Genomic DNA, 135354 nt, shown 5'->3' on the forward strand with positions numbered 1-135354 from the left:
ATGCAGCAGACGCTCCGTGTAAGCCAACACCAATTTCGCTTTCTCGTACTGACCACTGCAGTACATCATGGATGCCAACTTCAATCTGCTAGAGGTGAGATCTGAATCCAGAGAGGCCTCGTACAGGCGGTAAATGTCTGGTGATATTGGCTGGTTCCGTTGAAGACACGTAGATGCTGCCATGGAGGCAAGGTATTGGTATAGCCACTTTTCTGCATGTTGTAATACTGCCAATATATCGGATTCAAAAATTATCTCCCGAACTTTTATGATAATGTCCCTTGTTTTGAAAATGTTATTCTCTCCAGTCGTTGACATGAAATAAATACCGAATATTTTCAACATATCAGATCCAAAGCATATCCTCACTGTAGCTAGTGTGTTCTGATATCTTGTACTGACTGTTCTTGGTCTGTCAACGATCCTCTCTCCTATCTGTTCCATTTGTATCTGGGAAACAAAGTCCATGATGTTGTCTATCATGTCAGACAGAACTGCTAAAAGGAGAGGAAACTCCCATCTTCTCAATTTCCCCACGAACAGGTCCACTCCCGAGATCGTGTAATGTGGACAGTGTCGAAGGTTGAACCAACGTTGAAGAGTTTTCAGGCAGCATATAACACACCGCATCAGGTTACGTTCTTGCCAGATTTCAGGAGGATATGCCTCCAGAGTAAACAAAAGAGCGGTTTTAAAATGAAACGTGCTTAGTCTATCACCAACTAACGGTTTGAAAAAAGTAATTCGTAAGATTTTTATAAATGTGTAAACCTGTATTTGCAAAATATTGAGATCAAACATTAGCAGCCTTTCAATTAGTGGCGTGCCGAATCTCCATTCCAGTTCTGACTGATCACTCTCGGCGTGACCTTGTGGGACGAGGAAAGTGTCACTCTGACGTGCCTTTGTGAGTATTTCAGATCTCGGCCAGTGACCAGGCTTTGGTCTTGTGAAAAGGAAATTGCATTCGAAGAGCAGACCGCTGTACCTAAACGCTATAATTATATCTATAGATTTGTGACCACTTCTCGATGGCCCTCGTTTTATCAATTGTCGACCTAATAACAGTTGTATTGCACCATCCATCCAAGTGTTTTTCAGCAGCACCCTGTTGTCAACGTCTTTTTCCACATCCATTAATGCTGGCAACATATCCAGTGTTGCAGGCATTGGGCAGTCGTATTTAAGTACCTGTAGACGGCAGTGCTGGGGCGGAGTATGTTCGTTCTTCAATAGAAGAAAGCATAATTTCTCTGGGTCCCAGTCTGCCCAGTCCAGTATCACACGACACACTTTTATGGATTGCAAACCATCTAAGTCTGAATTCATGTCTAGGGTTGTTGTACCTTCTGATTGACTACCGAAGACAAAAGTGTCACAATATCTTTTATTGCTGATAGTGTCGACAGCATTTAGAATTCCCTCGAAAACTAGAAATGACCTCCTCCTCCGGGAGACCATCTGTTTGGTGACGCCGATGTCACTTAGAACTCTGGACAGTCTCAGTGACATCACATGCCGGCCTTCAGGGTCACGGTCCATGGTCTGAAAGTATCCGAAAGTAAAGTGTTTAATAACTTATGTTTGCGAGTTACAAGTCAACCTTTTTCGAGGATCGTTCTTAATTTTGTAACCACCAAAACAACGTTCATAGTAGACACGAAATGATAGTCTGGCGTTTCTGTTGTTAAGCCAAAATCTTAAATGACATGTCTATTAACATTGAAGATAGACCTTCTTTTTTCGGAAGGTAGGAATCTTATTGAGTTTTTGCAAGGAAGACAACTTATAATGGTTGCTATTAGTATCATACTGAGATATCAAAGCTTGATCATAACTTCCATCCCAGCCACCATCTAGCTTCCGGGTAACCAAGATAGTACCGTTCTAAGAAGATTGTTATAGTAATTTGTGTCTCAGGTGTAATTTTGTCACTTTCAATCAAATTTTAATCAAACATCTCAAAATTAGAAGGTGTGTCGCTCTTTACATTTGTGCTCCTACCGATATCTTCAAGGTCACACTAAGTGGCCTATTACTGCATGCTGCATTTTTTTATGAGATTTTGTTTGTAAAAGGTTTTTTTCCTAGGACAGTTGTAGTCTGTTGACCATTGTTCATGAAAAAATAAGTCTAAAGTTGCACACAATAAAAGTGGTCTTTGTTCTAGAAGTTTTAGGTAGAAGTTCCAGTGAAGACGAGTTTGCTCTTAGCATTAAAAAATAAGCCAGTGATGATGCTTTCCCACAATAGAGCTCGGGAGTTTTTTGTAACAGCTTAAAGTTTCAGATCGAGAGTGCTTTGTAACATCTTACTGCTTACAGTTTAATTTCGAGAGTGATTTGAGTCAGCTTAGAGCGACAGCTCTAGAGTGATTTGTATGGGCTTACCACGAGAGCTCGAGAGTGTTTTTACAGCTTACAGGGATATCTCGGGTGTGTTTTGTATCTGCTTACATTTTGAGATCGAAAGTGATATGTAGTAGCTAAGAGCAGGAGCTCGAGAGTGATTTGTATCACCTTTCAGCTAGAGCTCGAGAGTGATAAACCCGTCAACAATTTGCGTACTACATTAGCTTTGAGACAGCTTCACACAAATGCCTTGTTATTTTTTCTCGATTTAGATTTCCGATTCTGTTTATTTCCTATAAATTTACTAGCGCGATCGGTCATACAGGTTATACTACTAGCTTGTTCAAAAAGGTAAAAGTGTTCCTGCCTTTGGTAAAAGAAGCCGGAGTTAATATTTGGGTTATTCTCAACTAATTTAAGGGCTAAATTAGGACTATTCCAAATGTTTATGGCTTAAATAATACGTTAAACTCTGAATAGTTGAGACAAAATCAATCAAGATATATGATATGTCATAGTTTTTCTACCATTCATCAATATTAATTGTCTTCAGCAGGCCTTGAATGTAAACTCAAAATAGTATAACCGTTCAAAAAAGAACACTAAAACAAAGATATTGATCAATTTATAAATTTTATGAAAAGCCATAATGTATTCAACAACTAGAACAATATGTTACAGCAGTTTAGATCTGGCTGGGTTTATATAAATAATGGTGTGACATTTAAAAAAAAGGTTTTTAGAAAAGAATAGTATTTCTATTATAGTCAACACATATTGCATTTCATGAACGTCTTGTATTTCTGTGATATGTATCATTTATTTTTATGCTAGTACCTGACAGTTTTATTCCCTGTTATACTCAAGAAAAGCATGTTACTTTGGAAATAATTCAGTTACTGAGGCGATTCATCACACAATAAAACTTGACCGAAATAATATGGCTACAATCCTGTCAAAAAGTTATATTATGACTGAGTAAAAAAACAAGTAATTTTCGGCACCACATATAAATCTTCAACTTTGATGAAAAAGAACATAACGTTGAGGTTATTTTTATGTTATTTACACTTTTGTCGAACTGGACTCAGTCATTATGCCCACGAATACTGTCACCAAATTTCATCATGGTAGAATTATGAATACTTACGTATTTTTTATTTTTGTCTGCACAAGTTTTGCAAACGCAACTGACGCCAAAAGTAATACATAATTGTCGCCTTTTCAGAAAAAAAAATGCACACATACAATTTTTTCACATAGTGTGTATACATATTTTGAAACAAATCGACGTTCCTGGACGTTGTGCACCTAGTGTTTTTAAATGGTTAGTGTTGGATTAAATAACTAGTGTGTGATTTTTTTAATAACGATTATTATGACGTAATAAGGTGCAAGACCGTGTGTGTTTAAAAGGCAGTTTTGAAGACGTTACAAGACGGTAAGTGTGTATTTATGTACCAATTTTGAAGACGTTACAAAACGGTTAGTGTGTGTTTTAATAACTGTTCTGAAGACGTTACAAAACGGTAAGTGTGTGTTTAAATAACGGTTTTGAAGACGTTACAAAACGGTAAGTGTGTGTTTTAATAACGGTTTTGAAGACGTTACAAAACAGTAAGTGTGTGTTTTGATAACGGTATTGAAGACGTTACAACAGGGTTAGTGTGTTTTTTTTAATAACTGTTCTGAATACGTTACAAAACGGTGTGTGTTTTAATAACGGTTTTGAAGACGTTACAAGACGGTAAGTGTGTGTTTTAATAACGATTTTGAAGACGTAACAGGGCGGTTAAGACTTTACAAGACAGTTTATTTGTGAATAACGATTCTTAAGACGTGTGAACTTCAAATCCGTACTTGTGACGTTTCTGTTTATTGTTTGTTGTCATAGAACATTAAAAATAGGTTAGCTTTTAATAAATGTTTAAATTTTAATAACGTATAGTTTTTTTTCAAATAACCCTTGCATTGAATTAAATTATTTGGCAAAAATACAAACTTACCTGGCCAAAAATGTTTTATGATAATCTTTACCAATCCTTGTAATTTACTTAACACTGAGAAACTCAACCAAAAGAACGCCTTTGGAATTTCTTTATATCTATTTTCAGCTTGACAGGTAATGGTTGGAGACGATTTGTTTACAATCAATACGTATACATGGGCGTTAAATTCTAATTAGCTGAAATCTTGATGAAATAATTTATACATTTTGTTTTAAAAATTTCAACATGATAAGTTGAAACATGAAATTAAGTTCATAAACATATTCATAAAATGGAAAATATATATATATATATATATATATATATATATATATATATATATATATATATATATATATATATATATATAAAATGCGAAGATGGCAGGCATCGACTTCACTTATAACGTTCACTTATATAACATCTTAAGGATTGGTTACCTGTGTACGTGTATATAGAATCTTAAGGACGAGCCAATCCAGTACGTTCACCTGTGTCTATATAACCTAAGAATAAGTCAATTCGGTACATTCACTTGGTATGTTCGCATCTAGCATGAAACTAGAGAAACAAAGGTCGACACGGAAATGAGTCAATTAAACAGTGCATATTTGTTGTTGGCCAACTTGATTGAGACGATTAAACTTGACTTAATAAATCCAGTACGTTCACCTGTTTGTATATAGAATCTTAACGACGTATCATTCCAGTTCCTTCACCTGTATGTATATAACATGTTAAGGACGTGTCAATACAGTACTTTCACTGGTCTAAACTGAATGTGTCAATTTAACATTGCATATCTCTTGCTGGACAATTAAACTTGGCTATATATAAATAACACTAACCCTATATTTATCGACAATGTAATACAATATATTAAACAAATTGTAGGCTAGCATGTTAAACAATAGATAATATTACGAAATCGAAAAGGATCTGAAGATCTTGAAACATGATATTTGAAAGCGTTTCAGTTCACGAAGTTTAACACACTAGAATAATGCTAAAAGCTGCACTTAAACTGATTGACCTTTTTGACAACTTCTTTTTACTTTTTTGTCTTTGAATGAGCTTATCGTTGCATACATGTCTAGAAACCATTGACATATGACTCTTTACAAAACAAAAGTTTGCAGTTTTTCATATTTTTCATAAATGCTATTTTATGGCTAAAAGCTTTACTAACTTAAGGATCGGTTCCATTGTCAGACATCTCATACGACTAAAATAAGGCATTGATGCCAAAATCAGCTGATACTGGAAAAAAAAAAAAAAAAAAAGTCAAAACTGGCAATCTGTGAGAGTGTAGCTTTAAACATAAACTGTTTATTCCATTCGTTTCATTAAATCAGGACTACACATGCAATTTAAATATGTCTGTGAATTCGTACTTTTCAACCATAGACGTCCAGTCCAAAACTGAAAAATGATATCAATGAGGATTTCCTATCGTTTTTCCTGATTTTATTTTGATTGAGTGCACAAGCTTCAAGCATTTCTCAAAATGAAATATATCATTTAACACCTTCTAGTCTTCTACTACCACTCACGCATGCCTAATGATTTGAACGATATGTCATTCGGCTGTTATTTTTATGCGAGTATGTTGTTTTCCAATTCCAAGCCGGATCATGACTGTTAAAGGAGTCTCATCATAAGTCATTTGGCTGCGTTGTTGTGGGAAGAGTTTTTCCAATGATTTATGTAGCATGCGAAGGTCACATCATCAATAACCCAGTTAATATCTGTAACAAAGTACATGTAGGGCGTCTCTATATGCGACGCCCTCTATTCCCTACATTAATATGGTTTGCTTACTCGTCTAGAGCTTCTATTCCTCTTTTTTTTCCTCCAGCTTTCTGATTTTTAGATATTGCAGGTAAAACAGGATGGGTTTGGACTCAATGACTGCGAGGTCCATCCATTCGTCTTAGTGTTCTGTATACATGTGTATCTTATATAGAAGGCACGCGGACATTCAACGTATTTTGGATGAATAAAAAACAACGCTACATGAAACCTGTCATTATATCACTTCCATTACAGTAAGTAAATATTTCGCAGAAAACTTCAAGTGGGCACATTTTCTGCATTTCCAACACATTGACTCCACGGTCATATATTGCCATGCAATTAACCCTCGGTGATAACTGACTAATAACATCAATCGTACACTCCCGTACTAACCAATGAAGTGCATCATGCATGTCAATTTTAATCTGCTGCAGGTCAGGTCAGAGTCAAGGGAGGTCTTTTACTGACGGTATATTCTTGGTTGGGTGAGCGGGTTTACTGTGCAGACACGTGGATGCCATGGTGGCCAAATGTTGGTATAGAATTTAATTTCATACACTGAATTTAACGACAATATTAGAAATAAAACCACTCCACACAGTAGCTGTAGCTGGCACTGACTGTCCTTCATTCATCTTCTATCCTATCTGATCCGCTTCTATCTGGAAAACATAGCCACGATGTTGTCTTTCATGTCAGACAAAACTGCTGACAGGGGAGGAAATTCCCATCATCTCAGGTTTCCCACAGGTCCATTCCCGATATCTATAAACTGAACAATAGCGCTGATTTGAAATTAAACGTGCACATTCCGTCACCAACTTAAGGCTTAAAGATATTTTTCCGGCACACCGTCAATGTCCTCTTTCAAACTCCAGTGTGTTTCAGCATCAACCTGCCGTCAATGTCCTCTTTCAAACTCAAGTGTGTTTCAGCATCAACCTGCCGTCAATATTTTCTCGCATACCGGTGTGCTTCTGCATCAGCCTGCCGACAATGTCCTCTCGCATTCCAGTGTTCTTCTGCATCAACCTGCCGTCAATGCCCTCTTTCGTATTCCAGTGTGCTTCTGCATCAACCTGCCCACAATGTCCTCTTTCGCATTCCAGTGTGCTTCTGCATCAACCTGCCGTCATTGTCCTCTTTTGCATTCCAACCTGCCGTCAATGTCCTTTCGCATTCCAGTGTGCTACTGCATCAACCTGTCGTTAATGTCCTTTCGAATTCCAGTGTGCTTCAGTATCAACCTCCCGTCAATATCCTCTTCCGCATTCTAGTGTGCTTCTGCATCAACTTGGTGTCATTGTCCTCTTCCGCTTTCCAGTGTGTTTCTTCATCAACCAGTCGTCAATGTCCTCTTCCGCATTCCAGTGTGTTTCTTCATTAACCAGCCGTCAATGTCCTCTTCCGCATTCCAGTGTGCTTCTGCATCAACCTGCCGTTAATGTCCTCTTCCGCATTCCAGTGTGCTTCTGCATCAACCTGCCGTCATTGTCCTCTTATCCAGTGTGCTTCTGCATCTAACTGCCGTCAATGTCCTGCATTCCAGTGTGCTTCTGCATCAACCTGCCGTCAATGTCCTGTATTCCAGTGTGTTTCTGCATCAACCTGCCGGCAATGTCTTCTTTCGCATCACAATGTTCTTTAGCATCAACCTGCCTTCAATGTCCTCTTTCGCATTCCATTCAGCTAGCATTGTATCAAATGTGTCAGGTAGTGGGTAGTCATGTCTAATTATCTGTATGCAGCATTGCATGACTGGAGATCTCTCGTTCTTTATCTGAAGCAAACTTACATTTCCTGGCACGCAGTCTTCCAGTCCATTATCAAACGGACACTGTTGTAACAAGATAAAGAGTTGGTGTCCCTTTTGATTAATAGCTAGCGAAGTAACACTTGCTATATTTATTTTTGATATTATGTTGCCGGCTGCAGCGTCAATTTTTTTCCTCATTGATAATGTCCTCTTCTCAAAATGGTCATTTGTCTAGTGACACCGATGTACCTCATAATTTTGAGCAGTATTTAGGACATTATCTGCAGATCTTCAAGGACACGGGCCGAGTTTTGAAAACGCAAAAGCAGCAAATTTCATCAAGGAGTTCTATGACTATAAACCCCTTTAAAACGATACATTATACAAAAAATATACTATAGGTACAAGCTCAGCAGCCGAACAAAAGTATTTAGTATTTTTAAAAAACCTTATATAAAGGGATCTCATCACGAGTCTTATGCAAGTATGGTACACAGGTTGTTTTTGGAGGTTGGTAATGAGGGATCACACCACCAGACATAAGCCTGAATGCTACACTGTTATTTTTGTAAGTTGGTAAAAATGGATCACTCCACCAGACGTATGCAAGTATAGTACACAGGTTGTTTTTGGAAGTTGCTAAAGAAGGATCACGTCACCAGAAGTATGCATGTATGGTACATAGGTTGTTTTGAAAGTTGGTAAAAAGGGATCACGCCACAAGACGTATGCAAGTATGGTACACATGTTGTTTTTGAAAGTTGGTAAAGAGGGATCACTCCACCAGACATAGGCGTGAATGCTACACAGTTATTTTTGGAAGTTGGTAAAAAGGGATCATGCCATCAGTTGTATACATGTATGATACACGGGTTGTTTTGCAAAGTGGTTAAAAGGGGTCACACCTCCAGATGTATGCAATGATGGTACACAGTTATTTTTTGGAAGTTGATGAAAAGGGAGCACATCACCAGACGTATAAAGATATGGTACAGCGGTTGTTTTTGGAAATCCGTAAAAGGGATCACATCACCAGACGTATGCATATATGGTACACAGGTTGTATTAGGAAGTTCTTAAAAAGATATCACATTACCAGATGTAGGCATGTATAGTGCACATGTTTTTAGGAAGTTAGTAATAGGGATCTCATTACCAGACGTTTGCAAGTATGGTAGACATGTTGTTTTTGAAAGTTGGTTAAGAGGGATCACGCCACACATGTTGTTTTTGTATGTTCGTAAAAATGGTTACATTGCCAGACCTGAACAACGCTTTCTTTCTTCTCATTATTACATCTTACATCTTACTACATAAATTTTTGATTTAATGTTTCAGATAGTATTTTGGGTGAACATACCTGGGCACAGCACAGCATGCAGCTCTTACACATCCTGTTGCAGTTATCATGTCATGGAACACGGGTTGTTTTGGAGATTGGTAAAAAGGGAGCACCCCACCAGACGTATGCAAGTATGGTTTACAGGTTGTTTTTGGAACTTTGTAAAAAGGAAGCACCCTACCAGACTTATGCAAGTATGGTACACTGGTTTTTTCTTGAACTTGGTAAAAAGGGGTCACGCAACCAGACGTATGCAAGTATGGTATACAGGTTGTTTCTCGAAGTCGGTAAAGGGGAGTCACATCGCCAGACGTATGCATGTATGGTTCACAGAATGTTTTGGATGCTGCTAAAGAGGGACCACCCCCATCAAATTTTTGCAAGTATTGTACACGCCATCAGACGAAGTCATGGATGGTACACAGGTTGTTTTTGGAAGATGGTAACAAGGGACCAGCCCACCATACGTAGGCATGTACGGTACACAGGTTGTTTTTTGAAGTTAATGAAAAGGTATCACCCCACCAGACGTAGGCATGTATGGTACACAGGTTATTTTTGGAAGTTGGTTAAAAGGGATCACGCCACCAACAGTTTAAATGCTTGTATTTATTATTTATACGCTTAAGTATTTTCATCGACAAGTTTGGCATAGGTTTGATAATTCATGCTTAAATAGAAGTTTTCGTCGTGATTTCGTAGCATTGATTGGGTCTCTCCATTCTAAGAATGGATAACATACAGATCTCATCAAAATCTTCAAATGTTTGATTTTATTGGATCAAGTACACGAGTATTGTTTTTCATAATACCTAGAAGCCAGTCTGCTAAATCAGATCAAAGGCGATATCGCCACGATATATATATATTAATAAACAGGTCGATATTTCATAATTTTAACCAGACAAGAGTGTACAATAGCAGATTTAAAATTCAATACGTTGCAAAGTACGCAGAGGGGAAATACCGACGAAAAGGGTGAATGGGTTTTTCCGTTGCTTCAAATTTAGCTCTATATTAAGAAGTACTATGTTATTACATGTTAAATATTCAAGGTGACAACTAAATTCAGCGCTGCACGCGACATGTGATTGTATCAGTTCTAGCTCACGCCATATGTATAACCTCTGTTTAATTTTGGCTGTTCCAGATGTAAATTGCCTTTATGTTTTTATCAACTAACTAAGTATCTTTTTGAAGACCGAAGTCGCACGACAAAGTATGTCGACAATGTGAAAACTGGAAGGTTACGTTTTACAACGAATTTGCGTGTTAAATCTTAAAGATGACAATCACATGACCCTTCAAATAAATAATACAATGGCATTAAACAGATATTTATTAAACTAAAATCAGCGCTGCACGCGACACAGATCATATCAGTTCTAGCTCACGCAATGTGTATAACTTCTACCTAATTTTTGCCCATTCCTAAATTTCCTTTATGTTTATTTCAGCTGATGAAGTATGATTGTGAAGACCGAACACGCACGGTAAAGTATGTCGACAATTTTAAACTGGACTTGGACGGTTACGTTTTACAACGAATTTGCGTGTTAAATTTTCAAGACAATGACCCTTCAAATAGATTATACAATGGCATTAAACAGATATAACACGCAGCATGTGATCGTATCAGTTCTAGGCTTCTAGCTCATGCGATTAATCTAACATATACCTAATTTTTGCCTGTTCCATATGTAAATTTGATCATGTTTAAACTGGATTAACGTTTTTAACAGAATTGCGTGTTAAATTATCAAAGTTAAACTCGTACGACCCTTCAAAAGACAAAATGATGGCATTAAACAGATACCTATTGAACTAAATTCAGCGCTGCATGCAACACGTGATGAACTTATTTCTAGTTGACGCAATTTGTTAAACATCCTTTTCTTGATGTAAATTGTCTTTGTGAATGAGTCTGTCGACAATGTATAAACTGGACTTGAACGGTTAACATTTTTGCAACTAAAAAAAACAACATACAAAACACTACACTTTAATATCGATCATATTTTTAAAGGAAAAAAATACCAAAATTGTCTAAACTTTAAACAGATAGCATATCATACTAGCAAACTGGCTGAAACTAAATCATATAGCAATAGTATACCAACTAGCAAACTGGCTGAAACTAAAACACATAGCATATGAATGAATCTGCATGAAATTAAAACATCATAAAAGCATATAAGATAACTAGCAAATTGGCGGAAACTAATACAGTTATTTACATTAATTATCCGTTAAGTATAAATTTTGTTTCCAACTATCATTCAAAAGGCAAAATTGATAAATAATTAGCACGTCAAGGTCAAATCATGCCTACTGAAATTATATCAAAATATGCCTCCTGGCTGTGCTCATGTGTGAAAGGAGGAATTCCATGGAGGATCTACGGCCACAGCAAGCTGCGTTGGTGTGAGTATAGAGTTTCAGTGAGTTTCTGTAGCACACCAGGCCACATCATGCCTACTGAAGGAGTCTCGTAATGTGCCATCTAGCTGCGTTGTTGTTAGGGAAGAGCTCGAGGGATTTTATGTAGCATGCCCATGCCACAACATGTCGGTTTTCCAGTTCATAGCAGTGGCCGAGTACATGCAGCGCTGTCTCTATATGACCACGGCATTCACTTTCAAAGCAAACATAGTTGTATAATTTGTTTAATGCTTTCAGTTTTCTTTCGTGTTCTCCAAGCTGTCTGTAAGTGAGGTACTGCAGATAGTACAGGAAGACAATGGGGTCGATGATGACCAAGTCCATCCATCTGCCAGTCAAGGGGTGTCTGTGTTGAACATCTTTTGGGCCAATCGTTCTATACAATTCATACACTAGAAATGCTGGCATACAGCATATCTCTAACGAATTGAAAACAACACTGAATGCAACATGTGATTTGATCACCTCAATCGCATTTAATTTAAATATAGTATCTTTAAACCTTTCGGTGGGTTCCTGTCGTGTCCTTTCCGCACATGGACACCACTGCCATACATCGGCATGCAGCAGACTCTCGGTTTGTGCCAGCATCAGTTCCGCTCTCTCATACTGACCGCTACAGTACAACATGGACGCAAACTTCAGTCTGCTAGAGGTGAGGTCTGAGTCCAGGGAGGCCTCATACAGACTATATGTGTCTAGCGATATGGGCTCGTTTAAGCGTAAGCGCGTAGAAGCTGAGATAGAGGCTAGCATTTGATACATAAACTTCATCGCGTGTATTAATTCGGCCCTTATGTCTATTTTTGCTACCATCTCCCGTACTCTCGTGATCATGTCCAGGATTTCAAAGACAGTGTCATTTTCCGTCACAGTAGTCCAACTTATGTTTGCTATAGCGAACAAACTATGATTAAAACAATTCCATGCAGTAGCTATCGTGTTTTGGTATCTTGTTTTAACTGGCACGTGTCCGTCGCCGATCCTCACCCCAATCTGGTCCATTTCTATCTGGGAGACGTAGTCCATGATGTTGTCTATCATGTCTGACAGAACTGTTGACAGCAGTGGAAACTCCCACTTTCTAAGTTTTCCCACAAACAGGTCCACTCCCGAAATCGTGTAATGTGGACAGTACCGAAGTTTGAACCAACGTTGAAGAGTTTTCAGGCAATATATAACACACTGCAGCAGGTTCCTTTCCTGCCAGATCTCTGGTGGATATGTCTCTAGGGTGAACAATAGAGCTGTTTTGAAATGAAACGTGCTAAGTCTATCACCAACTAACGGTTTGAAGAAAGTCTTGCGTAAGATTTTAAGAAATGTATAAACCTGTATTTTCAAAATGTTTAGATCAAACATGATTAGCCTTTCAATCAATAGCGTAGAAAATCTCCATTCCAGTTTTGACTGATCACTCTCAGTGTGTCCCTGTGGGACGAGGAATATTTCACACAAACGTGCCTTCGCGAGTATTTCAGGTCTGGGCCAGTGACCAGGCTTTGGTCTTGTGAATAGGAAATTGCATTCTGGCATTGGTCCACTGTAGCTAAAGGCGGTAACGGAATCTACATCGTTGTCAGCACTTCTTGATGGCCCTTTTTTCCTGAATAACCGACCACATTCCTGTTTCATTACACCATCCATCCAAGTGTTTGTCAGTAGCACCTTGCCGTCCTTGCCCTCCTCCACATCCCATTCTGCTGGCACCATGTCCATTGTTTCAGGCAGTGGACAGTCACAACTCAGTATCTGCAGACTGCAATGCTGGGGAGGAGAATCGTCGTTCTTTATCACCAGAAGACATATCTTTCCTGGTTCCCAATCTGCCCAGTCCGTTATCACAGTGAAATCATTGTCACAGTTAAGTACATCTAAATCTGAATTCATGCCGAGGGTTGTTGTCCCTTCCGATTGGCTGCCGACGACAAAAATGTTATAACGTCTATTATATCTTATAGTATTGACTACATTATCCATCTTCTCCGTCATCAGGAATGTCTCCCTCCTCCGGACCACCATCTGTCTGGTCACGCCTATATCCCTCAGAATCTCGACAGTCTAAGGGAGCGCAATTGCTGGTCATCAGGGTCACGGTCCATCGTCTAAAATTAAATGAATAAACTTTTTTTCCCAATTAATAATGAGAAACGTAGATGAAAAAAATATTTTGAAGTCCTTCGATAAATATATGCTAAAGTGATTATACAAATTATTTTTTTAATAATAATTGTGATCATTTTTGCACATCAAAACGAATCTTTACCAGTATAGCAGTAAGCTCTGGAAGTGTGCATATACGTCCTTGAACTACCTTAAGTACCTCAACAGAAAATTTTGGATTTTCTAAATTATTATTTTAAGCTTGATTTGTGATGGTGGAACACGATTAGTTAGGGCGTATTGTTACGATTAAGCATAGATGTCTGCGAGTTAACGTAGGCTTAATTGCCTTGTGTTGATAAGCTTTGTTAATTCGAATTGCTATCAGGATGTATCCTTATATATCACGTTTCGTAAAATTTGATATCTGCAGTTTAAAACCGTTTATTCAGTTAAGTCTAGGTAAAATTGTAAGCGTGTAAAGATATATTAAAATACAACCTACATTTACAGCCAATGAAATTGCAGATAGGCAATCATTAAGTCCTAGACTGAATCATTAAGAAGTTCATCTCTCGCGGGTGTATAATGGTCCGCCTTCTGTCACTCATCCGAATTACACTCCCTGCGTTAGATATTGCGTTGAATATGTATCAGCAAATGAGGTTATATTCGATGTCAGTTAGATGACCTGAATCAAAATTTTAATAATTAAGAAGTGCTCGTTCGCTACGCACACACCGCCCATTCTAAATCATTAAGTTTTTAATTCATGTCATATAACTATTACACGTTGGCTCGAACTCCAAGGGACCAGCGAAAATACATCGATCCTCGGGGAATTCGAGCCAAGCGGGAATGCTTAAGAGAAAATTGAGCCAAGCGAGTTCGAGCAAACGGGGCTCGACTGTAATTGTCAATCCTGAAAAAATATCCAGGGGTCTGTGTGTGTAAGGGGGATTCATATCCAAGCAAGGGAAGGGGCTTAGACCCCTTTTGAAACTGTTTCCAAAGTCATGTATATTCATTTCAACTGTACAATAAGCTAAGTTAAATGCTAACAATCCTGATTTCAAGAGTAATCTTGAACTTGAGATTCCCTATAGCATTCTTGTCCAAAGGCAAATTTATTGCCGCATTGAAGCATTGATTGATAAAAACTTATACGTGTCAGAATGATGTGAAAGTTCATATCCACATCTGCAGCTTGAGAGTTATTTGCATCAGCCTTAAGTTGGATATAAAGTGACATATATCAGGTTACAGCTTGAGCTCGAAAATAATGTTTAAGATAACACCTGGAGCTCGGTAGTGAATTGTATCAGCTAGCAGCTTGATCTCGAATGTGATTTGTATCAGCTTACAGTTTAAGAGTAATCCGTTTCAGATAACAGCTTGAGCGCAAGAGCGTATTGCACCAGTCAGCTGGAGCACGAAAGCGATTTGTGTGTGTGTATCAGCTTACAGCTGGAGTTCAAAAGCTTACAGTTTGATAGTAATCTGTATCAGATAACAGCTGGATCTCAAGAGAGATTTGTATCAGCCTACAGAGGAAGCTCAAAAGCTTACAGCTTGATAGTTATCTGAATCAGATAACAGCCTTGAGCTCAAAAGCGATCGAGCGTGTTTGTTATCAGCCAAAAGCTGGAGCTCGTGATTGATGACATATGCTTAAAAGCAGGATCTCTAGTGCGATATGTATCAACATACAGCTTGGGTGTTTTACATCAGTCTCAAGCAGGACCTCAAGAGTCATCCGTATCGGCCTATGATTGGAGCTAATGATTTGTATCAGCCTTAAGCTGGAGCTCGTGAGTGATTTTTATGAGCTTACAGCTGGAGCTCGAGAGTGAGTTGTATCGGCTTACAGCTGGACCTCGAGTGCGATTTGTATCAGCTTACAGATGGAGCTTGAGGGCGAATTGTATCAGCGTATAGCTGGAGCTCGTTAGTGATTTGTATCAGCTTACAGCTGGAGCTCATTAGTGATTTGTATCTGAGTACAGCTGGAGCTCGGGTGCGATTTGTATCAGCTAACAGATGGAGCTTGAGGGCGATTTGTATCAGCGTACAGCTGGAGCTCATTAGGGATCTGTATCACCTTACAGCTGGAGCTCGTTAGTGATTTGAATCAGCATACAGCTGGAGCTCGAGAGTGATTTGTATCAGCTTACAGCTGGAGCTCGAGTGTGATTTGTATCAGCTTACAGCTGAAGCTCGTGAGTGATTTGTATCAGCGTACAGCTGAAGCTCGTTAGTGATTTGTATCAGCGTACAGCTGAAGCTCGTTAGTGATTTGTATCAGCGTACACCTGAAGCTCGTTAGTGATTTGTATCAGCATACACCTGAATCTAGTTAGTGATTTGTATCAGCATACAGCTGGAGCTCGTTAGTGATTTGTATCAGCGTACACCTGAAGCTCGTGAGTGATTTGTATCAGCGTACAGCTGAAGCTCGTGAGTGATTTGTATCAGCATACAGCTGAAGCTCGTGAGTGATTTGTATCAGCGTACAGCTGAAGCTCGTTAGTGATTTGTATCAGCGTACAGCTGAAGCTCGTGAGTGATTTGTATCAGCATACAGCTGAAGCTCGTTAGTGATTTGTATCAGCATACAGCTGGAGCTCGTTAGTGATTTGTATCAGCGTACACCTGAAGCTCATAAGTGATTTGTATCAGCGTACACCTGAAGCTCGTGAGTGATTTGTATCAGCGTACACCTGAAGCTCGTTAGTGATTTGTAGCAGCGTACAGATGAAGCACATGAGTGATTTGTATCAGCGTACAGCTGAAGCTCATGAGTGATTTGTATCAGCGTACAGCTGAAGCTCAAGAGTGATTTGTATCAGCATACACCTAAAGCTCGTTAGTGATTTGTATCAGCGTACAGCTGGAGCTCGTGAGCGATTTGTATCAGCGTACAGCTGGAGCTCGTGAGTGATTTGTATCAGCATACACCTGAAGCTCGTGAGTGATTTGTATCAGCGTACAGCTGAAGCTCATAAGCGATTTGTATCAGCATACAGCTGAAGCTCGTTAGTGATTTGTATCAGCGTACAGCTGGAGCTCATGAGCGATTTGTATCAGAGTACAGCTGAAGCTCGTTAGTGATTTGTATCAGCGTACAGCTGGAGCTCATGAGTGATTTGTATCAGAGTACAGCTGGAGCTCGTTAGTGATTTGTATCAGCGTACAGCTGAAGCTCGTGAGTGATTTGTATCAGCGTACAGCTGGAGCTCGTTAGTGATTTGTATCAGCATACACCTGAAGCTCGTGAGTGATTTGTATCAGCGTACAGCTGGAGCTCGTTAGTGATTTGTATCAGCGTACAGCTGGAGCTCGTTAGTGATTTGTATCAGCGTACAGCTGAAGCTCGTTAGTGATTTGTATCAGCGTACACCTGAAGCTCGTTAGTGATTTGTATCAGCGTACACCTGAAGCTCGTTAGTGATTTGTATCAGCGTACACCTGAAGCTCGTTAGTGATTTGTATCAGCGTACACCTGAAGCTCGTTAGTGATTTGTATCAGCGTACACCTGAAGCTCGTTAGTGATTTGTATCAGCATACAGCTGGAGCTCGTTAGTGATTTGTATCAGCGTACACCTGAAGCTCGTTAGTGATTTGTATCAGCATACAGCTGGAGCTCGTTAGTGATTTGTATCAGCGTACAGCTGGAGCTCGTTAGTGATTTGTATCAGCGTACAGCTGAAGCTCGTTAGTGATTTGTATCAGCATAAAGCTGGAGCTCGTTAGTGATTTGTATCAGCGTACAGCTGGAGCTCGTTAGTGATTTGTATCAGCGTACAGCTGGAGCTCGTTAGTGATTTGTATCAGCGTACAGCTGGAGCTCGTTAGTGATTTGTATCAGTTTACACATGGAGCTCAAGGGAACTGGTATCAGCCTGATTTTGGAGCTCAAGTGATATTGATGAGCCTTAAATTGGAGCTCAAGAGTGATATGAATAACCCAACAGCCGGATCTTGATTTGTATCAGCCTTAAGTTAGAGCTCAAGATCGATATGTATAAGCTTACAGCTGGAGCACGAGAGTGGTTTGCATGGAGCTGGACAGTAATTTGTATTAACTTACAGCTTGGGTTAGGGAATGAAGTGTTGCGTCAAAAGGCTTCTTCACCAGCTTCATGTGTACCATTGTCTTTACTTCACTTACGGACCATGCTTCCTATTTAATCGAATTTTGACTTCTTGCATAGACTTCGAATTTGCAAGCTCATCAAACAATAAGTGGTCGATAAATAAAAAAGTAATTGTTGATGATTGTTCAATATATACAACAAGAATATATTTTATATTTTAATATTTTTATTTATTTTTCTTTTTCTTTGAAAAGAATGTGTAATGGATAGGCATCCCCACTTACACTATAAATATACAAACAACCAAACAAGAATGATGACTCACATACATAATTTATTTGAATTATGTGTGTTCTGTAAATAGATTCAAACACATATTGTTTCAACATGCTCCATCCTGTAATATGAAGTTAATCTAATGAATAGTTCACCTCGAGATAAAATTTGAACATGTAATACCTCAGGTTGTCAGATAACAAGTTAAGGTGTTAGCAGATTGATAAAATACGATTGAAACAATGCCTTGCCATTTGCGAAGTGTTAAAGACAAAGTAGAAATACAGCGTGTTAAAGGTTCAAAGCATCCAAAACTGTTAATTGGTAAAACTGAACACCAGCCCAGGCCCCTGAATGAAGCATGTGGAATATGCCTTTAAGCCCAGTATTTACACCAATAAGGTGGCACAATACAAAACAGTTGGAATTACTTTTAGTGTTATAGTAGATCCTGACTGTTTTGCAAAAGTCTCGATATTTAGTTCTAATTTGATTCAAAATTCCGATAATCACTGTTGTTCGGTGATATTAAGATATGTCACTATTTGTGACATTTGATTTAGCAATAATCATATTTCTATTCATGTATTATTCGTTTGTTTTATTACATTGTTATATTTATGTCTTTCTTTAAGAGTTTTTTTGGCCTTGATATGTGTGCCTTTAACATAATCTTGTGTAATTTTCGGCTACTGGGCTTATCCCTGTAATTTTACTGGATTAGCAGTCTGTCACAATACTTCTACTATCAAGCGAAATCGACTTCCAACAAAAAATACAACACAATTACCTTAAATACTAAAAATGAGAAACAGCACAGAAAATTTACACCGTAAATTGTAACAAACAGGCAAACAACAGTTTTTATAAATATGAATATAAAATTTACAAACTGTGAACACGAGAAAATGATATAAATTTAAAGCACTGATTAAACAAATACAGCGAACAGAAGAACTTGACAAATACAAAAGTATATAGACCACGCTTTGCTATAATAAGCCTCAACAATTTAAACAACATAAAAGTATTTCCATCAATCTTTAAATATATTCATTGAATCATGATCAAAAGAAGAAATAAAATAAGTTACAAATATGCTATCAATCAGAGAAAAGTAATTTGAATTTTTATCTTACCGCAATGTCAAAATTAACACAATTTATTTTAGTGAATGCAACACAGATAAAAACAACCAGAGTGGATTTTCTCTATGGCTGAAAATAAAGCTTCATTAAATGCTTATAAAAATGACCACACTTGGTCGAAATTTTCTTGAACAAGCTCAAAAACTTAATAATGAAATTGTAAGATTTCCTTGAACAAGCTCGAATACTGTGTGCTACAAAATTGCAAAATGTTCTTGAACAAACCTGAATGTATAACCATACAACAAAACCCCAAAATTTTTAACAAGCCGTATTCTTTCGGGGTTGCCGATTTGTGCTGATCTCGATTTCTACCATTGATAAAGGTCAACTTCATCAGGACCATCTGATCATCTTATTACATTTCAAAACTGAAGAAACGGGACAAAATAGTTATTTTCATGTATAAAGCAGGTTTATTAAATCATTTTACTTTTCGATCAGACAACCAGCTTTACCTCCGCATTCATTCAATACAGGTATTATATTACACGATACGAAGATGGTCTTACAGATTGATCATTCCTTTCAATTAAGATACTGCTTAATGTAGGCAAAATAAAGGACTCTTTTGGAGACCATGATAATTTATGTGGCATAACTGATATTTAAATGCACAGTGTGAAGTAATGATATATACAATGATACCTCTAAATGTAAGTGCTAGAATCTACGAATATAATGCTAACTTATTAAACAGTGCAAAAAGGTGATGTTGTTTTATTGTCTTTATTCTTGACACAAGTGCTATGAAATGAACACACAATATTAGCATGATCAGATATGGAACATGAGAATTATCACAATAATAACTAGTATGGATATGACAATATTCATGGAACGACATGGAGGTCAATACTATCAACCGAAACGTTTACATGGTAAAATGGACATGAAACATGTAAAAATTGTACAATGAATTTTGAGATACAAGTAAACAAGAGCCATGGGTTAATGCTTTCTTGGTGTTGATAAAGTTCATCAAGGTATGCTTATGTCCAGTGGTCACTTAAAACGCATTCAAATTCCAAAAGGACACAAGGTCAGCGATTTCCATCCTAAAAATTGAACAATATTGCTTCCACCGATTCAGTTTCATTTATTTACTCCCCATACTAAAACATGGACACTATGCCAATAATGCAATCTATTTTCCACATAACAAATACATGGAGATTGCAATTTTAACAAATTTTCTTTCTTAGCTTGTCCATATATTTCACTACTTCTACGCCTTCTTCTTTCTACTCAAAACCAAAACTGAGAACATGTATTTCCCTGACTCCAACTTTTTGCTTCGACTGACAATATACTGTACAAGACAGTAGTGTTTGTATTTTAACTTGCAACATCTTTTTTCGATCCCATTTTCAATAGAGATACCCATGTTTAGAACACACGTCTTCATATCTAAATCAATGTATTAACGCAGAAAGTGACACTTTCTTATCAACATGATATCCGCATATCTAGATCAATGTTTGTGAGTTTTCACAGTCACATAAGAATGATCTGGCACCTGGTTGTCAGCAGCATGGATCATAATCAATCTTCAAACTGAACCATTAGAGCACTCTGCTCGTTCATATCAATTTGGTGGACATCTGAAAGAAGAAACCAAGATACCATACAAGTCAAGGTAAGTTATTTGATGTAGAAGATATAAATAATGAAATAATTACAGGTCCAAATTTCTCAAACCTTGATGTGAAACACATTTTAAATCAAATTTCATTTAAGGCTCATTTGAATTTGCTCCTTGTGTTATTGCTCCCTGGGGTCAACACAAGTGGTCAATGGTCCCTGAGTTCAACACAAGGGGTCATTGTCCCCCCAGTTTAATATAAGGGGTAGTACAATTAATTCTTCCTTAACGTTTTTAATGATAAACAACTTAACAAAATAATTAATTAATTTATCACTAACATTTATGATACTAGAACTCTACTTCAGAGGAGCTTAGTTTCAGCCAAAAGCTCTAAAATGACAGCCCTGTGTCCCCATAAAGTTTATCATGTACTATTACTACAGCCTACTAATACATACCGCTTGTCGTCTCCTCCTCTCCTGCTCTTTCCGGCGTTCCTTCTCCCTCTCGGCCCGGTTTTTCTCTGCCTCCTTCTGTGCCTGCATGTCAGTCTGCAGTGTAGCCAGGCGAGCCTTCTCCAACGCATCCTCTTCTTCCTGTTCCCTGTAAAAAACAATAATCACAAAATTTAGCACACTTATTCAGCAGATCTTCATCTGCTAGACAGATACAATTACCACACCAACATGCCATGCCTTACTCAGCTTTTCTTCATGTTAATAGACTGATACAGTTAACACAGCAAAGCACCATGCCAAAAGTGAATGAACATTTTCAATGGCTGTTATATGTTGCTAAACATCTTGTTATCCAAACTTTATCACTTCAGTTTAAGATTCATATAATTCAAACCAACCATTGACGCATATCACTCTAGTCAACACAATTATATTTTACAGAATAAGGTTCCTTCAGTTGTCTGTTCACAATTAAATACATCAGCATATGAAATATCAAATCCTGTCATTACATGTACACCTAAACATAAGGTAATAAATGTGAGCTCACCTCTTGCGTTCATTCTCCATGCGTATCCTCTCCCTCTCCTCCTTCTCCTTCATAACCTTGCGATAATCCTCCTGTTGCTTCATAGCCTTCTCCTAAAAACAATTCAAACACTCGTATACCAGTGTTTCTTTCAGGATTGACAATGGACATGGTATAAATATTTCTTATAAGGCCAGAACAGTAACGTGAACCTTGATTCGATTCCCAGTCTGAGCTCGTGAGTTTCGTTGATAGGCGCTAAGCCGGACATGTGGATTATCACTAAGTTCTCTAGTTTCCCCCACAGCACAAGACCATACTCTTGCGCAGCATTGTGCCAACTTAGTATAAGTTCATAAGTATCTTTCTTCATAATCGTTGTAAAATAAATTAAGTTTAAACTAAGCAAAACGGTTGATACTTTCCTAAAAGGGTATTTAATTGAATACAAAACATTGCCTATTTGAAATCTTAAGATGTGTTGTTGTTTTCAAAAAGACCTATGTCTAGTTAATACCCACCCTCTCCACTCTCTCTTGTGCCTGCTTCTTGAAGAGCTCAAAGCTGTTAGCTGACATCGGCTTCTTGCTTGTTGGAGTGTTCATGTTGGCCAGACTTGCCCACGATCCAGTATTCTTTCAACTTTTACTCCTGGAAATATCAATATCTAATTTATGTATTCATATGAAAGGGCACATAACTCAATAACAAAATGTCTGTGGGTCATGAAAAATACACCAAGCACTTCCTATCATGGTGGCAATGGTCCAAAGTAAAGCAAAATAACCTTAAAACCACAAAGTAGTAATAACTCAGTGTTCTCCCTGAGAACCAACTGACGGCCAAAATGGACAATTCCAATGGCAGTTGGGTCAGTTCAAATTTGCCAAAATAAGCCAGTTTTAAGTAGAATTAGTAGAAACTGGTTCAGGGATGTGATTAACTTGGCAGCTGGAGGGCTGAAACCATTTCGGCCATGGGTTCTTGTGGCACTGTTGGGGTCAAAAGCACAATGCAGTAGAAGAAAAACTGTTTTGTTTTTCTTTTGAGGGTTCTTCTGACTTTGAATATGAAGCAAACTGGAATATCAGCTCTAACAACCAAAAGCTAAATCAGCTTAAAAAAAATATTTATTTATTTTTTATTATTTTTTTTATAGGTGGGGGGGGGGGGGTCTCTGGGGCTATTAGATCCGCTGAATCCCGCGAACAAATCACATCTCTGTGGCTAGTAACTTAAGTAACGCAGACGGCAGTCAGACAGTTACACCAAAACTTATTGAGAACATTTTAACTAATTAAATCATTTCCTTCAGGCTTGTGCAAACTAACCTTTTATTACGGGGGGGGGGGGGGGCTGAAACAAGCAAACAAATCAATGATGTGTTTGTTGTAGGCAATAACATGCATGAGTACAATACAGCCATACTCTCATATTAAGCAACTTTTGTCTAGCAGACATTTTATTAGATTACTTTTTAGCAAAACAGCCAAGTGGACCAGGGTTTTTTGTAAGGCCAAAAAAACAAAAAGGTTTGTCCTCAGTTTCCTGACTGACAGTAATATTTGCCACAGACTCATTATTTATTGACCCATACCCTCGCCCAATCCAATTATTCAGTATAAAATAAAAATCGTTGTTTCCTCCAAAACTATGGCTACTTGTTAATTCATAAAACTATATCTATTTTTGCACCAAATGGTGCATTAGTTCTTTGTTCCATAGGAAAACAAAAAATGCCCTTGACAGTAATTAAATATGCCTTATTTTAAAAAAAAAAAACTACCTTCCACCAGCCCAAATCTTCTTGGGCATGTGACCAGAAACAAAAATGTTTTATATTTAAACTTATCTCATTCCAGACTTTAAAAAGATTCTTACATCTTGATAACTTTTTACCCTGCAGTTTGATCATGTTTGCCACTTGAGTTAAATCGACATTGTTAAAAATAATCACAATGATCTTGACTGTTTAAATATGGTACATCATCTTAGAATCTATATACCTGAGAACTTCTAAAATTCATGAGATACAGACATTGCAGAAAGGTTTTAGCAAGAGGTTGATAGTTTCTGTAGCACCCTGCCCTTTTTAAAACCTGGCAAAAACCCTAATGCAGAATATACTATTTAGCGGTATACCTATTGGTTCCCGTTTTACAGGCATGTCAGCGGAGGTGACTGCGGTTCCCAGCTCTGGTTTCACTGTCACGGCCGGTGTACCTAATAGTACACCTGGAATAATATATACCATTGGAAATGCACAACTAGTTAACTAGTCATCTATGCCCTACTAGTAAATTAGTTACAACAAGATTCAATTGTTCAGAACTTTTGTTTTCAAGTTAATAACAGTGTAAAGGTCATCATCATCGTTGTCATCTTTCAAATTGTTACAGCTCTGGGAATTTAATGAATATTTGCGAACTGCTGCATTTTATTGCAATATTTCAGAAGACTGTTTCAGCTGTTTATTTTTCGTTTCTGTTCATATTAAAACATGTGATCATAACATCAAATAGTTGAAGTTTAAAATATAACAACGATGTCAGTTATCACATTAATAAAATTCTGAACTCTCGGCCCATTATCATGCAAAATGGAACTGTTCTTCATCATGTATTCTTTGAAAATCCATTCCAGCTTTAAATGAATTCAACAAAAACTATAGAACATTTTCCTGAGAGAGTACCCCAAGACCCCCATGAAAACAGTTTAAACCATTTAATTTTCGGTTGTGAAAGAGCAGCGAATGTCAAGTTGTTAGTAACACCCTCTTAACTACTTAGTGCCGCCTTGCATTACCGCGTTCTTGATTGGATCTGACATGGGAGGCAGGTTCTATATTTTAACAAATATCGGACGTGAGACGGCTTTATCGCTGTCTTTATTTGCAACACAGTTCCGAGTGCTTCCAGTAATTGGATTCTTGAAACTCCTCCTTAAATCCGTATACGAATCTCCATCATTTAGCATATGGAATTGCCCAGGGGTGGTCATACTGCACGAACGTACTTACACTAGGAATCAATATTTATTATTATGCTTTTTATAGAAACTGTATAGGCTTTGCTTTCGTTTTAATCCGTTTCGACATATTTTTTTATATATAAGTATAACATTTAATGTTTATATCTGTCTGTTTTTTATAGATGTTGAATAAAATTTGTTTAAATAAAAATAAATATACGGAAACCAATTTGAAGTTCAAAAGCAAAAGAAAGCATTGTTATCTTATTTTTATTGACATTTTCGTTAATTAACATATTTTCGTTGGTTTCACTTTAATTGTAATTTGTTTTAAACATCGACATAACAAGCAATGTAGACGAAATTGAGATTTTTTCAAAGCAAAATGTTTTTCATCAAAATGTATTTAGAGTCAAAATTATGTAAAATGTATGTTTGAGTGTGTATTTTTTTAAATTGATCACACGTAAAAGCATCACATAATTATACATAAAATGTTAAGACAAGTCAAACAATAAAGATTACCTGTTTGATTGTTAGAAAAGGACATGTCAATTCATAACATAACAAATTTGTACATATCAGTTTAAAAAGTGTCTCTTATTTCGTATTGTTTAATCGTAAATGTCTAGCCGAATTTAGTAATTGGCTATCAATTAAACATCTTGAAGTTCGGTTTATTGTCACTATGTCACCAAGTGCACTCATGTAGCAAGCATCACTTCAAACACTTGTTGAAAGTGTATATGGTTAACTTCAATATACTTGTTGAAAGTGTATATGGTTTACTTCAAATCACTTGTTGAAAGTTTATATTGTTAACTTCAAAACACTTGTTGAAATGGTATATGGTTTATTTCAAAATACTTGTTGAAAGTGTATATGGTTTACTTCAAATCACTTGTTGAAAGTGTATATGGTTACCTTCAAAATACTTGTTGAAAGTGTATATGGTTTATTTCAAAATACTTGTTGAGAGTGTATATGGTTACCTTCAAATCACTTGTTGAAAGTGTATATGGTTACCTTCAAAATACTTGTTGAAAGTGTATATGGTTTATTTCAAAATACTTGTTGAGAGTGTATATGGTTACCTTCAAATCACTTGTTGAAAATTATATGGTTTACTTCAAATCACTTGTTGAAAGTTTATATTGTTAACTTCAAACACTTGTTGAAATGGTATATGGTTTATTTTAAAACACTTGTTGAAAGTGTATATGGTTTACTTCAAAACACTTGTTGAAAGTGTATATGGTTACCTTCAAAATACTTGTTGAAAGTTTATATGGTTACCTTCAAATCACTTGTTGAAAGTTTGTATGGTTAACTTCAAAACACTTGTTGAAATGGTATATGGTTTACTTCAAAACACTTGTTGAAAGTGTATATGGTTAACTTTAAAACACTTGTTGAAATGGTATATGGTTTATTTCAAAATACTTGTTGAAAGTGTATATGGTTAACTTCAAAATACTTGTTGAAAGTGTATTTGGTTTACTTCAAATCACTTGTTGAAAGTTTATATTGTTAACTTCAAATCACTTGTTGAAAGATTGTATTGTTAACTTAAAAACACTTGTTGAAATGGTATATGGTTTACTTCAAAACACTTGTTGAAAGTTAATATGGTTACTTCAAAACACTTGTTGAAAGTGTATATGGTTTACTTCAAAACACTTGTTGAAAGTTTATATGGTTTACTTCAAAACACATCGGAAAATGGAATAGAGCCTATCGACTTACTGCTAATTGGATTATCAAAGCTATCATGTTATGGCGATAACTGTGTGCTTCATTTCTTCTGGTATTCCTCACGCCTGCTGAAGGAGTCTCATGATATGCAATCTGGCTGCGTTGTTGTAAGGGAAGTAACGGAGGGATATTCTGTACCATGCCAATGCCATATCATATCGGTTCTCCAGTTCATAGCAGTGACCAACTACATTCAATGCAGTCTCTATATGCACACATCCTCTATGCTCTACTCTAAGATAGTTCTTTAACTTGTGTAGTGCTCCCAGTCTTCTCTCTTCTTCTCCCAGTTGTCTGAATGTGAGGTATTGGAGGTAGAACATAAAGAGTTTGGAGTCAATAACTACAAGGTCCATCCATTTGTCTATTATTGAATTTCTGTGCTGAAAATCTTCAGGACTAATTGTTCTATGCATTTCGTATACTAGGAACCCAGGTACACAACATATTTCTAATGAATTAAAAACAACGCTGCATGCAACATGCCGTTTTATCACTTCCGAAACAGGAAGCTCATAAGCCTTTTGTAAAAACCTCTCGGTAGGCGCAAATTTCGTCGACCTTCCTGGACACGCACACCACTGCAAAACATCGGTATGCAGCAGACGCTCCGTGTAAGCCAACACCAATTTCGCTTTCTCGTACTGACCACTGCAGTACATCATGGATGCCAACTTCAATCTGCTAGAGGTGAGATCTGAATCCAGAGAGGCCTCGTACAGGCGGTAAATGTCTGGTGATATTGGCTGGTTCCGTTGAAGACACGTAGATGCTGCCATGGAGGCAAGGTATTGGTATAGCCACTTTTCTGCATGTTGTAATACTGCCAATATATCGGATTCAAAAATTATCTCCCGAACTTTTATGATAATGTCCCTTGTTTTGAAAATGTTATTCTCTCCAGTCGTTGACATGAAATAAATACCGAATATTTTCAACATATCAGATCCAAAGCATATCCTCACTGTAGCTAGTGTGTTCTGATATCTTGTACTGACTGTTCTTGGTCTGTCAACGATCCTCTCTCCTATCTGTTCCATTTGTATCTGGGAAACAAAGTCCATGATGTTGTCTATCATGTCAGACAGAACTGCTAAAAGAGGAAACTCCCATTTTCTCAATTTCCCCACAAACAGGTCCACTCCCGAGATTGTGTAATGTGGACAGTGTCGAAGTTTGAACCATCGCCGAAGAGTTTTCAGGCAGTATATAACACACTGCATCAGGTTACGTTCTTGCCAGATTTCAGGAGGATATGCCTCCAGAGTAAACAAAAGAGCGGTTTTAAAATGAAACGTGCTTAGTCTATCACCAACTAACGGTTTGAAAAAAGTAATTCGTAAGATTTTTATAAATGTGTAAACCTGTATTTGCAAAATATTGAGATCAAACATTAGCAGCCTTTCAATTAGTGGCGTGCCGAATCTCCATTCCAGTTCTGACTGATCACTCTCGGCGTGACCTTGTGGGACGAGGAAAGTGTCACTCTGACGTGCCTTTGTGAGTATTTCAGATCTCGGCCAGTGACCAGGCTTTGGTCTTGTGAAAAGGAAATTGCATTCGAAGAGCAGACCGCTGTACCTAAACGCTATAATTATATCTATAGATTTGTGACCACTTCTCGATGGCCCTCGTTTTATCAATTGTCGACCTAATAACAGTTGTATTGCACCATCCATCCAAGTGTTTTTCAGCAGCACCCTGTTGTCAACGTCTTTTTCCACATCCATTAATGCTGGCAACATATCCAGTGTTGCAGGCATTGGGCAGTCGTATTTAAGTACCTGTAGACGGCAGTGCTGGGGCGGAGTATGTTCGTTCTTCAATAGAAGAAAGCATAATTTCTCTGGGTCCCAGTCTGCCCAGTCCAGTATCACACGACACACTTTTATGGATTGCAAACCATCTAAGTCTGAATTCATGTCTAGGGTTGTTGTACCTTCTGATTGACTACCGAAGACAAAAGTGTCACAATATCTTTTATTGCTGATAGTGTCGACAGCATTTAGAATTCCCTCGAAAACTAGAAATGACCTCCTCCTCCGGGGACCATCTGTTTGGTGACGCCGATGTCACTTAGAACTCTGGACAGTCTCAGTGACATCACATGCCGGCCTTCAGGGTCACGGTCCATGGTCTGAAAGTATCCGAAAGTAAAGTGTTTAATAACTTATGTTTGCGAGTTACAAGTCAACCTTTTTCGAGGATCGTTCTTAATTTTGTAACCACCAAAACAACGTTCATAGTAGACACGAAATGATAGTCTGGCGTTTCTGTTGTTAAGCCAAAATCTTAAATGACATGTCTATTAACATTGAAGATAGACCTTCTTTTTTCGGAAGGTAGGAATCTTATTGAGTTTTTGCAAGGAAGACAACTTATAATGGTTGCTATTAGTATCATACTGAGATATCAAAGCTTGATCATAACTTCCATCCCAGCCACCATCTAGCTTCCGGGTAACCAAGATAGTACCGTTCTAAGAAGATTGTTATAGTAATTTGTGTCTCAGGTGTAATTTTGTCACTTTCAATCAAATTTTAATCAAACATCTCAAAATTAGAAGGTGTGTCGCTCTTTACATTTGTGCTCCTACCGATATCTTCAAGGTCACACTAAGTGGCCTATTACTGCATGCTGCATTTTTTTATGAGATTTTGTTTGTAAAAGGTTTTTTTCCTAGGACAGTTGTAGTCTGTTGACCATTGTTCATGAAAAAATAAGTCTAAAGTTGCACACAATAAAAGTGGTCTTTGTTCTAGAAGTTTTAGGTAGAAGTTCCAGTGAAGACGAGTTTGCTCTTAGCATTAAAAAATAAGCCAGTGATGATGCTTTCCCACAATAGAGCTCGGGAGTTTTTTGTAACAGCTTAAAGTTTCAGATCGAGAGTGCTTTGTAACATCTTACTGCTTACAGTTTAATTTCGAGAGTGATTTGAGTCAGCTTAGAGCGACAGCTCTAGAGTGATTTGTATGGGCTTACCACGAGAGCTCGAGAGTGTTTTTACAGCTTACAGGGATATCTGGGTGTGTTTTGTATCTGCTTACATTTTGAGATCGAAAGTGATATGTAGTAGCTAAGAGCAGGAGCTCGAGAGTGATTTGTATCACCTTTCAGCTAGAGCTCGAGAGTGATAAACCCGTCAACAATTTGCGTACTACATTAGCTTTGAGACAGCTTCACACAAATGCCTTGTTATTTTTTCTCGATTTAGATTTCCAATTCTGTTTATTTCCTATAAATTTACTAGCGCGATCGGCCATACAGGTTATACTACTAGCTTGTTCAAAAAGGTAAAAGTGTTCCTGCCTTTGGTAAAAGAAGCCGGAGTTAATATTTGGGTTATTCTCAACTAATGTAAGGGCTAAATTAGGACTATTCCAAATGTTTATGGCTTAAATAATACGTTACACTCTGAATAGTTGAGACAAAATCAATCAACATATATGATATGTCATAGTTGTTTCTACCATTCATCAATATTAATTGTCTTCAGCAGGCCTTGAATGTAAACTCAAAATAGTATAACCGTTCAAAAAAGAACACTAAAACAAAGATATTGATCAATTTATAAATTTTATGAAAAGCCATAATGTATTCAACAACTAGAACAATATGTTACAGCAGTTTAGATCTGGCTGGGTTTATATAAATAATGGTGTGACATTTAAAAAAAAGGTTTTTAGAAAAGAATAGTATTTCTATTATAGTCAACACATATTGCATTTCATGAACGTCTTGTATTTCTGTGATATGTATCATTTATTTTTATGCTAGTACCTGACAGTTTTATTCCCTGTTATACTCAAGAAAAGCATGTTACTTTGGAAATAATTCAGTTACTGAGGCGATTCATCACACAATAAAACTTGACCGAAATAATATGGCTACAATCCTGTCAAAAAGTTATATTATGACTGAGTAAAAAAACAAGTAATTTTCGGCACCACATATAAATCTTCAACTTTGATGAAAAAGAACATAACGTTGAGGTTATTTTTATGTTATTTACACTTTTGTCGAACTGGACTCAGTCATTATGCCCACGAATACTGTCACCAAATTTCATCATGGTAGAATTATGAATACTTACGTATTTTTTATTTTTGTCTGCACAAGTTTTGCAAACGCAACTGACGCCAAAAGTAATACATTGTCGCCTTTTCAGAAAAAAAAATGCACACATACAATTTTTTCACATAGTGTGTATACATATTTTGAAACAAATCGACGTTCCTGGACGTTGTGCACCTAGTTTTTTTAAATGGTTAGTGTTGGATTAAATAACTAGTGTGTGATTTTTTTAATAACGATTATTATGACGTAATAAGGTGCAAGACCGTGTGTGTTTAAAAGGCAGTTTTGAAGACGTTACAAGACGGTAAGTGTGTATTTATGTACCAATTTTGAAGACGTTACAAAACGGTTAGTGTGTGTTTTAATAACTGTTCTGAAGACGTTACAAAACGGTAAGTGTGTGTTTAAATAACGGTTTTGAAGACGTTACAAAACGGTAAGTGTGTGTTTTAATAACGGTTTTGAAGACGTTACAAAACAGTAAGTGTGTGTTTTGATAACGGTATTGAAGACGTTACAACAGGGTTAGTGTGTTTTTTTTAATAACTGTTCTGAATACGTTACAAAACGGTGTGTGTTTTAATAACGGTTTTGAAGACGTTACAAGACGGTAAGTGTGTGTTTTAATAACGATTTTGAAGACGTAACAGGGCGGTTAAGACTTTACAAGACAGTTTATTTGTGAATAACGATTCTTAAGACGTGTGAACTTCAAATCCGTACTTGTGACGTTTCTGTTTATTGTTTGTTGTCATAGAACATTAAAAATAGGTTAGCTTTTAATAAATGTTTAAATTTTAATAACGTATAGTTTTTTTTCAAATAACCCTTGCATTGAATTAAATTATTTGGCAAAAATACAAACTTACCTGGCCAAAAATGTTTTATGATAATCTTTACCAATCCTTGTAATTTACTTAACACTGAGAAACTCAACCAAAAGAACGCCTTTGGAATTTCTTTATATCTATTTTCAGCTTGACAGGTAATGGTTGGAGACGATTTGTTTACAATCAATACGTATACATGGGCGTTAAATTCTAATTAGCTGAAATCTTGATGAAATAATTTATACATTTTGTTTTAAAAATTTCAACATGATAAGTTGAAACATGAAATTAAGTTCATAAACATATTCATAAAATGGAAATATATATATATATATATTATATATATATATATATATATATATATATATATATATATATATATATATATAAAATGCGAAGATGGCAGGCATCGACTTCACTTATAACGTTCACTTATATAACATCTTAAGGATTGGTTACCTGTGTACGTGTATATAGAATCTTAAGGACGAGCCAATCCAGTACGTTCACCTGTGTCTATATAACCTAAGAATAAGTCAATTCGGTACATTCACTTGGTATGTTCGCATCTAGCATGAAACTAGAGAAACAAAGGTCGACACGGAAATGAGTCAATTAAACAGTGCATATTTGTTGTTGGCCAACTTGATTGAGACGATTAAACTTGACTTAATAAATCCAGTACGTTCACCTGTTTGTATATAGAATCTTAACGACGTATCATTCCAGTTCCTTCACCTGTATGTATATAACATGTTAAGGACGTGTCAATACAGTACTTTCACTGGTCTAAACTGAATGTGTCAATTTAACATTGCATATCTCTTGCTGGACAATTAAACTTGGCTATATATAAATAACACTAACCCTATATTTATCGACAATGTAATACAATATATTAAACAAATTGTAGGCTAGCATGTTAAACAATAGATAATATTACGAAATCGAAAAGGATCTGAAGATCTTGAAACATGATATTTGAAAGCGTTTCAGTTCACGAAGTTTAACACACTAGAATAATGCTAAAAGCTGCACTTAAACTGATTGACCTTTTTGACAACTTCTTTTTACTTTTTTGTCTTTGAATGAGCTTATCGTTGCATACATGTCTAGAAACCATTGACATATGACTCTTTACAAAACAAAAGTTTGCAGTTTTTCATATTTTTCATAAATGCTATTTTATGGCTAAAAGCTTTACTAACTTAAGGATCGGTTCCATTGTCAGACATCTCATACGACTAAAATAAGGCATTGATGCCAAAATCAGCTGATACTGGAAAAAAAAAAAAAAAAAAAGTCAAAACTGGCAATCTGTGAGAGTGTAGCTTTAAACATAAACTGTTTATTCCATTCGTTTCATTAAATCAGGACTACACATGCAATTTAAATATGTCTGTGAATTCGTACTTTTCAACCATAGACGTCCAGTCCAAAACTGAAAAATGATATCAATGAGGATTTCCTATCGTTTTTCCTGATTTTATTTTGATTGAGTGCACAAGCTTCAAGCATTTCTCAAAATGAAATATATCATTTAACACCTTCTAGTCTTCTACTACCACTCACGCATGCCTAATGATTTGAACGATATGTCATTCGGCTGTTATTTTTATGCGAGTATGTTGTTTTCCAATTCCAAGCCGGATCATGACTGTTAAAGGAGTCTCATCATAAGTCATTTGGCTGCGTTGTTGTGGGAAGAGTTTTTCCAATGATTTATGTAGCATGCGAAGGTCACATCATCAATAACCCAGTTAATATCTGTAACAAAGTACATGTAGGGCGTCTCTATATGCGACGCCCTCTATTCCCTACATTAATATGGTTTGCTTACTCGTCTAGAGCTTCTATTCCTCTTTTTTTTCCTCCAGCTTTCTGATTTTTAGATATTGCAGGTAAAACAGGATGGGTTTGGACTCAATGACTGCGAGGTCCATCCATTCGTCTTAGTGTTCTGTATACATGTGTATCTTATATAGAAGGCACGCGGACATTCAACGTATTTTGGATGAATAAAAAACAACGCTACATGAAACCTGTCATTATATCACTTCCATTACAGTAAGTAAATATTTCGCAGAAAACTTCAAGTGGGCACATTTTCTGCATTTCCAACACATTGACTCCACGGTCATATATTGCCATGCAATTAACCCTCGGTGATAACTGACTAATAACATCAATCGTACACTCCCGTACTAACCAATGAAGTGCATCATGCATGTCAATTTTAATCTGCTGCAGGTCAGGTCAGAGTCAAGGGAGGTCTTTTACTGACGGTATATTCTTGGTTGGGTGAGCGGGTTTACTGTGCAGACACGTGGATGCCATGGTGGCCAAATGTTGGTATAGAATTTAATTTCATACACTGAATTTAACGACAATATTAGAAATAAAACCACTCCACACAGTAGCTGTAGCTGGCACTGACTGTCCTTCATTCATCTTCTATCCTATCTGATCCGCTTCTATCTGGAAAACATAGCCACGATGTTGTCTTTCATGTCAGACAAAACTGCTGACAGGGGAGGAAATTCCCATCATCTCAGGTTTCCCACAGGTCCATTCCCGATATCTATAAACTGAACAATAGCGCTGATTTGAAATTAAACGTGCACATTCCGTCACCAACTTAAGGCTTAAAGATATTTTTCCGGCACACCGTCAATGTCCTCTTTCAAACTCCAGTGTGTTTCAGCATCAACCTGCCGTCAATGTCCTCTTTCAAACTCAAGTGTGTTTCAGCATCAACCTGCCGTCAATATTTTCTCGCATACCGGTGTGCTTCTGCATCAGCCTGCCGACAATGTCCTCTCGCATTCCAGTGTTCTTCTGCATCAACCTGCCGTCAATGCCCTCTTTCGTATTCCAGTGTGCTTCTGCATCAACCTGCCCACAATGTCCTCTTTCGCATTCCAGTGTGCTTCTGCATCAACCTGCCGTCATTGTCCTCTTTTGCATTCCAACCTGCCGTCAATGTCCTTTCGCATTCCAGTGTGCTACTGCATCAACCTGTCGTTAATGTCCTTTCGAATTCCAGTGTGCTTCAGTATCAACCTCCCGTCAATATCCTCTTCCGCATTCTAGTGTGCTTCTGCATCAACTTGGTGTCATTGTCCTCTTCCGCTTTCCAGTGTGTTTCTTCATCAACCAGTCGTCAATGTCCTCTTCCGCATTCCAGTGTGTTTCTTCATTAACCAGCCGTCAATGTCCTCTTCCGCATTCCAGTGTGCTTCTGCATCAACCTGCCGTTAATGTCCTCTTCCGCATTCCAGTGTGCTTCTGCATCAACCTGCCGTCATTGTCCTCTTATCCAGTGTGCTTCTGCATCTAACTGCCGTCAATGTCCTGCATTCCAGTGTGCTTCTGCATCAACCTGCCGTCAATGTCCTGTATTCCAGTGTGTTTCTGCATCAACCTGCCGGCAATGTCTTCTTTCGCATCACAATGTTCTTTAGCATCAACCTGCCTTCAATGTCCTCTTTCGCATTCCATTCAGCTAGCATTGTATCAAATGTGTCAGGTAGTGGGTAGTCATGTCTAATTATCTGTATGCAGCATTGCATGACTGGAGATCTCTCGTTCTTTATCTGAAGCAAACTTACATTTCCTGGCACGCAGTCTTCCAGTCCATTATCAAACGGACACTGTTGTAACAAGATAAAGAGTTGGTGTCCCTTTTGATTAATAGCTAGCGAAGTAACACTTGCTATATTTATTTTTGATATTATGTTGCCGGCTGCAGCGTCAATTTTTTCCTCATTGATAATGTCCTCTTCTCAAAATGGTCATTTGTCTAGTGACACCGATGTACCTCATAATTTTGAGCAGTATTTAGGACATTATCTGCAGATCTTCAAGGACACGGGCCGAGTTTTGAAAACGCAAAAGCAGCAAATTTCATCAAGGAGTTCTATGACTATAAACCCCTTTAAAACGATACATTATACAAAAAATATACTATAGGTACAAGCTCAGCAGCCGAACAAAAGTATTTAGTATTTTTAAAAAACCTTATATAAAGGGATCTCATCACGAGTCTTATGCAAGTATGGTACACAGGTTGTTTTTGGAGGTTGGTAATGAGGGATCACACCACCAGACATAAGCCTGAATGCTACACTGTTATTTTTGTAAGTTGGTAAAAATGGATCACTCCACCAGACGTATGCAAGTATAGTACACAGGTTGTTTTTGGAAGTTGCTAAAGAAGGATCACGTCACCAGAAGTATGCATGTATGGTACATAGGTTGTTTTGAAAGTTGGTAAAAAGGGATCACGCCACAAGACGTATGCAAGTATGGTACACATGTTGTTTTTGAAAGTTGGTAAAGAGGGATCACTCCACCAGACATAGGCGTGAATGCTACACAGTTATTTTTGGAAGTTGGTAAAAAGGGATCATGCCATCAGTTGTATACATGTATGATACACGGGTTGTTTTGCAAAGTGGTTAAAAGGGGTCACACCTCCAGATGTATGCAATGATGGTACACAGTTATTTTTTGGAAGTTGATGAAAAGGGAGCACATCACCAGACGTATAAAGATATGGTACAGCGGTTGTTTTTGGAAATCCGTAAAAGGGATCACATCACCAGACGTATGCATATATGGTACACAGGTTGTATTAGGAAGTTCTTAAAAAGATATCACATTACCAGATGTAGGCATGTATAGTGCACATGTTTTTAGGAAGTTAGTAATAGGGATCTCATTACCAGACGTTTGCAAGTATGGTAGACATGTTGTTTTTGAAAGTTGGTTAAGAGGGATCACGCCACACATGTTGTTTTTGTATGTTCGTAAAAATGGTTACATTGCCAGACCTGAACAACGCTTTCTTTCTTCTCATTATTACATCTTACATCTTACTACATAAATTTTTGATTTAATGTTTCAGATAGTATTTTGGGTGAACATACCTGGGCACAGCACAGCATGCAGCTCTTACACATCCTGTTGCAGTTATCATGTCATGGAACACGGGTTGTTTTGGAGATTGGTAAAAAGGGAGCACCCCACCAGACGTATGCAAGTATGGTTTACAGGTTGTTTTTGGAACTTTGTAAAAAGGAAGCACCCTACCAGACTTATGCAAGTATGGTACACTGGTTTTTTCTTGAACTTGGTAAAAAGGGGTCACGCAACCAGACGTATGCAAGTATGGTATACAGGTTGTTTCTCGAAGTCGGTAAAGGGGAGTCACATCGCCAGACGTATGCATGTATGGTTCACAGAATGTTTTGGATGCTGCTAAAGAGGGACCACCCCCATCAAATTTTTGCAAGTATTGTACACGCCATCAGACGAAGTCATGGATGGTACACAGGTTGTTTTTGGAAGATGGTAACAAGGGACCAGCCCACCATACGTAGGCATGTACGGTACACAGGTTGTTTTTTGAAGTTAATGAAAAGGTATCACCCCACCAGACGTAGGCATGTATGGTACACAGGTTATTTTTGGAAGTTGGTTAAAAGGGATCACGCCACCAACAGTTTAAATGCTTGTATTTATTATTTATACGCTTAAGTATTTTCATCGACAAGTTTGGCATAGGTTTGATAATTCATGCTTAAATAGAAGTTTTCGTCGTGATTTCGTAGCATTGATTGGGTCTCTCCATTCTAAGAATGGATAACATACAGATCTCATCAAAATCTTCAAATGTTTGATTTTATTGGATCAAGTACACGAGTATTGTTTTTCATAATACCTAGAAGCCAGTCTGCTAAATCAGATCAAAGGCGATATCGCCACGATATATATATATTAATAAACAGGTCGATATTTCATAATTTTAACCAGACAAGAGTGTACAATAGCAGATTTAAAATTCAATACGTTGCAAAGTACGCAGAGGGGAAATACCGACGAAAAGGGTGAATGGGTTTTCCGTTGCTTCAAATTTAGCTCTATATTAAGAAGTACTATGTTATTACGTGTTAAATATTCAAGGTGACAACTAAATTCAGCGCTGCACGCGACATGTGATTGTATCAGTTCTAGCTCACGCCATATGTATAACCTCTGTTTAATTTTGGCTGTTCCAGATGTAAATTGCCTTTATGTTTTTATCAACTAACTAAGTATCTTTTTGAAGACCGAAGTCGCACGACAAAGTATGTCGACAATGTGAAAACTGGAAGGTTACGTTTTACAACGAATTTGCGTGTTAAATCTTAAAGATGACAATCACATGACCCTTCAAATAAATAATACAATGGCATTAAACAGATATTTATTAAACTAAAATCAGCGCTGCACGCGACACAGATCATATCAGTTCTAGCTCACGCAATGTGTATAACTTCTACCTAATTTTTGCCCATTCCTAAATTTCCTTTATGTTTATTTCAGCTGATGAAGTATGATTGTGAAGACCGAACACGCACGGTAAAGTATGTCGACAATTTTAAACTGGACTTGGACGGTTACGTTTTACAACGAATTTGCGTGTTAAATTTTCAAGACAATGACCCTTCAAATAGATTATACAATGGCATTAAACAGATATAACACGCAGCATGTGATCGTATCAGTTCTAGGCTTCTAGCTCATGCGATTAATCTAACATATACCTAATTTTTGCCTGTTCCATATGTAAATTTGATCATGTTTAAACTGGATTAACGTTTTTAACAGAATTGCGTGTTAAATATCAAAGTTAAACTCGTACGACCCTTCAAAAGACAAAATGATGGCATTAAACAGATACCTATTGAACTAAATTCAGCGCTGCATGCAACACGTGATGAACTTATTTCTAGTTGACGCAATTTGTTAAACATCCTGTTCCTGATGTAAATTGTCTTTATGAATGAGTCTGTCGACAATGTATAAACTGGACTTGAACGGTTAACATTTTTGCAACTAAAAAAAACAACATACAAAACACTACACTTTAATATCGATCATATTTTTAAAGGAAAAAATACCAAAATTGTCTAAACTTTAAACAGATAGCATATCATACTAGCAAACTGGCTGAAACTAAATCATATAGCAATAGTATACCAACTAGCAAACTGGCTGAAACTAAAACACATAGCATATGAATGAATCTGCATGAAATTAAAACATCATAAAAGCATATAAGATAACTAGCAAATTGGCGGAAACTAATACAGTTATTTACATTAATTATCCGTTAAGTATAAATTTTGTTTCCAACTATCATTCAAAAGGCAAAATTGATAAATAATTAGCACGTCAAGGTCAAATCATGCCTACTGAAATTATATCAAAATATGCCTCCTGGCTGTGCTCATGTGTGAAAGGAGGTTCCATGGAGGATCTACGGCCACAGCAAGCTGCGTTGGTGTGAGTATAGAGTTTCAGTGAGTTTCTGTAGCACACCAGGCCACATCATGCCTGCTGAAGGAGTCTCGTAATGTGCCATCTAGCTGCGTTGTTGTTAGGGAAGAGCTCGAGGGATTTTATGTAGCATGCCCATGCCACAACATGTCGGTTTTCCAGTTCATAGCAGTGGCCGAGTACATGCAGCGCTGTCTCTATATGACCACGGCATTCACTTTCAAAGCAAACATAGTTGTATAATTTGTTTAATGCTTTCAGTTTTCTTTCGTGTTCTCCAAGCTGTCTGTAAGTGAGGTACTGCAGATAGTACAGGAAGACAATGGGGTCGATGATGACCAAGTCCATCCATCTGCCAGTCAAGGGGTGTCTGTGTTGAACATCTTTTGGGCCAATTGTTCTATACAATTCATACACTAGAAATGCTGGCATACAGCATATCTCTAACGAATTGAAAACAACACTGAATGCAACATGTGATTTGATCACCTCAATCGCATTTAATTTAAATATAGTATCTTTAAACCTTTCAGTGGGTTCCTGTCGTGTCCTTTCCGCACATGGACACCACTGCCATACATCGGCATGCAGCAGACTCTCGGTTTGTGCCAGCATCAGTTCCGCTCTCTCATACTGACCGCTACAGTACAACATGGACGCAAACTTCAGTCTGCTAGAGGTGAGGTCTGAGTCCAGGGAGGCCTCATACAGACTATATGTGTCTAGCGATATGGGCTCGTTTAAGCGTAAGCGCGTAGAAGCTGAGATAGAGGCTAGCATTTGATACATAAACTTCATCGCGTGTATTAATTCGGCCCTTATGTCACTTTTTGCTACCATCTCCCGTACTCTCGTGATCATGTCCAGGATTTCAAAGACAGTGTCATTTTCCGTCACAGTAGTCCAACTTATGTTTGCTATAGCGAACAAACTATGATTAAAACAATTCCATGCAGTAGCTATCGTGTTTTGGTATCTTGTTTTAACTGCACGTGTCCGTCGCCGATCCTCACCCCAATCTGGTCCATTTCTATCTGGGAGACGTAGTCCATGATGTTGTCTATCATGTCTGACAGAACTGTTGACAGCAGTGGAAACTCCCACTTTCTAAGTTTTCCCACAAACAGGTCCACTCCCGAAATCGTGTAATGTGGACAGTACCGAAGTTTGAACCAACGTTGAAGAGTTTTCAGGCAATATATAACACACTGCAGCAGGTTCCTTTCCTGCCAGATCTCTGGTGGATATGTCTCTAGGGTGAACAATAGAGCTGTTTTGAAATGAAACGTGCTAAGTCTATCACCAACTAACGGTTTGAAGAAAGTCTTGCGTAAGATTTTAAGAAATGTATAAACCTGTATTTTCAAAATGTTTAGATCAAACATGATTAGCCTTTCAATCAATAGCGTAGAAAATCTCCATTCCAGTTTTGACTGATCACTCTCAGCGTGTCCCTGTGGGACGAGGAATATTTCACACAAACGTGCCTTCGCGAGTATTTCAGGTCTGGGCCAGTGACCAGGCTTTGGTCTTGTGAATAGGAAATTGCATTCTGGCATTGGTCCACTGTAGCTAAAGGCGGTAACGGAATCTACATCGTTGTCAGCACTTCTTGATGGCCCTTTTTTCCTGAATAACCGACCACATTCCTGTTTCATTACACCATCCATCCAAGTGTTTGTCAGTAGCACCCTGCCGTCCTTGCCCTCCTCCACATCCCATTCTGCTGGCACCATGTCCATTGTTTCAGGCAGTGGACAGTCACAACTCAGTATCTGCAGACTGCAATGCTGGGGAGGAGAATCGTCGTTCTTTATCACCAGAAGACATATCTTTCCTGGTTCCCAATCTGCCCAGTCCGTTATCACAGTGAAATCATTGTCACAGTTAAGTACATCTAAATCTGAATTCATGCCGAGGGTTGTTGTCCCTTCCGATTGGCTGCCGACGACAAAAATGTTATAACGTCTATTATATCTTATAGTATTGACTACATTATCCATCTTCTCCGTCATCAGGAATGTCTCCCTCCTCCGGACCACCATCTGTCTGGTCACGCCTATATCCCTCAGAACTCTCGACAGTCTAAGGGAGCGCAATTGCTGGTCATCAGGGTCACGGTCCATCGTCTAAAATTAAATGAATAAACTTTTTTTCCCAATTAATAATGAGAAACGTAGATGAAAAAAATATTTTGATGTCCTTCGATAAATATATGTTAAAGTGATTATACAAATTATTTTTTTAATAATAATTGTGATCATTTTTGCACATCAAAACGAATCTTTACCAGTATAGCAGTAAGCTCTGGAAGTGTGCACATACGTCCTTGAACTACCTTAAGTACCTCAACAGAAAATTTTGGATTTTCTAAATTATTATTTTAAGCTTGATTTGTGATGGTGGAACACGATTAGTTAGGGCGTATTGTTACGATTAAGCATAGATGTCTGCGAGTTAAACGTAGGCTTAATTGCCTTGTGTTGATAAGCTTTGTTAATTCGAATTGCTATCAGGATGTATCCTTATATATCACGTTTCGTAAAATTTGATATCTGCAGTTTAAAACCGTTTATTCATTTAAGTCTAGGTAAAATTGTAAGCGTGTAAAGATATATTAAAATACAACCTACATTTACAGCCAATGAAATTGCAGATAGGCAATCATTAAGTCCTAGACTGAATCATTAAGAAGTTCATCTCTCGCGGGTGTATAATGGTCCGCCTACTGTCACTCATCCGAATTACACTCCCTGCGTTAGATATTGCGTTGAATATGTATCAGCAAATGAGGTTATATTCGATGTCAGTTAGATGACCTGAATCAAAATTTTAATAATTAAGAAGTGCTCGTTCGCTACGCACACACCGCCCATTCTAAATCATTAAGATTTTAATTCATGTCATCTAACTATTACACGTTGGCTCGAACTCCAAGGGACCAGCGAAAATACATCGATCCTCGGGGAATTCGAGCCAAGCGGGAATGCTTAAGAGAAAATTGAGCCAAGCGAGTTCGAGCAAACGGGGCTCGACTGTAATTGTCAATCCTGAAAAAATATCCAGGGGTCTGTGTGTGTAAGGGGGATTCATATCCAAGCAAGGGAAGGGGCTTAGACCCCTTTTGAAACTGTTTCCAAAGTCATGTATATTCATTTCAACTGTACAATAAGCTAAGTTAAATGCTAACAATCCTGATTTCAAGAGTAATCTTGAACTTGAGATTCCCTATAGCATTCTTGTCCAAAGGCATATTTATTGCCGCATTGAAGCATTGATTGATAAAAACTTATACGTGTCAGAATGATGTGAAAGTTCATATCCACATCTGCAGCTTGAGAGTTATTTGCATCAGCCTTAAGTTGGATATAAAGTGACATATATCAGGTTACAGCTTGAGCTCGAAATAATGTTTAAGATAACACCTGGAGCTCGGTAGTGAATTGTATCAGCTAGCAGCTTGATCTCGAATGTGATTTGTATCAGCTTACAGTTTAAGAGTAATCCGTTTCAGATAACAGCTTGAGCGCAAGAGCGTATTGCACCAGTCAGCTGAGCACGAAAGCGATTTGTGTGTGTGTATCAGCTTACAGCTGGAGTTCAAAAGCTTACAGTTTGATAGTAATCTGTATCAGATAACAGCTGGATCTCAAGAGAGATTTGTATCAGCCTACAGAGGAAGCTCAAAAGCTTACAGCTTGATAGTTATCTGAATCAGATAACAGCCTTGAGCTCAAAGCGATCGAGCGTGTTTGTTATCAGCCAAAAGCTGGAGCTCGTGATTGATGACATACGCTTAAAAGCAGGATCTCTAGTGCGATATGTATCAACATACAGCTTGGGTGTTTTACATCAGTCTCAAGCAGGACCTCAAGAGTCATCCGTATCGGCCTATGATTGGAGCTAATGATTTGTATCAGCCTTAAGCTGGAGCTCGTGAGTGATTTTTATGAGCTTACAGCTGGAGCTCGAGAGTGAGTTGTATCGGCTTACAGCTGGACCTCGAGTGCGATTTGTATCAGCTTACAGATGGAGCTTGAGGGCGAATTGTATCAGCGTATAGCTGGAGCTCGTTAGTGATTTGTATCAGCTTACAGCTGGAGCTCATTAGTGATTTGTATCTGAGTACAGCTGGAGCTCGGGTGCGATTTGTATCAGCTAACAGATGGAGCTTGAGGGCGATTTGTATCAGCGTACAGCTGGAGCTCATTAGGGATCTGTATCACCTTACAGCTGGAGCTCGTTAGTGATTTGAATCAGCATACAGCTGGAGCTCGAGAGTGATTTGTATCAGCTTACAGCTGGAGCTCGAGTGTGATTTGTATCAGCTTACAGCTGAAGCTCGTGAGTGATTTGTATCAGCGTACACCTGAAGCTCGTTAGTGATTTGTATCAGCGTACACCTGGAGCTCGTTAGTGATTTGTATCAGCGTACACCTGAAGCTCGTTAGTGATTTGTATCAGCATACACCTGAATCTAGTTAGTGATTTGTATCAGCATACAGCTGGAGCTCGTTAGTGATTTGTATCAGCGTACACCTGAAGCTCGTGAGGGATTTGTATCAGCATACAGCTGAAGCTCGTGAGTGATTTGTATCAGCATACAGCTGAAGCTCGTGAGTGATTTGTATCAGCATACAGCTGAAGCTGGTTAGTGATTTGTATCAGCATACAGCTGAAGCTCGTGAGTGATTTGTATCAGCATACACCTGAAGCTGGTTAGTGATTTGTATCAGCATACAGCTGAATCTCGTTAGTGATTTGTATCAGCGTACACCTGAAGCTCATGAGTGATTTGTATCAGCGTACACCTGAATCTCGTGAGTGATTTGTATCAGCGTACACCTGAAGCTCGTTAGTGATTTGTAGCAGCGTACAGATGAAGCACATGAGTGATTTGTATCAGCGTACAGCTGAAGCTCATGAGTGATTTGTATCAGCGTACAGCTGAAGCTCAAGAGTGATTTGTATCAGCATACACCTAAAGCTCGTTAGTGATTTGTATCAGCGTACAGCTGGAGCTCGTGAGCGATTTGTATCAGCGTACAGCTGGAGCTCGTGAGTGATTTGTATCAGCATACACCTGAAGCTCGTGAGTGATTTGTATCAGCGTACAGCTGAAGCTCATAAGCGATTTGTATCAGCATACAGCTGAAGCTCGTTAGTGATTTGTATCAGCGTACAGCTGGAGCTCATGAGCGATTTGTATCAGAGTACAGCTGAAGCTCGTTAGTGATTTGTATCAGCGTACAGCTGGAGCTCATGAGTGATTTGTATCAGAGTACAGCTGGAGCTCGTTAGTGATTTGTATCAGCATACACCTGAAGCTCGTTAGTGATTTGTATCAGCGTACAACTGGAGCTCGTGAGTGATTTGTATCAGCATACACCTGAAGCTCGTGAGTGATTTGTATCAGCGTACAGCTGGAGCTCGTTAGTGATTTGTATCAGCGTACAGCTATAGCTCGTTAGTGATTTGTATCAGCGTACAGCTGAAGCTCGTTAGTGATTTGTATCAGCGTACACCTGAAGCTCGTTAGTGATTTGTATCAGCGTACACCTGAAGCTCGTTAGTGATTTGTATCAGCGTACACCTGGAGCTCGTTAGTGATTTGTATCAGCGTACACCTGAAGCTCGTTAGTGATTTGTATCAGCGTACACCTGAAGCTAGTTAGTGATGTGTATCAGCCTACAGCTGGAGCTCGTTAGTGATTTGTATCAGCGTACAGCTGGAGCTCGTGAGTGATTTGTATCAGCGTACAGCTGGAGCTCGTTAGTGATTTGTATCAGCGTACAGCTGGAGCTCGTTAGTGATTTGTATCAGCGTACAGCTGAAGCTCGTTAGTGATTTGTATCAGCGTACAGCTGGAGCTCGTTAGTGATTTGTATCAGCGTACAGCTGAAGCTCGTTAGTGATTTGTATCAGCATACAGCTGGAGCTCGTTAGTGATTTGTATCAGCGTACAGCTGGAGCTCGTGAGTGATTTGTATCAGTTTACACATGGAGCTCAAGGGAACTGGTATCAGCCTGATTTTGGAGCTCAAGTGATATTGATGAGCCTTAAATTGGAGCTCAAGAGTGATATGAATAACCCAACAGCCGGATCTTGATTTGTATCAGCCTTAAGTTAGAGCTCAAGATCGATATGTATAAGCTTACAGCTGGAGCACGAGAGTGGTTTGCATGGAGCTGGACAGTAATTTGTATTAACTTACAGCTTGGGTTAGGGAATGAAGTGTTGCGTCAAAAGGCTTCTTCACCAGCTTCATGTGTACCATTGTCTTTACTTCACTTACGGACCATGCTTCCTATTTAATCGAATTTTGACTTCTTGCATAGACTTCGAATTTGCAAGCTCATCAAACAATAAGTGGTCGATAAATAAAAAAGTAATTGTTGATGATTGTTCAATATATACAACAAGAATATATTTTATATTTTAATATTTTTATTTATTTTTCTTTTTCTTTGAAAAGAATGTGTAATGGATAGGCATCCCCACTTACACTATAAATATACAAACAACCAAACAAGATGATGACTCACATACATAATTTATTTGAATTATGTGTGTTCTGTAAATAGATTCAAACACATATTGTTTCAACATGCTCCATCCTGTAATATGAAGTTAATCTAATGAATAGTTCACCTCGAGTAAAATTTGAACATGTAATACCTCAGGTTGTCAGATAACAAGTTAAGGTGTTAGCAGATTGATAAAATACGATTGAAACAATGCCTTGGCCATTTGCGAAGTGTTAAAGACAAAGTAGAAATACAGCGTGTTAAAGGTTCAAAGCATCCAAAACTGTTAATTGGTAAAACTGAACACCAGCCCAGGCCCCTGAATGAAGCATGTGGAATATGCCTTTAAGCCCAGTATTTACACCAATAAGGTGGCACAATACAAAACAGTTGGAATTACTTTTAGTGTTATAGTAGATCCTGACTGTTTTGCAAAAGTCTCGATATTTAGTTCTAATTTGATTCAAAATTCCGATAATCACTGTTGTTCGGTGATATTAAGATATGTCACTATTTGTGACATTTGATTTAGCAAAATCATATTTCTATTCATGTATTATTCGTTTGTTTTATTACATTGTTATATTTATGTCTTTCTTTAAAGAGTTTTTTGGCCTTGATATGTGTGCCTTTAACATGATCTTGTGTAATTTTCGGCTACTGGGCTTATCCCTGTAATTTACTGGGATTAGCAGTCTGTCACAATACTTCTACTATCAAGCGAAATCGACTTTCAAAAAAATACAACACAATTACCTTAAATACTAAAAATGAGAAACAGACAGAAAATTTACACCGTAAATTGTAACAAACAGGCAAACAACAGTTTTTATAAATATGAATATAAAATTTACAAACTGTGAACACGAGAAAATGATATAAATTTAAACACTGATTAAACAAATACAGCGAACAGAAGAACTTGACAAATACAAAAGTATATAGACCACGCTTTGCTATAATAAGCCTCAACAATTTAAACAACATAAAAGTATTTCCATCTTTCAAATATATTCATTGAATCATGATCAAAAAGAAGAAATAAAATAAGTTACAAATATGCTATCAATCAGAGAAAAGTAATTTGAATTTTATCTTACCGCAATGTCAAAATTAACACAATTTATTTTAGTGAAATGCAACACAGATAAAAACAACCAGAGTGGATTTTCTCTATGGCTGAAAATAAACCTTCATTAAATGCTTATAAAAATGACCACACTTGGTCGAAATTTTTGAACAAGCTCGAATACTTAATAATAAATTGTAAGATTTCTTGAACAAGCGATACTGTGTGCTACAAAATTGCAAAATTTTCTTGAACAAACCTGAATGTTATAACCATACAACAAAACCCCAAAAGTTTTAACAAGCGTATTCTCATTCGGGGTTGCCGATTTGTGCTGATCTCGATTTCTACCATTGATAAAGGTCAACTTCATCAGGACCATCTGATCATCTTATACATTTCAAAACTGAAGAAAAACAAAATAGTTATTTTCATGTATAAGCAGGTTTATTAAATCTTTACTTTTCGATCAGACAACCAGGTTTACCTCCGCATTCATTCAGTACAGGTATTATATTACACGATACGAAGATGGTCTTACAGATTGATCATTCCTTTCAATTAAGATACTGCTTAATGTAGGCAAAATAAAGGACTCTTTTGGAGACCATAATAATTTATGTGGCATAACTGATATTTAAATGCACAGTGTGAAGTAATGATATATACAATGATACCTCTAAATGTAAGTGCTAGAATCTACGAATATAATGCTAACTTATTAAACAGTGCAAAAAGGTGATGTTGTTTATTGTCTTTATTCTGACACAAGTGCTATGAAAATGAACACACAATATTAGCATGATCAGATATGGAACATGAGAATTATCACAATAATAACTAGTATGGATATGACAATATTCATGGAACGACATGGAGGTCAATACTATCAACCGAAACGTTTACATGGTAAAATGGACATGAACATGTAAAAATTGTACAATGAAGTTTGAGATACAAGTAAACAAGAGCACAGGGTTAATGCTTTCTTGGTGTTGATAAAGTTCATCAAGGTATGCTTATGTCCAGTGGTCACTTAAAAAGCATTCAAATTCCAAAAGGACACAAGGTCAGCGATTTCCATCCTAAAAATTGAACAATATTGCTTCCACCGATTCAGTTTCATTTATTTACTCCCCATACTAAAACATGGACACTATGCCAATAATGCAATCTATTTTCCACATAACAAATACATGGAGATTGCAATTTTAACAAATTTTCTTTCTTAGCTTGTCCATATATTTCACTACTTCTACGCCTTCTTCTTTCTACTCAAAACCAAAACTGAGAACATGTATTTCCCTGACTCCAACTTTTGCTTCGACTGACAATATACTGTACAAGACAGTAGTGTTTGTATTTTAACTTGCAACATCTTTTTTTCGATCCCATTTTCAATAGAGATACCCATGTTTAGAACACACGTCTTCATATCTAAATCAATGTATTAACGCAGAAAGTGACACTTTCTTATCAACATGATATCCGCATATCTAGATCAATGTTTGTGAGTTTTCACAGTCACATAAGAATGATCTGGCACCTGGTTGTCAGCAGCATGGATCATAATCAATCTTCAAACTGAACCATTAGAGCACTCTGCTCGTTCATATCAATTTGGTGGACATCTGAAAGAAGAAACCAAGATACCATACAAGTCAAGGTAAGTTATTTGATGTAGAAGATATAAATAATGAAATAATTACAGGTCCAAATTTCTCAAACCTTGATGTGAAACACATTTTAAATCAAATTTCATTTAAGGCTCATTTGAATTTGCTCCTTGTGTTATTGCTCCCTGGGGTCAACACAAGTGGTCAATGGTCCCTGAGTTCAACACAAGGGGTCATTGTCCCCCCAGTTTAATATAAGGGGTAGTACAATTAATTCTTCCTTAACGTTTTTAATGATAAACAACTTAACAAAATAATTAATTAATTTATCACTAACATTTATGATACTAGAACTCTACTTCAGAGGAGCTTAGTTTCAGCCAAAAGCTCTAAAATGACAGCCCTGTGTCCCCATAAAGTTTATCATGTACTATTACTACAGCCTACTAATACATACCGCTTGTCGTCTCCTCCTCTCCTGCTCTTTCCGGCGTTCCTTCTCCCTCTCGGCCCGGTTTTTCTCTGCTCCTTCTGTGCCTGCATGTCAGTCTGCAGTGTAGCCAGGCGAGCCTTCTCCAACGCATCCTCTTCTTCCTGTTCCCTGTAAAAAACAATAATCACAAAATTTAGCACACTTATTCAGCAGATCTTCATCTGCTAGACAGATACAATTACCACACCAACATGCCATGCCTTACTCAGCTTTTCTTCATGTTAATAGACTGATACAGTTAACACAGCAAAGCACCATGCCAAAAGTGAATGAACATTTTCAATGGCTGTTATATGTTGCTAAACATCTTGTTATCCAAACTTTTATCACTTCAGTTTAAGATTCATATAATTCAACCAACCATTGACGCATATCACTCTAGTCAACACAATTATATTTTACAGAATAAGGTTCCTTCAGTTGTCTGTTCACAATTAAATACATCAGCATATGAAATATCAAATCCTGTCATTACATGTACACCTAAACATAAGGTAATAAATGTGAGCTCACCTCTTGCGTTCATTCTCCATGCGTATCCTCTCCCTCTCCTCCTTCTCCTTCATAACCTTGCGATAATCCTCCTGTTGCTTCATAGCCTTCTCCTAAAAACAATTCAAACACTCGTATACCAGTGTTTCTTTCAGGATTGACAATGGACATGGTATAAATATTTCTTATAAGGCCAGAACAGTAACGTGAACCTTGATTCGATTCCCAGTCTGAGCTCGTGAGTTTCGTTGATAGGCGCTAAGCCGGACATGTGGATTATCACTAAGTTCTCTAGTTTCCCCCACAGCACAAGACCATACTCTTGCGCAGCATTGTGCCAACTTAGTATAAGTTCATAAGTATCTTTCTTCATAATCGTTGTAAAATAAATTAAGTTTAAACTAAGCAAAACGGTTGATACTTTCCTAAAAGGGTATTTAATTGAATACAAAACATTGCCTATTTGAAATCTTAAGATGTGTTGTTGTTTTCAAAAGACCTATGTCTAGTTAATACCCACCCTCTCCACTCTCTCTTGTGCCTGCTTCTTGAAGAGCTCAAAGCTGTTAGCTGACATCGGCTTCTTGCTTGTTGGAGTGTTCATGTTGGCCAGACTTGCCCACGATCCAGTATTCTTTCAACTTTTACTCCTGGAAATATCAATATCTAATTTATGTATTCATATGAAAGGGCACATAACTCAATAACAAAATGTCTGTGTCATGAAAAATACACCAAGCACTTCCTATCATGGTGGCAATGGTCCAAAGTAAAGCAAAATAACCTTAAAACCACAAAGTAGTAATAACTCAGTGCTCCCTGAGAACCAACTGACGGCCAAAATGGACAATTCCAATGGCAGTTGGGTCAGTTCAAATTTGCCAAAATAAGCCAGTTTTAAGTAGAATTAGTAGAAACTGGTTCAGGGATGTGATTAACTTGGCAGCTGGAGGGCTGAAACCATTTCGGCCATGGGTTCTTGTGGCACTGTTGGGGTCAAAAGCACAATGCAGTAGAAGAAAAACTGTTTTGTTTTTCTTTTGAGGGTTCTTCTGACTTTGAATATGAAGCAAACTGGAATATCAGCTCTAACAACCAAAAGCTAAATCAGCTTAAAAAAATATTTATTTATTTTTTATTATTTTTTTTATAGGTGGGGGGGGGGTCTCTGGGGCTATTAGATCCGCTGAATCCCGCGAACAAATCACATCTCTGTGGCTAGTAACTTAAGTAACGCAGACGGCAGTCAGACAGTTACACCAAAACTTATTGAGAACATTTTTAACTAATTAAATCATTTCCTTCAGGCTTGTGCAAACTAACCTTTTATTACGGGGGGGGGGGGGGGCTGAAACAAGCAAACAAATCAATGATGTGTTTGTTGTAGGCAATAACATGCATGAGTACAATACAGCCATACTCTCATATTAAGCAACTTTTGTCTAGCAGACATTTTATTAGATTACTTTTTAGCAAAACAGCCAAGTGGACCAGGGTTTTTTGTAAGGCCAAAAAAACAAAAAGGTTTGTCCTCAGTTTCCTGACTGACAGTAATATTTGCCACAGACTCATTATTTATTGACCCATACCCTCGCCCAATCCCAATTATTCAGTATAAAATAAAAATCGTTGTTTCCTCCAAAACTATGGCTACTTGTTAATTCATAAAACTATATCTATTTTTGCACCAAATGGTGCATTAGTTCTTTGTTCCATAGGAAAACAAAAAATGCCCTTGACAGTAATTAAATATGCCTTATTTTAAAAAAAAAACTACCTTCCACCAGCCCAAATCTTCTTGGGCATGTGACCAGAAACAAAAATGTTTTATATTTAAACTTATCTCATTCCAGACTTTAAAAAGATTCTTACATCTTGATAACTTTTTACCCTGCAGTTTGATCATGTTTGCCACTTGAGTTAAATCGACATTGTTAAAAATAATCACAATGATCTTGACTGTTTAAATATGGTACATCATCTTAGAATCTATATACCTGAGAACTTCTAAAATTCATGAGATACAGACATTGCAGAAAGGTTTTAGCAAGAGGTTGATAGTTTCTGTAGCACCCTGCCCTTTTTAAAACCTGGCAAAAACCCTAATGCAGAATATACTATTTAGCGGTATACCTATTGGTTCCCGTTTTACAGGCATGTCAGCGGAGGTGACTGCGGTTCCCAGCTCTGGTTTCACTGTCACGGCCGGTGTACCTAATAGTACACCTGGAATAATATATACCATTGGAAATGCACAACTAGTTAACTAGTCATCTATGCCCTACTAGTAAATTAGTTACAACAAGATTCAATTGTTCAGAACTTTTGTTTTCAAGTTAATAACAGTGTAAAGGTCATCATCATCGTTGTCATCTTTCAAATTGTTACAGCTCTGGGAATTTAATGAATATTTGCGAACTGCTGCATTTTATTGCAATATTTCAGAAGACTGTTTCAGCTGTTTATTTTTCGTTTCTGTTCATATTAAAACATGTGATCATAACATCAAATAGTTGAAGTTTAAAATATAACAACGATGTCAGTTATCACATTAATAAAATTCTGAACTCTCGGCCCATTATCATGCAAAATGGAACTGTTCTTCATCATGTATTCTTTGAAAATCCATTCCAGCTTTAAATGAATTCAACAAAAACTATAGAACATTTTCCTGAGAGAGTACCCCAAGACCCCATGAAAACAGTTTAAACCATTTAATTTTCGGTTGTGAAAGAGCAGCGAATGTCAAGTTGTTAGTAACACACCCTCTTAACTACTTAGTGCCGCCTTGCATTACCGCGTTCTTGATTGGATCTGACATGGGAGGCAGGTTCTATATTTTAACAAATATCGGACGTGAGACGGCTTTATCGCTGTCTTTATTTGCAACACAGTTCCGAGTGCTTCCAGTAATTGGATTCTTGAAACTCCTCCTTAAATCCGTATACGAATCTCCATCATTTAGCATATGGAATTGCCCAGGGGTGGTCATACTGCACGAACGTACTTACACTAGGAATCAATATTTATTATTATGCTTTTTATAGAAACTGTATAGGCTTTGCTTTCGTTTTAATCCGTTTCGACATATTTTTTTATATATAAGTATAACATTTAATGTTTATATCTGTCTGTTTTTTATAGATGTTGAATAAAATTTGTTTAAATAAAAATAAATATACGGAAACCAATTTGAAGTTCAAAAGCAAAAGAAAGCATTGTTATCTTATTTTTATTGACATTTTCGTTAATTACATATTTTCGTTGGTTTCACTTTAATTGTAATTTGTTTTAAACATCGACATAACAAGCAATGTAGACGAAATTGAGATTTTTTCAAAGCAAAATGTTTTTCATCAAAATGTATTTAGAGTCAAAATTATGTAAAATGTATGTTTGAGTGTGTATTTTTTTAAATTGATCACACGTAAAAGCATCACATAATTATACATAAAATGTTAAGACAAGTCAAACAATAAAGATTACCTGTTTGATTGTTAGAAAAAGGACATGTCAATTCATAACATAACAAATTTGTACATATCAGTTTAAAAAGTGTCTCTTATTTCGTATTGTTTAATCGTAAATGTCTAGCCGAATTTAGTAATTGGCTATCAATTAAACATCTTGAAGTTCGGTTTATTGTCACTATGTCACCAAGTGCACTCATGTAGCAAGCATCACTTCAAACACTTGTTGAAAGTGTATATGGTTAACTTCAATATACTTGTTGAAAGTGTATATGGTTTACTTCAAATCACTTGTTGAAAGTTTATATTGTTAACTTCAAAACACTTGTTGAAATGGTATATGGTTTATTTCAAAATACTTGTTGAAAGTGTATATGGTTTACTTCAAATCACTTGTTGAAAGTGTATATGGTTACCTTCAAAATACTTGTTGAAAGTGTATATGGTTTATTTCAAAATACTTGTTGAGAGTGTATATGGTTACCTTCAAATCACTTGTTGAAAGTGTATATGGTTACCTTCAAAATACTTGTTGAAAGTGTATATGGTTTATTTCAAAATACTTGTTGAGAGTGTATATGGTTACCTTCAAATCACTTGTTGAAAAATTATATGGTTTACTTCAAATCACTTGTTGAAAGTTTATATTGTTAACTTCAAAACACTTGTTGAAATGGTATATGGTTTATTTTAAAACACTTGTTGAAAGTGTATATGGTTTACTTCAAAACACTTGTTGAAAGTGTATATGGTTACCTTCAAAATACTTGTTGAAAGTTTATATGGTTACCTTCAAATCACTTGTTGAAAGTTTGTATGGTTAACTTCAAAACACTTGTTGAAATGGTATATGGTTTACTTCAAAACACTTGTTGAAAGTGTATATGGTTAACTTTAAAACACTTGTTGAAATGGTATATGGTTTATTTCAAAATACTTGTTGAAAGTGTATATGGTTAACTTCAAAATACTTGTTGAAAGTGTATTTGGTTTACTTCAAATCACTTGTTGAAAGTTTATATTGTTAACTTCAAATCACTTGTTGAAAGATTGTATTGTTAACTTAAAAACACTTGTTGAAATGGTATATGGTTTACTTCAAAACACTTGTTGAAAGTTAATATGGTTACTTCAAAACACTTGTTGAAAGTGTATATGGTTTACTTCAAAACACTTGTTGAAAGTTTATATGGTTTACTTCAAAACACATCGGAAAATGGAATAGAGCCTATCGACTTACTGCTAATTGGATTATCAAAGCTATCATGTTATGGCGATAACTGTGTGCTTCATTTCTTCTGGTATTCCTCACGCCTGCTGAAGGAGTCTCATGATATGCAATCTGGCTGCGTTGTTGTAAGGGAAGTAACGGAGGGATATTCTGTACCATGCCAATGCCATATCATATCGGTTCTCCAGTTCATAGCAGTGACCAACTACATTCAATGCAGTCTCTATATGCACACATCCTCTATGCTCTACTCTAAGATAGTTCTTTAACTTGTGTAGTGCTCCCAGTCTTCTCTCTTCTTCTCCCAGTTGTCTGAATGTGAGGTATTGGAGGTAGAACATAAAGAGTTTGGAGTCAATAACTACAAGGTCCATCCATTTGTCTATTATTGAATTTCTGTGCTGAAAATCTTCAGGACTAATTGTTCTATGCATTTCGTATACTAGGAACCCAGGTACACAACATATTTCTAATGAATTAAAAACAACGCTGCATGCAACATGCCGTTTTATCACTTCCGAAACAGGAAGCTCATAAGCCTTTTGTAAAAACCTCTCGGTAGGCGCAAATTTCGTCGACCTTCCTGGACACGCACACCACTGCAAAACATCGGTATGCAGCAGACGCTCCGTGTAAGCCAACACCAATTTCGCTTTCTCGTACTGACCACTGCAGTACATCATGGATGCCAACTTCAATCTGCTAGAGGTGAGATCTGAATCCAGAGAGGCCTCGTACAGGCGGTAAATGTCTGGTGATATTGGCTGGTTCCGTTGAAGACACGTAGATGCTGCCATGGAGGCAAGGTATTGGTATAGCCACTTTTCTGCATGTTGTAATACTGCCAATATATCGGATTCAAAAATTATCTCCCGAACTTTTATGATAATGTCCCTTGTTTTGAAAATGTTATTCTCTCCAGTCGTTGACATGAAATAAATACCGAATATTTTCAACATATCAGATCCAAAGCATATCCTCACTGTAGCTAGTGTGTTCTGATATCTTGTACTGACTGTTCTTGGTCTGTCAACGATCCTCTCTCCTATCTGTTCCATTTGTATCTGGGAAACAAAGTCCATGATGTTGTCTATCATGTCAGACAGAACTGCTAAAAGGAGAGGAAACTCCCATCTTCTCAATTTCCCCACGAACAGGTCCACTCCCGAGATCGTGTAATGTGGACAGTGTCGAAGTTTGAACCATCGCCGAAGAGTTTTCAGGCAGTATATAACACACTGCATCAGGTTACGTTCTTGCCAGATTTCAGGAGGATATGCCTCCAGAGTAAACAAAAGAGCGGTTTTAAAATGAAACGTGCTTAGTCTATCACCAACTAACGGTTTGAAAAAAGTAATTCGTAAGATTTTTATAAATGTGTAAACCTGTATTTGCAAAATATTGAGATCAAACATTAGCAGCCTTTCAATTAGTGGCGTGCCGAATCTCCATTCCAGTTCTGACTGATCACTCTCGGCGTGACCTTGTGGGACGAGGAAAGTGTCACTCTGACGTGCCTTTGTGAGTATTTCAGATCTCGGCCAGTGACCAGGCTTTGGTCTTGTGAAAAGGAAATTGCATTCGAAGAGCAGACCGCTGTACCTAAACGCTATAATTATATCTATAGATTTGTGACCACTTCTCGATGGCCCTCGTTTTATCAATTGTCGACCTAATAACAGTTGTATTGCACCATCCATCCAAGTGTTTTTCAGCAGCACCCTGTTGTCAACGTCTTTTTCCACATCCATTAATGCTGGCAACATATCCAGTGTTGCAGGCATTGGGCAGTCGTATTTAAGTACCTGTAGACGGCAGTGCTGGGGCGGAGTATGTTCGTTCTTCAATAGAAGAAAGCATAATTTCTCTGGGTCCCAGTCTGCCCAGTCCAGTATCACACGACACACTTTTATGGATTGCAAACCATCTAAGTCTGAATTCATGTCTAGGGTTGTTGTACCTTCTGATTGACTACCGAAGACAAAAGTGTCACAATATCTTTTATTGCTGATAGTGTCGACAGCATTTAGAATTCCCTCGAAAACTAGAAATGACCTCCTCCTCCGGGCGACCATCTGTTTGGTGACGCCGATGTCACTTAGAACTCTGGACAGTCTCAGTGACATCACATGCCGGCCTTCAGGGTCACGGTCCATGGTCTGAAAGTATCCGAAAGTAAAGTGTTTAATAACTTATGTTTGCGAGTTACAAGTCAACCTTTTTCGAGGATCGTTCTTAATTTTGTAACCACCAAAACAACGTTCATAGTAGACACGAAATGATAGTCTGGCGTTTCTGTTGTTAAGCCAAAATCTTAAATGACATGTCTATTAACATTGAAGATAGACCTTCTTTTTTCGGAAGGTAGGAATCTTATTGAGTTTTTGCAAGGAAGACAACTTATAATGGTTGCTATTAGTATCATACTGAGATATCAAAGCTTGATCATAACTTCCATCCCAGCCACCATCTAGCTTCCGGGTAACCAAGATAGTACCGTTCTAAGAAGATTGTTATAGTAATTTGTGTCTCAGGTGTAATTTTGTCACTTTCAATCAAATTTTAATCAAACATCTCAAAATTAGAAGGTGTGTCGCTCTTTACATTTGTGCTCCTACCGATATCTTCAAGGTCACACTAAGTGGCCTATTACTGCATGCTGCATTTTTTTATGAGATTTTGTTTGTAAAAGGTTTTTTTCCTAGGACAGTTGTAGTCTGTTGACCATTGTTCATGAAAAAATAAGTCTAAAGTTGCACACAATAAAAGTGGTCTTTGTTCTAGAAGTTTTAGGTAGAAGTTCCAGTGAAGACGAGTTTGCTCTTAGCATTAAAAAATAAGCCAGTGATGATGCTTTCCCACAATAGAGCTCGGGAGTTTTTTGTAACAGCTTAAAGTTTCAGATCGAGAGTGCTTTGTAACATCTTACTGCTTACAGTTTAATTTCGAGAGTGATTTGAGTCAGCTTAGAGCGACAGCTCTAGAGTGATTTGTATGGGCTTACCACGAGAGCTCGAGAGTGTTTTTACAGCTTACAGGGATATCTCGGGTGTGTTTTGTATCTGCTTACATTTTGAGATCGAAAGTGATATGTAGTAGCTAAGAGCAGGAGCTCGAGAGTGATTTGTATCACCTTTCAGCTAGAGCTCGAGAGTGATAAACCCGTCAACAATTTGCGTACTACATTAGCTTTGAGACAGCTTCACACAAATGCCTTGTTATTTTTTCTCGATTTAGATTTCCAATTCTGTTTATTTCCTATAAATTTACTAGCGCGATCGGCCATACAGGTTATACTACTAGCTTGTTCAAAAAGGTAAAAGTGTTCCTGCCTTTGGTAAAAGAAGCCGGAGTTAATATTTGGGTTATTCTCAACTAATGTAAGGGCTAAATTAGGACTATTCCAAATGTTTATGGCTTAAATAATACGTTACACTCTGAATAGTTGAGACAAAATCAATCAACATATATGATATGTCATAGTTGTTTCTACCATTCATCAATATTAATTGTCTTCAGCAGGCCTTGAATGTAAACTCAAAATAGTATAACCGTTCAAAAAAGAACACTAAAACAAAGATATTGATCAATTTATAAATTTTATGAAAAGCCATAATGTATTCAACAACTAGAACAATATGTTACAGCAGTTTAGATCTGGCTGGGTTTATATAAATAATGGTGTGACATTTAAAAAAAAGGTTTTTAGAAAAGAATAGTATTTCTATTATAGTCAACACATATTGCATTTCATGAACGTCTTGTATTTCTGTGATATGTATCATTTATTTTTATGCTAGTACCTGACAGTTTTATTCCCTGTTATACTCAAGAAAAGCATGTTACTTTGGAAATAATTCAGTTACTGAGGCGATTCATCACACAATAAAACTTGACCGAAATAATATGGCTACAATCCTGTCAAAAAGTTATATTATGACTGAGTAAAAAAACAAGTAATTTTCGGCACCACATATAAATCTTCAACTTTGATGAAAAAGAACATAACGTTGAGGTTATTTTTATGTTATTTACACTTTTGTCGAACTGGACTCAGTCATTATGCCCACGAATACTGTCACCAAATTTCATCATGGTAGAATTATGAATACTTACGTATTTTTTATTTTTGTCTGCACAAGTTTTGCAAACGCAACTGACGCCAAAAGTAATACATAATTGTCGCCTTTTCAGAAAAAAAAATGCACACATACAATTTTTTCACATAGTGTGTATACATATTTTGAAACAAATCGACGTTCCTGGACGTTGTGCACCTAGTGTTTTTAAATGGTTAGTGTTGGATTAAATAACTAGTGTGTGATTTTTTTAATAACGATTATTATGACGTAATAAGGTGCAAGACCGTGTGTGTTTAAAAGGCAGTTTTGAAGACGTTACAAGACGGTAAGTGTGTATTTATGTACCAATTTTGAAGACGTTACAAAACGGTTAGTGTGTGTTTTAATAACTGTTCTGAAGACGTTACAAAACGGTAAGTGTGTGTTTAAATAACGGTTTTGAAGACGTTACAAAACGGTAAGTGTGTGTTTTAATAACGGTTTTGAAGACGTTACAAAACAGTAAGTGTGTGTTTTGATAACGGTATTGAAGACGTTACAACAGGGTTAGTGTGTTTTTTTTAATAACTGTTCTGAATACGTTACAAAACGGTGTGTGTTTTAATAACGGTTTTGAAGACGTTACAAGACGGTAAGTGTGTGTTTTAATAACGATTTTGAAGACGTAACAGGGCGGTTAAGACTTTACAAGACAGTTTATTTGTGAATAACGATTCTTAAGACGTGTGAACTTCAAATCCGTACTTGTGACGTTTCTGTTTATTGTTTGTTGTCATAGAACATTAAAAATAGGTTAGCTTTTAATAAATGTTTAAATTTTAATAACGTATAGTTTTTTTTCAAATAACCCTTGCATTGAATTAAATTATTTGGCAAAAATACAAACTTACCTGGCCAAAAATGTTTTATGATAATCTTTACCAATCCTTGTAATTTACTTAACACTGAGAAACTCAACCAAAAGAACGCCTTTGGAATTTCTTTATATCTATTTTCAGCTTGACAGGTAATGGTTGGAGACGATTTGTTTACAATCAATACGTATACATGGGCGTTAAATTCTAGCTGAAATCTTGATGAAATAATTTATACATTTTGTTTTTAAAATTTCAACATGATAAGTTGAAACATGAAATTAAGTTCATAAACATATTCATAAAATGGAAAATATATATATATATATATATAAAATGCGAAGATGGCAGGCATCGACTTCACTTATAACGTTCACTTATATAACATCTTAAGGATTGGTTACCTGTGTACGTGTATATAGAATCTTAAGGACGAGCCAATCCAGTACGTTCACCTGTGTCTATATAACCTAAGAATAAGTCAATTCGGTACATTCACTTGGTATGTTCGCATCTAGCATGAAACTAGAGAAACAAAGGTCGACACGGAAATGAGTCAATTAAACAGTGCATATTTGTTGTTGGCCAACTTGATTGAGACGATTAAACTTGACTTAATAAATCCAGTACGTTCACCTGTTTGTATATAGAATCTTAACGACGTATCATTCCAGTTCCTTCACCTGTATGTATATAACATGTTAAGGACGTGTCAATACAGTACTTTCACTGGTCTAAACTGAATGTGTCAATTTAACATTGCATATCTCTTGCTGGACAATTAAACTTGGCTATATATAAATAACACTAACCCTATATTTATCGACAATGTAATACAATATATTAAACAAATTGTAGGCTAGCATGTTAAACAATAGATAATATTACGAAATCGAAAAGGATCTGAAGATCTTGAAACATGATATTTGAAAGCGTTTCAGTTCACGAAGTTTAACACACTAGAATAATGCTAAAAGCTGCACTTAAACTGATTGACCTTTTTGACAACTTCTTTTTACTTTTTTGTCTTTGAATGAGCTTATCGTTGCATACATGTCTAGAAACCATTGACATATGACTCTTTACAAAACAAAAGTTTGCAGTTTTTCATATTTTTCATAAATGCTATTTTATGGCTAAAAGCTTTACTAACTTAAGGATCGGTTCTATTGTCAGACATCTCATACGACTAAAATAAGGCATTGATGCCAAAATCAGCTGATACTGGAAAAAAAAAAAAAAAGTCAAAACTGGCAATCTGTGAGAGTGTAGCTTTAAACATAAACTGTTTATTCCATTCGTTTCATTAAATCAGGACTACACATGCAATTTAAATATGTCTGTGAATTCGTACTTTTCAACCATAGACGTCCAGTCCAAAACTGAAAAATGATATCAATGAGGATTTCCTATCGTTTTTCCTGATTTTATTTTGATTGAGTGCACAAGCTTCAAGCATTTCTCAAAATGAAATATATCATTTAACACCTTCTAGTCTTCTACTACCACTCACGCATGCCTAATGATTTGAACGATATGTCATTCGGCTGTTATTTTTATGCGAGTATGTTGTTTTCCAATTCCAAGCCGGATCATGACTGTTAAAGGAGTCTCATCATAAGTCATTTGGCTGCGTTGTTGTGGGAAGAGTTTTTCCAATGATTTATGTAGCATGCGAAGGTCACATCATCAATAACCCAGTTAATATCTGTAACAAAGTACATGTAGGGCGTCTCTATATGCGACGCCCTCTATTCCCTACATTAATATGGTTTGCTTACTCGTCTAGAGCTTCTATTCCTCTTTTTTTTCCTCCAGCTTTCTGATTTTTAGATATTGCAGGTAAAACAGGATGGGTTTGGACTCAATGACTGCGAGGTCCATCCATTCGTCTTAGTGTTCTGTATACATGTGTATCTTATATAGAAGGCACGCGGACATTCAACGTATTTTGGATGAATAAAAAACAACGCTACATGAAACCTGTCATTATATCACTTCCATTACAGTAAGTAAATATTTCGCAGAAAACTTCAAGTGGGCACATTTTCTGCATTTCCAACACATTGACTCCACGGTCATATATTGCCATGCAATTAACCCTCGGTGATAACTGACTAATAACATCAATCGTACACTCCCGTACTAACCAATGAAGTGCATCATGCATGTCAATTTTAATCTGCTGCAGGTCAGGTCATAGTCAAGGGAGGTCTTTTACTGACGGTATATTCTTGGTTGGGTGAGCGGGTTTACTGTGCAGACACGTGGATGCCATGGTGGCCAAATGTTGGTATAGAATTTAATTTCATACACTGAATTTAACGACAATATTAGAAATAAAACCACTCCACACAGTAGCTGTAGCTGGCACTGACTGTCCTTCATTCATCTTCTATCCTATCTGATCCGCTTCTATCTGGAAAACATAGCCACGATGTTGTCTTTCATGTCAGACAAAACTGCTGACAGGGGAGGAAATTCCCATCATCTCAGGTTTCCCACAGGTCCATTCCCGATATCTATAAACTGAACAATAGCGCTGATTTGAAATTAAACGTGCACATTCCGTCACCAACTTAAGGCTTAAAGATATTTTTCCGGCACACCGTCAATGTCCTCTTTCAAACTCCAGTGTGTTTCAGCATCAACCTGCCGTCAATGTCCTCTTTCAAACTCAAGTGTGTTTCAGCATCAACCTGCCGTCAATATTTTCTCGCATACCGGTGTGCTTCTGCATCAGCCTGCCGACAATGTCCTCTCGCATTCCAGTGTTCTTCTGCATCAACCTGCCGTCAATGCCCTCTTTCGTATTCCAGTGTGCTTCTGCATCAACCTGCCCACAATGTCCTCTTTCGCATTCCAGTGTGCTTCTGCATCAACCTGCCGTCATTGTCCTCTTTTGCATTCCAACCTGCCGTCAATGTCCTTTCGCATTCCAGTGTGCTACTGCATCAACCTGTCGTTAATGTCCTTTCGAATTCCAGTGTGCTTCAGTATCAACCTCCCGTCAATATCCTCTTCCGCATTCTAGTGTGCTTCTGCATCAACTTGGTGTCATTGTCCTCTTCCGCTTTCCAGTGTGTTTCTTCATCAACCAGTCGTCAATGTCCTCTTCCGCATTCCAGTGTGTTTCTTCATTAACCAGCCGTCAATGTCCTCTTCCGCATTCCAGTGTGCTTCTGCATCAACCTGCCGTTAATGTCCTCTTCCGCATTCCAGTGTGCTTCTGCATCAACCTGCCGTCATTGTCCTCTTATCCAGTGTGCTTCTGCATCTAACTGCCGTCAATGTCCTGCATTCCAGTGTGCTTCTGCATCAACCTGCCGTCAATGTCCTGTATTCCAGTGTGTTTCTGCATCAACCTGCCGGCAATGTCTTCTTTCGCATCACAATGTTCTTTAGCATCAACCTGCCTTCAATGTCCTCTTTCGCATTCCATTCAGCTAGCATTGTATCAAATGTGTCAGGTAGTGGGTAGTCATGTCTAATTATCTGTATGCAGCATTGCATGACTGGAGATCTCTCGTTCTTTATCTGAAGCAAACTTACATTTCCTGGCACGCAGTCTTCCAGTCCATTATCAAACGGACACTGTTGTAACAAGATAAAGAGTTGGTGTCCCTTTTGATTAATAGCTAGCGAAGTAACACTTGCTATATTTATTTTTGATATTATGTTGCCGGCTGCAGCGTCAATTTTTTCCTCATTGATAATGTCCTCTTCTCAAAATGGTCATTTGTCTAGTGACACCGATGTACCTCATAATTTTGAGCAGTATTTAGGACATTATCTGCAGATCTTCAAGGACACGGGCCGAGTTTTGAAAACGCAAAAGCAGCAAATTTCATCAAGGAGTTCTATGACTATAAACCCCTTTAAAACGATACATTATACAAAAAATATACTATAGGTACAAGCTCAGCAGCCGAACAAAAGTATTTAGTATTTTTAAAAAACCTTATATAAAGGGATCTCATCACGAGTCTTATGCAAGTATGGTACACAGGTTGTTTTTGGAGGTTGGTAATGAGGGATCACACCACCAGACATAAGCCTGAATGCTACACTGTTATTTTTGTAAGTTGGTAAAAATGGATCACTCCACCAGACGTATGCAAGTATAGTACACAGGTTGTTTTTGGAAGTTGCTAAAGAAGGATCACGTCACCAGAAGTATGCATGTATGGTACACAGGTTGTTTTGAAAGTTGGTAAAAAGGGATCACGCCGCAAGACGTATGCAAGTATGGTACACATGTTGTTTTTGGAAGTTGGTAAAGAGGGATCACTCCACCAGACATAGGCGTGAATGCTACACAGTTATTTTTGGAAGTTGGTAAAAAGGGATCATGCCATCAGTTGTATACATGTATGATACACGGGTTGTTTTGCAAAGTGGTTAAAAGGGGTCACACCTCCAGATGTATGCAATGATGGTACACAGTTATTTTTTGGAAGTTGATGAAAAGGGAGCACATCACCAGACGTATAAAGATATGGTACAGCGGTTGTTTTTGGAAATCCGTAAAAGGGATCACATCACCAGACGTATGCATATATGGTACACAGGTTGTATTAGGAAGTTCTTAAAAAGATATCACATTACCAGATGTAGGCATGTATAGTGCACATGTTTTTAGGAAGTTAGTAATAGGGATCTCATTACCAGACGTTTGCAAGTATGGTAGACATGTTGTTTTTGGAAGTTGGTTAAGAGGGATCACGCCACACATGTTGTTTTTGTATGTTCGTAAAAATGGTTACATTGCCAGACCTGAACAACGCTTTCTTTCTTCTCATTATTACATCTTACATCTTACTACATAAATTTTTGATTTAATGTTTCAGATAGTATTTTGGGTGAACATACCTGGGCACAGCACAGCATGCAGCTCTTACACATCCTGTTGCAGTTATCATGTCATGGAACACGGGTTGTTTTGGAGATTGGTAAAAAGGGAGCACCCCACCAGACGTATGCAAGTATGGTTTACAGGTTGTTTTTGGAACTTTGTAAAAAGGAAGCACCCTACCAGACTTATGCAAGTATGGTACACTGGTTTTTTCTTGAACTTGGTAAAAAGGGGTCACGCAACCAGACGTATGCAAGTATGGTATACAGGTTGTTTCTCGAAGTCGGTAAAGGGGAGTCACATCGCCAGACGTATGCATGTATGGTTCACAGGTTGTTTTGGATGCTGCTAAAGAGGGACCACCCCCATCAAATTTTTGCAAGTATTGTACACGCCATCAGACGAAGTCATGGAAGGTACACAGGTTGTTTTTGGAAGATGATAACAAGGGACCAGCCCACCATACGTAGGCATGTACGGTACACAGGTTGTTTTTTGAAGTTAATGAAAAGGTATCACCCCACCAGACGTAGGCATGTATGGTACACAGGTTATTTTTGGAAGTTGGTTAAAAGGGATCACGCCACCAACAGTTTAAATGCTTGTATTTATTATTTATACGCTTAAGTATTTTCATCGACAAGTTTGGCATAGGTTTGATAATTCATGCTTAAATAGAAGTTTTCGTCGTGATTTCGTAGCATTGATTGGGTCTCTCCATTCTAAGAATGGATAACATACAGATCTCATCAAAATCTTCAAATGTTTGATTTTATTGGATCAAGTACACGAGTATTGTTTTTCATAATACCTAGAAGCCAGTCTGCTAAATCAGATCAAAGGCGATATCGCCACGATATATATATATTAATAAACAGGTCGATATTTCATAATTTTAACCAGACAAGAGTGTACAATAGCAGATTTAAAATTCAATACGTTGCAAAGTACGCAGAGGGGAAATACCGACGAAAAGGGTGAATGGGTTTTCCGTTGCTTCAAATTTAGCTCTATATTAAGAAGTACTATGTTATTACGTGTTAAATATTCAAGGTGACAACTAAATTCAGCGCTGCACGCGACATGTGATTGTATCAGTTCTAGCTCACGCCATATGTATAACCTCTGTTTAATTTTGGCTGTTCCAGATGTAAATTGCCTTTATGTTTTTATCAACTAACTAAGTATCTTTTTGAAGACCGAAGTCGCACGACAAAGTATGTCGACAATGTGAAAACTGGAAGGTTACGTTTTACAACGAATTTGCGTGTTAAATCTTAAAGATGACAATCACATGACCCTTCAAATAAATAATACAATGGCATTAAACAGATATTTATTAAACTAAAATCAGCGCTGCACGCGACACAGATCATATCAGTTCTAGCTCACGCAATGTGTATAACTTCTACCTAATTTTTGCCCATTCCTAAATTTCCTTTATGTTTATTTCAGCTGATGAAGTATGATTGTGAAGACCGAACACGCACGGTAAAGTATGTCGACAATTTTAAACTGGACTTGGACGGTTACGTTTTACAACGAATTTGCGTGTTAAATTTTCAAGACAATGACCCTTCAAATAGATTATACAATGGCATTAAACAGATATAACACGCAGCATGTGATCGTATCAGTTCTAGGCTTCTAGCTCATGCGATTAATCTAACATATACCTAATTTTTGCCTGTTCCATATGTAAATTTGATCATGTTTAAACTGGATTAACGTTTTTTAACACAATTGCGTGTTAAAGTATCAAAGTTAAACTCGTACGACCCTTCAAAAGACAAAATGATGGCATTAAACAGATACCTATTGAACTAAATTCAGCGCTGCATGCAACACGTGATGAACTTATTTCTAGTTGACGCAATTTGTTAAACATCCTGTTCCTGATGTAAATTGTCTTTATGAATGAGTCTGTCGACAATGTATAAACTGGACTTGAACGGTTAACATTTTTGCAACTAAAAAAAACAACATACAAAACACTACACTTTAATATCGATCATATTTTTAAAGGAAAAAATACCAAAATTGTCTAAACTTTAAACAGATAGCATATCATACTAGCAAACTGGCTGAAACTAAATCATATAGCATATGAATGAATCTGCATGAAATTAAAACATCATAAAAGCATATAAGATAACTAGCAAATTGGCGGAAACTAATACAGTTATTTACATTAATTATCCGTTAAGTATAAATTTTGTTTCCAACTATCATTCAAAAGGCAAAATTGATAAATAATTAGCACGTCAAGGTCAAATCATGCCTACTGAAATTATATCAAAATATGCCTCCTGGCTGTGCTCATGTGTGAAAGGAGGAATTCCATGGAGGATCTACGGCCACAGCAAGCTGCGTTGGTGTGAGTATAGAGTTTCAGTGAGTTTCTGTAGCACACCAGGCCACATCATGCGTGCTGAAGGAGTCTCGTAATGTGCCATCTTGCTGCGTTGTTGTTAGGGAAGAGCTCGAGGGATTTTATGTAGCATGCCCATGCCACAACATGTCGGTTTTCCAGTTCATAGCAGTGGCCGAGTACATGCAGCGCTGTCTCTATATGACCACGGCATTCACTTTCAAAGCAAACATAGTTGTATAATTTGTTTAATGCTTTCAGTTTTCTTTCGTGTTCTCCAAGCTCTCTGTAAGTGAGGTACTGCAGATAGTACAGGAAGACAATAGGGTCGATGATGACCAAGTCCATCCATCTGCCAGTCAAGGGGTGTCTGTGTTGAACATCTTTTGGGCCAATTGTTCTATACAATTCATACGCTAGAAATGCTGGCATACAGCGTATCTCTAACGAATTGAAAACAACACTGAATGCAACATGTGATTTTATCACCTCAATCGCATTTAATTTAAATATAGTATCTTTAAACCTTTCGGTGGGTTCCTGTCGTGCCCTTTCCGCACATGGACACCACTGCCATACATCGGCATGCAGCAGACTCTCGGTTTGTGCCAGCATCAGTTCCGCTCTCTCATACTGACCACTACAGTACATCATGGACGCAAACTTCAGTCTGCTGGAGGTGAGGTCTGAGTCCAGGGAGGCCTCATACAGACGATATGTGTCTAGCGGTATGGGCTCGTTTAAGTGTAAGTGCGTAGAGGCTGAGATAGAGGCTAGCATTTGATACATAAACTTTATCGCGTGTATTAATTCGGCCTTTATATCACTTTTTGCTACCATCTCACGTACTCTCGTAATCATGTTCAGAATTTCAAAGACAGTGTCATTTTCCGTCACAGTAGTCCAACTTATGTTTGCTATAGCGAACAAACTATGATTAAAACAATTCCATGCAGTAGCTATCGTGTTTTGGTATCTTGTTTTAACTGGCACGTGTCCGTCGCCGATCCTCTCCCCTATCTGGTCCATTTCTATCTGGGAGACATAGTCCATGATGTTGTCAATCATGTCTGACAGAACTGCTGACAAGTGAGGAAACTCGCATTTTCTCAGTTTTCCCACAAACAGGTCCACTCCCGAGATCGTGTAATGTGGACAGTACCGAAGTTTAAACCAACGTTGAAGAGTTTTCAGGCAGTATATAACACACTGCAGCAGGTTCCTTTCCTGCCAGATCTCTGGTGGATATGTCTCTAGGGTGAACAATAGAGCTGTTTTGAAATGAAACGTGCTAAGTCTATCACCAACTAATGGTTTGAAGAAAGTCTTTCGTAAGATTTTAAGAAATGTATAAACCTGTATTTTCAAAATGTTTAGATCAAACATGATCAGCCTTTCAATCAATAGCGTAGAAAATCTCCATTCCAGTTTTGACTGATCACTCTCAGCGTGTCCCTGTGGGACGAGGAATATTTCACACAAACGTGCCTTCGCGAGTATTTCAGGTCTGGGCCAGTGACCAGGCTTTGGTCTTGTGAATAGGAAATTGCATTCTGGCATTGGTCCACTGTAGCTAAAGGCGGTAACGGAATCTACATCGTTGTCAGCACTTCTTGATGGCCCTTTTTTCCTGAATAACCGACCACATTCCTGTTTCATTACACTATCCATCCAAGTGTTTGTCAGTAGCACCTTGCCGTCCTTGCCCTCCTCCACATCCCATTCTGCTGGCACCATGTCCATTGTTTCAGGCAGTGGACAGTCACAACTCAGTATCTGCAGACTGCAATGCTGGGGAGGAGAATCGTCGTTCTTTATCACCAGAAGACATATTTTCCCTGGTTCCCAATCTGCCCAGTCCGTTATCACAGTGAAATCATTGTCACAGTTAAGTACATCTAAATCTGAATTCATGTCGAGGGTTGTTGTCCCTTCCGATTGGCTGCCGACGACAAAAATGTTATAACGTCTATTATATCTTATAGTATTGACTACATTATCCATCTTCTCCGTCATCAGGAATGTCTCCCTCCTCCGGACCACCATCTGTCTGGTCACGCCTATATCCCTCAGAACTCTCGACAGTCTAAGGGAGCGCAATTGCTGGTCATCAGGGTCACGGTCCATCGTCTAAAATTAAATGAATAAACTTTTTTTCCCAATTAATAATGAGAAACGTAGATGAAAAAAATATTTTGATGTCCTTCGATAAATATATGTTAAAGTGATTATACAAATTATTTTTTTAATAATAATTGTGATCATTTTTGCACATCAAAACGAATCTTTACCAGTATAGCAGTAAGCTCTGGAAGTGTGCACATACGTCCTTGAACTACCTTAAGTACCTCAACAGAAAATTTTGGATTTTCTAAATTATTATTTTAAGCTTGATTTGTGATGGTGGAACACGATTAGTTAGGGCGTATTGTTACGATTAAGCATAGATGTCTGCGAGTTAAACGTAGGCTTAATTGCCTTGTGTTGATAAGCTTTGTTAATTCGAATTGCTATCAGGATGTATCCTTATATATCACGTTTCGTAAAATTTGATATCTGCAGTTTAAAACCGTTTATTCATTTAAGTCTAGGTAAAATTGTAAGCGTGTAAAGATATATTAAAATACAACCTACATTTACAGCCAATGAAATTGCAGATAGGCAATCATTAAGTCCTAGACTGAATCATTAAGAAGTTCATCTCTCGCGGGTGTATAATGGTCCGCCTACTGTCACTCATCCGAATTACACTCCCTGCGTTAGATATTGCGTTGAATATGTATCAGCAAATGAGGTTATATTCGATGTCAGTTAGATGACCTGAATCAAAATTTTAATAATTAAGAAGTGCTCGTTCGCTACGCACACACCGCCCATTCTAAATCATTAAGATTTTAATTCATGTCATCTAACTATTACACGTTGGCTCGAACTCCAAGGGACCAGCGAAAATACATCGATCCTCGGGGAATTCGAGCCAAGCGTGAATGCTTAAGAGAAAATCGAGCCAAGCGAGTTCGAGCAAACGGGGCTCGACTGTAATTGTCAATCCTGAAAAAATATCCAGGGGTCTGTGTGTGTAAGGGGGATTCATATCCAAGCAAGGGAAGGGGCTTAGACCCCTTTTGAAACTGTTTCCAAAGTCATGTATATTCATTTCAACTGTACAATAAGCTAAGTTAAATGCTAACAATCCTGATTTCAAGAGTAATCTTGAACTTGAGATTCCCTATAGCATTCTTGTCCAAAGGCATATTTATTGCCGCATTGAAGCATTGATTGATAAAAACTTATACGTGTCAGAATGATGTGAAAGTTCATATCCACATCTGCAGCTTGAGAGTTATTTGCATCAGCCTTAAGTTGGATATAAAGTGACATATATCAGGTTACAGCTTGAGCTCGAAAATAATGTTTAAGATAACACCTGGAGCTCGGTAGTGAATTGTATCAGCTAGCAGCTTGATCTCGAATGTGATTTGTATCAGCTTACAGTTTAAGAGTAATCCGTTTCAGATAACAGCTTGAGCGCAAGAGCGTATTGCACCAGTCTGCAGCTAGAGCACGAAAGCGATTTGTGTGTGTGTATCAGCTTACAGCTGGAGTTCAAAAGCTTACAGTTTGATAGTAATCTGTATCAGATAACAGCTGGATCTCAAGAGAGATTTGTATCAGCCTACAGAGGAAGCTCAAAAGCTTACAGCTTGATAGTTATCTGAATCAGATAACAGCCTTGAGCTCAAAGCGATCGAGCGTGTTTGTTATCAGCCAAAAGCTGGAGCTCGTGATTGATGACATACGCTTAAAAGTAGGATCTCTAGTGCGATATGTATCAACATACAGCTTGGGTGTTTTACATCAGTCTCAGGCTGGAGCTCGAGTTATTTTCATCAGCCTAGTGGGAGCTCAAGAGTGATGTATATCAGCCTCAAGCAGGACCTCAAGAGTCATCCGTATCGGCCTATGATTGGAGCTAATGATTTGTATCAGCCTTAAGCTGGAGCTCGTGAGTGATTTGTATCAGCTTACAGCTGGAGCTCGAGAGTGAGTTGTATCGGCTTACAGCTGGACCTCGAGTGCGATTTGTATCAGCTTACAGATGGAGCTTGAGGTCGAATTGTATCAGCGTATAGCTGGAGCTCGTTAGTGATTTGTATCAGCTTACAGCTGGAGCTCATTAGTGATTTTTATCAGAGTACAGCTGGAGCTCGAGTGCGATTTGTATCAGCTAACAGATGGAGCTTGAGGGCGAATTGTATCAGCGTACAGCTGGAGCTCATTAGGGATCTGTATCACCTTACAGCTGGAGCTCGTTAGTGATTTGTATCAGCTTACAGCTGGAGCTCGAGTGTGATTTGTATCAGCTTACAGCTGGAGCTCGAGTGTGATTTGTATCAGCGTACAGCTGAAGCTCGTGAGTGATTTGTATCAGCATACAGCTGAAGCTCGTGAGTGATTTGTATCAGCGTACAGCTGAAGCTCGTGAGTGATTTGTATCAGCATACAGCTGAAGCTCGTTAGTGATTTGTATCAGCATACAGCTGAAGCTCGTGAGTGATTTGTATCAGCGTACACCTGAAGCTCGTTAGTGATTTGTATCAGCGTACAGCTGAAGCTCGTGAGTGATTTGTATCAGCGTACAGCTGAAGCTCGTGAGTGATTTGTATCAGCGTACACCTGAAGCTCGTGAGTGATTTGTATCAGCGTACAGCTGAAGCTCGTGAGTGATTTGTATCAGCGTACAGCTGAAGCTCCTTAGTGATTTGTATCAGCATACACCTGAAGCTCGTTAGTGATTTGTATCAGCGTACAGCTGGAGCTCGTGAGTGATTTGTATCAGCGTACAGTTGGAGCTCGTGAGCGATTTGTATCAGCATACACCAGAAGCTCGTGAGTGATTTGTATCAGCATACAGCTGAAGCTGGTTAGTGATTTGTATCAGCATACAGGTGAAGCTCGTGAGTGATTTGCATCAGCATACACCTGAAGCTGGTTAGTGATTTGTATCAGCGTACAGCTGAAGCTCATGAGTGATTTGTATCAGCGTACACCTGAAGCTCGTGAGTGATTTGTATCAGCGTACACCTGAAGCTCGTGAGTGATTTGTATCAGCATACACCTGAAGCTCGTTAGTGATTTGTATCAGCGTACAGATGAAGCTCATGAGTGATTTGTATCAGCGTACAGCTGAAGCTCATAAGTGATTTGTATCAGCGTACACCTGAAGCTCGTGAGTGATTTGTATCAGCGTACACCTGAAGCTCGTTAGTGATTTGTATCAGCGTACAGCTGAAGCTCGTTAGTGATTTGTATCAGCGTACAGCTGAAGCTCGTTAGTGATTTGTATCAGCATACAGCTGAAGCTCGTGAGTGATTTGCATCAGCATACACCTGAAGCTGGTTAGTGATTTGTATCAGCATACAGCTGAAGCTCATGAGTGATTTGTATCAGCGTACACCTGAAGCTCGTGAGTGATTTGTATCAGCATACACCTGAAGCTCGTTAGTGATTTGTATCAGCGTACAGATGAAGCTCGTTAGTGATTTGTATCAGCGTACAGATGAAGCTCATGAGTGATTTGTATCAGCATACACCTAAAGCTCGTTAGTGATTTGTATCAGCGTACAGCTGGAGCTCGTGAGTGATTTGTATCAGCGTACACCTGAAGCTCGTTAGTGATTTGTATCAGCGTACACCTGAAGCTCGTTAGTGATTTGTATCAGCGTACAGCTGGAGCTCGTGAGTGATTTGTATCAGCGTACAGCTGGAGCTCGTTAGTGATTTGTATCAGCATACACCTGAAGCTCGTTAGCGATTTGTATCAGGGTACAGCTGGAGCTCGTGAGTGATTTGTATCAGCATACACCTGAAGCTCGTTAGTGATTTGTATCAGCGTACAGCTGAAGCTCGTTAGTGATTTGTATCAGCGTACAGCTGAAGCTCGTTAGTGATTTGTATCAGCGTACAGCTGAAGCTCGTTAGTGATTTGTATCAGCATACAGCTGGAGCTCGTGAGGGATTTGTATCAGCGTACACCGGAAGCTCGTGAGGGATTTGTATCAGCGTACAGCTGGAGCTCGTTAGTGATTTGTATCAGCGTACAGCTGGAGCTCGTTAGTGATTTGTATCAGCGTACACCTGAAGCTCGTTAGTGATTTGTATCAGCGTACACCTGAAGCTCGTTAGTGATTTGTATCAGCGTACACCTGAAGCTCGTTAGTGATTTGTATCAGTGTACAGATGAAGCTCATGAGTGATTTGTATCAGCGTACAGCTGAAGCTCATGAGTGATTTGTATCAGCATACACCTAAAGCTCGTTAGTGATTTGTATCAGCATACACCTGAAGCTCGTTAGTGATTTGTATCAGCGTACAGATGAAGCTCATGAGTGATTTGTATCAGCGTGCAGCTGAAGCTCGTGAGTGATTTGTATCAGCATAAAGCTGAAGCTCGTTAGTGATTTGTATCAGCGTACAGCTGAAGCTCGTGAGTGATTTGTATCAGCGTACAGCTGAAGCTCGTGAGTGATTTGTATCAGCGTACAGCTGAAGCTGGTTAGTGATTTGTATCAGCATACAGGTGAAGCTCGTGAGTGATTTGTATCAGCATACACCTGAAGCTGGTTAGTGATTTGTATCAGCGTACAGCTGAAGCTCGTTAGTGATTTGTATCAGCGTACACCTGAAGCTCGTTAGTGATTTGTATCAGCATACACCTGAAGCTCGTTAGTGATTTGTATCAGCGTACAGATGAAGCTCATGAGTGATTTGTATCAGCGTACAGATGAAGCTCATGAGTGATTTGTATCAGCATACACCTAAAGCTCGTTAGTGATTTGTATCAGCGTACAGCTGGAGCTCGTGAGTGATTTGTATCAGCATACACCTGAAGCTCGTTAGTGATTTGTATCAGCGTACACCTGAAGCTCGTTAGTGATTTGTATCAGCGTACAGCTGGAGCTCGTGAGTGATTTGTATCAGAGTACAGCTGGAGCTCGTTAGTGATTTGTATCAGCATACACCTGAAGCTCGTTAGCGATTTGTATCAGGGTACAGCTGGAGCTCGTGAGTGATTTGTATCAGCATACACCTGAAGCTCGTTAGTGATTTGTATCAGCGTACAGCTGTAGCTCGTTATTGATTTGTATCAGCGTACAGCTATAGCTCGTTAGTGATTTGTATCAGCGTACAGCTGAAGCTCGTTAGTGATTTGTATCAGCATACAGCTGGAGCTCGTGAGGGATTTGTATCAGCGTACAGCTGGAGCTCGTGAGTGATTTGTATCAGCGTACAGCTGGAGCTCGTTAGTGATTTGTATCAGCGTACAGCTGAAGCTCGTTAGTGATTTGTATCAGCATACACCTGAAGCTCGTTAGTGATTTGTATCAGCGTACACCTGAAGCTCGTTAGTGATTTGTATCAGCGTACACCTGAAGCTCGTTAGTGATTTGTATCAGCGTACAGCTGAAGCTCGTGAGTGATTTGTATCAGCGTACAGCTGAAGCTCGTGAGTGATTTGTATCAGCATACACCTAAAGCTCGTTAGTGATTTGTATCAGCATACAGCTGGAGCTCGTTAATGATTTGTATCAGCGTACAGCTGGAGCTCGTGAGGGATTTGTATCAGCGTACAGCTGGAGCTCGTGAGTGATTTGTATCAGCGTACAGCTGGAGCTCGTTAGTGATTTGTATCAGCGTACACCTGAAGCTCGTGAGTGATTTGTATCAGCGTACAGCTGGAGCTCGTGAGTGATTTGTATCAGCGTACAGCTGAAGCTCGTTAGTGATTTGTATCAGCGTACAGCTGGAGCTCATTAATGATTTGTATCAGCGTACACCTGGAGCTCGTGAGTGATTTGTATCAGCTTACAGCTGGAGCTCGAGAGTGAATTGTATCGGCTTACAGCTGGACCTCGAGTGCGATTTGTATCAGCTTACAGATGGAGCTTGAGGTCGAATTGTATCAGCGTATAGCTGGAGCTCGTTAGTGATTTGTATCAGCTTACAGCTGGAGCTCATTAGTGATTTTTATCAGAGTACAGCTGGAGCTCGAGTGCGATTTGTATCAGCTAACAGATGGAGCTTGAGGGCGAATTGTATCAGCGTACAGCTGGAGCTCATTAGGGATCTGTATCACCTTACAGCTGGAGCTCGTTAGTGATTTGTATCAGCTTACAGCTGGAGCTCGAGTGTGATTTGTATCAGCTTACAGCTGGAGCTCGAGTGTGATTTGTATCAGCTTACAGCTGAAGCTCGTGAGTGATTTGTATCAGCATACAGCTGAAGCTCGTGAGTGATTTGTATCAGCATACAGCTGAAGCTCGTGAGTGATTTGTATCAGCATACAGCTGAAGTTGGTTAGTGATTTGTATCAGCATACAGCTGAAGCTCGTGAGTGATTTGCATCAGCGTACACCTGAAGCTCGTTAGTGATTTGTATCAGCGTACAGCTGAAGCTCGTGAGTGATTTGTATCAGCGTACAGCTGAAGCTCGTTAGTGATTTGTATCAGCGTACACCTGAAGCTCGTGAGTGATTTGTATCAGCGTACAGCTGAAGCTCGTGAGTGATTTGTATCAGCGTACAGCTGAAGCTCGTGAGTGATTTGTATCAGCATACAGCTGAAGCTCGTGAGTGATTTGTATCAGCGTACAGCTGGAGCTCGTGAGTGATTTGTATCAGCGTACAGTTGGAGCTCGTGAGCGATTTGTATCAGCATACACCAGAAGCTCGTGAGTGATTTGTATCAGCATACAGCTGAAGCTGGTTAGTGATTTGTATCAGCATACAGGTGAAGCTCGTGAGTGATTTGCATCAGCATACACCTGAAGCTGGTTAGTGATTTGTATCAGCATACAGCTGAAGCTCATGAGTGATTTGTATCAGCGTACACCTGAAGCTCGTGAGTGATTTGTATCAGCATACACCTGAAGCTCGTTAGTGATTTGTATCAGCGTACAGATGAAGCTCATGAGTGATTTGTATCAGCGTGCAGCTGAAGCTCGTGAGTGATTTGTATCAGCGTACACCTGAAGCTCGTTAGTGATTTGTATCAGCGTACAGCTGAAGCTCGTGAGTGATTTGTATCAGCGTACAGCTGAAGCTCGTGAGTGATTTGTATCAGCGTACAGCTGAAGCTCGTTAGTGATTTGTATCAGCATACAGGTGAAGCTCGTGAGAGATTTGCATCAGCATACACCTGAAGCTGGTTAGTGATTTGTATCAGCATACAGTTGAAGCTCATGAGTGATTTGTATCAGCGTACACCTGAAGCTCGTGAGTGATTTGTATCAGCATACACCTGAAGCTCGTTAGTGATTTGTATCAGCGTACAGATGAAGCTCATGAGTGATTTGTATCAGCGTACAGATGAAGCTCATGAGTGATTTGTATCAGCATACACCTAAAGCTCGTTAGTGATTTGTATCAGCGTACAGCTGGAGCTCGTGAGCGATTTGTATCAGCATACACCTGAAGCTCGTTAGTGATTTGTATCAGCGTACACCTGAAGCTCGTTAGTGATTTGTATCAGCGTACAGCTGGAGCTCATGAGTGATTTGTATCAGCGTACAGCTGGAGCTCGTTAGTGATTTGTATCAGCATACACCTGAAGCTCGTTAGCGATTTGTATCAGGGTACAGCTGGAGCTCGTGAGTGATTTGTATCAGCATACACCTGAAGCTCGTTAGTGATTTGTATCAGCGTACAGCTGTAGCTCGTTATTGATTTGTATCAGCGTACAGCTATAGCTCGATAGTGATTTGTATCAGCGTACAGCTGAAGCTCGTTAGTGATTTGTATCAGCATACAGCTGGAGCTCGTGAGGGATTTGTATCAGCGTACACCGGAAGCTCGTGAGGGATTTGTATCAGCGTACAGCTGGAGCTCGTTAGTGATTTGTATCAGCGTACAGCTGGAGCTCGTTAGTGATTTGTATCAGCGTACACCTGAAGCTCGTTAGTGATTTGTATCAGCGTACACCTGAAGCTCGTTAGTGATTTGTATCAGCGTACAGCTGAAGCTCGTTAGTGATTTGTATCAGTGTACAGATGAAGCTCATGAGTGATTTGTATCAGCGTACAGCTGAAGCTCATGAGTGATTTGTATCAGCATACACCTAAAGCTCGTTAGTGATTTGTATCAGCATACACCTGAAGCTCGTTAGTGATTTGTATCAGCGTACAGATGAAGCTCATGAGTGATTTGTATCAGCGTGCAGCTGAAGCTCGTGAGTGATTTGTATCAGCATACACCTGAAGCTCGTTAGTGATTTGTATCAGCGTACAGATGAAGCTCATGAGTGATTTGTATCAGCGTACAGCTGAAGCTCGTGAGTGATTTGTATCAGCGTACAGCTGAAGCTGGTTAGCGATTTGTATCAGCATACACATGAAGCTCGTGAGTGATTTGTATCAGCGTACACCTGAAGCTCGTTAGTGATTTGTATCAGCGTACAGATGAAGCTCATGAGTGATTTGTATCAGCGTACAGATGAAGCTCATGAGTGATTTGTATCAGCATACACCTAAAGCTCGTTAGTGATTTGTATCAGCGTACAGCTGGAGCTCGTGAACGATTTGTATCAGCATACACCTGAAGCTCGTTAGTGATTTGTATCAGCGTACACCTGAAGCTCGTTAGTGATTTGTATCAGCGTACAGCTGGAGCTCGTTAGTGATTTGTATCAGCGTACAGCTGGAGCTCGTTAGTGATTTGTATCAGCATACACCTGAAGCTCGTTAGCGATTTGTATAAGGGTACAGCTGGAGCTCGTGAGTGATTTGTATCAGCGTACAGCTGGAGCTCATGAGTGATTTGTATCAGAGTACAGCTAGAGCTCGTTAGTGATTTGTATCAGCATACACCTGAAGCTCGTTAGCGATTTGTATCAGGGTACAGCTGGAGCTCGTGAGTGATTTGTATCAGCATACACCTGAAGCTCGTTAGTGATTTGTATCAGCGTACAGCTGTAGCTCGTTATTGATTTGTATCAGCGTACAGCTATAGCTCGTTAGTGATTTGTATCAGCGTACAGCTGAAGCTCGTTAGTGATTTGTATCAGCATACAGCTGGAGCTCGTGAGGGATTTGTATCAGCGTACACCGGAAGCTCGTGAGGGATTTGTATCAGCGTACAGCTGGAGCTCGTTAGTGATTTGTATCAGCGTACAGCTGGAGCTCGTTAGTGATTTGTATCAGCTTACACCTGAAGCTCGTGAGGGATTTGTATCAGCGTACAGCTGGAGCTCGTGAGTGATTTGTATCAGCGTACAGCTGGAGCTCATTAGTGATTTGTATCAGCGTACACCTGGAGCTCGTGAGGGATTTGTATCAGCGTACAGCTGGAGCTCGTGAGTGATTTGTATCAGCGTACAGCTGAAGCTCGTTAGTGATTTGTATCAGCATACAGCTGGAGCTCGATAATGATTTGTATCAGCGTACACCTGAAGCTCGTGAGTGATTTGTATCAGCATACAGCTGGAGCTCGTGAGTGATTTGTATCAGCGTACAGCTGGAGCTCGTGAGTGATTTGTATCAGCGTACAGCTGGAGCTCATTAGTGATTTGTATCAGCGTACACCTGAAGCTCGTGAGGGATTTGTATCAGCGTACAGCTGAAGCTCGTGAGTGATTTGTATCAGCGTACAGCTGAAGCTCGTTAGTGATTTGTATCAGCATACAGCTGGAGCTCGTTAGTGATTTGTATCAGCGTACACCTGGAGCTCGTGAGGGATTTGTATCAGCGTACAGCTGGAGCTCGTGAGTGATTTGTATCAGCGTACAGCTGGAGCTCGTTAGTGATTTGTATCAGCGTACAGCTGGAGCTCGTTAGTGATTTGTATCAGCGTACACCTGAAGCTCGTGAGGGATTTGTATCAGCGTACAGCTGGAGCTCGTGAGGGATTTGTATCAGCGTACAGCTGGAGCTCGTTAGTGATTTGTATCAGCGTACAGCTGGAGCTCGTGAGGGATTTGTATCAGCGTACACCTGAAGCTCGTTAGTGATTTGTATCAGCGTACACCTGGAGCTCGTTAGTGATTTGTATCAGCGTACAGCTGGAGCTCGTGAGGGATTTGTATCAGCGTACAGCTGGAGCTCGTTAGTGATTTGTATCAGCGTACAGCTGGAGCTCGTTAGTGATTTGTATCAGCGTACACCTGAAGCTCGTTAGTGATTTGTATCAGCGTACAGCTGGAGCTCGTGAGTGATTTGTATCAGCGTACAGCTGGAGCTCGTTAGTGATTTGTATCAGCGTACACCTGGAGCTCGTGAGGGATTTGTATCAGCGTACAGCTGGAGCTCGTGAGGGATTTGTATCAGCGTACAGCTGGAGCTCATTAGTGATTTGCATCAGCGTACACCTGAAGCTCGTTAGTGATTTGTATCAGCGTACACCTGAAGCTCGTTAGTGATTTGTATCAGCGTACACCTGAAGCTCGTTAGTGATTTGTATCAGCGTACACCTGAAGCTCGTTAGTGATTTGTATCAGCGTACACCTGAAGCTCGTTAGTGATTTGTATCAGCGTACACCTGGAGCTCGTTAGTGATTTGTATCAGCGTACACCTGAAGCTCGTTAGTGATTTGTATCAGCGTACACCTGAAGCCCGTTAGTGATTTGTATCAGCATACAGCTGGAGCTCGTTAATGATTTGTATCAGCGTACACCTGAAGCTCGTGAGGGATTTGTATCAGCATACAGCTGGAGCTCGTTAGTGATTTGTATCAGCGTACAGCTGGAGCTCGTTAGTGATTTGTATCAGCGTACAGCTGAAGCTCGTTAGTGATTTGTATCAGCATAAAGCTGGAGCTCGTTAGTGATTTGTATCAGCGTACAGCTGGAGCTCCTTAGTGATTTGTATCAGCGTACAGCTGGAGCTCGTGAGTGATTTGTATCAGCGTACAGCTGAAGCTCGTTAGTGATTTGTATCAGCGTACAGCTGGAGCTCGTTAATGATTTGTATCAGCGTACACCTGAAGCTCGTGAGGGATTTGTATCAGCGTACAGCTGGAGCTCGTTAGTGATTTGTATCAGCGTACAGCTGGAGCTCGTTAGTGATTTGTATCAGCGTACAGCTGAAGCTCGTTAGTGATTTGTATCAGCGTACAGCTGGAGCTCGTTAGTGATTTGTATCAGCGTACAGCTGAAGCTCGTTAGTGATTTGTATCAGCGTACAGCTGGAGCTCGTGAGGGATTTGTATCAGCGTACACCTGAAGCTCGTTAGTGATTTGTATCAGCGTACAGCTGGAGCTCGTGAGGGATTTGTATCAGCATACAGCTGGAGCTCGTTAGTGATTTGTATCAGCGTACACCTGGAGCTCGTGAGTGATTTGTATCAGCGTACAGCTGGAGCTCGTTAGTGATTTGTATCAGCGTACAGCTGGAGCTCGTTAATGATTTGTATCAGCGTACAGCTGGAGCTCGTTAATGATTTATATCAGCGTACAGCTGGAGCTCGTTAGTGATTTGTATCAGCGTACAGCTGGAGCTCGTTAGTGATTTGTATCAGCGTACACCTGAAGCTCGTTAGTGATTTGTATCAGCGTACACCTGAAGCTCGTTAGTGATTTGTATCAGCGTACAGCTGAAGCTCGTGAGTGATTTGTATCAGCGTACAGCTGGAGCTCGTTAGTGATTTGTATCAGCGTACAGCTGAAGCTCGTGAGTGATTTGTATCAGCGTACAGCTGGAGCTCGTTAGTGATTTGTATCAGCGTACACCTGAAGCTCGTGAGTGATTTGTATCAGCGTACAGCTGAAGCTCGTTAGTGATTTGTATCAGCGTACAGCTGGAGCTCGTTAGTGATTTGTATCAGCGTACAGCTGGAGCTCGTGAGTGATTTGTATCAGCGTACAGCTGAAGCTCGTTAGTGATTTGTATCAGCGTACAGCTGGAGCTCGTTAGTGATTTGTATCAGCGTACAGCTGAAGCTCGTTAGTGATTTGTATCAGCGTACACCTGAAGCTCGTGAGTGATTTGTATCAGCATACAGCTGGAGCTCGTTAGTGATTTGTATCAGCGTACAGCTGGAGCTCGTGAGTGATTTGTATCAGCGTACAGCTGAAGCTCGTTAGTGATTTGTATCAGCGTACAGCTGGAGCTCGTTAATGATTTGTATCAGCGTACAGCTGGAGCTCGTGAGTGATTTGTATCAGCATACAGCTGGAGCTCGTTAGTGATTTGTATCAGCGTACAGCTGGAGCTCGTTAGTGATTTGTATCAGCGTACAGCTGGAGCTCGTGAGTGATTTGTATCAGCGTACAGCTGAAGCTCGTTAGTGATTTGTATCAGCATACAGCTGGAGCTCGTTAGTGATTTGTATCAGCGTACAGCTGAAGCTCGTTAGTGATTTGTATCAGCGTACACCTGAAGCTCGTGAGGGATTTGTATCAGCATACAGCTGGAGCTCGTTAGTGATTTGTATCAGCGTACAGCTGGAGCTCGTGAGTGATTTGTATCAGCGTACAGCTGAAGCTCGTTAGTGATTTGTATCAGCATACAGCTGGAGCTCGTTAGTGATTTGTATCAGCGTACAGCTGGAGCTCGTGAGTGATTTGTATCAGCATACAGCTGGAGCTCGTTAGTGATTTGTATCAGCGTACAGCTGGAGCTCGTTAATGATTTGTATCAGCGTACAGCTGGAGCTCGTGAGTGATTTGTATCAGCATACAGCTGGAGCTCGTTAGTGATTTGTATCAGCGTACAGCTGAAGCTCGTTAGTGATTTGTATCAGCATACAGCTGGAGCTCGTTAATGATTTGTATCAGCATACACCTGGAGCTCGTGAGTGATTTGTATCAGCATACAGCTGGAGCTCGTTAGTGATTTGTATCAGCGTACAGCTGGAGCTCGTTAGTGATTTGTATCAGCGTACAGCTGGAGCTCGTGAGTGATTTGTATCAGCATACAGCTGGAGCTCGTTAGTGATTTGTATCAGCGTACAGCTGGAGCTCGTTAGTGATTTGTATCAGCGTACAGCTGGAGCTCGTTAGTGATTTGTATCAGCATACAGCTGGAGCTCGTTAGTGATTTGTATCAGCGTACAGCTGGAGCTCGTGAGTGATTTGTATCAGCATACAGCTGAAGCTCGTGAGTGATTTGTATCAGCATACAGCTGGAGCTCGTTAGTGATTTGTATCAGCGTACAGCTGGAGCTCGTTAGTGATTTGTATCAGCGTACAGCTGGAGCTCGTGAGGGATTTGTATCAGCGTACAGCTGGAGCTCGTTAGTGATTTGTATCAGCGTACAGCTGGAGCTCGTTAGTGATTTGTATCAGCATACAGCTGGAGCTCGTTAGTGATTTGTATCAGCGTACAGCTGAAGCTCGTGAGTGATTTGTATCAGCGTACAGCTGGAGCTCGTTAGTGATTTGTATCAGCGTACAGCTGAAGCTCGTTAGTGATTTGTATCAGCGTACAGCTGGAGCTCGTTAGTGATTTGTATCAGCGTACAGCTGGAGCTCGTGAGTGATTTGTATCAGCGTACAGCTGGAGCTCGTTAATGATTTGTATCAGCGTACAGCTGGAGCTCGTTAATGATTTGTATCAGCGTACAGCTGGAGCTCATAAGTGATTTGTATCAGCATACAGCTGGAGCTCCTTAGTGATTTGTATCAGCGTACAGCTGGAGCTCGTGAGGGATTTGTATCAGCGTACAGCTGGAGCTCGTGAGGGATTTGTATCAGCGTACACCTGAAGCTCGTGAGTGATTTGTATCAGCGTACACCTGAAGCTCGTTAGTGATTTGTATCAGCGTACAGCTGAAGCTCGTGAGTGATTTGTATCAGCGTACAGCTGGAGCTCGTTAGTGATTTGTATCAGCGTACAGCTGGAGTTCCTTAGTGATTTGTATCAGCATACAGCTGGAGCTCGTGAGTGATTTGTATCAGCGTACAGCTGGAGCTCGTTAGTGATTTGTATCAGCGTACAGCTGAAGCTCGTGAGTGATTTGTATCAGCGTACAGCTGGAGCTCGTTAGTGATTTGTATCAGCGTACAGCTGGAGCTCGTGAGTGATATGTATCAGTGTACAGCTGGAGCTCCTTAGTGATTTGTATCAGCGTACAGCTGGAGCTCGTGAGTGATTTGTATCAGCGTACACCTGAAGCTCGTTAGTGATTTGTATCAGCGTACAGCTGGAGCTCGTGAGTGATTTGTATCAGTTTACACATGGAGCTCAAGGGAACTGGTATCAGCCTGATTTTGGAGCTCAAGTGATATTGATGAGCCTTAAATTGGAGCTCAAGAGTGATATGAATAACCTAACAGCCGGATCTTGATTTGTATCAGCCTTAAGTTAGAGCTCAAGATCGATATGTATAAGCTTACAGCTGGAGCACGAGAGTGGTTTGCATGGAGCTGGACAGTAATTTGTATTAACTTACAGCTTGGGTTAGGGAATGAAGTGTTGCGTCAAAAGGCTTCTTCACCAGCTTCATGTGTACCATTGTCTTTACTACACTTACGGACCATGCTTCCTATTTAATCGAATTTTGACTTCTTGCATAGACTTCGAATTTGCAAGCTCATCAAACAATAAGTGGTCGATAAAGAAACAAGTAATTGTTGATGATTGTTCAATATATACAACAAGAATATATTTCATATTTTAATATTTTTATTTATTTTTCTTTTACTTTGAAAAGAATGTGTAATGGATAGGCATCCCCACTTACACTATAAATATACAAACAACCAAACAAGAATGATGACTCACATACATAATTTATTTGAATTATGTGTGTTCTGTAAATAGATTCAAACACATATTGTTTCAACATGCTCCATCCTATAATATGAAGTTAATCTAATGAATAGTTCACCTCGAGGTAAAATTTGAACATGTAATACCTCAGGTTGTCAGATAACAAGTTAAGGTGTTAGCAGATTGATAAAATACGATTGAAACAATGCCTTGGCATTTGCGAAGTGTTAAAGACAAAGTAGAAATACAGCGTGTTAAAGGTTCAAAGCATCCAAAACTGTTAATTGGTAAAACTGAACACCAGCCCAGGCCCCTGAATGAAGCATGTGGAATATGCCTTTAAGCCCAGTATTTACACCAATAAGGTGGCACAATACAAAACAGTTGGAATTACTTTTAGTGTTATAGTAGATCCTGACTGTTTTGCAAAAGTCTCGATATTTAGTTCTAATTTGATTCAAAATTCCGATAATCACTGTTGTTCGGTGATATTCAGATATGTCACTATTTGTGACATTTGATTTAGCAAAAATCATATTTCTATTCATGTATTATTCGTTTGTTTTATTACATTGTAAAATATTTATGTCTTTCTTTAAGAGTTTTTTGGCCTTGATATGTGTGCCTTTAACATGATCTTGTGTAATTTTCGGCTACTGGGCTTATCCCTGTAATTTTACTGGGTTAGCAGTCTGTCACAATACTTCTACTATCAAGCGAAATCGACTTTCAAAAAAAAATACAACACAATTACCTTAAATACTAAAAATGAGAAACAGGACAGAAAATTTACACCGTAAATTGTAACAAACAGGCAAACAACAGTTTTTATAAATATGAATATAAAATTTACAAACTGTGAACACGAGAAAATGATATAAATTTAAAACACTGATTAAACAAATACAGCGAACAGAAGAACTTGACAAATACAAAAGTATATAGACCACGCTTTGCTATAATAAGCCTCAACAATTTAAACAACATAAAAGTATTTCCATCACTCTTCAAATATATTCATTGAATCATGATCAAAAGAAGAAATAAAATAAGTTACAAATATGCTATCAATCAGAGAAAAGTAATTTGAATTTTTATCTTACCGCAATGTCAAAATTAACACAATTTATTTTAGTAAATGCAACACAGATAAAAACAACCAGAGTGGATTTTCTCTATGGCTGAAAATAAACCTTCATTAAATGCTTATAAAAATGACCACACTTGGTTGAAATTTTCCTGAACAAGCTCGAATACTTAATAATCAAATTGTAAGATTTTCTTGAACAAGCTTGAAGACTGTGTGCTACAAAATTGCAAAATTTTCTTGAACAAACCTGAATGTATAACCATACAACAAAACCCCAAAAGTTTTAACAAGCTGTATTCATTCGGGGTTGCCGACTTGTGCTGATCTCGATTTCTACCATTGATAAAGGTCAACTTCATCAGGCCCATCTGATCATCTTATTTCATTTTAAAACTGAAGAAACGGGACAAAATAGTTATTTTCATGTACAAAGCAGGTTTATTAAATCATTCTACTTTTCGATCAGACAACCAGGTTTACCTCCGCATTCATTCAATACAGGTATTATATTACACGATAAGAAGATGGTCTTACAGATTGATCATTCCTTTCAATTAAGATACTGCTTAATGTAGGCAAAATAAAGGACTCTTTTGGAGACCATAATAATTTATGTGGCATAACTGATATTTAAATGCACAGTGTGAAGTAATGATATATACAATGATACCTCTAAATGTAAGTGCTAGAATCTACGAATATAATGCTAACTTATTAAACAGTGCAAAAAAGGTGATGTTGTTTTATTGTCTTTATTCTTGACACAAGTGCTATGAAATGAACACACAATATTAGCATGATCAGATATGGAACATGAGAATTATCACAATAATAACTAGTATGGATATGACAATATTCATGGAACGACATGGAGGTCAATACTATCAACCGAAACGTTTACATGGTAAAATGGACATGCAACATGTAAAAATTGTACAATGAAGTTTGAGATACAAGTAAACAAGAGAACAAGAGCCATGGGTTAATGCTTTCTTGGTGTTGATAAAGTTCATCAAGGTATGCTTATGTCCAGTGGTCACTTAAAAAGCATTCAAATTCCAAAAGGACACAAGGTCAGCAACTTCAACTTGCAGTCACATTAAGACTGCCCTCAGATAAATTTGGAAAATATAATTTAACATAAGCCAAAGAGGAATGAATTCATTTAAAATGTGGCGTATCAGTTTACCTGTAAACTCACCATGAATCGTTTTTAATTCCTCTGGCCATGGATAAAATGAAAACAGAAGTTGTTTATTATTACATCCCAAAAAGACTGAACAACAAACTGCTCTGACTTTGTTCCAAAGAACTTAATCCTGACTTGATTAACGTGAAGTACCAAACATTACTGTTGGAAAATTAACAGTTTAATCAGCTTGATCAATGTCCATATGTTGATTATGGCATTACAACCCACAGTTGTCAAGACATTCAGCAACTACAGCATGCAAGATAGCTGCATAAATCCATTTACTTTCCTTTCTCACACTATTAAATACTTAATTCATACACAGTATGATAAACATTACAATATTACGCAATCTTCCATCCTAAAAAATTGAACAATATTGCTTCCACCGATTCATTTTCATTTATTTACTCCCCATACTAAAACACAGACTCTCTGCCAATAATGCAATCTATTTGCCACATAACAAATACATGGAGATTGCAATTTTAACAAATCTTCTTTCTAAGCTTGTCCATATATTTCACTACTTCTATGCCTTCTTCTTTCTATTCAAAACCAAAACTGAGAACAAAATGTATTTCCCTGACTCCCACTTTTTGCTTCGACAGACAATATACTGTACAAGACAGTTTGTATTTTAACTTGCAACATCTTTTTTCAATCCCATTTTTAATAGAGATACCCATGTTTATAACACACATCTTCATATCTTAATCAATGTATTAACGCAGAAAGTGACACTTTCTAATCAACATGATATCCGCATCTCTAGATCAATGTTTGTGAGTTTTCACAGTCACATAAGAATGATCTGGCACCTGGTTGCCAACAGCATGGATCATAATCCATCTTCAAACTGGGCCATTAGGGCACTCTGCTCGTTCATATCAATTTGGTTGGACATCTGAAAGAAGAAACCAAGATACCATACAAGTCAAGGTTAGTTATTTGATGCAGAATGTAGAAATAATGAAGTAACTACAGGTCCAAATTTCTCAAAGCTTGATTTTAAATCGGATTTCATTTAAGACTAATTGAATTTGCTCCTCGTGTCATTGTTCCCTGAGGTCAACACAAGTGGTCATTGCTCCCTGAGGTCAACACAAGTGGTCATTGGCCCCTGGGTTCAACACAAGTGGTCATTGGCCCCTTGGCTCAACACAAGGGGTCATTGGCCCCTGAGTTTAATATAAGGGGTAGTACAATTAATTCTTCCTTAACCTTTGTAATGATATACAACTCGTATCAAAATTATGAATTAATTTATCACTAACACCTATGATACTAGAACTCTACTAAATGTCAGAGGAAGAAAGTGCACAATACATAAAACCTTTACGGAGACATATGGAGCCCAGAATGACAGCCCAATGTCCTGATAAAGTTGATTATGTACTATTACTACAGCCTACTACTACTTACCGCTTGTCGTCTCCTCCGTTCCTGCTCTTTCCGGCGCTCCTTCTCCCTCTCGGCCCGGTTTTTCTCTGCCTCCTTCTGTGCCTGCATGTCAGTCTGCAGTGTAGCCAGGCGAGCCTTCTCCAACGCATCCTCTTCTTCCTGTTCCCTGTAGAAACAATAATCACAAAGTTTAGCACACTTATTCAGCAGATCTTCATCTGCTAGACAGATACAATTACCACACCAACATGCCATGCCTTACTCAGCTTTCCTTCATGTTAATAGACTGATACAGTTAACACAGCAAAGCACCATGCCAAAAGTGAATGAACTTTTTTCAATGGCTGCTTTACGTTGCTAAACATCATGTAATCCAAACTTTTATCACTTCAGTTTAAGATTCATAGAATTCAATCAACCATTAAGGGAAATCACTCTAGTTAACACAATTATATGTTACAGAATAAGGTTCTTTCAGTTGTCTGTTCACAATTAAATACATCAGCATATGAAATATCTAATCCCGTCATTACATGTACACCTAAACATAAGGTAATAAATGTATGCTCACCTCTTGCGTTCATTTTCCATGCGTATCCTCTCCCTCTCCTCCTTCTCCTTCATAACCTTGCGATACTCCTCCTGTTGCTTCATAGCCTTCTCCTGAAAACAATTCAAACACTCGTATACCAGTGTTTCTTTCAGGATTGACAATGGACATGGTATAAATATTTCTTATAAGGCCCCAACGGTAAAGCAAACCTTGATTTGATTCCCAGCCTGGGCTGATGCGAGTTTGGTTGGTGGTCACTTAGCCGGACAAGTGTGTTTTCTCCGGCTTCTTTGATTTCCCCCACAGCACAAGACCACACTCTTGCACAACATCGTGCCAACAAGAGTGACTTAGAATAAGTTAATATAACTTTCTTCACTATTGTTGTAAAATAAATCAGGTTTAAACTAAGCAAAACTGTCAATACTTTCCTGACAGGGAACTTAAAGGAATACAAAACATTGCCTTATTGAAATCTTAATATTTGTGTCTTTCAAAAAGACCTACATGTAAAGTTAATACCCACCCTCTCCTCTCTCTCCTGTGCCTGCTTCTTGAAGAGCTCAAAGCTGTTAGCCGACATTGGCTTCTTGCTTGTTGGAGTGTTCATGTTGGCCAGGCTTGCCCACGATCCAGTATTCTTCAACTTTAACTCCTGGAAATATCAATATCAAATTTATGTACATGCATATGAAAGGGCACATAACTCATCAACAAAATGTCTGTGGGTCATGAAAAATACGCCAAGCACTTCCTATCATGGTGGCAATGGTCTAAAGTAAAGCAAAATAACGTTAATCCACAAAGTAGAAGTATTCTCCATGAGAACCAACTGGCGGCCAAAATGAACAATTCCAAAGGCAGTTGGGTCAGTTCAATTTTGCAAAAATAAGCCGGTTTTAAGTAGAATTAGTAGAAACTGGTAAGTAACTTTACTAACTGAGACGGCGGTCAGACGGTTACACCAAAACTTATTGAGAACATTTTTAACTAATTAAATCTTTTCCTTCAGGCTTGTGCAAACTAACCTAAAGATGTAAACAACCTGTCCTAGTTTTAACAAATGGCATCTCAATAATATTTTGGTGTATTGATACACTATATATAAAAGACGACATTAATTCTCCATCTCAAGCTGAGTGGTACATTTTAATTATTACCATTAACTAGTTCATCTTAATTCTGGCTCTTGGTATACAATTTCAGCAACGTGTTTATACCTTTTTCTGCTGTTGTTGCTGCTGCTGTTGCTGTGAGAGCGAGGGTTTTGTCATCTCCTGTTTTTTCTGTTCACTAGCCTGACTGGTAACTGGCGGTACGGATGCCTGACTTGGCATCACACCCAAACCACTCGGCACTGGAATACAGAAAATACCGGTTGAAAAAAATGGCTAACCCTAACCCTATATATATATATAAAACAAAATCCACAAGATATTTCAAATTGGCTTTTATTCCTCTGTAGACTCCTGTATTAGCTTTCAATAACATCCCATTACCTCTTAAGCCATATACAATGCATGCATTCAGGCCAAGAAAACTGGTTTCCAAAAGCTGCTTTTTGCATCTATAAACAATAGGATAGACCATAGTCCCTTATAACAACTCCTACGAGGCCAACACGGCTACTCACAATGTGTAGCTCCTGGAGGCGGAGGTTTGACAGCCTGTTGTGGAGGTTGCTGCTGTATAGGACTAGAGTTGGAAGATTCATCATTCATAGAGAACACTGGTACTGGCTCCGCTCGCTTGTCCTTCATACTCGCCGTCTGTGCTGCTGGCATAAACTCCTTGTCATGTTGAACCTAGGGTATGCATAAAATATTTTAGCATGGGGATTGATAACACTAAAAGAAGCTTTGACAAATTTTACATGATCAGCTACAGTATAATTCAAGATTTGAAACACATCTGGTCAATTGGACCCTGTTAATACACATTTACACAAATATTAATTTTTTACCTCTTACATTTTTTATTTGAACATAGAATGGTAGTTGCTGACTTTGCTTTACGTTGAACCTAGCTCCCTTTTTTAGAATTAGACAACATTTCTTTCCAAAGTGGTTTATTGGAGTAAACTGGTCAAGAAGTAGTTCCCCCAGATAATTAGAAATAGTTTCCTCAAGTAAAGCAGTAGTAGTTCCCCCCAGGTAAAGTAGTTCCCCAAAGATAAAGTAGTGGTTTCCCCCAAAAAAGTTGTTTTTCCCTCAGAAAAGAAGTAGTTCCCAGTAAACAAGTAGTTCCTCCAGAATGAGTAGTTCCCAAAAGAAAAACAGTTCCTAAGTAAACAAGTAGTTCCGGGTAAACAAGTAGTTCCCCAGCAAAGAAGTATTTCCCCTAAAAAGTAGTTTCTCAAGATAAAGAAAGTTTCCCCAAGGCAAGAAGTTCCAAAAGGTAAACAAGTACTCCATCAAGTAAAGAACGAGTTCCCCCTGGTAAAGAGATAGTTTCCCCAGGTGAACAAGTAGTTTCCCCAAGTAAAGAAGTAGTTCCCCCAGTTGAATAAATAGTTTCCCAAGTAAAGAAGTAGTTCCCCCAGGTGAACAAGTAGTTTCCCAAGTAAAGAAGTAGTTCCCCCAGGTGAACAAGTAGTTTCCCAAAGTAAAGAAGTAGTTCCCCCAGGTGAACAAGTAGTTTCCAAAGTAAAGAAGTAGTTCCCTAAGGTAAACAAGTAGTTTCCCAACTAAAGAGGTAGTCCTTCCATGACTTGTACCTTGATGGGTGAGCTGACGATGATGGGAGGACTTGCCGACGGCGCCTGAGAAGCAAGAGCTGGAACAGTTGTCACCGGAACTGCTGAACGCTGGGATTGTGCCGTCACAACTGGGGCTGCAACATTTAACACTAAATGAATGACGTCGAACCACAATGTTTCATACATATTTATAACTGTTAAACCAATGAAGAGATTTGTTAGTCACATGATAACCCTGGATATACAAATGCACCTGGACTTATAAATATATTCCTAAAAAAAGATGGTCGTAATCCAATTCATCGTCATATATATCAATTATCAGCATGGCTATTATTAATCATTGTTAATTTGCTTGCTGTTTGTTTGCTATGAATCTATGTCAACATGCAGAGATCAAGCGGTAAATAGGGAAACGTCACTCTTTCCCTTTCCAGTAACAATTTAATAATTTTTTGTCAAGAAAAATGTTCAAGAAGGATGAATCGCCCATGCAACTAGCCACAAAATTAACCTGTGTTCTTTGTCTTTCCGCTCGGAACGTTTTGTTAGGTAAGACATTGAAACAAAAATGTTTTGTGTGCAATACTAACATGTTAAACTATCAACTTATGTTCAAATTAGAGCTATATTGTTAACCAGAATTAAAAAATGAGTCAGAAAACATCTATTTAGATGAAGAGTGTTTAAAAACTATTGAAAATTGAATATATTTAGGTGACAATTTTGACTAAGATGGAGATTTAGGGGAGCCATTGATAGACTGATATTTTTGTATTGCAGAGAATAAATTTGTATTCCATAGAATAAATAACTGTTAAAAACAGGTATTGTGTGAGTATTCATTCATGTACATGTGTAATGAGCTCTTTATGCAGGAACATATATAACTGATTTTAAGAAAATTATCAGAAAACTGTCAGTTATTGTCAGAAAATATTTCTTAATTTTCCTTCAGTCTGGCAAAAAATTCTAATTTGAGTATTTATTCATGTACAAGTATAATTGCTCATTACACAGGACTATTAGTGATTTTAAGACATTATTGTCAGAAAAATATTTGGGCTAGTGAATTTTTCCTTCAGTCTAGCAAATATTTGTCATTTTCTAGCCGGACTTGCTTGAACCTTCAGATCTTAATTTCTATGATTGAAATAAAACCCCAGAATAATTCAGTCTTAATTTATTCCAAGATTTTACAATCCTTGCAGCTTTAATACCTGTGGTTTTCATCTGTGGTTTGGGTGCCGCCACATTGCTGGGCCGGCTGCCTGGTTGCTGAGGTAGTGAGTGCATTACAGGCCGGGCTGAAACAAGTAAAATCAATGATGTGTTTGTTGTAGGCAATAACATGCACGAGTTAAATACAAACAAACTCTCAATTCAAGCAACTTTTTTCTAGTAAACATTTAATATGATTATTTTTTCGGAAAATAGATCATTGAGCTGGGTTTTTCTTTTGTTAGGCCTAAAAAACAAAAAGGTTTGTCCTTAGTTACTTGACTGACTGACCAGGGTTTTTCTTTTGTTAGGCCTAAAAAACAAAAAGGTTTGTCCTTAGTTACTTGACTGACTGACCCTATCTATTTGCCACCAACTCAATTTTTTTATTGTTCCCTTTGACAGTAATTAAACATGCCTTATTATTAAAAAAACAACATACTTAACGACCCAAATCTTTAAAGCCAGAAACAAACCTATTTTTTTAGGCCTCATCTCATTCCTGAGTTTAAAAAGAATCTTGCATCTTGATTACTTTTTACCCTGCAGATTGATCATGTTTTCCACTTGAGTTAAATCGACATGGTTAAAAATAATCACAACGATCTTCACTATTTTAAATTTAGTACATCATACCTGAGAACTTCTTACTTCATGATAAACAGACAATGCAGTATATACTATTTAGCAGTATACCTATTGGTTCCCGTTTTACAGGCATGTCAGCGGAGGTGACTGCGGTTCCCAGCTCTGGTTTCACCGTCACGGCCTGTATACCAATTGGTACACCTGGAATCATATATACCAATGAAAATGCACAACTAGTTAACTAGTTATCTATGCCCTACTGTTAAACCTGTTACATTATTATTTAACAACAAGATTCAATGGGCCGATTGTTCAGAACATTTGTTGAAGTTAATAACGGTATTAACGTCATCGTTGTCAACTTTCAAATTGTTACAGCTCTGGGAATTTAATGAATATTTGTGAACTGTTGCATTTTATTGCAATATTTGAGACGACTGTTTCAGCTGAATTTGTCCATATTAAAACATGTGAGCACAACATCAAATAGTCCAAGTCTAAAAGATAACAACAATGTCAGTAATCACGTTGTTAACTGGAACAAAATTCTGAACAATCGGCCCATCATCTTGCATAATGGAACTGTTCTTAGTAATGTATTCTTTAATACTCCATTTCAGTTTTCACAAAATTCAACTAGAGCTATCACTGGATGTGATTAATATCCCTAATACACCACCTTCTGGTAATAAGAAGTATTACTGGGAGTGATGTATGGTGGTGATAAGGCATCAATTAAGTTAATGGTCTTACTATACATACATATTATATACATATATATTTAATAACCTTTGGAATGTAAATAGTCAGTACTAGGTAACCTATGATCTGGGGACAGACAAAAAAGCCCACTTTAGGACCACATGTTATATTCAAGGAATGAAGGCGAAAAGGTTCTATCTTTCTTCTTTATTTGATGTCACTTAGAACCTTTTTGTATTCACCCCTTGAATAGATGCATGCATTAAAATGAGGCTGACCTAGGCATGGTAAGGATATTTAATGTCATAATCTATAACATAGATTTACATTCATTGAAATTAGACTTAGATGAACAAGCCCGAATTCTTATACTATTGCTTGGCATCAAATTTTTTAACAAGCCCTGCTATAAAAAATTCAGAATTCGAGCAGGCCCGGAAGACATTTTACCAGTGCAGGGCTTGCAGGCTTGTGCTAATTTTGACCACTGGATTTAGAGATTGAGCTTGGACTTTTTGTAGGTGAGCGCAAAAGCCTCTCACAAAAATTTGTGAGCGCATAATATAACCCAATTTTACCCTGTATTATTTGATTTTGCGAATGAAACTTTTTCATTCAGGAACTTAATCTACTTTTGAAATATTTTATATCGAAAAGTTGTTTTTTAAAATTGTTGTTGAATATGGAAATGTTGTTTTTTTAAATTGTTGTTGAATATGGTGTTAAAATATTCCTTAATTTCATTTTTCAATTCTGTACCTTGTCTTTTATTGACAGGCGAGTCCCTGCTAACAGCTGACGCAGCACCGGAGTTGAGTGTGGCCTTGACTGCTGGGGATGGACCTGGCTTGTTGCCGAATGACATCTTCACATTTGGAGATGTTAAACCATTCTGCTGTGATACAGAATATGCTAGATCATAGGACAAGGGTCTCGGAAGTTGGGTTTTAATTAAGTTTGATGGAATCATTAGTTTGCTAAGGCCTAAAAAAATACATTTGGTTCGGGTTACCCGACCCTACCTACGGAATAGGCGCCGACCCTACCATTTTTATAGTCAGTTTTAAAAAAAATGAAAAAATAAAAAAATTTTTTTTTTTTTTTTCTTTTTTTTTTTTATTGCTTTTTAATATGTAGTTTAAAACCTTAAATGCTTATACAGAAGATAACTTTTACACCATTATCCAATGATGAAAATGACATTCTTATATAAATCCTAATAAAAAAAAAATAAAAAAAATAAAAAAAAAAGCCTACCTACCCTACCTATTTTTGAAAAGGATGTAACCCTAACCAAACATATTTTTTTTTAGGCCCAACAGGTAATTTAATTATGAATTAAAGGGGCACAAAATGATGCAAAGGACTTCTTTTTTTATTTGATGCATTTTCAAGTTTAACTCATTTGACTTTAATGATCAAAACAAAAACTAAAGCATATGATTTAGATACAGATACAAAAAATAAACCTTCACAAATGTTGTTGTTTTTTAATTATTGCTACATGGCCACAAATTTTCCACTTAAAAAGAGCAAAAATATCACTTATATATTTTTATCTATACCTAAATCATCTGCTTTTTTTTGCTTTAGGTCAAACTGGTAAAACATGGTATAACAGATTAAAATTAAAAATATATACCGAATTTGTGCGTCTTTAATAATAAGCAGCAGTAATGTTCACATATAATGGAATAATGTTTGTTTTTACAAAAACTTTCCATTCTCACAAGAAATATTCTTCATACACAAACACAGACTAAAAACCGAACACCTTTGAACTTTCTAGAACTTAAATAATTTGCTATTAATGACTCAACAAATTGAAATTTAATGAACTTACCTTCCCTGAGCTGGTTTTGGTCTTTTTTTTCTTCTTAGGGGAACCTGTAAGATCAATTAGTCGATGCAGGGGATATGATCAAACAGTACAACCTTTTTTGCGTGTCTATGTATTGGAGTAGGAATCATATTTTGCAGACATGCAATAACTACTGTATCTTGAGATCATTTAATCAGAACTTTCTTGTAACTCCTTGCCACTGAAGCTTATGAGCCTACACCACTGTATTGTGTGACCAAGTATTACTGTATCTCATGACCCAGTATCAATGTATCTCATGACCCGCTTCCACTGTATCTCATGGGTCGCTACCATTTTATCTGGTGACCCAGTACCACTGTATCTGGTGACCCAGTACCACTGTATCTTGTGACCCAGTACCACTGTATCTTGTGACCCAGTACCACTGTATCTTGTGACCCAGTACCACTGTATCTTGTGACCCGCTACCACTGTATCTTGTGACCCAGTACCACTGTATCTTGTGGCCTTATACGACAGTATCTTGTGACCAAGTACCACTGTATCTTGTGACCAAGTACCACTGTATCTTGTGAGCCAGTACCACTGTATCTTGTGAGCCAGTACCACTGTATCTTGTGAGCCAGTACCACTGTATCTTGTGAGCCAGTACCACTGTATCTTGTGACTAAGTACCACTTTATCTTGTGACCCAGTACCACTGTATCTTGTGACCCAGTACCACTGTATCTTGTGACCCAGTACCACTGTATCTTGTGACTAAGTACCACTTTATCTTGTGACTAAGTACCACTGTATCTTGTGAGCCAGTACCACTGTATCTTGTGAGCCAGTACCACTTTATCTTGTGACTAAGTACCACTGTATCTTGTGAGCCAGTACCACTGTATCTTGTGAGCCAGTACCACTGTATCTTGTGAGCCAGTACCACTTTATCTTGTGAGCCAGTACCACTGTATCTTGTGAGCCAGTACCACTGAATCTTGTGACCCAGTACCACTGTATCTTGTGATCTTACACGACAGTATCTTGTGACCCAGAACCACTGTATCTTGAAAGCAAGTACCACTGACTCTTGTGACCAAGTACTACTGTATCTTGTGATCTTACACGACAGTATCTTGTGACCCAGAACCACTGTATCTTGTGAGCAAGTACCACTGTATCTTGTGAGCCAGTACCACTGTATCTTGTGACCCAGTAACACTGAATCTTGTGACCTAGTACCACTGTATCTTGTGAGCAAGTACCACTGACTCTTGTGACCAAGTGCTACTGTATCTTGTGATCTTACACGACAGTATCTTGTGACCTCTTACAAAAGTTTCTTGTGACCATATACCAGCCAATGTATCTTGTGACCACATACCACTGAATCTTGCAAACTTATACCTCTGTATCTTGTGACCCTACAAAAAATGTATCAAGTGATCTATATGCCATTAATGCATTTAGCAACCCGATTATCATACCACTTACATATATAACAAAGAGACCTTATATCTTGACCTCCTATGGCTTTATCTTGTGACACTGTGCCAATGATCCAAATCGAATATAGTTGGTGAATGACACCTGAGAGTTCCATATGAATGGCATTATTTTGAGTACCACACAAGAGGTACCTTAAATAACAACGACCTGATTTTGATAGTTTTGGGTTAAAATGAAAATTAAAAAAGAAGCTGTCAGTCATGTGACCAAATGCCCCTGCTGGGGCCTTGTTGGATGGTTAGAAATTCTTAGAGCACAAGAGATGATTGTAAACATCTATGCCCCATTAACTGCAGCCAAATTTCACATTAAATATCATTGGGATAATTTAAGTTATAAATGTTGTTAAAGGAGTTGGTTACCATTTTTCTTGTCTAAAGTCAGTGACCCTTGACCTCAAAATCAAGACATCATCTGCTGGTCAAGACCAACCTCCCTGCTAAGTTTGTGGACAGTAGGAACCAGCATACTCGTATCGATTTGCTATGCTTTATGGTCACCTTACTTTAAAACGTGAGGTCATCTCAAGGGGTGAAAGCGAAAAGGTTCTACCTCCTTTATTTAATGTCATATAGAATCTTTTCGCATTCTCACCTCAATCTGCTTGTCATGACCAACCTCCCTGCCAAGTTTGGGACCCTAGAAGTAGGACTAAGCATACTCCAGTTATGTATTAGACAAGATTTTGTGTCCAAGGTGCCCGTTTCATTTGACCTCAAAATTAATAGGGGTCATCTGCTTGGGAGGACCAACCTCCCTGCCAAGTTTGAGGACAGTATGACCAAGCAATCTTGTTATCTATCAGACAAGCAGTGTTCCAAGGTCGCCATAACCGTGACCTAAAAAACCCAATAGTTGTCATCTGCTGGTCATGACAAACCTTCCTACTAAGTTTGAGGACCAAGAATACTTGATGTAAATTGGAAAAGCCTTTTGTTACAAACATCACTGGGGCTATGATCTTTGAACTACTGATCTCAAATAGGAGTCTGCTTTTTGAGCTTAAGGTCACCAAAACCTTTAACCTCAAAATAAATAGGGGCCATCTGATGGTAAAGACCAACCTCCTAACTAAGTTTGAGGACCTTAGGCCCAAGCATATCCATCAGACAAGATATGGTCTGCACACAGACGGACCAACATGTGGAAAGGAATATATCCTTGCATCTTTGAAGAGGGGTATATTTAACACTTGTCTGGTCTGGGGGGTTTTCTGGTCAAACATGTAGCACAACTCAATTATTATAAAGCTTTGCTGAACATGTGCGTATTGTCCCTGGTAACACATGTTCAAAGTTTCATTTCAACATCATATAAAAAGTTCCAAGTAATTGCAAAGACTCAAGTTTTTGCACTTTGAAGACGAGTCCAAGGCTAACACATTACCCAGACTTTTTAACGATTTAAAAATCCATCTTGGCAAAACATTTCAAGATTAAGTTAGTAACATCCACCACACAACGAGGCGTGCAATGCCTAACAAAATGACCCTGCTAAGCAGGCACGTAATAACATCAATAAAGCCAAAGTGCAGTGTGTTCATCCATGAGTTTTTCTTACATCGGCATATTCGGCAATTTACAGGGGGGAATAACAACATATAGGTAATCTTTATTATCTTTTATTTTGTGATTTACGAATAAAAATGCTGATGATTTACTATGTAGATCTATATAATGACTATTTACATCTGAATAATGAATATGACATATTACACAATACAAAACTGACAAAAAATCTTATAAACGGATACATGTAATGAAAAACATGATCATCATATAAACTGTTTTCTGTACAACTCAGTCATTCGACACTTAACAGTACATGTTACAAAATGTAAGTCTTTCAACAACTACCAAAAACACAGTTTAGAACACTACTTGAACAGATTATTATATAAAGAGATTTAACACAAGAAATATAACAATCAAGTTGACAATTTAGCAGAAAAAAACATAGCATTCTTTTAATAATTTAGCATATCTTGCTATGAACATCTGAAAATAAATATGTTGTACAATTTTTTGCTTCAGTTTAGCAAGAAATAAAGGCAGGTGATTATAAAATGCTGAACACTAAAGACATTTAGCCATCAGAGTGCAAAAGTGTCAACTTCTGAGTCCAACATCAGTCTGGTTAATATTACCTTTGTATCAAATCATCCACCTGGATAGCTGACGAGCGTGATACACAAGTCGCATAATAGGCCAAGTGCCAAACTTACACAATATTTCATAGCATTTACTGTAAAATTTTGAGTTGCACAGAACACAGTTTTTCATTTGTTGAACAGTTTAAGCTAACGCATTATCTATATAGTTCAATGGCCGCAAGTTCCGATACAGCAGCAAGGCGGAAATCGTGAACTACAGACATTGAAATGGGTATCGCATGATGAAACATAGGGGCATAGAACTCCAGTTTTCTGACTGAACTCAAAGGATGAACACATAATGCACTCTGGCTTCACAAATTTTGCTAACTTGTAGCAAAACAGAAATCGTCGATTTCGTGCTAACTTGTAGCAAACTGAAATCATTGATCTCCATTTCTATTTTTAAACCAATGAATATAGTCTATTCATTTACTCGCAGCAAATAGATGTAGTTTTATCTTCACATTTTGATAAATTAACATTTCAAAGCGTAAAATTTTAATCATACAGGTAGCTCATTTCCTGTAGTGGTTAAAATAACAGTAAAATACTGCTAATTTTGCAATTTTAATACTTGTTACAGCTATTTCGTGGGTCTTAAATCCCAGTTCAAATCAGTTTGCTTTAGCAGCTGTTATTCTGACATAATGACATACTGGAATGCATCTTAGTTATCAATTTACACATATGCAAGACACTTCCATTTTTGCCACACAAGTTTTTTTTACTGAACCCACATCCTTGTATAATCAATTAAATAAACATTCAGCGTGAAATCAAACAGGATTTTCTCTCAACTTTTCTGTGAATTACTAAAACAACTGTTAATCAGATAAAAACTTAAGGAGTGCAGAATTAAAGCAACCAGGAACAAGAGACTATAATAAACTAATCATTAACAAGTACGAACATTTATCTACTTTGATCATTCAATGAGATTCAAGCCGCACCGCTTTACATAATGTGACCACTTTAAAGCTTAAATTGATGAGATCTACACACATTGAAATTGAAACGGACATGATTTTGAATGTGTAATGGCACAATTAAAGAACATGCATTCACAATAATATTCTGTAAAGCATAATTAATTTAGTCAAACATAATTTGCACCCTCAGCAGAATATATTGTATATGGTGATTTTCCAGATCTCTTGTTTCATTAAGCAAGCACGCTAGACTTTAAAATACTGCTCTATCATTGGACCTGCCAAATGTGACCAACCATATAGTTAGCCAGCACCTGCCTACTAACACCCTTGACATACATTAACATCGATCAACTTCCCTATTCTTTAAATACGTGGTTATTTATTCTCATGCACAATTTCTGTTCAGTTTTTGAACTGACCCATCAACCTCAAAGCTTACACAAGCCTTGTAAACAGTATAAAATCAACCTTAACTTTAAAATCAGACACTCTTTAAGAGATCAAGGTCCCATTAAACCTTTGCGTGTACGACAGTTAACACTGAGCGAGCGCCCGAGGAGGCAATGTTAGAGTTCTAACCTGACTCGGACATTTCACTTGAGTCGGAATCGCTTGAGGAGCTAGAATTAGATGATGATTCGCTATCGGAGCCTGAACTGCTGCTGGAGGTCAGCCTGCTTGCTCCACCTGCTCCATCCTTGCCAGCTTCTGAAACACAGCACATGAAAGGTCTCCAAGATGGTCTAAATATAGTCAACACATGGTATGCAACATGAAAAAATACATTCTGTGCTTTGCTTTAAACGCCAGTGGTCGAAATAAGCACAAGCCCAAAAGCCCTGCACTGGTAAAATGCCTTCCGTGCTTGTTCAAATTCTTGGTTTTATACAGCGGGTCTTGCTCAAAATAGTAATGCCAAGCAGAAATATATATATCTGGGCTTGTCCATCCAAAAGACTTATTTCTATTAAAACATCTTTATGGGATGGACAATTAATGTACATGTTGTTTCATTGTTTATCAGAGAATGCTCTACTATCAAACTTTTTAGTACAGTTTCCAGTGCAGATTATCAAATGATGAAAATAATCTAGCAGAGGCCTGTACTCGTAGGCTAGCGCATGTATGACAAGACTGCTAATATATATATATGGAGGACCTGCATACCTTTTTTCGGAGGTTTCTTTGCGGAGGGGCCCCCAAGCTGCCCAGTGACATCCATTAGTCTTTTTTCTAACTCATTTTTTTTCTGTTGCTGGACTTCCTGCTTTGACTTGCCCGGCGTCCGCTTTGCTGCAAATGGGACAATATCATGATTGACAGCGCTGTCAAGTAAACTGTGCACCACATGATTTATGGCATTGTACTAAATAATGACTTCCAACAATTGTCACCAGGGCATGAAACAGTCGCAAGTCACCTGGACCTAAGGACTGGGATTAACCTGGCTTTTACTGTCGCCTATCTAGATTAAGGTTACAAGCAATAGAGCCTGCCCTTTGCCCAGAAAAGATAGGCTGACACTTAAACCTATTCATATTAACCAAATATACTTTAATTATTTGAATATCTCCAGGGCATGAAACAGTCACAAGTCACCTGGACCTAAGGACTGGGATTAACCTGGCTTTTACTGTCGCCCATCTAGATTAAAGTTACAAGCAACAGAGCATGCCCTTTGCCCAGAAAAGATAGGCTGACCCTTGTTTTAACTGTTTTCATTTTCAGCAAATTGATTTCAATTGTTGTGAATATCTCCAGGGCATGAAACAGTCACAAGTCACCTGGACCTAAGGACTGGGATTAACCTGGCTTTTACTGTCGCCCATCTAGATTAAAGTTACAAGCAACAGAGCATGCCCTTTGCCCAGAAAAGATAGGCTGACCCTTGTTTTAACTGTATTCATTTTCAGCAAATTAATTTTAATTGTTCTCAATATCACCAGGGCATGAAACAGTCGCAGGTCACCTGGACCTAAGGACTGGGATTAACCTGGCTTTTACTGTCGCCTATATAGATTAAGGTTACAGGCAATAGAGCCTGCCCTTTGCCCAGAAAAGATAGGCTGACCCTTGTTTTAACTGTATTTATTTTCACCAGATTGATTCGAATTGTTCTGAATATCTCCAGAGCATGAAACAGTCACAGGTCACCTGGACCTAAGGACTGGGATTAACCTGGCTTTTACTGTCGCCCATCTAGATTAAAGTTACAAGCAACAGAGCATGCCCTTTGCCCAGAAAAGATAGGCTGACCCTTGTTTTAACTGTTTTCATTTTCAGCAAATTGATTTCAATTGTTGTGAATATCTCCAGGGCATGAAACAGTCACAAGTCACCTGGACCTAAGGACTGGGATTAGCAGGTCTGGCATTTTCTCTCGCCCATCTTGATTAAGGTTACAAGCAAAAGAGCCTGCCCTTTGCCCAGAAAAGACAGGCCAAGTTAATGCTGGTTCCGATGTACATTTATGCTTGCTTCAACCTTAGTTTTAAGGGGTAGAATTCTTTATACTATCTGTCATTTTTCATCACAACTATTTTATATCATTTTAAACACAACTGTTGAATACTTAAGTTTACCAAATTCTTTATAATATCACCAGGGCATGAAACAGTCGCAAGTCACCTGGACCTAAGGACTGGGATTAACCTGGCTTTTACTGTCGCCCATCTAGATTAAGGTTACAAGCAATAGAGCCTGCCCTTTGCCCAGAAAAGATAGGCTGACCCTTGTTCTAACTATTTATTTTTAGCAAATTGATTTAATTGTTCTCAATATCACCAGGGCATGAAACAGTCGCAAGTCACCTGGACCCAAGGACTGGGATTAACCTGGCTTTCTCTATCGCCCATCTAGATTAAGGTTACAAGCAACAGAGCCTGCCCTTTGCCCAGAAAAGATAGGCTGACACTTAAATCTCTTCATTTTCATCAAACATACACAATTATTTTGAATATCATCAGGGCATGAAACAGTCACAAGTCACAAGGACTGGTGCGATTAACCTGGCCTTTTCTGTCACCTTTCTAGATTAAGGTTACAATAAATAATGCTTGTTCTTTGCCCAGAAAAGATAGGCCAAGTTAAAGCTGGTTCCAATGCTCCATGTACATTAATGCTAGCTTCAACCTTACTTCTAAGGGGTATAATTCATTAATTATGTATACAATCTTCGTCATTATTTCATCACAACTATTTTATATCATTTTAAACACAACTGTTGAATACTTAAGTTTACCACATTCTGTATTATGTCACCAGGGCATGAAACAGTCGCAAGTCACCTGGACCTAAGGACTGGGATTAACCTGGCTTTTACTGTCGCCCATCTAGATTAAGGTTACAAGCAATAGAGCCTGCCCTTTGCCCAGAAAAGATAGGCTGACACTTAAACCTATTCATATTCACCAAATATACTTTAATTATTTGAATATCACCAGGGCATGAAACAGTCACAAGTAAACTTTTAATACATTAACTAAACAAACACACAATTTGCAAAACTCCAAAGTATGTGAAATGAAGCAGTACACCAAATTTGACAAGACTAAAAAGCAGCATTTAAAATGCTTATACCATGTCACAAGATCAATATAAACATGACCAGTGGTTAACTTACTGTAGTTTCGAGGTTTTTTCTTTAGACATGACATGACGTAGGCTTCCAGCTCCCGTAATGTAGATGGTTTGAGAGTCTCAAAGTCGATTTCTATCTCGTCAGGGTTGGAATCTCGTAAGGACGGCTCGCGTGACTGGATGATGTGTACAACGCGCCCCAGCTTATCACCTGTGGTAGAATATGCCAGATATTATTACAGATAACAGGTTTGGAATTTGATTCATAATATACACATCTTGTATATAATCTTTTCAAAACAGGACAATTAACTGCCCAGCCAAAACTTTTGAGGTTTCCAATTGTATAACTTTATATTTTGTATTTTTAGGTTATTCAGGAAGTGTTTTTAAATCACAAATTAAGCCTTAATGTTTCACATTACAGTTGCAATTTATAACACAATCATTTCCATTGCAATCAAATGCTGCAACATATCATATTAATGATTTTTGTCAGTTAATCTTCAGTTCGGCGAGTGAAATGTTGTCATCAAAGATACACTCAGACCAATCAATCATCATTCGGATTACTGACAAAGAGGTTATCCTACAACAATTTCCAAAAATCTTGCACATTTGAGCACAGAGCTTGAACTGCAATTTAACATTAATTTCAACAGCTGACAGAATACTGAACAATCCTTTGTTGGTCAGAAAGTCCTCAGTTCGGCGAGTGAAATGCTGTCATCAACGATACACTCAGACTGATCACTCATCATAGGACAATGCGAACAAATTGTACATGCCATCAATTTCAAAACAACTTGTTTCAAACATTTTGATGGTCACGACATAATAAAGAATGTAAATCCTGAATTTGGCGAGTGAAATACTGTCATCAATGATACACTCTGACCAATCAATCATCCTTCTGATTCTGACGGACATCACTTTAATGAACACACCCATATAAACACGTTTTTATAGCTAATGCAACTATTTATTCTGCTTGACATCTTCCAACCACCTCTGCGACCCGAACTTGCTTGTTTTTTACTGCTCAGATTCTCAGATATTGTCTTAAACACACTATTTGAACTCAATAGGGCCTAAAAAAAATAATTGTTTGGTTAGGGTTACATCCTTCTCAAAAAGAGGTAGGGTAGGTAGGCTTTTTATTTATTTTTTTATAAGGCTTTATATAAGAATATCATTTTCATTATTGGAGAATGGTGTTAAAGCTATCTTCTGTATAAGCATTTAAGGTTTAAACTACATATTGAAAAGCAATTTTAATTTTATTTTTTTTGTTTTTCATTTTTTTTCAAACTGACTATAAAAATGGTAGGCCTATTCCGTAGGTAGGGTCGGGTAACCCGAACCAAATGTATTTTTTTTTTAGGCCTAACTATAACCAGTGCATGAAACAGTCAGTTTCAAGTAAAGACAGACTGGTATTAAACTGGTAATTTTATCTCGCCAATCTAGATTAAGGTAACAAGCAGGTTAACTTGCCCTTTGCCCAGAAAAGAACTGGCTTCCTAATGTTCAAGGCAAAAATTAAAAAAATTCCAAGTTTCAAACAAAACCATATAACATTTTAAAGTCAGTATGCTTTCAGTTCGCCAGTGAAATAATATGTAACTTCATCAGCACACAGCTATGAAACTGTACTACAAATCATCATAAAGCTACTGACAATGGGATAGAGTATATTACATACACATAAATATAACCACCAAAATCTTCTAGTTCTCAATTTTGAAATTAACCATGTAATGAAATTGGTTACAATTCTATTCAACTTGAATTCATAATCAAAAATCCAACTGCAACATCTAGAAAAAAAATTACTTTTCTTATATATACATGTTATGTTGGTAACAAGAAGTATTGTTTCAAGTTTAGAACAACTCTAGTGTTTTATTTTTATTTTAACCCATTACAATAACAATCTGACACATACAAATTAATTTCATAATAGCTATAGCCATTCCTTACAGATTCAAAGTGCTAGGGCACTCATCAAATGTTAACAAAATATTGATTCACATCTCAGAATAGCGTATAATTTAAAGACATGGTCTGATTTCCTTTAAAATATTTATCCTCATTGATGTGCGAGATAAAAATAAAACAATGATGAAGAGTTGAAATAAATTATCAAAAGCCCGTAAGCCAGACAGTATTAAAATGCCTGACAGGAATGTTCTCTAAATTATAATCATAGCAGATGGGCAGGGCTGGCCAGTATTCATAAAACATCTCATAAAGTCATTTTCAGTGAAGTATCTCATTGGACATTTCATATTCACATAAAATGCCAGGTACTTCAGTGGTCGAAATTAGCACAAGCCCGCAAGCCCTGCACTGGTAAAATGTCTTTCGGGCTTGCTGAAATTCTGAATTTTATATAGCAGGGCTTGTTCAAAAATTTGATGCCAAGCAATAGTATAATAATTCGGGCTTGTTGATCCAAAAGTCTAATTTCGATGACTGTACTTTATTTTCAAAGATGTAATTTAATATACATTCATTTATTCTAAAGTCAATCTATTTCTTTTACTTTAACAAGGGAAATTTTAAGAAATTGAGCTTGAGTTAAGAAATGAAATCAATACCGCCCCAGAATTTAAGAATTGGCCTAAATTTTGGCCCATGTATAAATTTCAATGACTGGTGATGGACGTTTTTGGAGTTTCTTACTTTAGTTAGGCCTAAAAAAAAATACATTTGGTTCGGGTTACCCGACCCTACCTACGGAATAGGCGCCGACCCTACCGTTTTTATAGTCAGTTTGAAAAAAAAATTGAAAAACTAAAAAAAAAAAAAAAAAAAGGCCTTAGTGTCAATATTGCACATTGCAGACATTTTGATGACAGAACAATGATTTTTATTGAATAGTATGTTCTCAGTTCGGCGAGTGAAATTCTGTCGTCAAAGATACACTCATATTCACCAATCATCATACGGACACAGACAAATTGATCTCCTGACTTTTCAATAAATCTACACATCAGTTTCCCCATGGAAAAAAAAGCCTAGGGTTGTTATTTGTTATCCAATACCATCCACACCATCTCGCAATAGCGTATAATTTGAAGACATGGTCTGTCACCTCCCCACAGAGACTTAGAATAATGATGTTGCCTGGAAATATTCTCGCCAACAACCATCTGCGGTCAAAATGGACGGTTCAAATGGCTATTGGGCGGATCAAAAATTTCGAAAATCAAGTTAATTTTAAGTAGGATTCATAGTAGCTTGTCTGTTACTTATAACTGTGACGGTTCAACTGTAACTTATTGAGAACCATAATAACTAAATTAAAAACTTGAACAAAGCAGACATTATAATGGCAGACAACGTGACAAATACTTCTTGGTCAGCATGTCCTCAATTCAGCAAGTGAAATGCTGTTAAAGATTCACTTTGAATTACCAGTAACAAAACAGATAAATATAGATACAAAAACCTGACATTTGTTTCGCATGGACAAAAAGCCTCCCAATTTTTTTCAATTAAGAACCCATCACATCTCAGAATAGCGTATAATTTGAAGACAGGGTCTGAATTCCTGGATAGAATTTATTCTCATAGATGTGCGAGCTTGAAATGCAAAAATATTTAAGTCAAAACATTGTCTCTAATCTAAGCCAGATGAATTCCACATATACACAAAACCAGGGCATCCTTTTTCATGAGCAGCATCAATTAATTTTCTTATAGAAATTGGATAATAGCAATATTGCAACAGAAGCCCTAAGAATGCTAGCAACCGAAATATTGAACACCTTAAAAACACATTGGATCACTCAAAATAACACTATGAAATAATTCATCCAATATCCATTTAAATACACATCTCAGAATAGCGTATAATTTGAAGACATGGTCTGACTTCCTTAAAAAAAGGTTATCCTCATTGATGTGTGCACGAAAACCCCACAACAAACATCTTATTGGTTTTTAAACATAAATCCATATGTGGCTTTAAAACTTAACACAAAACATGAGAAATGAATCAGACACTATGAACTCCTCGAGAAATATGGGTATATCCCTGACCTAGTTTCAAGCCGATCACATACTTTACCTGGTAATTTGTTAATATCCAAGCTTAGCTGACGTTTCTCATCATAAGTCATTGGTTTCGCATTATCCTCATCGTCACTATCGAACTGCATTTGGTAAGGGGGTGAAGACACTTTAACCTTCTTCCCACCACTACCTTTGCTAGTTTTACGCTTTCTTTGAACGTCACTGGGCGTTTTATTAGTTTTAGGTTTGGATTTTGTCACTTTTTTTACACTGTTTGTCAAGTCTGGCGTTGTTGTTGCCACGGACACTGGTATAACATTAGCAGCAGGAACTGGTATAATTTTTTCTATTCGTTCTTTCGCACGTTCACGACTTTTCTTTTTTTTCTTTTTCCTTTCAGTCTTTTCTTTTAATTTGTTCAAATGTTCTTGTGTAAGCCGATGAAGCTGTTCTTGTAACTCTTTAACCTGAAGAAAATCAAACCTGGTTCAACATCTTAAAAACACTTTCTAAACAGGAGTTGACCTATCAAGTAATTTGAAAAATCTCTCAGGACCATTTTTATGCAGACATTTTGACCAACACAGTGGCCAATCATATGACACGCAATGGATTCATCATTGTATAAGATGTTGTAATATTGACAAAATGTACACTAGCAAGCCAATAAATCCAGACAAGTAAAGTTTAAGAGTAATCAGCATCTAAGTTTGGTCATGCTTTGAAGTATCACAAATCTGCCCGTTGCAACGACAGCAGCAAAACGCTACAGTCATCACAAATGAGCAGCGGGAACTCCAAATCAGATGAAGCGCATGAGGTGATCATCAGTTTACTCTTTCAATCGTATTGTACACACATATTATATATATATAAAATCAAGAGTTGCCAATAAACAACATAAGATTGTAAAATATTAAAATCTACGAGTAAAAATATTAAAATCTAAGAGTAATCAGCATCTAAGTTTGGTCATGCTTTGAAGTGCCACAAACCTGCCAGTTGCAACGACAGCAGCAAAACGCTACAGTCATCACAAACAAGCAGCGGGCACACCAAATCAGATGAAGCGCATGAGGTGATCATCAGTTTACTCTTATTGTCACAATGAACATATACCTCCCCAATATCGTGAAAAGCTTTGAATTTTAGTGACAGAAAACAGATTTCTTAATAAATATTTTTTGTTCTTCCGTCAATTTTCTTATTAGTCATTCTTTTACAGATTCGTGTATATAATAACAGGGAGTTACCTTAAAAACAAAACTACAAAAAGAGCAATCAGCATCTAAGTTTGGTCATGCTTTGAAGTGCCACAAATCTGCCAGTTGCAACGACAGCAGCAAAACGCTACAGCCATCACAAACAAGCAGCGGGCACTCCAAATAAGATGAAGCGCATGAGGTGATCATCAGCTTACTCTTTAAGTAACAATGTACATATCAAGAGTTGTCAATAAAACAACATAAGAGTGAAAAGTATTTGAAGCTTTGAGTAATCAGCATCTAAGTTTGGTCATGCTTCAGAGAGCCACAACTCTGCCAGTTGCAACGACAGCAGCAAAACGCTACAGCCATCACAAACGAGCAGTGGGCATTCCAAATCAGATGAAGCGCATGAGGTGATCATCACATTACTCTCTAAAGACTCTGTTCGTACAATTATCACACCCCCATGCATGAATAATTCCACAAGGACATAAATATTCCACCATTCTCTGTGACCCTTATTTACCTGATCTTGTAATTCCTTTAATTTGCGTTCTCTCTCCTCCTCGCTCTCATTCCCACTTTCCGAGTCAGAATCACCTATAGAATTGTCACTATCACCCTTCATACTAGATTTATCGTACGAGTCAAATGAATGCTCTTCCGGTAATCGAGCAAACCGGGCTTCAAACACTTCTTGCATTTTTCGTGCCATTAACACGACATCGCTGTCTGCAGGATTGTATTTGTAACAGTTTGTGAAAATAGTGTGCACATCATCGGAGAACTCCTGTGCGGACGCGTACTGTCTGTTTTCCAGCTTGGTCTGAAATCAATCAATCAATATATATTATACAATACAGTTATATATATTTTTCAAAATACCCTGGTTTGAAATGCATATACTTGCTGTTTATACAAGTATACCCCAAGTACTAGCAAAATTAACATAAGGCATCTTAAACATTTTTATCTATCAATTTCCCAATTTTATGTTATTATGTTTGATATTATTTTTCAGTTATAATTTGAGTATGAAATAAATCATGACAGAGAAACAGATGACTTGAAATCTGAATAACCTCAACAAAATATCATTTCATTTAAGTACGGCCAACAGTTTTATTGTCACTGATGCTGATGTTATTGTCATGGACAATCAACATTGGTATGGAATTTCTATTGACATAAAAATCCGTGTTCATACTTTCACTGTCGCCAAGTCCATCGGTTTCTTGATGATATCGTGATAATCGTGGAGCCCAAGGAGTACAGCGTCAACCGGCTTGTAGAACGGCCATGCATATGCCTGAAATAAAATAGCCATGAAAAGTGTGACGCAATGAAAATTTAACACTTTTTTCTTTATTTCAAAATATTCTATAAAAATAAAACAGAACAAGTGATCTTGAACCTCGTCTCTTTTTGTAAACTTATTTGAGAGTAAGATCATTAATTAACAAACTATTTACTAATTCATGTACATCATGATCATCTTTTATGTAGATCTTTCTTTTTAACATGAACCAAGCAATTTTTTTCACATCTTCGTTTTATTATCCACCATCGCTTGAACTTACAGAATGTTTTTTGGTGAAGAACTCTTTCGTGAGGTTATGGCAGAACTTGAGTTGCTCAGTCAGTTTCCCCTTCTTGATCTGAAAGATGGAAGATCTTGCATAATTATATAGATAACAATGAAGCTGTTCCAGCAAAAATATGAATGTGACAAAACACAAAAAGATGAGGAAAAGGGTAGCATTTTTTCAATTAAAAAAAAAGGCCTTTAAGGGCTAGAAGAAGTGATATTAGGGCTCTTTACTTTAAAAGCAAACACATGACCATTGAAGATTTTCAGCAATTTTGATGTACTTTTATGAAATACAAGGGAAAAACTGAAAAAATATGTAAACATCCCTCTTAAATGCAGCAAAATGTATGACAATGAAAACAAGTTCATTTAATTAAACTATGCAGGGCCTCAGTCATCAAGGAGCGTACTTAAAAGATTCAGAAAAACACTTTTTTTCGATCAAATATCTACAAAACAGCATGCACATTTTTAATTTATCATCTGATCATTTAATAGCAATTTCAATAAGAAGCAAATTTGTGCATACACTCGTTGACAAGACCGGCCCTAAAAGACTTGTCAAGTTAGGTTGTACCAAGTCCATTTCGCCCTCAGAAAGGTCGCGCTTCGGTTTCTTGATTTGTCGATTGCTTTCCCGCCGTGCCGGAGTGATCTTAGCTGCTGATATTTCGCTGACAGGAGTAGTTAAGACAGACAAGTTTGCTCCACCTGGTGGGAGGACTTTGTTGGGAGTCATTTTAACGCCAGAACCTAAGGGTTTCTTGACCGAGCCCATTTTGGGTATTTTCTCGTCTTTTATACCATCATCAAAGTCGGGCTCGTACGGATCTCCCATTGGTGGAATAGGGGTGGTTGTGTCTGCTTTTCGCTTAACTCCTTTCTTTGTCTGAAATTAAGAACTAGGATATGGTCTACGGACATGATCAACTTGTTCCTTCACAACCTTGATTCAAGTTACTTGAAATTGGTCAACAGATGGAACAGGCTTGGTTAATTTAAAAACAGATAGTGTAAAATGTTAAGTTTCCATGTTAAGTAATTTTTTACAGAAATAATATTACAATACAGTGTAGTATTTTCTGACCAATTTGAGGCTGAAAATTGGTCTCATTTCTGATGCTTAAACATTCTTTTTTCCCAAAATATCAAAATGAAACTCCCAAAAGAGAACAAAGAAACAAAAATTATCCCTTCAAAAACGACACAGCTCTATTTCCGTAACAGTGAAAAAAAACACTGCAATATAAAAACCTGCAAACTTAGATAAGAACAGTTAAGACCACAAAGCATAGCAGTCTACAGGCCAGATTTAATATGATAACTCCCAGACTTCCAGAAGCGTTTTTGCTTCTTTAAACATTTTTCATTCAAACATTATATAAAAAAATCTTTATTATGAACCTTTGTAGGCTGCGAAGGTGGAATAACAGATGGGGAGTATTCCACCGTGGGTGCCCCCTTTACAGCTGCGCTTGTGGCCGGGGTTGGTGAATTTACCGTCTCAGTGGCGGCTGCACTGATGGCCTGCAGGGGCACATCTTTGGAGGCTGCCAGCGATGTGGTGGTCACTTGCGAAGACTCGACATGGTTAGCCGTAGGTGGATGGGGTCTTAGAGACACGGTAGATGTCTTTTTCTTGATGACCTTCTTTGATGCTGGAGTAGCAACCTCTTCCTGCTCATTAAAACATCCTTCAGTTGAGAACTTAAATTTAAATCAGTTTATGTTCATGATTAGCAGAGCAATTTTATTTCACACTGTTTTTTAAGAAAAGGCAACTAAAGCCTTTAATTTCTTGATTTTTTCAAGTTTGTCACACATTCATTATTAGCAAAGAAAGTGATACTTTCAAATACAGAGGAAATAGTGTTATTATCATCAACTTCAGCCAAATTTCCACCAATTTTGTAAAAATTCAAAATGCAACACGAAAAACATCTTACATTAGCCGGCATCTGCGCCACCTTGGACAAGAAGACTTTCTCCAGCGCCTGAGCCATATGCACAATGTCCTCGCCAGGTTTGTTGTAAATGTAGCAGTTAGTGAACATCTGGTTGAAATCCTGGATACATTCCTTCGCAGAGTGATAGTACATTGTCTCGAGGCGAGTCTTTATAGTTCCCAAGTCCATCGGCTGTTTGATTATGTCATAGTAGTCCTGAAATGCAATGTTTAAACTTTTAAAGGGTTTAAATCAGAAGCAGTTTCAGAAGTGTGACTGCACCTTGCCCATTTCCCAAGCAGCTCTGTTTGCATGATATACCAAACTTTACAATGAATTGTCGGTTACGGAGTTCTTTCATTTACGGTGATGAAATACATCTGCCTCAGTGGCAAGTTCAGGCATATTTAAGAATAAGATGTTCCGTCAAAAAAAGCACTTGCATTTACCGGAAGGTTTAACTTTACAGGGTCCACCGGAACCTGGAATGGCCAGGCAAACTGGTGTTTCCATACACCCTTCAGAAGGACCACCTTGTGCAAGTATTGTAGCTGATTCGTCATACGGCCTCGCCCAGACTTGTTAGCCCCTACATGGTTCTGATCCGACTGAAATCAACAAGCTTTAGCTACACAATCGATGTTGATTAAAGTGCACCCCAATCACCCTATTTTAAACATCTACATCTCACATCCTTTTGTTACGAGGATGAAAATAACCTGCCTATAAATTAATAAACTACATTTAAAGACGGAGTATTTGTTTGCAGGAACACAAGTTTGAAAAATTGGCGACAGATCAAACAAGTTGTTCAAATATGGGGAACAGCACAAGTTTTAATTGTTCTCTTACTAGCATAGTAACTGCATAACAAGTGAAGTAAACACAAAAGTGAATTGCTAAAAACTCATTTTTAAGACCACAGTAAAGTAGACCAAGCCACCTCAATCAGAATTTCACAGAAAACTCGAGGACACAGAGATTCTTGATGTTTCAAAGACATAAAAGGGGAAGGACAGAAATGAAAAAGATGGTCAAGAGTATGTCAACAGTGCTTTAGCTTATGCAAAACAAATTAAGGTAGAACTCAATAACAAGTACTTAAGACAAGAAACTAAGTGAACAGGTTATGACAAATTATCATAACTTGAATGCATAGCACACAATTAAACCAAAATCACTTACGAAGGAAAAAGAAAATAAAGCTCTACCAAGCGGACTATACATACATTGCTTACTTCATTATCACCGCCAGCCTTAGTGTCAAGCCCAGCCGAGCCTGCAGTCTCAGTGTCTATCTCGAGTTTGCCTGGCTCGCTCATGTTGCTGTATTCACTGGTGGAGTCGCGACGCACTGGACTAGTAGTCATTGACTCTGTGGAATCACCTCTGCAAATGTTAGGAAAATGACATAGCCAGACAATTCAGCAATGAATGGACTAGAGATCAGTAAAGCCCCCTAAATAGTTTCTTTGAACTTTTGAATCAATTTCAGTATACTGATCATTATGGAAACAAAATGTAATCTTCGATCAAGGTTAAGTAAGCTTCAGATTAAATTTATCTCTGCACCAATTACGTACAAAACATTGACATACTCGCTAGTTTTCTACTGCCTCCTCAACTGTTAACTTTTGAAAAAGAAACTGATCACTTGTATGAAACTAAACCTACGTCATTGGTTTAAGACGAAGTACTAAACATACCTCATAGGTTATCTTGTTTGTGCTTTCATTTCAAATACTAGGAATCTCCAAACCAACGTTAGGAGATATGCTGCTGGTTTTCTCACGTCACAAAGTTAGCTGAAATGAAAGAAATGTCCATATTTCAAATCTTTCAAGAAATTATGTGTAACAACATTTTACCTTTTTTCAAAATAGGTGGTTACAGCAACAAGAAGCAAAGTGACTCTGGACAATAAAAGTCTCATTCAATTAAATACAAGCAAGACCCAAAAACCATTATCTAGTTCATACAACATTTGGCTGCTGGATATTGCAGCAAGCGTGCTTACAACATTGAGAAAATGTATTAATCATAAAACATTATGGATGCTTTTGAGACCCTTCTGAGCTCTATTAAGCGTCCTCTTCATGAATGACGCTATTAAGGCGAAAAAATTAAAGCAGTTGTTGAAAATAGGTTGCAAGCCATTACTCAGCACAAGAGCTTACTCAAAATCATTACTATTTCAGAGCTCGATACATTTTCTAAGGAAAAGCTGAGTCTGGTAGTCCATTAACTAACTGCCATTTTCTCTCATGCAATAAAAATAGCAACACGCACGGCTGCGTAAGAAACAAAAATCATAACACCCAAGCCCCAAGGTTGTTGACTCAATTAATTCAACCACTGTCCAAGTATTATGTGAGCACGAAATCCCTCCTTTCGGCAAATAAAGCTTACAGAATTACAAATACTTAGTCCAAATAATTGTACGTTGACGGATTTTTTTAGATTTTTGATATGGCAAATCCTTCACGTACAAATTGTTAAGTATCAAAAGTGGGTAGTTGTCCCGATCAGGATTCCGGGTTTAAGCATATAGCCTCTATAAAATATCATAAAAACAAGAAATATTACCAGATAATGTTATCTTATATTAGTTCCGTACACAAAAAAATAAATATCCAACTTATAAATATGAGTTTGACGGCGTTTCTTCATTTCATTCTGTCAAAACATAACGATATATACATGAAGGGCACCTGCAAGGCTTTAGAGCACAGTTTTAAATCGCTCGGAACATTTCGGCCATGGCAGAGTTGTTACGATTGAATAAACGAGGTCTATCTCGAAGCTTTGTCGGAGGACGCCGAGCTATTACGATTGTATCGAGTTGTTACCTTCGCATAATTATTGTCTGTGTCAGTCAACTTTCGTTTTATTGGAAAGGTAAACAACTTGTTTTAATGCATTAAATGCTTGTTTAGTGTAAAATAGCATTTCACTTACATGGTAAAATATGAATATAACTCTTTATGATCAATTTCAACCATAAAATACTTCACTTAAAACAATTTCAATATTTTTAAAACACCCCCATTTAGACGTTAGGGATTGGAAGAATCCCGTATAACACGTCTATTATTTTAGACTATTCAAATCTAAAATAGACAAGCCAGGTCCAGTCATTTCCAGTTTTTAGCACTAAATCATTCAAAATGGCTTTAAGCTTTGGGTACAATATTATGCAAGTCAAACTGAGCTCTTTTTAAAAAATATTTCATGTTAAAAGCTTCATTTGCCAAACAAGAAAAAATCAAGGAAGGAAACAATAATTGCAATTATTTCAATATGACCATGACTCATAGCCATTGTTAATTTGCTCTGAATATACAAACGGTTCTTGGACATGGTCATTGTGCAATAATAAAGAAAAAGACAATAAAAAAGAGATTCTCATTTTATTGTGTTGGCTAAATATTTATAATTGTATTATTTTTTGTTTGTCGAGGTCGCCAATTAAGCATTTCATCAATTGTTCATTATTCAACCGTTTTTCACTAACATTCACGTTGGTTCGCGACAATTTAGCAGAACCATAACAATCTTTAGCAAGAAAAGTTCAATTTAGCAATAAATTTACAATGAAAGATTAGCAAGAACATGAAAAATTACACTTTTACACCAGTGCCGATGTGACCGCAGCCAAGCCGAAAATGGCGGACATACAGATAAATTGGCACGGCTTTATATTTGCAAATTATCTGCTTACAAAGCAAACTAAGCAAAAAATGAATGCTAAGTACCATATGATGCTTTCTGGGGTGCGCTGCTGATACTGTTTAAGTGTCGGATGGCTCTTCGTGTCCATAGTCTCTCACGGATACATCAGAACACCATTGCCTTCCTTCACCTACTCAGCAATCAGTACCCCAAGCGAAATTGCTTGTTTTATAAGATGCTTTCAAAATGAAGCATTTCGATTGGCCAAAATGGATCACGTGACATACTTAGCAAACATTTTTGCTTATTTTGCCGAAAATGAAGACTTATGTATCCAAACTTTAACGTTTAAATAGAATATAAACTACAAGTGAATGTATGGAAGTGATGTACGGTAGAACAAATCATGATTTACAGCAAAATAGAGTGTTTTATTTCCAGACGCAAATGTCGCGTCTCACGAAATAATTTACACGTTTCATTGGCTGATTGGATCACGTGTTTGAATTAATTATCAAAATGTTTATTTTATACCATCAAACATTTACTCAGCAAAACTCATTTTCGTAAGTTTTATGAACAAAACAATGTTGCATTCTGATATGTATTCATTTAATAAAAAATATAAACATTCACTTGATGAAACCGAACGCAAATAACTACCGACAAGTTATCGGTTAACTTCAACCATTATCGACATTCGATTGTATCATTCCGCAAGGGTCGACTATATATGCGCAATTTGATTTAAACGGTTTATGCACACGCAGTATGCCAATCGGACTTAAAATAAAATCAAGTTCCATCCCCATGATAGAAATTCATTTTAAAAAGGCAGGTGTGTTAACAAAACAGTTGCAAACAAAATTGAGCTTGCAGAGAAATTGACTATCACCTCAAGCAATTGTAAAAGTTGTAAAGATAATCTGGCTAACCCTACCTGACTATCTTACACGTAGCATTCAGTTTAAAAACTTACATTAGTCATTTATTTTTACGAGGAATAAGATTAATCCCATTAGGACGGACAAACTACAAATTTTGCAAAACAATACTTTCATTTCATACGCTGAACCATGATACACTGTGAACTATATATATATATATATATACAATATATATATATATATATATATATATATATATATATATATATATATATATATATATATATATATATATATATATATATATATATATATATATATATATACATGAGTTTATGTTTAGCTTTCCATTACTGTTTTTGTATATAACGCATATCACATATTTCAATTAAATATATACCTATCATAGATCCAAACGCAATACACATCACAAATAACGGTAGTCCGTATTCCACTCCTGTGCAATTAGGCCGTATTCTAATCTGTTGACGTCACGGCATAATAAATATCACTGCGCGTTTTTAAAATGACGGACAAAAACATGTGCGTCATTAAAATGACATTTATAATGATATCATGTGGTTTTTTTTAGTGATTTAAACCAGTAATGTTATAATAAAAGCGTTATTAGCACTGCGTTTTGATCCGGATGTTGTATTCGACTCTCGTGTTGTTTTGCCGAATCTAATTTTTCTCGTCAGGCGCCTCGTGAAATCCTAATCTGATAAAATCCACACTATTCGAATCCAACCTCCCGGGTAAAAAATCTCAATATTAATAACCCTATTATACGTGTATTAGTGGAAGTTAAAAACCTTTCGATCAGATGTGCAGTTAAATAATTTATTGAAGAAAACACATGTTTTTATAATAGACTATTAATGTTGTAACATGCATAAAACTTTGTTATATACTAATATTAAGAGAGTTTAAATAGAGACGTTGGGTCTTATTTTTACTATAAATCATATTTACGCCAGAGTTCTTATTATCTCGCAAATAAGCCTACATATTATTTTTGCATAGATACCCCTATTTTCGGAAAAGATACAAGGCGAGTATCGTAGAGAATATACTGTTTAAACTCAGTACTTAATGTTCAGTTGATAAAACTATATGTGGCCTGTAGCTAAAAGTTAAACAAAACCCCGTTTAATGGCACATGGTTAACGCCAATGACATAGAACACCCAAACAAAAACTCTTATTTCATATCAATCACTTCTTATCTTATTTTGGCGAAAATAAGCCTTATTTTTTGTATTTAAGTTAAAAAATCTATTTTCGCGAAAAAACCTTATTTGCGTTTTTTTAGTAAAAAATCTATTTTTAGGTCACTTGAGTCTTATTATCGGCAAGAGAGTTTAAAAACGTAACAAAATATTACCTCAATTCGAAGTTTGGATATATTTCATCTTTTAACAAAAAAGAAATTTATTTTATAACCATAAAAAAATACAGGGACAATCCCATTGTCGAATTCTCAAAAATAAACGTTGTTTAGATGCGCAAGGCAAGGGCCCAAATGACAATGAAAAGAGACACAACTGCATAAACATCACATATATATATATTTATACGAACACCATGAACAGACCACATACTTATTGAATTAGGATTCGAATCCTGCTGCATTCCTTTCTTTTACAACTGAGAAAATATATATATCTTTTTCGAGCACACAAATGTCAATCCTGGGAAGAAAAATCAATGACGTCAACTCTGGTATGACGTCATTGGCCAAAAATGGCTGCACTCTCACAGATATACCATTTTAACAACTTATTTATTTTTTGTCTTGGAAAGAGCAAATTTTTGCGTAAATATCTTCAAGCCAATGATAAAAGATTGCTGACAAAAAATAAGATCGCAGATTTTCATATTTCCGTTCGAAAATTAATGTTTTATGGCTAAAACCGTTACTAACGGATTAAGAAAAACGCATAATACATCAATCTTTGAACTTAAATAAAAATCTGCGATCTTATTTTTATCAGCAGTCTTGTATAACTGATTGCCATAGATTTTCGCAAAAATTGGCTCGATTCAAAACAAAAAATATAAAAAAAAGTTGTCAAAACGTTCAATCTGTGAGAGTGTAACTTTAAATATTAATTTATACTGATTTCTGACGATTTATCAGCATGCATTACCAAGAAAAGTTAGTTGCTTCTGTGTAAAATTGCAATCGTGAATAGTTTACTTATGGAACGCCACTAAATATAGGACTTGATGCTCACTATGTCAATAGTATTGCAATAAACTTAGAATTTTCCTCTATTTAATATGACTTAATCATTTTTTATGTGATGCTCAGGGTCGTTGATAGCTTGATATCTACCATTACTGCCTCATTCAAAGAGAAGATTCAATAAAAACAAGACGTGTTATGTTGTTATGCTGATTTACAGTTATTGTCCGATATCAATGACTGATCCATTATGTTTCTCTAGTCTGTTGTTTCTCTAATGGGACAGCCGTGGATAAGTGACGCTGATAAGTAGAGATAAACGGAATGAAATTAACAACCGTGGAGATGATAAATGAGGAGCAACGGAATGAACGCCCGACGATGATAAATGAGGAGCAACGAAATGGAATGTCCGACGACGATAAATGAGGAGCAACGGAATGGGACATCCGACGATGATAAATGAAGTTCAACGGAATGGGGCGTCCGAAGATGGTAAATGAGGTTCAAAGGAATGGGACGTCCGACGATGATAAATGAGGTTCAACGGAATGGAACGTCCGACGATGATAAATGAGGTTCAACGGAATGGGACGTACAACGATAATAAATGAGGTTCAACGGAATGGGACGTCCGACGAAGATAAATGACGAGCAACAAAATGGAACGTCCGACGATGATAAATGAGGAGTAACGGAATGGGACGTCCGACGATGATAAATGATGAGCAACGGAACTAGACAGCCGTGCATATCCGAGGATAATAAATGAGGAGCAACGGAATGGGACAGCCGTCAAAATCTGACGGTGATAAATATAGAGCAACGGAATGGGACAGCCGTGGATACAGGACGGAAACGAATGGATAGTAACGGAACTGGATAGCCGTATAAGTCAGATGATGATGAATGGAGAGCAACTGAATGGGACAGCCGTGTGTATCAGACGATGATTAATGGGGGTAACGGAATATGAAAGCCTTTGATATCCAATGGTGATGAATGAGTGACAACGGAATCGGACAGCCGTTGAGTATCCGATGTTGGTGAATGGGGAGCAACGGAATCGGTGATATATAAAGTACAATACAAAAGTATATATTGCAAAATTAACCATTAACTATTGAAATGATAATTTTAACAATATTTAGCAGAAAACATCCAAGCCCTAGGTTTTATACCAGATATGTATTTATTTTCAAGCAACTGCATCTTTCGTAATTTATAGGACAACCAGATAATGAACATAATTTGTTCATGCCAAAGAAGGCGGTCTATATTCAATAGCTAAATTATAGCTTCGAAAAGTGTAATTAAATATTTGTATTTCTTCTCGAGATCATGCTCACTTTTGTGCATTTTTGTGTACAAGTATCGGGTATGCGAATAAAAGGGGGAGCAACCGCTGCATAGAGTATATTCTTTCTTTGGGTTCCAAAGTCGCTTGCGCATGCGTAACAGAACATGTGGGCATTGCGGGAAACAAAACAGAAAAACAACATCTAATTTTTAATGTAATTAAAGCAGTATACCCTTTCTAACACCAGCTTCAACACAGAAAATTACATTTGCCCTATACAAATTATCCGGAACACAGTTTATCCATTCTGTGACTGCCATGTTAGTATAACATAAATTATTCTGTCACTTGTCAGAAGTTGGGTCACTGTCAGTAACTTGTAAGATTAGGTTAGAAAGTATAGACAGCTATATGTCCCTTCTACAATGAGTAATATTGATGAAAAAGCTATGCAATGATGTTCGCAAAATTCAATGAGCTGTCTGGATCGACCAGAACTGTTCGCCCATCTGCGGCTATTTTCAGAATTACTCAATTAGTGTTTTTCTGTGAATTTCCATGTTTTGACTTAATGTTTCATGATTGATATGTTTTGAAGATGTGATGGTCAATTTGTTTAAATGGTACTCATTTTTCTGCTAGTCATACATACTGTTGACTAATAAATTATTGTAGTATGACCAAAAAACTGGTAGTTCCAGACTACCTTTCGTGTCGACCCTGATAATAGTCTAAAAGATCATTGCACAGGTTTTTTCAGAATGTGTGATGAATGCATCCATTTCCTTTTTGTGGCCTTTTAATTATGCATGATTAAATGAAAACCAGTTCATTAATATGGAAAAGGATGTATTTATTTGTAAAAGTGTAATGAGAAATAATTTTACTAAATGAATATAACTTTTCCAACTTATTTATATATTAACTTTTACTCAATGAAAATAACTTTTCCGAATTATGATTTCTGGTGTAGTTATTTTATTTGTAACAATCCGAATTACACGATTTAAGTATTTAAATTTTATCTTATTCTGTGCTTGTAGTTGTATAGTATTTTAATGTTTTTATCAACAAAATGGGAAAAAATAATCGTTAAATGAATGTTAAACACACCATCTAGGTACTTGTGAAATCTTTCACAAAACAGTCTATTTTTGATAGGTTTTACTTGGCTTTACAAATACATGTCCGCAGTTATTCTGTTTTTTTTTTGTGAAAAATGGCACAAAAAAATGCTTTGTCACAGAAGCCAATTTGGCACTGAAGTAGAACGAGGCTTATAACCCTTGAGTATTTCTACTGGAGATAAAAAAAAATGTCACACACAGTAGTGGACTGTGGAAGCAGATCACACATCACATGTTTATTGAATGCCACCCTAAGCCATTTTCCATCAGACATTGCAGACTATTCATAAAACTTTCTTGTAGAATGATTTCAGTATTTGAAGGTATAGTTCCCCTCATTGTTTCCCCCAAGCAGACTGTAGGTTTACCCTCTGTGCATCTGTTTTTCCATACAGAAATAACCCTGGAATTTGCAATATCATAAATAGTATGCAAGCTAACTTGATATTTGACTAGAGGGCGATATGAAGATTATTGGGAAAAATACCTTTAAAATGGGGATTGAAATATTTTTTTCTTTAAATTAAATATTTTTTCTCTATTTTCAGGTCTTGACGGTAAATGCCAGCATCCCACTGGCTCCTACATTGAGTTTTTTTGTTGCAAAGCCTATCACAGTGAAGATACAGCAATAAAAAAACCATGGCTTCAGAAGGATCAGCTAAAAACGAGCCAGCTGACGTTAAAGTATGAACATATAATTTAAAAATATTAAATCCTCACCATTACCAAATGTTGAATAAAAAAAATATGAGTCACATTTCCATTATATGGCCACAATAAGTGAAAAGTTTGTTTGTTCTTTCCCTAAAGGTTGATTTTTGCTACCAATATGATTACCAACATTTCGATTCTAAAGGTGTAATGGCGCCAATGTTTTATGACTAAAGGTTCATGATTTCCATCAGTATGATATTAAACCAACATTTCGAATATAAAGGTGTAATGGCATCATTGCATTATGACTAGTGTTGGGAATCGGTTGCAATTTTACTATCGATGATCGGTTCCACTCAAGTAACCGATTATCGATAGTACAATCGGTTTTTAAAATACTAGATAGTACCTGAGTTGTAGTTTTATTCATGTACAGTATCAAACTCTTAATCATTATATGCATATACCTTATGTCTATGATTGAAGTTATTAAGTGTTGTTGTATAAAAATAGTTCATTCTCTTGCTCATTGTGGCTTTCATCAGCCATTTGGTTAAAGATAACATCTGAACACTTACTAATTTTATTTATTTTTTTGATAATAGATTTTAATTAAATACTATCGATTGGGCCACTCTTAAAAAATTATCTGTTTGCTATTGCCGGCCGACCCGCCGAAAATGCCCCGACTCAAAAGTTTGTTTTTTTTATTTTCGCTTAAAAACAGTCTTTTCACAAATTAGCGGTATTTTCGTTATTTATCGATCCGTATCGTCTAGACGATTGCATATGTATATAATGACTGAATGCAAGCGTCTACTTCACCACATGCATAGCAACCTCAAACATGGCGGCATTCAGGGCTGTCGTAAAATGGAAGCATGAGTCTTCGGGAGAAATAACATTCTGCTGCAATATAAGTGTAAATTATGTAAACCAACCAGAGAAAAAGAAACATATTGAAGAATAGAATCTATTCATTTAACTGTTCTGATTCTTGGAACGATCTGCTAGCAGATTTATTAAGCGAAACTGATATACATGTTGAAAAAACTGATACGATTGAATTGTCAGTTGCCAAATCATTAGCCGGGGCTGAGCTTTTTCACCCAGATTGCGATGAAGAAATCAGTGTGTTGCATAAGTTTGACAAAACTAGTCACAAGATAATGTTATAAAGTCTAGTCAAAGATGTTTATTTTGTGTTGAAAGTTTTAGATTACTAGTCACAAGATTATGTTATAAAAGTCTAGTCTCAGATGTTTATTTTGTGTTGAAAGTTTTAGATTACTAGTCACAAGATAATGTTATAAAGTCTAGTCAAAGATGCTTATTTTGTGTTGAAAGTTTTAGATTACTAGTCACAAGATTATGTTATAAAGTCTAGTCAAAGATGATTATTTTATGTTGAAAGTTTAAAATTCTAGTCAAAATAAAGGTTATTGTTATTAATTTACGATATTTCTTTGTTTTATAAGTATCAAACTTTATATGTCAAAGTAAAAAAAAAAAAAGCCTACCTACCGACCCACTCCTTGCAACCCTAGGTCGGCAATAGCAAACAGATATATTTTTAAGGGTGGCCTTGTCACCGATTTCAGGCCCAATCAATCGATTTTTGATTATAATCGATCATCGGAACATCACTTATTATGACTACAGGTTCATTATTGGCACCAACATTTCCTAATGAGTTCCTGGTGCCATGATTATTTACAGCCTCAAGTACGAGTCTAGACTCAGAAAGCGCTTTTATTTAATTACTTAAAAATATCATTAACTAGCCAATTCATTTTACACAAAAAATGTGAATAATTGTTAAATTTTGAATAGAATTAAAATTCAGGGCTTTTCCATTTAAACATATTTATAACCCCCGGGGGGAGGCACTTTCAAAATATTCCACCCCCCTACAGAATCAAATTTACCCTTTCGGTGTCCAAATAAGCCATAATAAGCACCCACCCATATACTATTTAAATAATTGCCTTCCCCGGGGGGGGGGGAGTATATGTTACTGAAATAGCCCTCAGCAAATTCCTTCATAACAACTAAACTAGAATGAAAGTTACAATGAAATGTAGATTTGCAGTTTTACCACATGTGTCAGACTTGGAGACTGTTCGTATTCTGTCAAAAGTTAACATTTATAATTAGACCTTGATTATGAACATCTCAAAGTTTCTAATTTCACTTATTTGTCCATATGTAATAAATTTGTAATGGCGTATACATGTATAATTTTATAACTGTTCCAGCCTCCATTGACGAGTCAGTCAGAAATGAGCAGTATTTCTACCAGCCTTCCTGCCAGCACCGCGTCCTCCACCACTCCTAAGTCAACTTCTCAATCATTGGTTAGTTGAAACAAGTTGTTTGTCACCAGATAGCTTTGATAGGCCTGGAAAAATATCTGAGTTGAGGGCAATGGTGTCAGGCAAAAAATTATGCTACGTAGATTAAAAATCCGAAAATCAGATTGTTTTTATACATAGAAACTCTAGTTGGAAAGTTTTTTCCCAGGAAGGGTCTGGTTGCCCTAAGCGCTGGTATTTCTTTAAGGCCAAAACTATTCACTTCATTTCAGCTGCAAGTCTGTATAATTATTTTTAACCAGGTTTTCAACGAAAACCGGGTTATTAGAATGAGGTTGTCGTTGGGCGGGCGGGCGTCAAACATTGGTTTCTGTTCTATAACTTTAGTTAGCATTGATAGATATTGATGAAACTTGGTGTGTAGGTAGCTTATGTACAGAGCTAGCTTGGGATTGCTTTTGAGGTGGGTGGGGCTAAGGTCAAGGTCACCTGTTAGTAAAAATAGAAAAATGGTTTCTGCCCAATGACATAAGTTAGCATTGATAGATATTGATGAATCTTAGTGTGTAGGTAGCTTATGTGAAGAGCAAGCTTGGAATTGCTTTTGAGTGGGGAGGGGCTAAGGTCAAGGTCACTGTTACTTGAAATAGAAAAATGTTTTTTGCCAAATAACTTTTGATAGCATTGATAGATATTAATTTAACTTGGTGTGTAGGTAGCATGTGAAGAGCTAGCTTGGGATTGCTTTTGAGGGGGGCGTCTCTTTTTGATTAAAGTAAAGATAAAGTCATACAATAAATAAATTGGCTATAATTTCTGATTGCCCTTAACAAAAACCTGGTTTCGTCGCATTGCGGCGCTTCTAGTTTAAATTTTCTATCTAAATAGGGGCTCAACATTTGATGGAGGTATAAAAAAAAAATTATATGTGCTTTGTTAGTTCTACAGAGCGATATCTTCAGACATTTGTTGTGATTAAGTTAAGTTTGAGCACTTAAAAGGCTTTATTTATTCATATTCTTATAGGAGTTATTCCTTTAAAAAATTAAATCTACCCCATAAGGAAACTCTATATTGAGTGAGGTTCCTGTTCGTTTTATACTTCATAAAGTTTATAAAAAATAAAGGCTGCTTTTCCAATTGAAAGTGCCTTCCTGGAGAGGATCATATATTTAAATGAAATATCACTTAAAATCTTTTTATTATTTAAAAAGAAAATAATAACCGATGAGACTTTAAAAATGGTGGTGTCGCACCTATTTCTTGGGTAGAAACCAGTAACCTGAGGCTGAACCAGATGTAAAACGAACAATGAATTAAAATGAAATGATAAATTAAAATGTTCAGGAAATCTTATTTATTTTGTACAATTGTAAACTAGAAATCTCTGCATTACAGAAGCCCAATTACTCCTTGAAATTTACACTTGCTGGACATACCAAAGCGGTCTCATCAGTGAAGTTCAGCCCCAGCGGAGAATGGCTTGCGAGTTCCTGTGAGTAAATTTGGTCTTTCGATCACATATAGCAAAACTGAATAGGAGTCATGAGAAATTTATTATAGCACTATGCAGACATTGCAAATAACTGATATATTTTCCAATACTAAAAACTGTGACCTAAACCTAATGTTGACTCCTTTTTGTCAATTTCAAATTTGGCAATTTGTATGCTCCCCAAAAGAATTCTGGGTGGGAGTCCAGTCATTAGTCTAGCCCACTATTTGTGTCACGGCTATTTCTCAGCAAAGACTGGCTTATACTTAGTGAAATTTTATGGGAAGCTTCAATGACAAGAAGAGATGCTTAATTTTCAGTGCATTATTCAGTGCTCCAGCCAGGATTTGAAAAGGGCAGGGTGGAGTTTTGAAAAGGGCAAGCTACATGAGTCGTGTAGGGGCGATTGGGGGTGGTTGTGGGAGGGGTCCACCCCTGTCACAAGGTTTTTTTTTTCTATGATTTTCAGACTTGAACAAAATGGGGCTTTTTCTCAAAATTTAGAAGGGTGTGTTTTAATATAAAAATTAAAATTTGTCTTATTGTCTGTGGTATAGTGTGATTGTACTTGACTGGAGTCTTCTTTAGTGCAATGTCACATATTTCTCCTAAAAATCATGTAAAATCATGTAAAATGAAGAAAAAAACAAAGACAGTTAAACATTTGAAGCAATCAAATAAATAAATACACAAAAAACAAATATGTAAGGGACGAATCTTAATTTGGTACGTTCAGGATTGGGTACGAATGTTACATTCAGCCTGGCTGTTATTTTATTGTCTTTGGTAAAATAATGTTTAATATACTCATGTTTTAGAATAAAATGACAATAAAAATCACTGCCCTTTCTTAAAAAGTCACTTATAAAACATAAAACATTGATAAAATAACTCCTAAATTCGGTCTGACAAAATGGCGGTTTCGGCGAATTTTGACAAGATTGTGGACATGATAGGTAAACACTAGATAAAGCATCAACATATTTTTGTGGGTTACAAAGAAATTTTCATCATCAATATTTTACAAATAAACTTTCAAAACATTTACTGAATAAGTGATGTATTTGATTGTGTTAGCGTCACTTTTCCTGTGTTTATAAATCGGCAGTGACCGTCTGCTTCAAATCAACACTGTTTAAAATGGCGAGTCTCGTCTGTACAATACAATAAACAATTATTTAAAAATATTTAATTGTGCTTTACAACATTTTTCACCATCCCCTCACATTTTCTATCGCATTTTACGAACTTTCATCATTGAATAAACGAGTTCTCAGTGTATATTCTGATTGGCTGGTATTCAATAGCTCCGCCTCCTGCCGATGTTCCCGATTTGGCTTTTCCTAATTATCGGATTAAAAGATGACCGGTTATGAAAGAACATGTCGTCTGCTCACTACACAAATACACAATTAGCTGTCATATGACTTGGACAAGGCACATGGGAAGATGACGGCAGTACGGCATATTTTAAGCAGTCGGCAATGGGGCAGCATGGTGACACCTAGCGGGAACACTATTATCATAAATATTACGTAATTTGTAAATAGTAAAAAGGGCACTAATGGGATAATTAGCGCTAATAGAGCATTTGTGAAAAGGGCACTACTCAAAAAAGGGGCAGGGCGGTAAGAAAAGGGGCACGGGCGCTGCGCCATTGAAAAACGGGCTAGCTGGAGCACTGAATTATGCTTGGTTATGCCCTTTTAATTTTTATTTAGCGTGTGATATTTTGCCTGTCTGCCTCACTATTCATTTTCATTTCCAAGCTATTTCTCAGCAACTTTGTGTAAGTTCAGGGTTTGCACAGACTTGAAAAACCTACAGGATGGCTAAATGTTTGACAAGTTACTGTCACAAATGTGTTGTTTTCATAGCTTGCTATTGATGAAAGTCTTTGAAAGTAGGTGTTAATATATGTTATTTAAGATAATCATAGAAAATTAAATAAAGGTCTTTGAAATCTCCATGAAAACGCCTTGAACATCTTGCTGTATGAGTCTTGGAGTTGAAATTTTCAGCACTCACACAAATGGTGACTGCATGTTTTTTTTAAATTCAGGATCTTGTTCCTGCCACATTTTCTCGATGACTTTGAGTCTTTGTAATAACTTTATAATTGGTATTTAAATATGATGACATTGAAGTTGTTCCTTTGTGTTTCAGCTGCGGACAAACTCATAAAGATCTGGGGAGCGTATGATGGGAAGTTTGAGAAAACTATCAGCGGACATAAACTGGTATACAAATCATGACTAAAAGCTGCGCTCTCACAGATTGAACGTTTTGACAGCTTTTTTTTATTTTAGAATTTTAGAATTTTTGTGTTAATGTCATGAAACCAGTGATATAAGCCTGCTGACAAAAGATCAGATCTCAGGTTTTCATATTTTGTATATGGTTGGGTGTTTTTTTTGTTATTTTGCAGTCCAAAGGGATGATATATTCAGTTTAACTAAACATCCCAGGGAGGCAAATTGGCTTCTGAGACCAAAAATAATACATAATTGAAAGTAAAAGATTTTGGTTGCAACTCGAGGGGTGAATGTGAAAAGGTTCTAAGTGACATTTTATAAAGAAGAAGATAGAACCTTTTTGCTTTCACCCCTTACTTTGTTATAAGTATACTGGGCGAGTACCTAAATCGGAACAGTACCTAAATATGGAACACCCATCATAAAAGTGTTTTTCTGATTGAGATTTATTTACGATTTTAATCAATAAAGACGTTTGTCTTAGATACATATTCCAAAGAACACGATTCTCCGGTAAGTATTTCAAATACTGCTAACATTTTAAGTTTTTCATGTTCAAATGTCAATACATAGCACCCTCGGGAAAGACTTCATGCTTGCCACAATCAACGCATACTGGTACAGCCTGTATTTTACTGAAATCATCAAACTTTACTGACAAAAATAACAAGCTGGAAATAACAAAAAATATTAATTTACTTAAACAAACCATGGAGCAATAATTTTAAAAGAATACATAAACATAAATAAAAGAATTAAAACTGTTCCATATTTAGGTACTCCAAGGACGAAAATGGCAGTCCTTAAATATGTGGTTAATAAAGTACTTTTCATGCAGATTGGTAGTATCTTGAAAAATGCCATTTATATCAACCAATTGGTCTTAAATCCTAGTATGCTGATGGAAAATTTTGTAGTTGTGGTGCAAGTCTAACTAAATATATTTAAAAAATAGTGCCGAAAGTGTTCCGATTTAGGTATTCACCCAGTAGTGTTGTTAGTATTGACGCTACAGTTTGCTTCAATTTCAAAGCCAGGGTAGACCACAAAAGGACTTCTGAATAGCCAGTTTTGCTTCTGTGCTAACTATGATCCTGAATACCCTTGCTGAAAAGGTTCCAGCCCCATTAGCTGCCATGTCAACTATATCCCTGCATTGAATCCCTCACTGTCAAACTTAATTTTCAAGTATTTGAAATGAATTCATGTAACAGAACTTTTAATAGGCATTTTGGGACATAATGTTGGAACTTAATTTGCAAAAAGTTATTGTTATAATCGTCAACCTGGGAATGGAATTTTCAGGAGCGTGACTTTGATATTCAGTATGATTTTATTATGTCGCCTGTTCAATTCTAATCTGTGTAATATATGCCTTGTAGGATGCCTAGAAAGAAGGCCTTTACAAGATCTCTTATATTCCAGGGAATCTCAGACGTGTCCTGGTCAACGGACAGTAAACTGTTGTGCAGTGCATCGGACGATAAAACACTGAAAATCTGGGACTTCGCATCCGTACGTACACATATGATTGGGGTCCTATTCAGTGTTGCAAAGTATCTTAAATACAATTTGTCTTGCTAAAAGATTACTAAATGAAAAAGTGTTATTTATACAGTTTTTAGCTCGACTATTCGAAGAATAAGGAGAGCTATACTACTCACCCAAGTGTCGGCGTCGGCATCACCCCTTGGTTAAGGTTTTGCGTGCAAGCACACATAGGTTAATATCTCAGCAACTACTTGAGGTATTGCATTGAGACTTTATACAATGGTATTCAACCATCCAACCTACTTAATTAACCAAGTTTGATACATCTACTTTGTATTTAATGCCAATAATAGGCCTTTATTATTTGACTTAGAAATTCTGGTTAAGGTTTTGCGTGCAAGCACACATAGGTTAATATCTCAGCAACTACTTGAGGTATTGCATTGAGACTTGATACAATGGTACTCAACCATCCAACCTACTCAATTAACCAAGTTAGATAACTCTAGTTTGCATTAAATGCAAATAATAGGCCTTTATTATTTGACTTAAAAATTCTGGTTAAGGTTTTGCATGCAAGCACACATAGGTTAATATCTCAGCAACTACTTGTGGTATTGCATTGAGACTTGATACAATGGTACTCAACCACCCAACCTACTTAATTAACCAAGTTAGATAACTCTAGTTTGCATTTAATGCAAATAATAGGCCTTTATTATTTGACTTAGAAATTCTGGTTAAGGTTTTGCGTGCAAGCACACACAGGTTGATATCTCAGCAACTGCTTGTGGTATTGCATTGAGACTTGATACAATGGTACTCAACCCTCAACCTACTTAATTTACCAAGTTAGATAACTCTAGTTTGCAATTAATGCAAATAATTGCCCTTTATTATTTGACTTAGAAATTCTGGTTAAGGTTTTGCGTGTAAGCACACATAGGTTAATATCTCAGCAACTACTGGATGAATTGCATTGAGACTTTATAAAATGGTACTCAACCATCCAATCTACTTAAATAACCAAGTAAGATAACTCTAGTTTGCATTAAATTCAAATAATGGCCCCTTTTTTATTCAGCATAGAATTTCTGGTTAAGGTTTTGCATGTAACCACTTTTAGGTCAATAATGCTTCAGCAAATACATCAAATTTTGAATGTAACCACATTTATGTTAATATCTCCGCCCATCATGTATTGCATTGAAATCTAATCTAACAGTGATCCATGCATGTTTCGCCAAAACTTTTCAATCCTTACACTGAAAAGCGGCGGAATAGTCGAGCGCGCTGTCTCTGTGACAGCTCTTGTTTCTTTAACTGCTTATCAAATAAAAAAAATACTTTTAAAAAAAACCTGCTTATCAAATAAAAAAAATACTATGCAGAAACCCTGTATTAATGAATATTGACCAAAATTTTAATAACAGTCTTGATTTGTTTTTGTATTTCAGGGTAAATGTATGAAGACACTGAAGGGCCACAGTAACTATGTATTTTGCTCTAACTTCAACCCCCAGTCCAACCTGATTGTTTCAGGATCGGTAAGTTGTTTACCTTTTTCTTTCGTAGAAAATAATTGTTGTAATTTCGCTGTCCATGTTGTTGTCAATTGCACAATCTTTCAATTAATACATTTTGTTATGTGGCCACAAAATCCCCAGTTTAGAAAAGCGTCAAAATTTCACTTTGCATGCTGGGACGTTTTCAGCATACCACAGGCCTGCAAATTTCAATAAACGCAGGCTATGTTTTAGGGGAATTTATGCATTTTTTAACCGAGGGAATAAGTGGCCCAAGTAGCTAGTAATTTAAAACTCATTATTTCTTTATTTCTTTTTTTATTGATTATTAAAGTTAATTGAGTTATACATAAAAATGCATTTAAATTAATATGTTTCATTTGTTCATCAAAGTATAGTTTTTTGTCTTTTAGTATATGTTAACGATATTTAACTGTCTTTCCCATAGATCTACTAAGTCCAGGAGTATAGGGTATTTTTAAGGCATTGGGAACTGCTGTTGACCAGTGCCTTCGCCCTAAAATTTTCGAATTGTTTAAGTGTATGAAAAAAGTTATTGAAGTAAATCTTTTTGGGAAAGGGACAAATATGTACTCTTAGATAGTGGGAATGAGGTCAAATTTCAGCGCTAAAATAGGTCCCAAAAATGGCCTTGAGTGATTTGTTGAAATTGAGTTTTGCATGATTCGAACGAATTATACCACTGGAATTGTGAAGAAAACTCCTGACCCCGATTCCTCAAAACTTCTTAAGCCTAAAAGACTTCAGTTGCTTATTTTGTTTAGCAAAATTTCTTACTTTTACCTGATTTTGATAAATAAAATTTATCATTAGGTTTCATTATAATTGACTTCAATTATCAATAAAACTTAATAGTCAAAAATTTACAAATTATTGACAATAGTGAGCTTAGCTTAATCATGATTTAACAGACTTAAGTAGTTTCGAGAAATTGGCCCCCAGGCATGCCTGGAAAGAGGACTGGGTGTTATATAAATTATTTATGTTTATTTGATTTTATTTTACCTTCAGTTTGATGAGAGTGTTCGTATCTGGGACGTGAAGACGGGCAAGTGTTTAAAGACTCTCCCAGCCCACTCTGACCCTGTCACAGCCGTACATTTCAACAGAGATGGCTCTCTTATAGTCTCCAGTAGTTATGATGGGCTCTGGTGAGTGTAGTGGGGGATATTTGTGACAGCACATGAATCCTGTCCACTGACAGAGTCTGTGGTGTAAAGATTTTTTATTTTCGCTTTCCACTGAAATATTTCTTCCTTTATCTTCATGAAACTTGGTAGCAATGCTTATTGGCATAAGAGCTCGACTAGAGATCAATTGCCTTGCTGACATGTGACATATTAGATTCATACGATTCTAGAAAGAAACAATATTATTTAATTTGATTATGGATGGTATACCATGGTTGGTCTAAAAGAGGTGAAAATCAATGTTGAATCATTTTGAAACTTGGTGTCTTTTATTTTCTGACTAGATTATAAGACATAATGGTGCCCAAAGGTAACCATAGCAACATCCGAGCATTAAGTTTTCTTCTGGGAATATTTTAAAAGTGATCATCTCAAATTTTAAAAGTGATCATCTCAAATAATAGGCACAATATTTTAGTAAAAATTTGGCAAGAGAATTCAGACAAAGGGTTCCTTTTGTTTTACAGTCGCATATGGGACACGGCGTCAGGCCAGTGTTTAAAGACGCTAATAGATGACGACAACCCACCAGTCTCCTTTGTAAAATTCTCACCAAACGGCAAATATATCCTCGCTGCCACACTTGATAAGTAAGATTTGTTCTTTTGGTAGTTTCATTTAAAAAAGTGAAGCTTTATTCATTACAAATTCATCAGATATTGATACATTTATAGAAACTATTTAAAAAGTATATAATTAGTAAAATGAATTTATTATTTTGAAACATATAGAACAAGTTCAGCATATCTAGAGAACAAAATGTACATTGAAATTATGTGGAAAGCATTAATGTATTAAAGTTTTTGTCTTCAACAGAAAATGGGGCTAAGATTCAGCTCCTTTCACAATCCAAAAAAAGTTGACCCTTTACAAAAATTATCTGTAAAATTCACAATCCTAAGCCTTAACAATTCTGTTTTTTTAAATATCTTGACTAGAAATAAAGATACATTTAAATGCAATCTAAGGCTCTTAAAATGCTTCAAAGTCAAAAGCTTAAATGGGGCTTTGCCTCCTATGGCCCCTATTAAACTAATAATTTTAGACATTTTGATGCTAGTTTTACCATTCAAGAGGTCCTTTCACAAGAAGGCAGAAGATAAAAACCCTGTGTAACAATATTCAAGCATTTTCTAGCTATGGTAGTTAGTTGTTATGATACACCATTCACAATTTATTGTTATTTCAGCACACTCAAGTTATGGGATTACAGCAAAGGAAAGGTAAGTGAGCTACAAAAGTATTGTCCACATTCACAAATTAGTACATATTGAAGAGAAGTTCTGCCATTGGTTTGTTTATGGCTAATAGTACTGATCCCCCTGTAGGTGTATTTTTTCATAGAATTCGTTCAAAGAAAGCATTATAAATATATTACTTATATTTGGACTACCATTTATTCACTTGTTCTATGGCAATCGATAGGGTATGGGGCAAGTTTTATCCTGAAACAAATACAAACTGCCATTAATCTTACGCAACCAAACTATGCGACAGTTAGGTTATTTTTCATTGCCATTTCATATTCAAATGTCCCGGCCCAAATCACAAGATGGTGTGAAAAAGCCCCACTGCAATTGTAAGATAATTATTGTCATAGCCAGTGCTTTTGAGATTCTTTGGCTTGTTGAAAAATTTGTTATGTCGGACACAACTTGGAAACCCCATGAAACTTGATATACATGTTCACTGTGTATATAATGTACATGCGTTGCTACTATCTAGTCCAAGACCTATACAAAGCTAAACTCTGTAAACCTATTTATAATATGTTGACATGAAACTTGGTAGTCCTATACCTATTTTAAGGTGAACTCAGTCAGCCCTTATTTAACATGTTGACATGAAACTTGGTAGTCCTATACCTATTATAAGGTGAACTCAGTCAACCCTTATATAACATGTTGACATGAAACTTGGTAGTCCTATACCTATTATAAGGTGAACTCAGTCAACCCTTATATAATATGTTGACATGAAACTTGGTAGTCCTATACCTATTTTAGGTGAACTCAGTCAGCCCTTATAATATGTTGACATGAAACTTGGTAGTCCTATACCTATTTTAAGGTGAACTCAGTCAGCCCTTATATAATATGTTGACATGAAACTTGGTAGTCCTATACCTATTTTAAGGTGAACTCAGTCAGCCCTTATATTATGTTGACATGAAACTTGGTAGTCCTATACCTATTTTAAGGTGAACTCAGTCAGCCCTTATATAATATGTTGACATGAAACTTGGTAGTCCTATACCTATTTTAAGGTGAACTCAGTCAGCCCTTATATAATATGTTGACACGAAACTTGGTAGTCTTATACCTATTTTAAGGTGAACTCAGTCAACCCTTATATAATATGTTGACACGAAACTTGGTAGTCTTATACCTATTTTAAGGTGAACTCAGTCAGCCCTTATATAACATGTTGACATGAAACTTGGTAGTCCTATACCTATTTTAAGGTGAACTCAGTCAACCCTTATATAATATGTTGACATGAAACTTGGTAGTCCTATACCTATTTTAAGGTGAACTCAGTCAGCCCTTATATAATATGTTGACATGAAACTTGGTAGTCCTATACCTATTTTAAGGTGAACTCAGTCAGCCCTTATATAACATGTTGACATGAAACTTGGTAGTCCTATACCTATTTTAAGGTGAACTCAGTCACCCTTATATAATGTTGACATGAAACTTGGTAGTCCTATACCTATTTTAAGGTGAACTCAGTCACCCTTATATAACATGTTGACATGAAACTTGGTAGTCCTATACCTATTTTAAGGTGAACTCAGTCAGCCCTTATATAACATGTTGACATGAAACTTGGTAGTCCTATACCTATTTTAAGGTGAACTCAGTCAACCCTTATATAACATGTTGACATGAAACTTGGTAGTCCTATACCTATTATAAGGTGAACTCAGTCAGCCCTTATATAATATGTTGACATGAAACTTGGTAGTCCTATACCTATTATAAGGTGAACTCAGTCAGCCCTTATATAATATGTTGACATGAAACTTGGTAGTCCTATACCTATTTTAAGGTGAACTCAGTCAACCCTTATATAATATGTTGACATGAAACTTGGTAGTCCTATACCTATTTTAAGGTGAACTCAGTCAGCCCTTATATAATATGTTGACATGAAACTTGGTAGTCCTTATACCTATTTTAAGGTGAACTCAGTCAGCCCTTATATAATATGTTGACATGAAACTTGGTAGTCCTATACCTATTTTAAGGTGAACTCAGTCAGCCCTTATATAACATGTTGACATGAAACTTGGTAGTCCTATACCTATTTTAAGGTGAACTCAGTCAGCCCTTATATAATATGTTGACGTGAAACTTGGTAGTCCTATACCTATTTTAAGGTGAACTCAGTCAGCCCTTATATAATATGTTGACATGAAACTTGGTAGTCCTATACCTATTTTAAGGTGAACTCAGTCAACCCTTATATAACATGTTGACATGAAACTTGGTAGTCCTATACCTATTTTAAGGTGAACTCAGTCAACCCTTATATAATATGTTGACATGAAACTTGGTAGTCTTATACCTATTTTAAGGTGAACTCAGTCAACCCTTATATAACATGTTGACATGAAACTTGGTAGTCCTATACCTATTTTAAGGTGAACTCAGTCAGCCCTTATATAACATGTTGACATGAAACTTGGTAGTCCTATACCTATTTTAAGGTGAACTCAGTCAACCCTTATATAACATGTTGACATGAAACTTGGTAGTCCTATACCTATTATAAGGTGAACTCAGTCAGCCCTTATATAATATGTTGACATGAAACTTGGTAGTCCTATACCTATTATAAGGTGAACTCAGTCAGCCCTTATATAATATGTTGACATGAAACTTGGTAGTCCTATACCTATTATAAGGTGAACTCAGTCAGCCCTTATATAATATGTTGACATGAAACTTGGTAGTCCTATACCTATTTTAAGGTGAACTCAGTCAGCCCTTATATAATATGTTGACATGAAACTTGGTAGTTCTATACCTATTTTAAGGTGAACTCAGTCAGCCCTTATATAATATGTTGACATGAAACTTGGTAGTCCTATACCTATTTTAAGGTGAACTCAGTCAACCCTTATATAACATGTTGACATGAAACTTGGTAGTCCTATACCTTTTAAGGTGAACTCAGTCAGCCCTATAATATGTTGACATGAAACTTGGTAGTCCTATACCTATTTAAGGTGAACTCAGTCAACCCTTATATAACATGTTGACATGAAACTTGGTAGTCCTATACCTATTGTAAGGTGAACTCAGTCAACCCTTATATAACATGTTGACATGAAACTTGGTAGTCCTATACCTATTATAAGGTGAAACTCAGTCAACCCTTATATAACATGTTGACATGAAAACTTGGTAGTCCTATAC

The 135354-nt window shown here is 37.4% G+C and overlaps 7 protein-coding genes and 1 non-coding gene across 16 annotated transcripts in view; 1 reads left to right on the plus strand and 7 right to left on the minus strand.

Moving 5' to 3' along the window:
- LOC128224538 (uncharacterized) overlaps window positions 1-4861 on the minus strand; it is a 6900-nt gene extending 2039 nt beyond the window's left edge. The window contains exons 1-2 of one of the 2 annotated variants that reach the window (XM_052934415.1): window positions 4780-4861; window positions 1-1545 (exon numbers count right to left, since the gene is read on the minus strand). The exon at window positions 1-1545 is cut by the window's left edge and continues 2039 nt beyond it. In XM_052934415.1, coding sequence (XP_052790375.1) covers window positions 1-1542 — 1542 coding nt within the window. In that variant the 5' untranslated portion in view covers window positions 1543-1545; window positions 4780-4861. Of the gene's footprint in view, window positions 1546-4357; window positions 4431-4779 lie in introns of those variants that run through there. The other variant, XM_052934414.1, reaches the window with a different exon arrangement.
- A 16008-nt stretch (window positions 4862-20869) lies between these two features.
- On the minus strand, window positions 20870-22484 carry LOC128223676 (uncharacterized). Its single transcript, XM_052932967.1, has 4 exons — window positions 22398-22484; window positions 21898-21989; window positions 21348-21492; window positions 20870-20905 (listed from the first exon to the last, which is right to left on the minus strand). Exons 1-4 carry the CDS (start codon window positions 22479-22481, stop codon window positions 20885-20887), a joined length of 342 nt encoding a protein of 113 aa, XP_052788927.1. The 5' UTR covers window positions 22482-22484; the 3' UTR covers window positions 20870-20884.
- A 17309-nt stretch (window positions 22485-39793) lies between these two features.
- On the minus strand, window positions 39794-40960 carry LOC128224364 (uncharacterized). The gene has a single exon (XM_052934180.1). It carries the CDS (start codon window positions 40958-40960, stop codon window positions 39794-39796), a length of 1167 nt encoding a protein of 388 aa, XP_052790140.1.
- An 11591-nt stretch (window positions 40961-52551) lies between these two features.
- On the minus strand, window positions 52552-59156 carry LOC128224519 (uncharacterized). 2 transcript variants are annotated; one of them, XM_052934389.1, is made up of 2 exons: window positions 59075-59156; window positions 52552-55893 (listed from the first exon to the last, which is right to left on the minus strand). In XM_052934389.1, exon 2 carries the CDS (start codon window positions 55888-55890, stop codon window positions 53812-53814), a length of 2079 nt encoding a protein of 692 aa, XP_052790349.1. In that variant the 5' UTR covers window positions 55891-55893; window positions 59075-59156; the 3' UTR covers window positions 52552-53811. The 2 variants fall into 2 exon arrangements, with proteins under 2 accessions (XP_052790349.1, XP_052790348.1); XM_052934388.1 differs by lacking the exon at window positions 59075-59156 and adding an exon at window positions 58707-58791.
- A 6791-nt stretch (window positions 59157-65947) lies between these two features.
- On the minus strand, window positions 65948-68023 carry LOC128224365 (uncharacterized). The gene has a single exon (XM_052934181.1). The coding sequence runs from the start codon at window positions 68021-68023 to the stop codon at window positions 65948-65950; it is 2076 nt and encodes a 691-aa protein (XP_052790141.1).
- Window positions 68024-82495: 14472 nt separating this feature from the next.
- On the minus strand, window positions 82496-115023 carry LOC128224709 (bromodomain-containing protein 3-like). Of its 7 annotated transcripts, none has more exons than XM_052934686.1 (25): window positions 114889-115023; window positions 112508-112606; window positions 112031-112190; window positions 111251-111409; window positions 110802-111017; window positions 110260-110562; window positions 109385-109744; window positions 108845-108922; window positions 108472-108573; window positions 107791-108090; window positions 106112-106523; window positions 102077-102244; window positions 99622-99747; window positions 99034-99162; window positions 93892-93935; window positions 92808-92943; window positions 91455-91547; window positions 90758-90844; window positions 89556-89671; window positions 88473-88644; window positions 88060-88196; window positions 87366-87494; window positions 86858-86949; window positions 86308-86452; window positions 82496-85789 (listed from the first exon to the last, which is right to left on the minus strand). In XM_052934686.1, exons 2-25 carry the CDS (start codon window positions 112510-112512, stop codon window positions 85724-85726), a joined length of 3735 nt encoding a protein of 1244 aa, XP_052790646.1. In that variant the 5' UTR covers window positions 112513-112606; window positions 114889-115023; the 3' UTR covers window positions 82496-85723. The 7 variants fall into 7 exon arrangements, with proteins under 7 accessions (XP_052790646.1, XP_052790651.1, XP_052790650.1 ...); XM_052934691.1 differs by lacking the exon at window positions 114889-115023 and adding an exon at window positions 114557-114830 and having other exon boundaries at window positions 110356-110562; XM_052934690.1 differs by lacking the exon at window positions 114889-115023 and adding an exon at window positions 114557-114828 and having other exon boundaries at window positions 109433-109744.
- Window positions 107551-107693, minus strand: LOC128224962 (small nucleolar RNA SNORD10). Its single transcript, XR_008259589.1, has one exon. It is a non-coding gene; the product is annotated as a small nucleolar RNA SNORD10 (small nucleolar RNA).
- Window positions 115024-118995: 3972 nt separating the features above from the next.
- Window positions 118996-132150, plus strand: LOC128222892 (WD repeat-containing protein 5; the record flags this gene model as incomplete). Its single annotated transcript, XM_052932066.1, is given in 10 exon segments — window positions 118996-119170; window positions 120526-120664; window positions 122893-122991; window positions 124348-124444; window positions 126611-126684; window positions 128125-128214; window positions 129648-129737; window positions 130749-130888; window positions 131395-131517; window positions 132117-132150. Coding segments are annotated over 9 exon segments (792 nt in total), but the record flags the coding sequence as incomplete, so codon positions are not given.
- Window positions 132151-135354: the final 3204 nt, after the last annotated feature.

This window comes from Mya arenaria, chromosome 17, assembly GCF_026914265.1.
Source record: "Mya arenaria isolate MELC-2E11 chromosome 17, ASM2691426v1".
In the NCBI taxonomy this organism is placed as follows: Eukaryota; Metazoa; Mollusca; class Bivalvia; order Myida; family Myidae; genus Mya; species Mya arenaria.

Excerpts from the sequence above, each read along its gene's own strand:
- LOC128224709 (XM_052934686.1), bottom strand. Across the intron at positions 88,645-89,555 it reads TCGTCAGCTCACCCATCAAG|GTTCAACATGACAAGGAGTT; the intron begins GTACAAGTCATG and ends TGCATACCCTAG. Across the intron at positions 86,453-86,857 it reads ATGGAAAATGAACGCAAGAG|GGAACAGGAAGAAGAGGATG; the intron begins GTGAGCATACAT and ends TTGTTTCTACAG.
- LOC128224364 (XM_052934180.1), bottom strand. The coding sequence starts at position 40,960 with ATGGACCGTGACCCTGATGACCAGCAATTGCGCTCCCTTAGACTGTCG.
- LOC128224365 (XM_052934181.1), bottom strand. The coding sequence starts at position 68,023 with ATGGACCGTGACCCTGATGACCAGCAATTGCGCTCCCTTAGACTGTCG.
- LOC128223676 (XM_052932967.1), bottom strand. The coding sequence starts at position 22,481 with ATGAACACTCCAACAAGCAAGAAGCCGATGTCAGCTAACAGCTTTGAG. Across the intron at positions 21,990-22,397 it reads CACAAGAGAGAGTGGAGAGG|GAGAAGGCTATGAAGCAACA; the intron begins GTGGGTATTAAC and ends AATTGTTTTTAG. Across the intron at positions 21,493-21,897 it reads ATGGAGAATGAACGCAAGAG|GGAACAGGAAGAAGAGGATG; the intron begins GTGAGCTCACAT and ends TGTTTTTTACAG.
- LOC128224519 (XM_052934389.1), bottom strand. The coding sequence starts at position 55,890 with ATGGACCGTGACCCTGAAGGCCGGCATGTGATGTCACTGAGACTGTCC.